This window comes from Carassius gibelio, chromosome A19 (genome assembly GCF_023724105.1).
Source record: "Carassius gibelio isolate Cgi1373 ecotype wild population from Czech Republic chromosome A19, carGib1.2-hapl.c, whole genome shotgun sequence".
Classification (NCBI taxonomy): domain Eukaryota; kingdom Metazoa; phylum Chordata; class Actinopteri; order Cypriniformes; family Cyprinidae; genus Carassius; species Carassius gibelio.
Window position 1 is genome coordinate 5988194 of NC_068389.1, and position 144179 is coordinate 6132372.

The following is a 144179-nucleotide window of genomic DNA, read 5'->3' on the forward strand; positions in this document are numbered from 1 at the left end:
CTTTGTGATATTCACTCTCGCCGAATCACAGATTAAAGTGTCAACTTCAGATGCTGCAGCTTCTCAAACGGCAAAGTCTCAGCATGTAACAGTAAGTGTTAAGTATTTGAAGAACGCGTCCAAAATCTTGATTACGTTTGACGTAAATATGTCGTTTGGAACCAATAACTTCAAATGAACTACCAAACATATCTGTCATAGTTTGGCCGTGTCTGTCCTGTTGTTTAAGTAAATCACCAGAGAGGGGGTGGGCTTTTTGCCAGGCCACGCCTCCTTGGCTTTCATCCAATCCTATTCTCTTCTTCTGTTTTACAGTAATTCAAAAAAATCTAATGTGTTTTTTTCTGTTACTGTCCTAGGTGGCATGAAAAGCAAGACAGAGTCCTAAACACATCTAAGCTGCTTTACATCAGGAGTCAGATATGAGGAGTCAGACTACGAGGAAGCTTTTTAGAAGCCATTACTCCGGCGTTATACAGTTTCCTGTTTGCGAGCCATACAACAAACAACTTAAATTGTGTTGAGAGACAGGCTGTTCTCAAATCCAACAAAATCAATGGTGACGTGCTAAAACAAGCAAACAGAGCAGCAGAAAAGAGCAGGTCAATGATCGTACCTTAACAGGAACCACAGCCGTCTGCTCCATGTTTCTGAAGCGTTTCAGCATCATTACTCGGTCTTCAGAATTCATTCTAATACACATATTTGCTGCTTATTTTTGATTATTATCAATGTTGTGCTGCTTTATATTTTTGTTAAACTGTGAACAAACACCAGTACTATATATATATATATATATATATATATATATATATACACACAAACACACACACACATAGATTATTTATTTCTATAACTTACACAAGCCTAAGAAGTAACAATTACAATTAGTTATGAAATATTTATTGGTCTTCCATGCTCAAGGGAACCGTGTTCATTTTCCAACACTTGCTGTTTCAGAATATATATATTTACATGAAGGGGAAACAAGTGCACCAGCTCAAAATTCATGGATCATAACAATAATTTCAATTACTGCTCATTTAACAGTCTTACCTCTATTGATTTGTGTCCTTTAACCACATCCAGATGGAGTCCAGGTGGAGGTTTCCCTGCCCTGAGATTATATTAAATTAAAATAACATTCAGTGTGACAAAATTCTTTCAAATCTCCATCTATTCATCCGCTCCAAACACATGCATGCAAGACATACTTTTTTATTTTATTTTTTAATTGCAATAACATTGTCCTTTATTTTCCATGTCACCATAACAGGCAGTCGAAGACATGCATTTTGCCCAGTCGCAGGGAACTCTTGGTAAGTCGCAGGGAACTGTCGGGGAAGTCGTGGCCTAATGGTTCATCAGATGCACGGGTTACCGATTCAGCTTTTGTTGTTTAAAAATAATAATAATGTTCTATATAATACCAATATCATATGTTTATACATGCTGTGACTGTATTATTATCTGTAAGGTTTTAGTAAAGAGACTTTTGACTCTCTAAACAACCCTTAAAACAGCCGTTTCAGTCTTGATCCTTCCATCAGGATCTGGATCTGCTGCAGATTTGCAGTTACACATATTCTCACTGAGAATTTTTACAGTGGCATCAGTTACAAAATTATCATTTATTTAGAAATGTTTATAACTGTAATTAATCCTAGCACAATTAGGTTATTGTGTGTGCTCAGAGGACAGGGACAGAGAATTAGAAAAACTAAATAAAAATATAAAACCTTTTAAGATTTTAACCCTTTAAGAGTTACCAAATGGCAAATTTGACCAATTTACAATTAAAATAATTAATATCAACAATTCATACAATATAAGTAGAAAAAGATCAGCTGTGATCATGTATTTTAAAGACTCCAGTGATAAAACATGTTCAGTTGATAGAGCATAATCGTGTTTTTACTGTGTTTATGGCTCTATATAGAAACTTTATATATTTTAACTATTATAACTTTATAGAATATTTATTTTTATAAACTGAATTTGAACTATTCAAGGCTTAAAGCTAATGGACAACCTTCCACTTTATAAACACTTTGTCTCATTAAAACATAATCTTGGCCAACACAGAGACTTTTCAATAAATAAATACTTCAATAAAACATAATTCAACTCCAACAATAAATTACACATTCACTTAGAAGTTCCCCTTAAGTGTCTCTTCTCTCAAAATACTTTACAATAACACAAAGTGTCAGTAGTTGATCGTGAATCAGGTGGAAGGCTGTCGGACGCTTGGGCGGGAATCTGTGAGCACGGCACTGTGGGAAATATTTCCTACTGCTCTGAAACCAGACTGTCTTTGTTACACACGTTAAATAAGAGCTTCACCCTTCATTATCAGTATATCATCACGAGCGGACACTGAAGCAGCACAGAGAGGCATGCGACACACAAAACACTCAGGAAGTCTGTTTATTTCAGGAAGTTCAGGAGAGCAAACACACTGGCTCAGAGAAACTATTGTTTTGGGTCGTTGTTTATTCGTCAGGAAGGGAAACTCAAGGCAAGTTAAAGTAGATACACATCTATAAAACACATTTGGGTTGTTCGTTTTAACTCTTCACACTGCAAGACAAAGCTTTTAAAAAACGTGACCCATATCAGATAACCATCTTAAACTGACCGGTGCGTGAAACACCTTCCCACTTTTCTCGAATCATGATATCATATTCTGTTATTTTATGAAACTACACAACCGTTTATAAGTGTGCCGTCAGGTATTATTTATGTATTTATGTTTCAGCAAAGACGCCTTCAATTGAACAAAAGTGGAACTGAAGACTTTTAAATCCAAATCAAATAATAGTTGTTGTTATGAAAGAAAGATCCCTGAGAAGACGAAAAAAAAAAAAAAAAAAAGAGTATCATATTACTATACATTTCTGACAGATAGTATTTTTTTAAAGAAAAAATAAATAAATAAATAAACTTTTGAGAGGAAATGTTTATGAAAACTTCATTAATCAACAAATTTGAACTTCTGCTATGACTGTTCAAAGCAAGTGTCACAACATCAAAAAGAATATGGACATTAAAGTCTGAATGTCTTCGTTACATATTTATTATACACACACAAAAATACATACACACACACACATGCACACACACACACACATACACACACACACACACACACACACATATATATATATATATATATATATATAGTATGCTGTCCCGGTCATCGGCTGGCGTGCCCCGGACGGCCACCAGAGGGCACCCCTGGGTCTGTTTGGGAGCACATGTCTTGTCAATGTTTTGCTTGTGCTGTGTGATCTCTGGCGTTTGTTAACCCCACCCTGTTATCGGTTTATTGGTTCAGTTGTCCCACCTGTTGTCCCTCATTACCTGCCCTATTTTTACCCCTTGTGTTTCCAGACCTGTGTTGGTTCGTTGTCAGTGTTCCTGAAGTTATTTTCGTTCTAACCTGGCTGTCTTGCATTTGGGTTCTGTCTGCATCCTGTGAGCTATATATATATATATATATATATATATATATATATATATATATATATATATATATATATATATATATTAGGGCTGGGCATCGATTCAGATGTTCCAGATCGATTTGATTTCAATTCACAAGCTCTCAAATCAATTCGATTTCGATTCTCAATTTGATTTTTGATTATGATTCTCGATTCTTCTATACTCAATTCTCAATTCAACTCAATGAATATAGATATAAAACAAATACTATATTTAATAAAAAAATTAAGAACCACAAACCTGTATCTTAAACTCTTATTTTAGGTACACTTTGGTACATTAAAACAGAACCCATCTCTAATTTTCAAATGCATACAGTTGTGTTAAAAAAAAAATACAATACAATTTTGATGCAAGATGAAAAATGTATGCTGAAAAAAAGTCAAAACAGTCACATTCTTTGATCAAACAGGATCAAGTTATTTCATTTTTAAGAAAAATAATCATACCAAAAAAAAAAAAAAAAAAAAAACGATTCGTGGCTTTTGAGATTTGATTTTGAACCAAACACATTTTAAAAAACGATTAATCAAAAAGTATTTTTTTTTACCCAGCCCCTATATATACACTCTATACAGTACACAGAGCAATTATCCTGTTGTATCAGCCTTTACACTGTGCTGGTAGCACGTGCTCTTCAATTACATGTTCAAACAAGGCAGCGATCACTGCAGTATATTAAAATACTAGCCTATATCATATTAAAGCGCAGAAGAAACTAGGAGCATGCACTGTCACAATGTTACTTGTCAGTTAAGTCATGAAGTTACCACAAATGCATTTAAGGCCCTGTCCACACAAACGTGGTTATTTTCAAAACCGCAGCTTTTTCTACGCAGTTTGGCCATTCGTCCACACGCAAACGCAACGCCAGGTTAATGAAACCGAAGGTGAAGATTTTAAAAGTTTTTGATTTTCAAGAGTTTTTGGCTTGTGATGTCAGAGCATGTGCCGTTATCTCCGCCTACTGGAAACTTTTTCAGGCTTCTGATAGACCAACACAGTTTTACCGTAGAGATTATATCGCCACCTGTTGGTTTGGTATGCTCTTGACAGTGCTTCACAGCATGCCTTTGAGTTTTCATGTGGACAGAGACTTTTTTTCTTTCAACTGAAGGGGGCATGGCTTAAAACAGTGCACGTATTTAAGTATTTGTTATATACGAGTCAGATTTAGGAACATGTCTCTGAAAAGCAGTGGTTTTCAATACTGTCCTGGATCAGCAGCACTGTCTGCCTCATCTAACGGACACACTCGATTCAACTCATCCACTCATTATAGAGACTTCAAGTGGGTCAGAAAAGGTAAAGAGCTGTGTGTGTGTGTTATTTCTACATTCATTTGAAGACTGGATGTGAAAATATTCCAATATAAATGTATATTTAAAAACTTTAATGTTATGCATGATTAATTGCGATTAATCTCAGAATAATAATAATAATTGATCGAGTGAAAGCACACAAATATATAAATGTATAGCAAACACAGACTGTAATATCTATATAAAAGTGTAATTCATTTTAGGATTTAAATGGGTCAGATAAGATCAATTTGAGCAGTATTTAAAGAGCAGGTTATATGGGTTTTTGAAAAATATCTCTTTTGCAGTTTATAAACGTAGCTATCCTAAAATGAAAACAATCTGCAAAGTTGCTAATCAAAAAAAAAGTGAATGATAAATAAAGACACTGTCTCTCAAAAGAGAGAGTCGCCATCTTTTGCCTGTTACCGGTTTCCTGTTACTGAGACAGACTCGGTCCAGAAGAACTGTGCCAGTGTCTCCAAGACACTTCCAGAAACCGATCTGCATAGCTACCTGAAAAACTATGCACTAGTGTTTCAAGGACAAAAGTGGTTTTAAATTGTCTTTAAGCCATTGCTTGGAATTAAATGTAGCTGGTTCTGGCATTTACAGCATGCCTCACTTGACAAGGTGAAAACAAAGAAACAAAGAAAGTATGGATACACATTAAATATTAATGCCTTCGCTTGTCACTTAGGAAAAGACCTGTCCTGTGTTTAAAGGGACAGAATTAAACTTATTTTTGATTTATTTTTTGGGGTGAACTAACGCTTTGAAAGCTTGACAGGAATACATTTCATTTTCAACATTTTTACACAAATTGTAGCATTGACTGCATTCGTCAATCTCAAACATTCAAACCTGCTATTAAAGAAATAATGTTTAATCTATCAGACATGTCCAGAACTTTGGTAATGGGTAGCAAAAATTGCAAGCCTCCAAACAGAAAATAAAATACTTCCCTATTTTTTATTTTTTTTTATTTGACCTCTTTGTGAAAAGCACCAACTTAATTAGGCACCAGTTTAATTAAGCCACAATCCAGAGAAAAGAAAACTCAAATCAAGATAAAATGTTTCATTGATGTTGAATCGGTTAACACTTGATTCTCTGAAGTGGATGCACATCCTTCACATGTACACAGAGCTGCCTTTATCACCAAAATCAGTTTCTGACAGAAAATACATGTTTATAATCGCGTCTGTCAGATACTATATCTGAACTGCCTTAAATGCTGATCTTCAATGCACTCAGGATGCAATTCAGCAGGATATTACAGAATAATTTACTGCATGTCTTTTGATGCAATAGAAACTATTGCCTTGTAGGTTGTTTTCTTCATTTTTATAGAAAATGTTTTTAAACTGAGTGATACAAATACAACTCCCTGAAGTCCTTTTGTGTGTAAAGCACAGAAAAACAGATATTGTTCGTTGTAAAAAAGCTCCTCATTTGACTGAAAAAAACAACAAAAAAACACAAGGTTTAATGTAAAAGAAGCCGTTATTTGCTGCATGTTTTCCACTTTGCATTAAAGTTGAATTAGCACCAGGAGTGAGGTGAGATCAGCTATCATAAAGGCCTTTCGCACAGTGGGAACCTTTCATAGTACCAGAACTAATTGTGGAACTACCCGCTTTTTGGCATTTTCGCACTTCCAGAACTGGGTGCGATTTTAGTACCGGACTGCCTTTTTCGAGAACCAAATTAGCTCTTGCTCTGAAGCAGGGTCTAACCAGCACAACTGGTACTACCCGTGACGTAAGTATACATTGACTGGCCAGACGCGGTCGAAAGTGCCCTCACCCGCCATGATTTAAGACGCAGTGTAACATACTGTAGACATGGGGTCAACTTATTTGGCAAGAATGATGAACAGCGATAGACAGACGGACGCTGAACTGCAGGCACTTGTAGCAAATGTAGCACTGCCAGTTGTGGTTGTAGATTCTTAGTCCTCCTTTACGTTCTTTCAATTGCTTTACTTATGTGTCGACATTCCATGTACATTATTGCAACCCTCTACTGACAACTTGGCAATTGAATCACCATTGGCTAGTAATTTTTTTATTTCATTTACACACCGGACTGATACAGTAATTAGAATTCAAATGTTTGTAAGAATGCATAGATTTTTAACTGAACAGTTTTACTGGGGTGGTGGTGGTGGTTTGTTGGTCATTCAGAGATTCTGTATAAAAAAACAACAAGGAAAAAAAATACCAATAATACTTAAAAGATGATGATGATAAACATAATAATAATGATAATAATAATAATAATAATAATAATAATAATAATAATAATAATAATAATAATAATAATAATAATAATAATAATAATAATAATGCAATTTCTACTAATACGCACATTATAAAATGTGCTAAGGATTAGAAAGATACTGGATTCATGAATATTGATCAGGTTGTGTGTGTTCGCTCGAACTGATTTGCTGAAATCAAAACAGAGGTGAGTGAGCACCAATAAGATTGTTGTTTGCATTAGCTCTGCCCAATACTGGAAAACCAGACAGTTCTTAAAAGCTGAACAAAAAAATTTTATTTTGTTATTTTGACGTGAAAATACAACTAAGTATATCGTTTACATGTAGCGCGTCAGTTCTGAATGTATGTAACTCTCTCGCTCTCTCTGCTCTCACCAAAGTGACGGCGAGTGGTACGCCTTTACAGTAGAGTTTACGGTATGTCAAACACAGGTACACTGTGCATCCATTGAGATGAACTGAGAAATATCACAGATCGCTTGACGGAGAGAGAAACTCTGAAGCGCTTAGTCAGAGTGTGTTTGTCAAGTGAACATATATCTGAGGAAAACGTATACTTAGCTTCCGACTCACATACTGGCAGGTAAAATCTGAAAATGTATTAGCCATTGGCATAATAAATTTATGCCAGACATAATTTAATCGTCCAGAGTGAAGATTTAGTCACATATGCGAGTGATTTACTTGCAGTATAGAGGGTTGTATTTTGAAGCAGGCGAGACACAACAAAAACCCAGCTCCGATCACAGCGTCCTCCATCCTCCTGTTGTTAACATTGTTCTTATTTTTTCCTGTTCTTGAACTCTGCGCACAAATGACGTCACTGTCTACCAGCTAACATCACATCCTAGTACACACTATCGGTGTGAATGCAACCCTTTAAATGGTACTGGTAAATAGTTTGCACAAAATCATCCCAGTATTTTAGTACTATGCATTTAGTTCTGGAACTAAAGCGGTGCGAAAGGCCCTATATAGTTCCCAAGAAAGATGGAACCCATTAATCTTTTTGCCATGCTGTTTTAAAACTGCATTAGGTCTGGGCATTAATTTGAATATATACAATATATTCACTACTATGTTGTTGGTAACATAAAACATGATAAATATTGACCATGATTTTAATGCCGTTTTTGGACATTAAGACCATGCCAGTAGACCACTTCTGCATGTTTCTGTATGTTCTTCCAATTCATGAGCAAATAAAATAAATCAAACACTATCAGTTAGCAAATATACTTACAAATCATACTATACAAATATATACTTTTAGCTGTAATCACCCAGCCCTAACCTACATGCTCTCTGATGTCTTAGTGTTGGAATGTTCTGAGATTTCTGTGGACCCCTCTGTTTATCTGGGTCGATGTGATGGAAGTTGGATATCTGATATTTTTCCATCAGTAAAACCCCTCTGGACTATTGCAAATGAAGGTCACATTGTGCTTGTGAACAGGTGAAACAGTAAAAAGCATTTAACATTGTAAAGGCTGTTTATCAATTAATCAGTTGTACAAAACTGAAAGTCTGCAATCACCCTCAAAAAACCCACTCCTGTCCACAAAGGCCCTGTCCCAAACGGCACCCCTCAGCCTGTGCAGTATTCCTCAAAAAATGTATTCTTCACAGCACAGATAATGTTAGGTAAAAGTCCACACCACTGTTGGATCAGCAAATGGAGCCTGAACCGAACTGAAAAATGGGAAACCCTACAGCGGGGATGTCCAACTCTGCTTCTTGAAAGCTATCATCCTGAAGAGTTCAGCTCCAACCCAAATCAAGCACACCAGATCCAGCTACTCAGGGTGTTCAGGTTTACTTGAAAATTACAGGCAGGTCTGTGGGAGCAGGGTTGGATCTGAAGTCTGCAGGGCAGTAGCTCTCCAGGAGAAGGGTTCAAGATCCCTGTCCTATGTTCTTCTGGATTTCACAGACACTCCCGAGTAAAGACCACAAGACTTTGTGTCATTTCGGACAGGGCCAAACCATGTTCTTACGTTCACTTCAAGCTCCATTGTCCTAGAAGTTTGCCCCATCTCCAAGATGCTGTCCTTTCACGTATCCCAATCAAGTATCCTGCATGCAATCCGAACCAGCCTGAGCTCCAGCTCAACAGCATCGGGTCGCTCCTGTGGACTGGCGGACAGCATCTCTCGAATCAGCTGCTTCATGCCAGCGTTCATGCTCTTCTTCCGAGCCGGGATGTGAAGCTCCATCTTGGGATTCTCTAACAGAGCCTCCCCAAATGGGACTATATCCTCCCCCTGCTGTACGTAGCTCCCTAAAAGCTCCTGAGTCTCTACATCCACAAACGTAATCCGTTCAACCATGGCCCAGATGATGACCCCCAAAGCAAAGATTTCAGCTTTAGCGGTGTATTGGCCCTACCAGACCTCAGGAGCCATGTAGAAGTCAGTCCCACAAGCTGTGGACAAGAAACACTTGTTGACACTGGCTGGTTCTTCAGGGTTTAGTCCCGAACTGGTGCAGACCTTGCTGAGGTCAAAGTCAGCCACCTTCAGGGTTGATTCGGGGGACCCGGCCGGGGTCCTGACCTGCGAGATGAGAATGTTGTCAAGTTTGATGTCTCGATGGATGATCTGGTTGCGATGGAGGAAGGCAAGAACGCTTCCAGGTTGCAGCATGAAGCTGGTGTTGGTCTTGCGGTTGGGTTTGAGAGACAGGAGAGGCATTCATGTCTCCACCATCGCAGAAGTCCATGACAAACCACAGGTAGTAGGTGCAGTGGGGGTCAAACGTAATCTCACCTTACAGGGAGGTCTCCACCAACTGAGTGGATATAAATAAATACAAAAACATTACAACCAGTTGTGTAAAATATGACTCTTCATCTACAAACCTGGAAACTTTAGTACCATTTCCAATTTAGCCCACCTGTCTTTGGAAGTAGTTCTCAACATTAGCTTAGATTAACTGGTTAAGTGTTTTGGGTTCAGGTTAGAGCTCAACTCAGTAGGACACAAGGGTTGGAGTCAAAGAGCCCTGGTGTAAAGGTTCAGATTTTGTACAGAAAAATGCACTGATACTTGTGGTCAACTTCTGCAGGATTTGTAAAGGCCAATTCTACTATTGTCAGCCAGAAAGGAGAATGGCTGGTAGATGACAAATACAATTTGAGTTTGATGGCTTTTATTTTACAGAAGTTACTAAATTCAAGTGTTAACAGAACATGTGCAATGTCCACTTACATAACCAAGTTGTCATTATGGAAATGCCACTATATGTTAATCATCTGATTATCTAAAATATTATGAATAATCATTTTGAAAATATAAATTTTCATGTTTGGGGAATACACACACACTGCAAGGAAATTTCATTTTGGCTAATGAACAACACAATTAACTGACATGAAGTCAGTCAGAGACATCATAGTTATCTATGGATTTCAGAGGGGCTGGGAAAAGTCTTTACACACTTCTCATGAGCTCAAAAACATACTTTTACTACAAAATATATAAATGAAATTTCTATGCATGCAAAGCTGTGCAAGATATTAAGTCAACAGGAGTCAACATTTCCTTTTTCTGAGTGATGAATTTACATTTACTAGGGTGACCACCCGTCCCGCGTAGCGCGTGCGCGCACAGCGTTTGAAGCCCAATTCATGCGTCCCACAAGTTGAGACTGTGTCACGCATAATCAATGCTTGCTCAAATAAAAGTCGGTCGCTCGAGCCCCAGGCCTTCCATGAACCTCTGCAGTTGTGAGTTTAGACTCTCTTTTTTTTAACTGTTCCTGTGGTGTTGAGCAACTACAATTCATTTTAATCCTATAATTTTATATTATAATTTAAAGTGAATAAATTGTAATGAAAAATAAATAAAATAGCTAAAGTAAATCGTAAGTGGAAGTGCATCTGTCAATTCTGTCATGAGCATACGTCAGCAATTACACATGTTTAGGGGAATAGGGCATTATTAATATACCATGTAAGGTGGGATGTGCTAGAAATGGGTAAACCACTATCAGTGAGTCTGCCCATGGGGTGGGGGCACCACAGCGCAAGGCAGTGTCCCACATTGTGTCTTGCCCTCTTTGTGCAAGGGGTCAGTGGTCGTCTTTTGGACAACTGTCAAGTCAGCAGTCTTCCCCATGATTGTGTAGCCTACAGAACTAGACTGAGAGACCATTTAAAGGCTTTGCAGGTGTTTTGAGTTAATTAGATGATTAGAGTGTGGCACCAGGTGACTTCAATATTGAACCTTTTCACAATATTCACATTTTCTGAGATACTGAATTTGGGATTGTCCTTAGTTGTCAGTTATAACCATCAAATTTAAAATAAATAAACATTTGAAATATATCAGTCTGTGCGTAATGAATGAATATAATATACAAGTTTCACTTTTTGAATGGAATTAGTGAAATCAGCTTTTTGATTATATTCTAATTATATGACCAGCACCTGTATTTGCTTAAAAGTAAATGTCTGTTATTGTCCATGCACATTTTCCTTGGAGTAAGCATTTTTACCTGACATCATACATTGCATCTTTATAAAATGAAAGTTCTAAGAAGATTGAAATTGTGACTGAATGGAATGCAGAATAGTAAGCACAAAAATACACAGCAAACATAGATAATAGGAGAAGTTACTCCCATGGATGGAAACACTTTTATACTTTGCAGCACTGAATTAAACTTCAAGTGTTTTTAGAATTAATGTCTCTCCACTCAAGCTGTCATCTTGCACAAAAAAGACTGAAAAATATATAAAACCTCAGGGGTATTAAGAGTAGCTTTATACATGCTATAAAGTAAAGGTGTCTTTTACAGAGACAGTTTGCAAGACAAGTAATATTGACAGAATGATAGGATAGTCCACACTTATGCAATTACACAACCAGCTTCAGGTTTATTCACCATTGCAGGCTATTGCAAAACAGAGTACCGACCTAGGGAACCAATCAAAGCACATCTCTTGAAGTCGATCTCATCTGAAGCACAGAAACAACAATGCTGTCTGCATGATGTGTGTCATTGCTGCATGTCATGTGTTGGCACATTTAACCACATCCTTCTCTTGATAACCTCTGCACAGGATTCATGTTTCAGGTTTAGATTTGCTTTCTCAAAAAGCCTGTTCAAAACATAAGACGGCGTTCTTTAGATTCAAATCTATCTTACCTAAACCAAAACAAATGGTGATTTAACCCTGTTTAATGCAATCAGTGTAATCCATATTCACAATGTACTACATTTTAAAACTCTGGATTAACAGTTATTTGTATATTTACAAGACTAATAAAAGTGACTGGACAAGCACAGCACACAAAGAACATGTGACCTGTGGCGATTCTTATCAGTTCATCTATTATCAAGAGAAAAAAAAAAACAACACCTAGTGGTGATGTTAAAAAGATGCTAAACTAAATTTTAGCACATTGTGAAATAATAAGAGGTGAAGAATGTTTACAAGTAGTTTGGTGATTTCTGTGTAAATCTGAAGTGTGTTTTCTCTTCGTCAGCTGTTGACAGAAGATGCTGAAGGCTTTGCACAGACAGAGGTCAGCAGACAAATGGTCCTCTGCAGGCTCGTAATTATAGCAGCAAGAGTGCTAATCATAACCTATTACTGTGCTGCTGGGCACTCTGGCTTACTTCCACTTTGATTTATTCTTTACCAGGTTTTACTGTGCTGTACTCTTTCTTGCTCACAGTCACTATTAGATTGTCAGATCAGTCAAATCTGTATGTATATACATTGTTTTTGAAGACAATGATAGTATTATGCCATAAACAGTTATTTATTTGTTTGATTACGTTGGAAAGAATAATGGATAATGTAGTTGTCACATGAAAAAAGCACAATGATAAAACAAATGGTAAAAGAAGCTTTTTAGCTACGCTTCAACAGTATAGAAAATAGGGCTGCACAAATTACTGGTATCACAAAATGGCTTAGTGTGATTATCTCATTACAAAAGCTTTATTTAAATAATTATATTCACGGCAGTGTTCATTTACATGCATGCAGCTCAAGATATGTTTGATTTGCTAGAAAACCAACTAAAAGTGTGATGTTTACAGGGTTACTCCACCCTAAAATGAAAATGTTGTCAATAATCACTTTCCAAACCTGTAAAAGCTACGTTCATCTTTGGAACACAATTTAAGATATTTTGGATGAAAACCGGCAGGCTTTTACGGGTTTGGAACAACATGGGGTAAGTGATTAATGACAAAATTTTATTTTGGGTGGAGTAATCCTTTAATGTCTGATGTAAATCGCTAATGTATGGTTTATTAGGATTAAGACAATATTTGGCCGAGATACAACTATTTGAAAATCTTGAATCTAAGAGTGCAAAAAAATCGAAATATTGAGAAAATTGCCTTTAAAGTTGTCCAAATGAATTCTTAGTGATGTATATAACTAATCAAATATAACGTTTTATATATTTACGGTAGGAAATTTACTAAATATCTTCATGGAACATGATCTTTACTCAATATCTTAATGATTTTTGGCATAAAAGAAAAATCGATAACTTTGACCCATACTATGTTTTTTTTTTTTTTTTTTTTGGCTATTGATAAAAATATACTCTTGCGACTTAAGACTGTTTAGTTTCCAGGGTCACATATAGTATGTGTTATTTCTGTTTTCATTTACATTTTAGATCAAGTTTTGGCTATTTTTATTTAGTTTTATTTCAATTATTTTAGTAGGGGGTTTAATAAATGCCTCCTGAAGTGAAGAGATATGTTTGTGTACATTTAAAAACAACACATTTAGCTTTAACAACAATACTGTGAAACTTATATTTTTCCTTAAAGTTATCATACCATCAAAATCTCATATCGGCCCATGGCTATTTAAATATTTGTAAAAATATTTTTTTTAAAATGCATCGATTTACTTCAGGAGGCCTTTATTAACCCCCTGGAGCCATGTGGAGCACTTTATATGATGTATGGATGCACTTTTTGGGGCTTCAAAATTTAGATTTTGGGGTGAAATATCCCTTTAAACCAAATAAAATTACAGATGTTTCCTCGGTGACTAGCTGAAATAAATGTTTTTTAATATACATTTCAGTTAATGTTTATTTTATTTCGAGTAGTAAAAAAGAATCATCATTAATTTAAGGAACAGATTAATTTAAGGAAACGAATCTTTAGCATGAATATCCATTTTTCATACGGTATATTGTACTGTTGTGATTCCAAAATTCACATGTAAAAAATTTTGATTTCAGTTATTACATTTCTAGGTTTTTATATTACAGTATAAATAGTTCATTCTAAAATATAAATTTGACGTAAAGTATAAAATAGTAAACATATTTTTGGCTACTTTGGTCACATTCTGCCCAATATACTGTATGAAAATAACTATAACCGTGTTATCAGCCTTTTCCAATGCAGGGATGTTGTTCCATTATCACGATGGTTCCAGCTTGTAGCATGACACGGAGGTAAATATCATCTGCAATGTTGATTTCAGCTGTACTGTAGAATAAAAGAAGAAAAAAAAAACTGCTCATAGTCTATGTCCGATTACAGCAGCAAACTGTTTTATCAGGTTTCTCAATTTAACTCGTTGTACAACAACTCGTCTCAGAACAAGCTGAAATTTGTTGTACACTAAATGTATATCGTAATAATATACATTTTCATATATTATGTAAAAAGCTAACTGTAGTTGCTCGCTTTACATGTGAATCAGATATCAGCTGCTTTCTGTCTGGTGGGTGGTGTTTGGCCAGACGCTACAAAATGAAATAGATTTGTCAATAGACTGGCTCTTCAAGATAATACAACAGAGCTTCTCCTCCTGTCCATATGGTAATTTCTCTAGTGTGCGACAAAGAGTCGCTGGTTATGACGCAATCGTTAGCCTATTTTTTACAAAAAACTGCTTCTACGGGACCATAACGTAAGATAGAAGGTAATGGAGACTTTTATACATTTTCGTGTTTCTTTAGAAATAATTAATGGACTAATGGAGTCTTTAAACGCCTCAGATAAAGTTATTCACTGTCAAAGTGAAGCCAAAATGAATGGGAGTCAATCAATCAATCAATCAATCACCTTTATTTATATAGTGCTTTAAACAAAATACATTGCGCCAAAGCACTGAACAACATTCATTTGGAAAACAGTGTCTCAATAATACAAAATGATAGTTAAAGGCAGTTCATCATTGAATTCAGTTATGTAATCTCTGTTCAGTTGAAATAGTGTCTGTTTTAATTTGCAATCAAGTCAATGATATCGCTGTAGATGAAGTGACCCCAACTAAGCAAGCCAGAGGCGACAGCGGCAAGGAACTGAAACTCCATTGGTGACAGAATGGAGAAAAAAACCTTGGGAGAAACCAGGCTCAGTTGGGGGGCCAGTTCTCCTCTGACCAGACGAAACCAGTAGTTCAATTCCAGGCTGCAGCAAAGTCAGATTGTGCAGAAGAATCATCTGTTTCCTGTGGTCTTGTCCTGGTGCTCCTCTGAGACAAGGTCTTTACAGGGGATCTGTATCTGGGGCTCTAGTTGTCCTGGTCTCCGCTGTCTTTCAGGGCAGTAGAGGTCCTTTCTAGGTGCTGATCCACCATCTGGTCTGGATACGTACTGGATCCGGGTGACTGCAGTGACCCTCTGATCTGGACACAGACTGGATCTGGTGGCCACGGTGACCTCGGAACAAGAGAGAAACAGACAAATATTAGCGTAGATGCCATTCTTCTAATGATGTAGAAAGTACGGTGTTATGTGAAGTGTTCCGGTTCCAGTTTACCTAATTAATGCAGCCTAAAAATCCTTTAACGGATTTGGATATTAAAAGCATATTAGTATGTTATGTGTATGCCAGGTTAAAGAGATGGGTCTTTAATCTAGATTTAAACTGCAAGAGTGTGTCTGCCTCCCGAACAATGTTAGGTAGGTTATTCCAGAGTTTAGGCGCCAAATAGGAAAAGGATCTGCCGCCCGCAGTTGATTTTGATATTCTAGGTATTATCAAATTGCCTGAGTTTTGAGAACGTAGCGGACGTAGAGGAGTATAATGTAAAAGGAGCTCATTCAAATACTGAGGTGCTAAACCATTCAGGGCTTTATAAGTAATAAGCAATATTTTAAAATCTATACGATGTTTGATAGGGAGCCAGTGCAGTGTGGACAGGACCGGGCTAATATGGTCATACTTCCTGGTTCTAGTAAGAACTCTTGCTGCTGCATTTTGGACTAGCTGTAGTTTGTTTACCAAGCGTGCAGAACAACCACCCAATAAAGCATTACAATAGTCTAACCTTGAAGTCATAAATGCATGGATTAACATTTCTACATTTGACATTGAGAGCATAGGCCGTAATTTAGATATATTTTTGAGATGGAAAAATGCAGTTTTACAAATGCTAGAAACGTGGCTTTCTAAGGAAAGATTGCGATCAAGTAGCACACCTAGGTTCCTAACTGATGACGAAGAATTGATAGAGCAACCATCTAGTCTTAGACAGTGTTCTAGGTTATTACAAGTAGAGTTTTTAGGCCCTATGATTAACACCTCTGTTTTTTCTGAATTTAGCAGTAAGAAATTACTCGTCATCCAATTTTTTATATCGACTATGCATTCCATTAGTTTTTCAAATTGGTGTGTTTCACCGGGCTGTGAGGAAATATAGAGCTGCGTATCATCAGCATAACAGTGAAAGCTAACACCATGTTTCCTGATGATATCTCCCAAGGGTAACATATAAAGCGTGAAGAGTAGCGGCCCTAGAACTGAGCCTTGAGGTACTCCATACTGCACTTGTGATCGATATGATACATCTTCATTCACTGCTATGAACTGATGGCGGTCATATAAGTACGATTTAAACCATGCTAATGCACTTCCACTGATGCCAACAAAGTGTTCAAGTCTATGCAAAAGAATGTTGTGGTCAATTGTGTCAAACGCAGCACTAAAATCCAATAAAACTAATAGAGAGATACACCCACGATCAGATGATAAGAGCAGATCATTTGTAACTCTAAGGAGAGCAGTTTCAGTACTATGATACGGTCTAAATACTGACTGGAAATCCTCACATAAACCATTTTTCTCTAAGAAGGAATATAATTGTGAGGATACCACCTTTTCTAGTATCTTGGACAGAAAAGGGAGATTCGAGATTGGTCTATAATTAACTAGTTCTCTGGGGTCAAGTTGTGGCTTTTTTATGAGAGGCTTAATAACAGCCAGTTTGAAGGTTTTGGGGACATATCCTAATGAAAATGAGGAATTAATAATAGTCAGAAGAGGACCTATGACTTCTGGAAGCACCTCTTTTAAGAGCTTAGATAGTATAGGGTCTAACATACATGTTGTAAGTTTAGATGATTTAACAAGTTTATACAATTCTTCCTCTCCTATAGTAGAGAATGAGTGGAACTGTTCCTCAGGGGGTCTATAGTGCAGTGTCTGATGCGAAACTGTAGCTGACGGCTGAATGGTTGCAATTTTATCTCTAATAGTATCGATTTTAGAAGTAAAGTAGTTCATAAAGTCATTACTGCTGTGGTGTTGGTAAATGTCAACACTTGTTGAGGCTTTATTTTTCATTAATTTAGCCACTGTATTGAATAAATACCTGGGGTTATGTTTGTTTTCTTCTAAAAGAGAAGAAAAGTAATCAGATCTAGCAGTTTTTAATGCTTTTCTGTAGGATATGCTACTTTCCCGCCAAGCAATACGAAATACCTCTAGTTTTGTTTTCCTCCAGCTGCGCTCCATTTTTCGGGCTGCTCTCTTTAGGGTGCAGGTATGCTCATTATACCATGGTGTCAAACTGTTTTCCTTAACCTTTCTTAAGCGTAAAGGAGCAACTGTATTTAAAGTGCTAGAAAAGAGAGAGTCCATAGTTTCTGTTACATCATCAAGTTGTTCTGAGGTTTTGGATATGCTGAGGAATTCGGATACATCAGGAAGATAACTTAAAAAGCAGTCTTTTGTGGTAGAAGTGATGGTTCTTCGATACTTGTAACAAGAAGTAGAATTTACAATTTTGGCTATATGAAGTTTACACAGAACTAAATAATGATCTGAGATATCATCACTTGGCTGAATAATTTCAACACTATCAACATCAATTCCATGTGACAGTATTAAATCTAGAGTATGATTTCGACAATGAGTAGGTCCTGAAACGTGTTGTCTAACACCAATAGAGTTCAGAATGTCTATAAATGCTGATCCCAATGCATCTTTTTCATTATCGACATGGATATTAAAATCACCAACTATTAAGACTTTATCTGCAGCCAGAACTAACTCGGATGTAAAATCACCAAACTCTTTAATAAAGTCTGTATGGTGCCCTGGTGGCCTGTATACAGTAGCCAGTACAAACATAACAGGGGATTTATCATTAACATTGGTTTCTCTGGATAATGTTATATGAAGCACCATTACTTCAAACGAGTTATACTTGAAGCCTGCCCTCTGAGAAATCCTGAACACGTTATTATAAATTGAAGCAACTCCTCCCCCTTTGCCTTTTTGACGCGGCTCGTGTTTATAACAATAATCTTGGGGGGTGGACTCATTTAAAATAATGTAATCATCAGGTTTTAGCCAGGTTTCTGTCAAGCAGAGCACATCTATATTATGATCAGTTATCATATTATTTACAAAAAGTGTTTTCGTAGAAATGGATCTGATATTCAATAAGCCAATCTTTATCATTTGTTTATCCATATTGCATTTGTTTTTTTATTTGTTGAACCTCAATTAAATTGTTAACCTTAACTTGGTTTGGACGTTTTTTGTATTTTCTAGTTCGTGGAACAGACACAGTCTCTATAGTGTGATATCTAGGTGAAAGAGTCTCTATGTGCTGAGAATTAACTGACCTCTGTGACGGGAGGCAGCTAGCAGACGGTCGGTTTAGCCAGTCTGTCTGCTTCCTGACCTGGGCCCCAGTTAGTCAAGTATAAACACTAAGACTATTTGCCATATTTCTAGACAGAAGAGTGGCGCCACCCCAGGAGGGATGAAGACCATCTCTTTTAAACAGGTCAGGTCTGCCCCAAAAGCTCGTCCAATTGTCTATATAACCTATGTTATTCTGTGGGCACCACTTAGACATCCAGCCATTGAGTGATGACAATCTGCTATGCATCTCGTCACCACGGTAAGCAGGGAGGGGACCAGAGCATATTACAGTGTCTGACATCGTGCTTGCAAGTTCACACACCTCTTTAAAGTTATTTTTAGTGATCTCCGACTGGCGAAGTCGAACATCATTAGCGCCGGCATGAATAACAATCTTACTGTATTTACGTTTAGCATAAGCCAGCACTTTTAAATTTGCCAAGATGTCAGGCGCTCTGGCTCCCGGTAAACATTTGACTATGGTGCACCAGCCACCATAGTCAAATGTTTACCGGGAGCCAGAGCGCCTGACATCTTGGCAAATTTAAAAGTGCTGGCTAATCTCTATATTCACGTTCCGTACAATAGAATCGCCAATAACTAGAGCACTTTCATCAGGTTTCTCATTGGGTGCATCACTGAGTGGGGAGAACCTGTTTAATGTTTTGATCGGAACAGAAGAGCGGTGTTTTGACCCACGACTACGCTGCCTCACCGTCACCCAGTTGCCCTGCTGCAGGGGCTCTGCTGGAACCGGACAATGTACAGGAATCCCTGAGCTAGACGCATCCAAAGCCATATCTAGAGCCCTAACATTCTTACTGTCCTCAATTAAAGTTTGGATGCGTGTCTCTAATTCTGAAATCTTCTCTGTCAGCCTAACTGTTTCCCTGCATTTATCACATGTGAATCCCTCATCAGCGACAGAGATAGATAAACTGTACATGTGGCAAGAGGTGCAAATAGCAATTGTAGGAGAAGCCATTACTCACCGTGCTTGATGAAATATTCTTACTGCGGTTGTTTGATGAACTTGTGGAAAACTGCAGCGTGAGAGAGAGTCAATGGAATGCTAACAGCAGGTGGGGGTCCGCTAGCCAATGGCAGCGCCCAGGGGTGCTTCAATAAAATATGAAACCCTGCCCCCCTGTATTCTAATCAAAACTATTGGTGCAAGGTCAGAATTACCAATATTTTGTTAACTTTAACATTATTCTTTAAACACTATTTCTGTAAAATGGTGGTTTAGAATAATTATGGCAGAAATAATTATTTAATAATTATTAAACCATTATTTACATTGATTAGCCGCATAAAAGCTACTGTTTTTATTTTGGGGGTCATCTGATTTGTGACAATGCATTCATATGTTAATTATATTCATTAAAATGATTAATTTTACCATGGTGAATATGCCGAGGTTACGATTGCTGCACGACGTATGAAAGTTCTGCGCGACTGCCGTTAGAGGGAGAAATGCGACAATCATGTCCTAATGTCATGTGCACTGGAAAGGCGGCTTAAGTTCTTTCTTTTAAATAAAAACCTGTGACATTATCTATGTTCTCATTCACTGTCAGAGTCAAGGGTTCACGCTTGGTAATGATGGCTGCGGCTGCAGTAAACAAAATGTTTGCGGTCACTGTTCAAAGTCATACGATTTCGGGCACCATAATACATCTAAAACTTTCATTAAAACAGCTCGACACCGCTTTAACTTGGCACGAAGTTCTTGAAAAACTGTGCCCAGATCTTTTCCCATCCCTTCTCCCGTCTAATCTAAAACCGTGACCGTGTCGACTGTCACTTTATGTTCGAAAATCTATTGCACGAATCAACCAACATAAGTTTCGAAAACGAAAATAGGAAATTGATTTTAACGACCTTCTCTCGGAGCTCGTCCAGGTTTCTTTATTTTTTTTGGAGCACGCGTCACAGCAACTGCATCTTTGGACACACACGCATAACAGCAAATAATACTTCTGCACACTGTTTCTCTTTTTACAACAGAAATGTGAATTCTGCCGGTATTCAGACAGTCTCATGCATACAAATACTGATTCGGGCTAGAATCACCTACGTATTTGTTGTTGATGACATTTCTAATCGTAAACACAGCCATGTTGAAGCCTGCAGTAAATGTTTTGCATTGTTATGGCAGTCCACTCTGCTTATAGTAGTTTTTTCGAGAATGTTGCACTTCCGTTTGTCATTGAGCACGAAACTTCATGCCAATAAATCATCAGAAATATTGGTCTTTACCAATATATTGAATCTTTACATTCGTCCTGCCTGTTGTCCGTGGATTTATCTATATTTGGTGTTATTTGCCGTATAAAACGTGGTTGCACTTTAGTTTACAGTACGTGTACTAACATGTACTTATAGTGTACTTACAGTGTATTTATCTAAGAAAGTTCTGGTAATACAAGGTAACTACATGGGGTAGGGTTAGGTTTAGGGGTAGGTTCAGAGTTAGAACCTAGTTATTACATAGTTATTGTAATTACTATTATAAGTACATAACTTGTCTCTCAAATCAAACAGGACTTTTTCACAAAAGTGACAACCCAAGAAAGCAAAGTAAACGGTCTCTCATTTGTAGGTTGCATCGACACCTAGCGGTGGATGCAAGAAAAACAGTATAACAGTACCTCATTTTTTTTCTGCTCACCTGAAATTCATGCAATAAACATGTTTTTGACAAAGAATTCAATTTGTTTGTGGCCCGAAGGAACGGGTTGAAGACCCAGTCAGTGACATCACGATATGCTAATTTGTTCAAATTCATACCTACGTAATCACCATCACCAAAAATGTTACTTTTTTTTTTTTACATTGAAATATTTAAACAAATAGACCTACCTACCGACCATTTTTTTTTTTTTTTTTTTTTTTACTGTTACTGCAAACCAAAATATTTTTAAGGTTGGCCTAGTGTTAGTTTACATGCAGAACCACTTAAAAACCATGTCAACTTTGAACCCATTTAATATTTAGAACTGGACGTTGTATTTTGCTATTGTCACAACCTTTGATTTTTAAAACGGCTTGAGCAGATTTTTCCAAATGATCTCTCTTTTTTTTATTATTACCTGCATTTTTGTCGTTTTAAGTTTATTTTCATCTGCAAGTGTGACATAGTCTCTCAAATATTTGGTTGATCAACTCCACAGTTACCCACAAACCTGCTTGGTTTCTTCCAATGGTCCATTTTTTCTTTAATAATCAACTCTTGAACCACTTAGAACATAAACATATGTACCTTTTATTACTAAGTTAATGTAAGGCTGTGTTAGTGAGAGGGACTTTATCACTCTAGAAGCATTTGATTGGACACAAAAAGAAAATGGAAACCGTACACACACCTGAGTGAAAGATAATGTCACAAATTCCCAATTTCGCATTTAGAATTGTCTTAAATCGATCTAAAGGGGAATTAATAGCCGATGAAACCGGTTCTTGACTCGTGAACGAGTCATTATCTGGCTCGGCTCTGTGTTCATCTTCAGTTCTCTCTTCACATCAGTTCAGTCAGTGTACTGTTTGAGTAAATGAATTACTCCGGGATATTGGTTTGTTTGAACTCCGAGGGGGTGTCAGACACATTAAAAAAGTTAACAGCTTAAGTCATTTGTGGATTAATGCCTATTGGAGACGCGAACCGTTTAAAACGATTCCGTTCGATTTGGTGAACTGAATGATTCGTTCGCGAACCGGAAATCCAGCTGCTTTGTTTTGAACTCTCTTTCACAACAGACACGGAAGAGAAGACAATGATGAATAAAGTTGTAATTTTTGCTTTTTTTGGACCAAAATGTATTTTCAATGCTTCAAACAATTCTAACTGACCCTCTGATGTCACATGTACTACTTTGATGATGTTTTTCTTACCTTTCTGGACATGGACAGTAAACCGTACACACAGCTTCAATGGAGGGACTGAGAGCTCTCTGACTAAAATATCTAAACTATCTTAAACTGTGCTCCGAAGATGAACGGAGGTCACACGGGTTTGGAACGACATGAGGGTGAGTCATTAATAACACAATTTAGATTTCTGGGTAAGCTAACCCTTTAAGTCTTTGGTTCTTTGAATGGTGATGATTTTGGCTCACATTTAACAAAAACCCACCAATTCACCATCTCAGTTATTAGGTCATGTTTTCTCCATTTTTTTCCAAACCACGACAAGCGCCAGTCTCCCTTTTTTGCAGAAAGTGATATTGAATTCATGGACCCACTTTATATTAAGTGGCCTTAACTACTATGTACTTACATTTTAAATAATAATTTAGTGCAATGTACTTATTGTGTACATACATGTTTTTACATTGTACTTATATTTAAATAAATAACTACATGTAATTACATCTGTATTTAATTTCTGTAATTACATTTATAATTACACTGTTGACCCATACTTTACACCTTAACCCACCCTTAAACTTACCCATACCTCCAACCCTCTCCCTAACCTTACCCCATCCCACCTCAATAGCAGCAAAAGTGTTTTACAATACAATATGAACACAATAAGTATATTGTACTCATTTTTTTATGTAAGTACATAGTAGTTAAGGCCACCTAATATAAAGTGGGACCGAATTCATTTGATTATTCACATTCGATTATCAAAAAAAAAAAAAAAAAAAAATTCCTAATATCACAGCCATAATTTACAAAGTTTGTTATATGTATATAATATGTATATATATTAGTGAATGGGTTTTGAATGGGAAGCAAGCTCATCTACATCTTTGATGGCCTGTAGTCAAGTACAATGTGCCACACAATAGAAAACCACCTGTGAAAGAAACAATGCCAGCATAATCAGAAAAAGATATTTATTCACTAGAAAGCAGTTATCGATGTTAAAACTACAATAGATTTTTGGGCACAACCTTCTTGCCATGCTTTGTCACGATGACCTGAACATGACAGCTCTCTGAAACCAGTCAACATGGATCACTCCATAAACCAGATCCATGATATGTGTTTGCCATATTCAATGCGGCTACATTCTTTGGTCACCAGAACACTAAACATTTGTGCCTTCATCACAAAAAGTGGAACAAAGCGTCCTGACCGCACCTGAATGACGACACCAAGACACCGAACATGAAGGGCTTCATATTTGTGCAGCATCTGGAGCCCTAAGCATCAGCGAGCAACACAAAATGACAATTATTATAATACAACAATCAAGATCACCAACATTGATTATCCTCTTCATTAATTAGAACCCAACAAGAAATAATTAACATAGTCCCGAGTTAACAATCTCAGGGTACATTACAGTAAAAATAATAAAAAGTCAACTGGAGCAATATTACAGTTGCATTTCGCTCATGAGTCGGTCCAAACCAAAAAAAATTTAAATAACTCAGACACATTTGACCAAAACTGACTCAGTGCAGCTACATGGCAAACGATAACATGTCCAAGAAATTAAATACATTAAACCTAGAAAAATAAAAGTACACACACACACTTCTCTCTCACACACTTAAATGGACAATGTTCTGTTAACATGTCCATTTAATATATTTCAACACACCCTGAGGTAGATTTGTATAGATTCAAAACAAGTTACGCATCTTGTTCTCACGTTAAATAAAGAAACAATACAATAAAATATTGAAATGATAATAGAATATACAATAATGGTATGAATATATGGCATAAGAATACAATGAGAAAGAACCCTTCACATCCCTTAAACTGACCCATCCACCCAACACTACATTCAACGACTAACACCTACTCCCACCTGATAACATACTTAAACCTCTTCAGATTATTAGAAATAAATAAATACATCAATCAGAAAAACACCTGTGGAGCAGTGACGCGCTGTTAGTTTAGAGGTTTAACACTTTGAAATCAGTGTTTTCAGAAAAGAAAGGCCATAAATAAAAACGAGTGCATCACAAAATCCTTCTCAGCATTGCTTACACTCACCAGCTGTCAATCAACTCCCTACTACAGTTAAAAACATTATCAAACCTGGAAATGATTCACAAACACAGTCTGAGGTCAGAGTGAACGGCTACAAATAAATAAAAAAAGGTTTACAGTTGTTATTTACAATAAAGTGAGATCAAGTCAGGATCTCCTCTTGGAATGAGCTTTAACAAACCTGATATAGTGTCTCGTGTTACGTTTACATAAGAAAAAAAAAAGAATATTATAATTGTCTTGGCTCTGGTTTTCAAATAGCAGGGATTTGGTCGATTTCTTCAGGCAATCCCCACATCTTTAAATGAGAGCGAGCCTTTGTTACCATTACACAGCATTAAATGATCCAAGAAAGCCACTGTGTCTTTCTTATAGTAACTAACTAATGACAGTGCAGTCAACATACTCCCACTGGTGATATAGAGAGACCGAGGTCAAATATGCACGGACAGATTTTGAAATCAGAAAAAGTCTCAGTCAGTATGGTTTCGTCAGTGTACAGGGGGATGACTACATGAGTTTCCCGTCAAAAAGCAAGAGAGTGATGAATTTGAGCAGTTTCACCACTATCCAGGCTTATTGCCATCTGTAAACATGATGCATTTGATTGTTTCGGTTCAAATCTAAGACACTTCGAAAAGCTAAGGCAGAAAATAAAACTCTCTCTTACACATTGGCTTCACACTCTCAGTGGCAGATCTCAAGAAAACGGTCAAGCACAATATTTTATCCTAAAGTCAACAAACTCTGAATGATAATTCCTCTTTTTATGCGAGAATTGTGAGTCCTAAAGTCCTAACATAGGTTTTATTTTAAGCAAAATATGCCTTTTAAAATTCTGATTTCGACATGTTTTTGTGAGATTTGCCCTCTATTTCATGATTATCCATCTGAAATATCTGCTTCATCCCAAATCTTTGTTGACGACTGTCAAAAATGAAGATGGATGTGATGGTGGTACAACATTCAATATTAATTTAATCCGGCTTTATAATTTCCTGGCTAAAGTACAAAAGTGAGCGGCCACATTCATTTCTGCTGTTAGAAAAAGAAAAACCTGAGTTAGTTTCAAAAGCAGCTTTCCGTTGAAACTTCTTGATTGGTTGTTGTGTTTCCCTGACAACCTTCCCCCGACTAATCAGAGCTGTCGGGAGGAAAGGGGGCGTGGCTCATGTCCTCCTCTTCTCCTGTGGTCGAGGTTGTTGATTTTCCCTGAGATCCCGGTGACAACTGCTGTGCTTTGATTGGACAGTTGGCCACCATGTGGGTGATGCTTTGGCAAAAATGGCACTTTTTTGGCTGAGGTGGCAGCTGGCATTCTTTGGCGTGATGATTCGGCCCTCCACAGTTGAAGCATCTGCAATAGTGCAGGAAAACAAGTGTTATTTGCAGCAAAGATCCCTAGAGGGCGCCAAAACTTAAAAAAAAAATGGGTCACTGAGCTAATTTACATGCAATTGTTATCATCCTGTCTTGTTTATAAAATAATTTAAAGGAGAATAACAAAGTACATCAACCGCACTAAAGAATCCAAGACAAATTTTCAATGCAAGATAATATTGTATAATTTATTCGCTCTTATGATATTCAGAAGAATTTGTGAAGAGTGAAGATGAATAGAGATGGATGCAAATAAACTAAAAAAAATGACTAAAAAGGATGCAAATAAACAAATAGAGTATAATAGTTTAGTATAATATTCACAAATTATTTATAAGTTGCTAAAAAATAAAAAAAATCCAGGTTGGTATGAAAGCATTTATTGGCTTTACAAATAACTTAATTGAAATTATGGTTCACAAGATGTGTGTTATATTTAAAGTATTCTGAAGCTGTACTCCTAATACTGATATTACTACATGCAATATTAATGTTGTATTAAACTTCACTTTATTACATACGCACCATCTACTAAGAAAAGGTTTAGTACGATGCATGAATTTCACTTACAAATATAATAAAAGTCACCATTTTGGGTTAGCGACTCATTTAAATGAAAGCTTCCTGTGCATTAAAGGCCATCCGCTCTCGATATTGTTGGGGGTTATTGATCGGCCGGAGGAAGGAGGTGTGGTGTAGAGGAGGTGGGGCATCTCTTTGGCTCTTTGTTTCAATATGTAGCATGACCTTTGCACTTTGATCCCTGCTGCGCACCCCCACATACATCACACCTCAGGGTTGCCATGGCAGCAGTCACCTCTGACCTTTCTCAGGCACCTACATCTGTTATTAATTAAATGGACAGGATCTGCCCCTCCGTCAGGAGACACGGGCCCAGAGAGATGAAATATCAGTGACAAACGGCAGGAGAGGGACGTGGTGTTAGCACATGTTGAATCGGGTGTCTCTCACAGAACTGCAGCAAAGCCATCACCGTCATTCATGCACAAGTGTGAAAGCTGCTCTCGCTTCGATCCGGATCCACATTCAACCAACAAGCACGATCAGACGTAGCTTATCAATAACCTTCGGCGTGGGGGCGGGTGACTCTGTGTGCCTACATTCAGAGCCATGAGATTTTAAACCAGCAGCTCAAGTCACCAACACACAGGGTGGGGGAAGAAAACACATCTCAGACATCTCTGTGTTCTTGCAGAAGAACCACAATGTCCAGGTCATGTTGTGAACGACACTCACCGATCTCCTTTTGAACGGCGTTTTTGGGCACCCTTGGGTCTCTTCTCACTGCCCACGCATGGCGCCCCACCGGGCCCCGTCACCCGTAAGGACTCCAGACCCTTAGAGGACCTCTTGAAGGTGAACTCCACTGCTTCTCCTTCCTTCAGACTGCGGAAGCCCTCCATATGAAGCTTGCTCTGCAGAGACGGGGGAGATGTGATATATATAGGGTCCATAAGGGTCCATTTTTCAAAATGTAGGTTTAAACAGAATTTAAAAGCTGAATAAGCTTTCCGTTGACTGTATGTTAAGATCGGACAATATTTGGCCGAGATACAACTATTTGAAAATCTAAAAATAGTGAGAAAATCACCTTTAAAGTGGTCCAAATAAAGATCTTAGCAATTCATATTACGCATCAAAAATTACATTGACATTTACGGTAGGAAACGTACAGAATATCTTCATGGAACATGTTCTTTACTTTATTTCCTAATGTTTTTGGCTTAAAAGAAAAATCATTAATTGTGACCCATTTTATGTATTTTTGACTATTGCTACAAATATACCCCAGAGACTTGTGACTGCTCTTGTGCCCTGGGGTCACATTTATACTGTGATCCATCTATAAGTAAATACCTTTATGAATATAAATGTTTTCATGATTACCAACTCATTTCTCCTGCCATTAGAAATGTGAAGTTTTTAAATATTTGCATGACTATACATTTACCTAATATTAAATATGCATTGGGTAAAGATCTTTTTATGCCATGTATGAAATGTTATAATTGTGAATACTCATGGTGATATATGCATAATAAAAAAAAAAAACTATATTTACAATATATTCAAAGATTTGCACAGTGCTTTTCACAGTACTAAATGCTGTATGAGTGCAATAAAATGCAATTATTACTTCAGATACAACACACCTTAGATAGATCAAGCTTCACATTTTACCCAAAGCCTCACTTTGTGCCACCTACACAGACACACATTTTATTAAGAGTCGTGTTTTGTCAAAGCACTTTAACATCATCATTTGTCCGTGAGGTTTGCGATCCTGAAAGAAGTGTTAGAATGGCATCTCCCCTGCCCCCAATACACAGCCTTCGAAACCGCCTCTTCACTTAACACTCAGGTCTCTATCAATTAACGTTGAACATTTGCATCCATCAATGGATGCTTCTGAAACTCAAGACTAGCAGCCTACTGGCAAACTACTGCAAGATATAACGCAGATACATGCTGTGTTCACAATCCAACCAGACAATGCAATGCATCTTAGCAGACATGATGTTACTCAAAACTATATTCAGATCAACAGCCTACCATCACATTCAGAGATCACAGCAGACCATTTTAGCAGCTATAACATATAAAGCAATGAAATGCAGCTATTGGTGTGAATGGGACGGGCAGATGAGCTTCCCCAAAATAACTCTCAGTTCTGAGGGTCTGCAGTGGGAAAAGGTGGGGGAAGATCACATTCCTGAGATACTTGCTCTATAGGCGCATGGAAATAGGGCTTGAGAAAATATCTACCTTTAAAAACAACCTTCTGCTTGTACTCTTAACAAACAACCATGCATCAAGATCATCATGCATCAAGTTGACTCCAGCTTTGGTGTTTGGAGAACAATTTGCTTTGGTCGGTCACCTTAAAAGCAGCGCTTGTAATAAAACTGCTTATCTTCTCGCCAGGACATTCCTTGGGATAATGTTTTTAGTCTTTTAAACATTAAACTCTTAATGGCCTGTCATAAATTCCACACATTCTCTCAGAGCAAAACACTGGACTGCGTTTCTTGTGTAACGAAGTGTAAAGATCGTTCACGCAGTTGTTCAAAACATGCATTTTGTTCAAAAGATGGTGTTTTGAAGAACACTGTGGCCCGAACACATTGGATTTTTTTTTTTTTTTTTTTTTTTTTTTTGTGTCCATACGAAGAATACACTTGTGAAGCATCGACGAAAGCAAGTCATAAAGTTAAAACGTGTTTTACTTGTATAATGGAACTGCTTCATTAAAACAACAGCAGCTCCGGCTCACTGCAAATATATGTCTGTGGAAACATTTCTGCAAAATGATATGACATTACTTCTTGCATGTTCGTGACTATTTCAAAGTAAACATTTCAAATGCACTGTAAAATGCATCACTTAAAATGCATTGAGGTTTAACCGAAACAAATGAACATGAATCTGACAAGGTTTTATTATTTTGTTACAGTACATTGATTGGCTGTGGTATGTTTTGCAGCTGTTTGAAAATATAATTTCAGGTGTTCAGCACTCTAATATTAATGCTCTCTCTTGTATGAAAACAATGCATCACCTGCCCTAAACCTCACTGATAGTGTTATCAAAAGCAAACGTGAGATTAAAACACATTTGCTGAAGCAAGCATGCCATTTGAGCTCGTTTCTACAAATCTTTGAACCCTTTAATCTGGATTTGTTTCACAGGATTCGCACTAGAGCGCACATCGTCCACATCACACGTGCAATGCTGTACCAGGTGCGCTACCGAGCAAGTTTACCATGTCAGAAAACTCATAAGGAGCAGATTACCCCATTCATACATTACAATCCATTAGTTTACAAATAATGCATTCGTTTAAAAGTGTTTGGAGGTCATAAACAAGGATCAAATTGAGAGGGATGGCATGTTTGTCATTGTCGGGCCATTTCAGGCTCCACAAGGAAAATATATCTTATAAATCATAGTCCATTTAGTAAAACTAACTGTTAAATTAAACAAACGGTGTAATCATTAGGACTGCACGATTATAAAAAAATTAAAAAAAAATCATAATTGTCGATTATTCCCTTAAATTTGTCATTGTCATTATTATCACGATTATCACTATGATGTTTATACCATTGTTTGATGCCAACTGCATGCTGTATTTTTATATGGAAATAAATAAGCTGAAAACACTAACTGAAAAACCCTCAAGATAACATGTAGAAAGAAAAACGCATCTAAGCACAAAGAATAGTATAACTGGACTATGAACGATTACTTGCCACTTTGAATGATTATGTAATTGCGGCACCCATAATTGTAATCATGATTAGAAATTGTATTAATTGTGCACATTTTAACATTGAGCCCAAGGGGGAAAAAAATACCTTGACTGCCTTTAAAAATGTAGTTTTTATAAGAGGCTGATCATTTGAAACAATGGTGGTCCACGCTTCGTCTCTCACACGACGTCAGGTTTAACTGACACTCATCTCTCAGAGGGGGGTGGATCGCTGGCAAAGGAATCAGCCAAAGCGCCTCCCAACCCCCGTCAAGGCTTCCTGAAAGCGTCCCGCTCCATCCCTCTCCGCCCTACTCTTTTACTACAGAGATTTTTATGAATGAGTTCAGCTAACAACCCCCTCCCCCCAAATAACCCCGCCCCCCACAGCACCCTTTCTCCAATCTCCTGATCTCCATTCCCAGCATTCTCCCTCAGCATGTCTTTCAACTATTTTTCACCATTAATTATGAAATCTCTCTTTTCGGTGATCTCTGCACACAAACACCATTCATTCAGTGATTCTCTAAAGTCTAAGGAAGGCAGGATTTCCTCCTGCGGGTTTGACAATGACAGTCATTGTCTTTTTAACCAGGTGGGTCCCACAGCAGTCACCCTACTCGAAGCATTATCAATATATCCACAGGAAGAGTCTCCGGTTTGAGCACTGGTTCCCGTACGGTTATCAAAACCATACAACCTAAGCATAAAGAAATCTTCCTCCAAACACAAAGTGTTGATGAAGAGGACTAAACAAACACGCCATGCTGCGCTGATGTTCCCATCTCAGTTTAACAGACCTAAAGACAATGTGTGCTCAGCTCGAACACCCTCCGTTCATCCTCGCAGACAGCCATTCTGGAGGACACCAAAGACCTCTTACTTGGAGCGAGACAGAGAGATCACTCGACACCGTATGTCCACAAGATGCTCTAATCTCTGGGTAATTTAACACAATGACCTCAAGCCATGAGGCAGCAGCTCATTTGGCTCAGGGTGATAGGTGATCCACTGTTTGCCGTCTTGCTGCTTGTTCTGGGGCAATAGCTTGTTGAATTATTGCTGAAGGTTAGTGTTCAGGACTAACTCCACAAAAGGATTTTTACATTTAGCACGTCTGCAGAACAAATCTGAGTGATATCTGATATAATAGTCAGAGGTTTTACTTTTGAGCTTTTTGTCTTGATTTATAAGATGGTGCAGACAAGGACATGTTGAGCCAGGACTTGAACCTGTGAGCACATGTACATAATGAGCCAAACATAAATGACATGAAAAAACACCGTTTGGGACGGTTTTATTTACAGGAGAGCACCCAAATCTACACACAGTAACAATAAAGCGACACTTTTCAATTTGCCATCTATTTCAGGCCAATCTTTGGAAGAAATTTGAAAGGACAGGGCTGCATTTAAAATACAAACCAAAGATAAAACCTAATAAAGGTGAAGTGGGACCACTGTTCAATTTAAGTTTTTGCCTTGAATATTTTATTCATTTTCCCTCTGTACAGTGTAGAGTTTTAGCCATTTAAAAATAATGGCTAAGCTAATTTGGCATTAAAAATAAAATATAAAGTTTTTTTTTTTTTTTAATATAAGTACAATGTAAAAACGTACACAATAAGTACAATGTACTAAATTATTAATTAAAAAGTACATAGTAGTTAAGGCCACTTAATATAAAGTGGGTCCAAAAATACTTAAAATAAATCAGAGATTTCCCACTCTCTGTATTCACCCTATACAAAATCGAAACCCTTGAACTGACTTCCCAAACTATGTTCAGAATAATAGTCGCTTGTTTATTTGCATAAATATTAAATAAAAGCACACAAACCTTAGCTTACTGTCCTCTTCAAATCATTTTAGTCCAATACATACATTCTACATCTATAAAGACCACCAGAAATGGGGAAATTTCCAAATAATCAAATTATTGAAATCATAAAAAAAAAATGTAATCACTGGACAATATATGCATATTATATAACTAAATAAACAAAGGTCTCAGTTAAAAGCAAAACAATAGCTTTACAACCTGGTGTCAAAAAAAAAAAAAAAAAAAAAAAAGCATTTAAAACTCTAAAATATTCTCCCAGACCCCTAGAAAATAAAAATAAAACCATCTACACACAAACCAACAAGAGACCTGAAGATCACAAACGCAACAGATCAGCATACAGCCAGCTCTAAACCCCTATACAGCTTAAAAAAAATAATAATAAATAAAAAAAAAACAACAACGAGGTTTCTTTGAACGACTGAAGAACCTTCATTTTTAATCATTCAGATTTTGATTTAGCATCGTTCAAATACTCAGGCATTAATGTTCATGCATTAACACCGAACATTAAATTATAGCTTTATAAAAAGGTAGAAAATAATTATAAATGCAGCCTACTAATACTGTAAATATTTAATTTAGCAGAGTAACCCGTGTTTATGTCGTGAGAGGAACACAGGGACAGAGGAAGGCCTTACACGGGACCCTCCGTTAAAAACGACAGCATCCACTGCTCTCACCTGATGGACGAACACATCCAGGGGGGTGTCCAGACAGATGCCCTCCCGGTGGGTCATGGACAGGAAGCCGAAGCCCATCCGCACGTTAAACCATTTACAGAGTCCACTTCCACGGAGCGAGCTCGAGTCCTCCTCGGAGCTCGCGGCTTCCTCCTCCTCGGTCCGTGCACAGCCCCCTTGGTGAATCACAAAAACAAGAAAATCACAACTAACTCTACGAACAAAAATATCACGCTATCGAAAGTGGACGAAACGAGTGAACCCGTGGACGCTTACGCTGCGGTTTCGACATGAAGTGAATTCATCACGCGCTCGGCGAGAAAATGCCAGAAGCTAGGAGCGAAACACGAGCGAATGACTCTATGGATGTTCGCTCTCAAAGATATATATTCTCTTTGTTCAGCACTTGGTTTACACGATCCAAATGCATGCTTTTATGATACAAAATAAAAGGTTTATTTACATAAAAAAATAAACGCACAATCTGTCTAACCTGGGTCTTCAACAGGTATCATCGAAAATCCATTTCAGTTCACTTCGTCGATGATTTTGAAGACAGTAATTTAAGTTAAAACGGAAGAATTCCACTTTCCTCAAGAAATAGATGTCTTAAATTGCAATAATCAATCAATGTGGGAAACGCGCGTTCAAAACTGGGAATATTGCTGTCAAACCATGAGAAACCAGCGACTTCTCAATTATGTGAATCATCAGTGATATAAAGAGATCATCAAACGACATTATTATTATTATTTTAAATAAACACCCCATGCAGTTCTCTCTAAGCGCTATGTTTTATCATTAAGTCACACACACACAGAGTTGATTTATCAGTGCGCGCTCTCAGTAATTAATCATAAAGCAGAAATGTGCACCCGCTCACCTGTGTAATATTGCTCATAAACCGAGCCCATTTCACCCATCTCGCCCATCAACCTCCAAACAAATCCCAAGAATTGAAAAAGCTTCAGGCTTTCCTCCACATTTCAAAACTCCAACTAAAACAGAACAATTCAAAACTACTTTACCCAGGCCAGAAGGAACGAACAAACAAAAGATTTGGGGTTACAGGTTACATTTTAACGGTAACGACGCGAATATTCCAGGGCTTCTGGGAAGAGTCCTTTGTAAAGATCCCCAAATCTGAAAGACAATGCAGGAGCTCCGTCCCACCCCCTCTTCTTTATCCCTCTCTCTCTCTCTCCACTGACCCCCCACTGGAAGATCACCCACGACCTCACCTTCAGCCATGTCTCCAGGATGTCTTCAACCTCTTCTTGCTTCACACCACAAGCGCAGATCATTGGTTAAGCCTCCCAACAGCATTAAACAGACTGGTCAGTGTTGGTTCCGGAGTGAATCACAGGACTCGGGTCACTGTAGCATCTCCTCTGCTTTAGGTCATGATGCTCAACTCCACCGAGCTGATGAAGTGCACATTTCTGCGACGATAGGGTCCAAATTTGCCAATGGGCCAATCGCAGATGGAGAATGTCAGCTTGGGGAATAGGAAGTGCCCTCCCCTCTTAAACCCTCAGTATGCTGACACACACACACACACACACACACACACACACACACAGCGGATGGACAATGAGACAGCAATAAAAGCCTGACCGCTTTCTAAACAACTAAACATTGATTTGTTGCACTCCATTCTTCTCATCTAAAATAATGTGTAGTTAATTACTTTCAAAATATAACATCATGAACAACATTTTAAATATGTTTTTTTAGCATGCCTATATGACAGTGTTATTTATAATATAGTTCTTCTCACTACGAAAATGTGTCACTAATGAAAATGTATAAGGAAAAATGTGAAGGTGGTTTTGGATTATATATTTTTTAAAGACATTCCATCAGAACGCAATTTTTACCATAGGCTTAATAATATGTAGAATTTATTAATTTTCAAAATTTTTTTCAAATACCAAAAGGCATGAAATAAACTCATCAGTTAATATGTCTCTGTAGCTAATGATGTTGACAATGGTCAAAGATGACAGCAGCTCTGGTTTGGGCTTCATGAAGCCACATGTCCGCACAGTCTTATTGTTCTCACACCTCGAGCAGAAACCAGGAGAACAATGAGACACCGAGCCGTGTAAATGTTATTTAATTGATCTCTGACGCCAGCGCGTAATGAATGTGAATTGCGTCGAGCGCCTCAAACACTCCGCAATTTACAATTACATTGATCTGCAAAACTTCTTGAAGCATGAAGCATAATAATACACAAATAATAATTTATTTAAATAGCGTTGTTTTTGTTTTTGCCAATTAGAATTTCTTTATCCCTTATTATTGTTATTATTTATTTATTTTTATTTTTTTGAAGGAAATATTCATTTTTATTTAATTACTGCATATAATTCATATGTACAGATGGACTATTTCTATTGTGATTTCTATTTGTCATGTTTAAAGCTCTGTGGTTGATATCATGAAGTTCTTCTCACCTGTGTGATTCAGACGCGGATTCGCCAGGGGCAGCATGACTTGAAATCATTTCATTTCTCTTTGTTGTTAAATCAACTAAATAATGATGATTGGTATCCAGCCTTGGGAGAACCTAAAAGCGTGAGTCCAATATCCCCCTCCTCGAAGGCATTTTATAGCGCACGGAGCATTTGCGAGTGAATGAAGGAATGAATGAATGAGGAGCAGTGAGTCAGTCGGGCTCCTGCTGTGGTTCTGCTCTGATGACTGTATTGGGATTGTCACGCGCCCCGTCACCCGCAAACACAATTAAAGCCGCATCCACTTTCCAATGAAATATTCATGCAGGATTCTTGGATGCCGTTCATCAGCTTCCCAAACACACTCTCAACAAGAGCACAGGTTGCTGACTCATGTCAGAGGAAACAGAACAGCACCTGCTAGTCTTGTTAGTCATAAAGCTTCAGCTAATTAAACACATCGAACAGAACTTGGGCATGCGCTTCTGTGGGTCACGTGACGCACTCGATAAACGCCAATCAAAAGTGCAGCTGGAGCTCTGGCTCTGTGTGGAACACTAGCTCACTGATTCACGCGCATTATTAAAATACAAATAACTAATTAAAGAAAGAAAGAAAGAAAGAAAGAAAAAAAGAAAAGCATGTGAAATAGTTACAGTATCTAATCATATCAAACAGTAACAGTACATTGTTGTCACATAGACTCAGTAAATGTATAAAAGTCACTCGAGTATTCCTACACTCTCAGAAAAAAAAAAAAACTGTACCTTTGTACCATACCTTTAAAAAAAAAGCATTTTAGTGCTTTAAAGGTACAATTAAAAAATGCTGGGTTGTTTCAACCTAACTTTGGGTCAAACATGGACTAACCCAACCTTTGGGGTAAATTTAACCCAAAAGTCGGTTTAGTCCATATATGACCCAAAGTTAGGTTGAAACAACCCAGCATTTTTTAAATGCTTTAATATGCTTAAAAATGCTTAAAAATGCTTAATATGCTTTAATATGCTAAAGCTAAAGCTTTTCACAATGCTTTAGAATATTAGCATTGTACTCGACAATGCAATATGTGAAAAATGACCATACACTCACTGAAACATGATTAAACTCATGTGACAACATAATGCCTGCATTAAGTGTCATTCAAATATAACAGAAATACAGTAAAAGCCTAAAATGACGTACGGTGTCAGGATGTTGTATGGTAGAACATCTTTCTTGTCATAGAACCCCTAATCTTATATATGCATTTTCCCAAAGTCAACATATGACAAGTGAACAGGTGACAAAGCAGCTGGCTGCATTTATGCTTCCCTCAGGGAGATCATGAAGACTGAAGGACTTCTATGGAGATCTCCTTAGTAACCAATGGCCTTGACTCAGTTTCTGAAACACCCTTCAAACTGCCCCTCAACACATAAAGTGAAAGTGACGTGACATTCAGCCAAGTATGGTGACCCATACTCAGAATCCGTGCTCTGCATTTAACCCATCCAAAGTGCGCCTCAGTCGTGTTATTGCCGGCCGAGACACCCACAACCCACATCGTGGATCCCACAATCCACAAACCCACAACCCTAGGGTTAGGAGTCAAACTCTCTAACCACTAGGCCACGACTTCTCCACAATGAAATATTTCAGTTTACTGTAACATGTATATATGTTTATTTGCATTCTTGTGATCAGATGTTGTACTTAAAGGAGTAGTTCACCCAAAAAAATGAACAATTGCTGAAAATTTGCTCACCATCAGGCCATCCAAGATGTATATGGGTTTGTTCTGGAGATTTGGAGAAATTTCGTATTACATCACTTGTTCACCATTGGATCTTCTGAGTGAATGAGTGCCACAAATAATCCACATTGAGCAAAAAGCTGTATATTTGTAGGAAACAAATTTATCATTAGGGCAGTTTAAATTTAAACTGTCTAACTCCACAGGTCTTTAATCCATAGCAATGCTTCCTCCATTGAAAAAGTGCTATTCACTATTTTCTTTCACTATTTTGGACTGTTTTGGCTTGCAAAGTATGCTTTATTTTTTGCATTTTGCTCTCCTGACTCAGACAAGAAAGCTTTTTCTTGGGAGAAAGCAATAAAATGGAGAAGACTCGAATCTTAATGATGGATTTGGTTCTTTCAAACATGCAGCTCTTACTTTCACAAGACGTATGATAGACTGGATTGATGTGGATTACTTGTGGATTAGTGTAATGTTTTTACCGTCTCTCATTCTGACGGCACCCATTCACTACAGAGGATCCACTGGTGAGCAAGTGATGCAATGCTGAAGCTCTCTAAATCTGTTCTGATGAATAAAAAAACCCAACTACATCTTGGATGACCAGAGGGTGATGACATTGTCAACACATTTTCATTTCTGGGTGAACTATTCTTTTGAAGAGCTTCAGCAATGTGTTTACAAAATAAGTCTATTCCACGGTGTAAGGACCTTTTTTGAAATATTTGAGTGAAAATAAAATGAAATGAAAGGAAGCTTGGCCACACTATTGAGAATCAGGGTCATATCCCAAAGGGAACAATGTCAGTTCAGTTCTTTCTCAAAGACCTCAGGGAATCAGTGGATAATCAATACTTGGAAAGCAAGTGTGAAACAGTGGATCGGCCAGTCACATCTAGGATCTGATTTCAGTGATTGTGTCTGTGAGTCATGACAGTGATGACAGTGAAGGATGGGACTCGTCCTCTGACTCACCGTCAGAAACTGGAGTACTGGAGCAATACAGTCCAACAGTTTCTTTGGTCACTCCTGTATTTCTCACCTATGTTCAGATCTGCAGAAGAACAAGGCTGAGTGGAAACGTTTTGTTAGTGTGGGCAGACTAAATATCAGCTATTGGTGAAATCAGAAACAAAACATGAAGTACGGTGGTTTACAGTTTCAGCACCCTGGACAGCTCTACATGGGATTTCTCTGAAACGTACTGTACGTGTCTTGTATATCACAGCTATTTAAAATCTCTTAAGCATCAACCGTTGACCAAGACAGAACTGGGATTGTATAAATGTAATATTCCTCTAACCTGAGAGTATTTTATATTATGACAATAATTTGGACAAAAGCGCTTGTACTGTACTACTCTTCTATTTTTAGTCAATTTGGATCAATGTTTCTGCTGAGTGAATCAATGCAAATGTAATTGCAGTAATAAAAGGACATGTCGCTAAAGCTATTCTAGAACATTTAGAAAATCAGCCAGGAGAACATGGCAAGTCACGTTACAAAGGGTTAAATTCAGGTAGGTATATATTCAAAAAAGTAAAAAAAAACTGTGGGATTTATTGTGTCCATGTTCTTTAAAGATCACTATGAGGATATATAATGTGGAATAAGGATGAAGAGTCAGAGTGCTGTCTCAGATGAGCAGAGCTATTAATCGTATTGATCAGGATATGAAAGATCAGCATCTCCTGAGGAAGCTGGATTTATTTAATAATTTCTACATATTTTTTACCTGTATTACAAACATTTCAGAGAAATTGGCAGGCAGTTTTACTTTAGTGTTGTAACTTATTTTATAGTTAAATCTGTTGTAAGGTTTTTTTTTTTTTTTTTTTTCAGTTCATTAAGCAGGTGTTTGACTGATTGTCTGCCCTCTGGTGGATGCAATTTGAAGATGATAAGCACACGCCAAAGATCAGAGTAACAGTAGGAGAGACGTCAAGGGAGAGGTGATAGTGAAAAATGCCACTGCGGGAACTGAAACATAGACTCACCAAAACAATAGTGCTTTAAATGTATTTTACAGATTCTAAACCTGTTGTAAAAAACCATGTAAAGTCTGAAACATTAAATAATAATCAGAAAACGATTTTACACTTTAATATAAAAATGCAAACATTTAAAATACGGTTTATAACCATTAAACTATTTTAAAAACAATGATGCATCAAGCATTTATGGCTCATTTGGTGTGAAGTGTGATGTGAGACAGAATTTTTTCTTTTTACAAAAAGTGAAGCTGCTGATACTTACAAGAACAAAATGCAACAGGATCTCTCTCTCTTTCTCAATTCAATTCAGTTCAACATGTGTTTTATTGACATGGCAATTGTTACAATGTAGTGCCAACTGCCAAAGCATATGTTTAAATTGAATCTAGAACAGATATATGCAACAAAAAATGCATGTATATACATTTAGAAAATAGAACAAATCAACATCTTAGAATTTTATGAAAAATGTATAATTCTGTGTGGTGTGTGTGGTGGTTTATTTGTGTGTGTGTGTGTGTTTGTGGGTGTAACGACTCTTCCCTCTTTTTTTGACAGGCATTAATGTATTGTGCTGCTAGTAAGATGCAATCTTGTTTTTCACCTAATAAATATTGGAGTTGTGTTTTCTTGTTTAAAAATTGTAAAGTATTTCAAATTTAGGGTCAAATTTATTTCTAATGTCTTCATAGTTGGGGCAGCTGGTGAGGAAGTGTCGCTCTGCTCATTCACACAGATACTAAACAACATCATGTTGACACACATGATACTGAAATAATGTAATGGACATCCATTTACCAATATTAGAAGATATAACTCTATTGTACACATCTGAGAATAATCATAGTTATTTTAACAAGAAAACATAAAATGTGTCATGCATGCAATTTAAGTTTTTTTTTTTTTTTTCACTGTAATTTGTAAAACAGAATTTTACTGTAGCATTTTTATGGTCTCTAACTGTTTAAATCACGATCATTTTTTACAATGCAGTTTGTCAGTCATTGTGGGCTGGTTTGGCCTTTTCCCCCGCATTATCTTCATCTTGTATATTTATTAAAAGCTGTAAACAGATCCTTGCCTCAACTACTCTCATAAACTGTGACAAAATAACTGACCCAAAGCTGATGGATCTAATGACTGTTTGTCTCCTCCTGCTGTTTTTGTTCAAATCAAAGCATAAATAAACGTAGAAAGCGTATCTGTGTGGTGCAGCTGACATAGAACAGCATATGTTGTTTAAGTTCAGTGGATATTCTACAAAATGTTGTTATGGTGGCGAGGTGGAGACAAACTTTTTAATAAAGGTCTGGACCTTGATAGTGTAACTTACTTGGCAGTTAATGGCACAGTCACAAGCCTCCTGGTTTTCATCCAAAATATCTGAAATTGTGTTCTGAAGATGAGCAAAGCGTATATGGGTTTGGAACAACATTGGGGTAAGTTATTAATGACAAAATTTTCATTCTGGGGTGGAGTAATTGGAGTAGTCCAAGGAACTGACACCATGAGGAAGTAATTAGTCCAGGTATGGGGTAATGGGAAATGTATTTCAGAGTGTAAACTGGCTAATACTCAGGCGAGGGAGCCCTCTGGTGGCGAGCGGAGGGAGTCTCAGAGGCAGCGCTCATAATAATGAATATATCTTAAATATGTATAATGGTAGCATAAATAAATAAAGCTATTCTTTAAAAAAGGTTTGATTTTCCAAAATTTCTAAATATCATAATTGTAAAGATGGAAATGAAATCGTATATATTTTATAGTGATTGACTGAAGAAATCAGAGGGAAAATAATTTAGATTCCAGCCTTGAGTAGTCATCTAAAATGTAAATGGTTTTATCTAAACGCCACCTAGTGTCAAACACGTGTCTTTTAAGACAGAAGAAGAAACAACCCTAATAAGACTTTCAATTCATCTTCAATGATCATCTTACCGTGTCTCTTGAGATTTTTAAAGATTGTCTGGTCAAGTTTCAGAGCGCTGCTAAATCAGCACGATCGAAATATTTTTCAGAACTGATTATCGCACACTGTCAAAGACCTAGGGTTTTATTCTCCACAATAAATTCAGTTGTTAATCCGAAATCCCAGTTCTCTAGGGAGCCATCAGCAGGGCTCTATGAGAAATTTTTGGCTTTTTTTTTGTTGACAAAGTGAGTGCCATTAACTTATCTTTTACTTCACCACTCTCAGACCTGTCTTTGAACTCGCATGGTAGTCCATTTTTATTTAGCCATTTTCAACATGTCACTTTAATAGAACTTTCCGATCTCATTAAGAAAATGAAGTCTACTAATTCCTCACTGGATGTTGTTCCTTCCGTGATCATAAAAGCATCTTTTCCAGTAATTGGCCCCAGTGTCCAAGTGTTGATTAATTCATCTTTGGTCACTGGTGTGGTTCCGAACTGCTTTAAGCATGCGGATGTTCAGCCTTTGCAGAAGAAACAAGGTTTGGATGAAAGTTGATTTAAAAATTTTCGGCCTGTCTCTAAGTTATCAGTTTTGTCAAAGCTTTTGGAAAAAGTTGTGCAGTTACAGCTGATCACATTCTTAAATACAGCTAATTTATTAATTAAATCTGGGTTCACTACTTATCACAGTATGGAGTCTGTTTTGTTCAATGATATTTTGGTGGCAGTTGATGCTGGTAAAAATGCAGTATTGATTCTACTGAATCTTACAGCTGCCTTTGATACCATGGATCATAATGTTCTTATTTGCCTTTTAGAACATCAGGGGCACAGTCTTACAAAGGTTTAGCTCATATCTCAAAGATAGGTCTTTTTCTGTAGAGCTTGGCAAGTTTTCCTCATCATCTGCCCCAATTATTAGTGGAGTACCTCAAGGCTCTATTCTAGGGCTGCTTCTTTTTAACTTAGATATGTGCCCTTTGGGGGATATTTTAAGGAAGCACAATGAGAACTAACTCAAACTCAGTGAGATGACTCAATGAGAACAAAACAGAAATTATTGTTTTTGGCCCCTCCAAAATAAGAAAGGATATTATTAAGGAGATGGGCAATCACTTCCCCTCCATTTCCTCACAGGTTAGAAACCTGGGCATTATCATAGATTCAGAATTATGTTTGTCCAAACAAATAAATTCTGTTGTGAGGAACAGCTTTTACCAATCACTGGTCATCTCCAAACTTAAACAGTTTTTGTCTTTTCAGGATTTGGAGAAGGCTATTCATGCTTTTATCAATTCTCGTTTAGATTACTGTAATTCACTGACTGTCTTCCTCAGTCATTGCTTTCACGCCTCCAGGAGTATGGAGCAATGACTTCACTGGCTTCCAGTCCATTTAAGGGTTCAGTTTAATATTCTTTTGTTTGTTTTTAAAGCTCTTAACAATCAAGCCCCATCTTATCTTAAAGATCTCATTATCCCTTTGCCATCTACCAGAGTTTTAAGATCTGCTGACAGGGCTCTTTTATCTGTCCCTCGTTCCCGTTTGAAAACTAAGGGTGACAAAGCCTTTTCAGTCACTGCCCCCCGTCTGTAGAACCAATTGCTTCTAGACTGCTGCCTTGCATCTTCCATTACCATTTTTAAATCGAGGTTGAAAACTTTTCTTTTCTCTTTAGCATTTTAATTTCACTTCATTGCTGTTTTATTTTATTATATGTCTTGTTTGGTTCCTTTCTGTGTTTCCTCTTACTTTCAGTTTTATTTTATTTTACATTGTTCAGCACCTTGGATAGCTTTTCTATGTTTAATGTGCTATATAAATAAAATTTACTTACTTACAATTCAAAAACCCTTCTTTTTGATCTGTCCGGTATGCATTGTCGTATGCTGAAAACACTTGAGGTTTTCCAAAGACTTTTCCCACCACAGAGAATGCACCTGAATGCTTCTTCAAGGACCTCCACACTTGAAAGAGGAAATAACTGAATATTTCCAGACAATATTTACAGCTGGCCTATTTGAATGGGATTAGCATTACCTGAAGTAATTTCTCGGGACCCTTTTACCCAAGGTAAAAGCCTGTAATGTTTACTGACTTTGTCAAGTCAAGTCACCTTTATTTCTACAGCACTTTATCCAATACTGATTGTGTCAAATCAGCTTCACAGTGGCAAGGAAACAGGAAAATAGTTTTTAAATAATGCAAGATGGCACATTCTGACAGGACTAAAATCACTGAGAAGCTCTGTAAAAAAAAAACAAAAAAACAATTACTTTACCCCACCGCTCCATGTAAAACTAATCCTATCCGAATAGGGCTTAAGTTTGAGACTCATGTCGTGAACTTTAGCATGAGTTTAAAGATAAAGAGACACACATAAAACGTTAAAGTCAAGTCAATTCTTCTTTATTGTCAATTCTTCCACATGTACAGCACATACATTCAAAGAATTAAAATTGCATTACTCTCAGACTATTGGTGCATAAAAATACAGATAGATACACATTAAATATAAAATCCGACTATAAAAATAAGGGGATGTTAAATAAGATAAAAAAAAAAAAAAAATATATATATATATATATATATATATATATATATATATATATAGTTAAATAAAGCAAAACAAGGCATATGACAGATGCAAACCAATGAAGTTAACAGACATTGCAGATAGAATGATTGTAGTGAAAAAGAGCTTATTCAGACTGATTTATAGTGCCAAAAGCTCAGAGAGCAGTTCTTTGTTTAAACTAACTGAAGTGGTAGTTGAATGAGGAAGTAAGCAGACCAATTATGCACAAAGTGGCTGGTGCAGGTCACAGTTTGTTAGTGGAAGGACCTGGGAGGAGGCAGGAAAAAGAGCGGAGGTGGTTCAGAGTTCAGTGGTGCCTGAGACAAAACGGGGAGGGGGCAAAGTCTGGAAGGAGTTCAGCTTCCTGACAGCCTGATCAATGAAGCTGTCCTTCAGTCTGCTGGTCCTGGCCTGGAGACTCCGCAGTCTCCTCGCTGATGGCAGCAGACTGAAGAAGCTGTGTGACGGGTGTGTGGGATCACCTGTGATGCAGAGGGCTTTATGGGTGAGACGGGTTCCATAAATGTCCTGGATGGAGAAGAGAGAGACACCAACGATCTTCTCAGCTGCTATCACTATTCGTTGAAGTGACTTCCAGCAGGACGCGTTGCAGGTGCCATGCCACACAGTGATTCAGCTAGTCAGGATGCTCTCGATGGTGCCTTTGTAGAAGGTGCACATGATGGGGGTCGGGTCTCTGGCTCTTCTCAGTTTGCGGAAGAAGTAGAGATGCTGATGTGCTTTCTTGGCCAGTGCTGCAGTGTTGTCAGTCCAGGAGAGGTCATCTGTGATGTGCATACCCAGGAACTTGGTGCTGCTCACTCTCTCTAACAGTCGTACCGTTGATGATCAGAGGAACATGTTGAGTGTGCACTCTCCTGTAGTCAACAACAATCTCGTCTTTTCCACATTCAGAGAGAGATTGTTGTCACTCCACCACCCAGCCAGGCGGCTCACCTCGATTCTGTAGTTTGTCTCAGATCTGTTGCTTATGAGACCCACTGCAGTTGTGTCATCCACAAACTTAATGAGAGCAGTTCAGTGCTGGCTCGAGCCTTTGAGTCAGCTGAACCCACCTTGGTCACCCCTGAGTCAACCAAGTCCCCTGAAGTGGTCAAGCGTAAGGTATCTCCATGAGAAATCTCCCAATCAACCTCTGTTCCTGTGTCTGCCATGTATGTTCCAGTTAAGTTGGAGTCAGTCATATCCAGTCTTGATAAACCTGCATTTATGTCCGACCAAGTCACCCAGGTAGAGGGAGTTCCAACAACTTCCTGCCACGGGATGCATAGAGGTAGTAGGGCATGGGCCAGGAGGACCAGAACCCTTTGTTCAGAGACCCCTCATGCACTTATTCTGGAGGATCTCAAGTTGCCTGCTGCTTCGGTCATGGCCGTGGAGGCCAGCTTTTAGCAGCTTGCTCCAGTCATTCGAGAGCCTGTCAAGACCACTCCAGTCATTCCAAAGCCTGTCAACCCAGAGGCTGTCAAGTCTGCTCCAGTTTTCCCAAAACTAGTTAAGTCAACTGTAGTCATTCCTGACTCAGTCAAATCAAGCCCAGTTGCTCCAGAGTCTTTTACTCCAAGTCCGCTCCTGTTTTTCTATTCCAGCCTCTGAGTCCACTCCAGTGTCGGCTTCAGGCCCACTGCTCCACCCAGAGTAACCTTGTAAGCGAAGGAGGAAGAAGGTCCGTGTTTAACAGTCCACTCTTATGGCTGCAGCCACGGAGGGCGTTCCAGAGTCACCTCCTGAGTCTATTTTTGCAGCCCTGGAGGACATTTCAACTGCCCCCAAGGGCACCCCAGAGTCGGATCCTGAGTCTTTTGCTGCAGCACCGGAGGGCATTTCAGGTGCCCCCGAGGGCACTCCTAAATCTGTTCCAGCAGCCCAAAAAGGCATTCCTGTTTCAGCCCTGGATCCTGTACTAGACTCAGTTCAAGGCCAAGACGCTGTCCTTGTTAGTGTTGTCACAACCATTGAGACAATCCCAGAGTTGTCTGCACCATCTGTAAAGTCCACAGAAACCATCTCTGAGCAGTCATTTTTTCCTGTGACTAAGGTGGCAATGTCTGACCCTCCTGTTTTCCCCAGAGAAGCTATTCCAGCCAGTCGTGTCATGCCTATGAACATCATTTCTGAGCTGCTTGTCCTTCCTGTGATGGCCAGTGAGGCCATCATCAAGCAGCCTGCTGTCACTTGCCAGGTTATGGATGCCAGTTTGAAGCAGCCCACTGTTTCTGCCTCTGACACAGAGGCCATTCCCGAGCGACCAGTTCTCAGTACCACAGTCTCAGAATCTACTCCAGTCTTCCAGGCTTTAGAATCAGTCTTGGAGTCTTCAGCAGTCCCAGACCTCAAAATCCAGCCCAGATTTGTCTCCAGTCTCAGACTCTGCACCAGTCCCAGAGTCCCTGGAGAATGCCCTAGAGTATGCTTCAGTTCCGGATTTGGATCCACTCCCTGAGTTTGCGCTAGAGCTAGTCCCAGTCCCGAGCCACCAAGGTTAATCCTACAGTCAACTTCAGAGCGAGTCCCAGTTCAGGAACAGTCAGAGATCATCCCAGAGCAAATCCCAGTCCAGGAACAGCCAGAGATCATCCCAGAGCAAGTCCCAGTCCAGGAACAGTCAGAGATCATCCCAGAGCAAGTCCCAGTCCAGGAACAGCCAGACATCATTCCAGAGCCAGTTCCAGAGCCAATGCAAGTCCTGGAGCCAGTCTCAGAGTTTGCTCCAGAGCAAATCCTAGATCCAGAATCCATTCCAGAGCCAATCCCAAGACCTGCCACAATCCTTCACTCTCTTGGTCACTCTTGTCATAAGCAGAGAGGCTGTCCCTTGCTTTGCTCCAAAGTCTTCAGAGCTACCCATCTTCCCTATCATGGCCTTTCCCATGGCCAAACCCATTCTCAACTTGAAGCCTACTTCCAATGCTAAGGCCATTCCTGCTCCCCAAGCAGTAGAAAGCCCCTGTTCTACTCCACGTTTTTTAAGCCATTATTGTTCAAGTCAGTCAATACCCCCTAGATACACCACTATTTCTCCAGCTACGCCTTCTATACAGCCTTCCACTCTGCCCTGCAAGGCTGCAACTCTAGATTTTTTCCCACCCCCTCTCCTGTGCTGCATTGCTCTGCTATAACTGCTCCCTTTAAGACTGTTCAGTTGGTACCCCCTTGGTCCCCTGTTGTGTCACCACCTCCCAGTACTGGTTTGGATGCCAGGAGGCATCCAATGGGAGTGGGCACTGTCACAGCTTTGCCCTGGCAGCTTTGTCTGTGTTGTTTTTGTTTAATGTTTCTTTTTTCTCGTCTCTTCAAACATTGCTTTGTCTTTGTTCATGCCAGCCATGTATTCCTTGGTCACTCACTCTTGTTTAGACCTTATCTTGTACTCATTTTTGTAATTGTGCTCACGTGGCCCTTGTGTGTTTTCCTCCCTTTATATTATGCTGTTTTTCCTCTTCTGGTTGATAGTTTGTCTTGTGCCATACAGACAGTTACTGACTTGCTGTTCTATATTACAGTCTTTAACTGTTATTGTGCATCTTTTTTGAAGTTTTTGCTCTTGATCTTCTATCTTCTGATTTTGGGTTCTTTAGTAATGTTGCGTTTATTTACTTGAAATATCGTATTTAGTTCTTCATCAGTCTTGTTTCTAGTCTTGAACTGCTTGGATTTTACACTTCTGTTATTTTTTTAGTCTAAACTTTGATATTTCTTTTATGTTTTGTTTTTGTTTAGATTTGCTTTAATTTTTATTTTACCCCCACCCCTTTTTACATCATGCTGTTTCCTGATGTGTCGCACTGAGTAGTGGTGTTGTGTGAGGGACACCTATCTCTTAAGTAGACCATTGACACTCCTAAATGAGATTGTAGATCATGTCAATGGTCCATTTGAGAGATTGGAGGCAGTAATGCACTTATAATACACTTTTGGGGAAGTCGTGGCCTAATGGTTAAAGGGTTGGACTCCCAATCGAAGGGCTGTGGGTTCTAGTCTCGGGCCAGACAGAATTGTGGGTGGGTGGAGTGCATGTACAGTTCTCTCTCCACCTTCAATACCACGACTTAGGTGCCCTTGAGCAAGGCATCGAACCCCCAACTGCTCCCCGGGCGCCGCAGCATAAATGGCTGCCCACTGCTCCGGGTGTGTGCTCACAGTGTGTGTGTGTGTGTTCACTGCTCTGTGTGTGTGCATTTCGGATGGGTTAAATGCAGAGCACAAATTCTGAGTATGGGTCACCATACTTGGCTGAATGTCACTTCACTTCACTCACTCACTCACTTATATGTCTGTAATCCACCATAATGCAAGAAGAAGAAGAATGCCTCATGCACTTGCCACAGTGAAGCGCATTCACAAGAGTTCTAAAAGTTTGGATATTATGTGAATCAGAGGTAAAAACAAACAAACAAACTATATAAAACTGTTTCTTCCACAGACCGATCATTTTGTGTCTTTACATATCAATGTATTGTCACGAGGCACAGGGTTTAATATGGATTTGTCTTTGTTTGTTTTTTTTTTGTTGTTTTTTTTACTCTCATAGATTCTGTTAACATTTGCAATGCATTGTACGGCTGAGAGACTGCAACAACTGAAGCTAAAAATAATAATTTGTGTTCTACTGAAGAAACAAAGTCACCTACATCTTGGATGCCCTGGAGGTAATCTAATTTCATTTTTGGGTGAACTATCCATTTAATGATGATTACCTTTTGTTTGATACACACTGAATATGAGCAAGGACATGTTAGCTACAGTTAATATCTAACAAATCAAATTCATTTTATCAACAAATTCCTATCAACTTACTCTGGAAATGAACACTGCATATAAACTCCTCCTTCTGACTGAAGAGAACAGAGTGGTGACTTGCACTGGCACACCCCAGCTGTCTCTTGATCATCCAGACAGATTTGATGTTTATCCTCAGGTGTTGTGTAGAGAGAGTGTGTGTGGATGCTGTTACTGGAAGCTTGAGTGGAATGGATCTGTTTATGGTCTGTGTATATCAGTGTCATATAAGTGCATTGGCAGGAATGGACGGGGTAATGAGTTTGGATGTAATGATCAGTCCTGGAGTTTGTCCTGCTCTACTTCAAGTTTTTCTGGCGCTATAACAAACAGACTAAACTCCCCGTTCCCTCCAGCTGCTGTAGGATAGGAGTGTGTGGATCACAGTGCAGGAACTCTGTCCTTCTACAGCTTTCTCTGACACAATGAGCCTCATCCACACAATCCAGACCACATTCACTCAGCCGCTCTTTCCCAGGTTTGTGGTTGGTTACAAATCATCTGTGAAACTGTGTGATTTTCTACTGATATAAACATCATTATTTTTAAATGTGAGAACTACTACATCTAAACCATTTTGATTTGATCTACTGTGCCATTTAATTTATTTTATGTTGGCTATTAAAAATTATGTTTGTTAATGCTGAATTTGTGGACACGTTATATTTGTGTGATGAAAAATATTGTTTTTATTTTGTTTAAAGTTGAAATGAAACCTGTGGTTAATATGCTGCCCCAGAATTTGGGCAGAAGGCCATTGGTGTTTTTATTATTTAATTTATGAGTCATTGTAATGGATTTTTCAATATGCATGTAGAGCTCTCATTTTCAATATACATGTAGAGTAGCCTACTTGTACAGTACAAAGATTAGAAAACATTATGATTTTTTAAATGCTTTAATGAAGTCACTTATACTCACGAAGGCTGCATTTATTTGAAAAATACAGTAAAAATAGTAATATTTTGAAATATTATTACAATTTGAAATTTTGAAAATGTAATTTATTCCTGTAATGCAAACCTGAAATGTTGCATGATCCTTTAGAAATCATTCTAAAATGCTGATTTGCTGTTCGATTATTATTGGTGCTCAGCTATTAATAATGGTTCTTATTATTATCAATGTTAAAAAAAATATAAAATAAAAAATACAAAATAAAGTTTTTGCAGCTTAATATTTAAACATTTTTGCAGGATACTTTAAAGAATAGAAAGTTCAAAAGAACATCATTTATTTGAAATACAATCTTTTAGGCTATAACATTATAAATGTTTACTATCCCTTTTGATCAATTTAATACATATTTTCTGAATAATAGCATTAATCTTGTTAAAACATACATTTGAATGGTAGTAGTATATCATGGTTTCTGCAAAAAATATGAAGCAGCACAAATGTTTTCAACATTAGTTTAAATAATGTAACGATTTCTGAAAGATCATGTGACACTGAAGACTGAAATGATGTTGGAAATTCAGGTTCTATGACAGGAATAAATTATTACATATTTTAAGTGATTTTAGTATACATTTTGTACTATAACAAATAAATGTTAAATCCTGTTCATACTAAGCTCACATGTATGTTACAATTTAACAGTAAATGCATTGTTTTAAGGGTGAATTTTCCTTCCCTTTAAATACATTTAGTTTTGTTTTTAATTTTATATTGTATTGATCTTTACATCATATTATGAGATTTAGCGCCATCTAGTCAGAGATTATTACTGGCCTCATAGATCGCTTTAACAAGAACTTGACTATGAATGTAATTCACCGTAAACTGATCTGTGGATAGCAGACGGATACAAAGTTATAAAAGCTTGTATCATTTTTCAAACCCTGTCATCTGATTGGTTTGTTCCTTCAGCGATGATTCTGTACCGCCGTCTGATTGGTCCACCAGTCCAGCGATGCGTCTCCCAGCCAATCGTTGCTCACTCTTTAGAGTTTCTTTTCCTAAGAAAGTTGAATGAGGCGGAAAGATTGACTTCCGTGTTTTTGCCATAGTTTCGGTGTCTTCTCCTTCATCATGGGAGCGTGTATGGCCTTGTGCTCGCTGGCGAGCTGCGTAAGTCTAAAAAATCTATTTAACTCAAATCATTCTTGTCTCTTTATGTTGTCATATTTCACCTGGTTAAGACAGCAGCGCATTTTCCCAAAAACCTTTACAACCCACTTGCTCATATGAGTTTTAGAGGTTGTTTCCTCGCTTTGTTTATTACGTAAATCTTTAGTTTTGAGAAAACATCAATAAAAGACTCAATGGCGCCATTTCTTTATGTTTCTGTGCGTTGTTTGCTCTCAGTAATGTCATATGTATTCACAAATTCTACTTATAAAACACTTTTTTAAATAAGTTTCGCCACGAGCGGTTCACGCGCAATTCCTTTCCAAACCAGTGTTTGGTTTACCTGTGCTGTTTAATACAAATGTTTAGTATACAGGTCCAGGCTACTTTAATACATCAACAGGTTGTAGTACAGCTAAATGTGTGTATTTGTTCTCTATTGTATAAAGCGCAGTAGAAATAAAGGTGACTTGACTTGATCTCTTCAGGCGTCCTGTCTGTGTGGCTCTGCGCCCTGTCTGTTATCAGGATGTTGTCCTTCTACATACAACTCGACTGTGACCCGGCTGGCCTTCTCCTTCCTCCTGCTGCTGGGCACTATAGTGTCCATCATCATGATCCTGCCCGGCATGGAGACACAGCTGAAGAAGGTACACAGGCCAACTCTGACCTGACCCCATCTTCTTGCTTTCCAGTGCTGCTTCTGATATAATAAAAAGATAGACCAGTGTCGGACTGAGGTTTTAATTTTGATTAAAAAGGAAATACGTGCCCTCTGAAACTGAAATTTGGGGACTTTTTAATCCGAGACCAAACATGGAAATAAACAAAACGAACAAATAAATACATTTCTATATTTATCTTCTAAATATTGGCACTACTGGTCATACATTTGGAATAATTGAGAGATGTTTTTGATAGAAGTATCTCATGTCTACCAAGGCTGGAGTTTATTTGATTGCAATACTGTAAAACCAGCAATGATGTAAAATACTGTAAATTGACATTTCTATGTGAATACATATTTTAAAGTGTAGTTTATTCCTGTGATGCAAAGCTGCATTTTCGACAAGAATGCAGCAAATTGAGCAAAAGTGTCAGTAAAGACATTTACTGTATGTATTATAAAAATGTGTGGTGTTATAAAAATACATGGTTTTCTCTGGAGCAGTAAATACTATTCATCAAAGAGAAAAAAATCTGAAGAAAACAAAAGTATCAAAAACAGCAAAACTGTTTTCAGCATAGATGATAATTCTAATGATTTCTGAAGATCATGTGACACAAATTCAGCTGTGCATCACAGAAATAAATGACATTTTAATATATATTAAAATAGAAAAGTTACAGTTAATAATTTTTACTTTATTTTGATTAAAAAACATCTCTAGTGAGCATAAGACACTTATTTCAAAAACATAAAAAAAAAAAAAATTCAAATTTTTTTGACAGGTAGTGTAAATCATTATTTCTGCACTATTTCTAGTTTATTTCAGATTGAATGTAAGTGGATTTCTGAATCCCACTGTGTGTAAAATATACTGTAGGTTTAGATCCGGGGCTGTGTAGTGGCCTTCTGACCAGTATTAGTAGAATTATTCTCCTAATAATTAGTAGAACTGATTAGAATCGTCCCCTCTCTGTGTTTTTTTAAGCCTAATATAAATCCATCTTTCAAGTCTGATTGATGTTGACATGAATATATCGTAGGTTGTGGGAAAATGACTTTAGACTACTAACAACACTGCAATTTCAAAATAGTTTTGTATGTTTGTATCTAAATGCATTAACCTGCTCTTCGACTGGTTGGTTTGCCTTCTCTCATTTGTGCTGTGCTTTAGTAGCTTTATGAAAGCGCAGCAAGCTTAAACTTATTTATCGGTTTATGCATTCGTAATCTCACATATTCATAATCTCAAATATAATTTTTATTTAGTTTATGTGCTTGAACATATAAACAGCCACAATATGTTGTGGAGATGTAAAGGGAGATTGAACTGTTATATTCTTGTTTTTAATGTATCCACAGATCCCTGGTTTCTGTGAAGGAGGCTCTTCTATACCTGGAGTGCATGGGAAGGTGAACTGTGAGATCGTTGTTGGCTATAAGTCGGTCTACAGGATGTGCTTCGCCATGGCCTGTTTCTTCTTCCTCTTCTCCATCATCATGATCCGTGTGAGAAGCAGCAAGGATCCTCGAGGCGCGATTCAAAACGGGTATAGTTTGACTATTCCCTGTTCCAGCTGTAATGATGGACAGGGTGTCCTCAGTAGTTGAATGTCTTCCGTAATCATCCGTGCCAATTTGACCGTGTATGCTGTTTTTCAGTTTTTGGTTCTTCAAGTTCTTGATTCTGGTCGGTCTCACAGTGGGAGCTTTCTTCATTCCTGATGGGGCTTTCAACACAGGTACATCAGCTGATCAATAAAAACAAAGGTTTAAAAGCCGTCACTGGGGCGGTACCTTCTCAAAAGGCACACATTTGTACCTAAAGAGTCTATGTTGGTACCTTAATGGTACAAATTGGTTTCTAAAGTGTACATATTAGTATCTAAAAGGTGCAAAAGTGTACCTTTTGAAAAGATACCAACCCAGTGAACGCTTTTGTATTTTTATTTTTCTGTGAGTGTAGGTTGTTTTTCAGTGCTCTGTAGTTCCCAGGAGGAGTAACGGTTTCCCGTGTAAAACCAGATGGGAATGCAAGCAATCGACATTATTTGTAGGCCCTGTTTACCTCTTTTACCCATCTGACCACACTTGTAGATTAAACACTAATGCATCCTGATGCATCCAGTGAATGGCCACCTGCTTCTCTGACGTTGCACTTTTTGTAAATCCCAAACATACACCAGAATTCCCACCGTCACTGAAAACCACATTTCAGGGAGTAAAATGGCGAGTCTGAGTCTGGTAATTAAAAAAGCTTTTAAAAAAAATATAACAATGTAAAAAAAAAGTCATGCTGTATTTGTAGTCAATTTAATCTTTTTCTAGTTATGCTCAGCTTAAGTTCATTGGTCAGGAATGGATGTCTAACCTAGTCTAGATTTTGTCCCCTGCAGTGTGGTACTACTTCGGCGTGGTTGGGTCCTTCATCTTCATCCTGATCCAGCTCATTCTTCTGGTGGATTTTGCTCACAACTGGAACCAGAAGTGGGTGGAGAAGGCAGAGAATGGGAACAGTAAATGCTGGTATGCAGGTATGTTCAGCAACATTGTTTCTGTGTTGCCAGGCTTTCGGACTGATAAAGATTATTAACATGTATATAACTAGCATATTGACTGTTTATCAGTATTTACAAAGCACATATTATTGCCATATTCTACATGACCATATTGTAGATCCCTTACACAACCCATACCTAAATGTAACTACTACAACATCTACCTTACTATCAATAACCAGCAATTAGGAGTTTGTTGAGGGGAAAGTCTTAGTTAATAGTGAACATGTGTTGCTTAAATTAAAGTGTTGTCTATTTAGTGTATTACTAATAAATCCTAATGTGTCAGTGGGATTGATGTATATCGACCTGAGAATCATTTTCATGGTAGTCTTTTCTCTCAGCTGTTCTGAATCATAACTAGCAATGCCAGATTTGAAAATGAACCACTCTTTTGATTTAAAAGGGTTTGCATAAAGTTCTGAAATCGTTTGATTAATTTGGACAGTTTGAGTAAATGGTTTTATCCCTCTTCTTACACCTCTATAGTAAAGGGATACTTTAGAGGCACTGGGTGAGTGCTCTAAGAAGGTGAATATTTACCTATTAATCATTGTAGAAAACAAATTTAGCAAATTTTGCATTTGTCAGAAATGAAGCAGCTTTTGAACAGGTAAAGATAATTTATATCCAAAACAGTGTTTAATAAAAGAATAAAAGAAAACTTTTTTTTTTTTTTTTTGATTGTACTCTCTTTGTTTAGCCTGTGCCTCAGTGCTGGTAAAAAGCTAGAAACACCTTTGCTCTCAATATTTTTTTCCACTTCTGTAAAGTCAGAAACCCAAGCCATTTTGTCTTTTGATATTATAGCAAATGGGAATGAATGAAAAAAAAATACATTAATTAGTTATAGATGTTTACCCAACTGTGAAGGGATTCCTGTAAAGTTGAAAAGGGTCCATGAGGGATGTTTTTTGGTCACTTGGTTTCTTTTTTTATTCAAACTCATCATAACAGTATATAACACATCAGCTGATTGGCTACAATTCTATTCCTTTGCACAGTTTTTTCCACTTGAATATTGACGGATGTGTGTTTTCTCCACAGCCCTGCTCTCATTCACACTGGTGCACTATATCTGTGCCTTTGCTGCTGTGGTTTTGTTCTATATATTCTACACACAGCCGGACGACTGCGCCGAGCACAAAGCCTTCATCAGCCTCAACCTCATCTTCTGCATCGTTGTGTCTGTGGTGTCTATTCTTCCAAAAGTGCAGGTCATTCCCACACTCATTTGCTCCAATTGTTTTCTTGCTTTTCTCACTGAATGGGTTTAAACAAGATAAAACAGACGCATGTGTCTGAATGTGAACATTCATGTCATACTGCACACATCAAATAAGCTGACAGAATGATTTCTGTTGTTGGTAAATGTGTTGCAGGAGGCTCAGCCGAGCTCTGGCCTGCTCCAGGCGTCTCTCATCTCTCTCTACACCATGTATCTCACATGGTCTGCCATGAGCAACAACCCCAGTGAGTCTCACATGTCCATATGACATCAACTTGACCTTTTTTTTTGGTACCTCTTGAGCTTTCTGATTTGATTTTAATAGAAGATAATTTATTTCATATGTTGACCCTCATCTCTGAAAGAGACAGGTAAAAGTGTGTCAGGTAAAAGTGTGCTTATATGGGCAATAAAAAGTTACATAAAGAGTTTTATGTTAAGGTGATTAACACACAGTGCAGTCATGGTTAAAAAGACAAACAGTTTAGGTTTGATAAGTTTTTGTTTCAACTTTTATAACTAGAACAACGATGGTGGTAGATATGTGAGTTAAATGAAGTGACATTTAAAAATGTTTGGCATCTGTTCAATAGGGTGGGACAGGGCCATTATCATTTCTATTCAGGTTAGGGTTAGGGTTAGGGCTAGCAGTATAGAGTGGACAGGAAGCAATGTGGGATTTTTTTTTTTTTTTTTTCAAACACAGTTTCTGCAATCTTGCTAACTTCAAAACCTCACCCTTCAAAGGTATGTCAACAAACTTGAATGTGCACAATGATTCACAATCAAAGAGATAAAGTGTCTAGCAGGCCATCACAGAAACAAGTGACATGTCTCACAACAACTATTTCAGTGAAATTTGTATGAACATTTCCATTCAAAAGTGTGTCTTTCGAAAAAAAAAAAAAGCTGCTGCATTGGATACAGGGCAGACACAACAACAGTAACAAGGTACACAGACCTGCACAGTGTCAACAGCTTTACGATGTAACAAACTTTGTCCCAAATTGCAAATAGCTATAAACTAGAATAATAAGTGAGGTAAGTGACTCACCGAAAGCACTAGAGATGCCAGGGACAGCTCATCCAACTTATGACTTAAAACCTGGCAAAGGATTTCTGTGAGGAGCCAGCTGCAAAACTATATCCCCAATAGATGTGCCTTTAGACCGTGCCCATGAAGAGGCAGTAGCCCTCATCATAATGGGCTCTGATGTTGAGAGGGCATTCCTGTTCCTGGACAAACGGCACTCTGAGCCTCTAAATCACATGAGGTCGATGGCTCGGAAGACCTGTGCCTTAAAGGGGTGTAGAAAGAGTTGTAGGCATATAGCCCAGTCTCGGCCGGAGAGTAACACTGCAGTCCCCTGGCCCAAGTGAAGTCATCGTCCACCAAGAGCACGTGCAAATCCCTTTATGCTACGTCTTTATGTTATGTGCTTAGCCGAGGCAAGGGCAAGAAGCAATGCAGTTTTGAGGAAGAGCTCCCTCATAGCAATGGATGCCAAGGGCTCAAACGGGGGTAGAGAAAAAGCTTTCAGAACTAGCGCTAGGTCCCACAGTGGCACTGCCGGTGGACATGAGGGATGCAATCTCCTCACCCCCCTGAGAAATCTGAACTCCAGCATGTTCCTCCCAATTGATTGCCCATCCCAGAAGACATAACGCATGGAGAGGAACAGGATTCGGCTTGGAGAGACCCTCTTTGGAAGGTCCTGGAGAAATGGATGACCAGGAAGCACCCCATGTGATGTGGCTTGAGAGAAGACCATCAGTGGGTCACAGGGAGCACCCAGAGACCACACATCCAGATGAAAACTGGGAAGAAGAACCACAAGAATAATGGGAGGAAGAAGATCCATACTGGACAGAGAGAAGACCTCCCATGCATGCTTGACCTCCTTTTCCTCCAGGTGGCCCCAGAAAATCCTTGATTTATGCTTCATGGTCTAAGGTGCCCCCTCCTCCTGCTCCCCCACATGGACATCCTCACATGGGACCACGTGGGATAATGGGACCACGGTTCAGACGTGGTCTAGGCCCATGGGGACCACCACCACCACCCTGCCATGACATGATGGAGCGAGACATGAGACCACCAGCACCTCATGAAATCTTAGCAAGGGAACCAGCTGGTCCAGACTCCTGTTATCTAGCCTGTGCTGCAAAAATGTAGAACATCCGACACGGGACAGACAGGAGGCTTAGCCTCTCTGGGACCCCTGAAGTAGCCGCACATGAAGGATCCATGGCTCTGGGCTGGGGAGCCATTTTGAGCCATTCACTTGAGACAGCAGTCCTGCCTGAGGGGGATTCGCCAAGGGGAGCCACCAGCATTTCCCTGAGGTCGGAAACCAAGGTTTATTTGGACAGTTCAGGGCAATGGGGATCACCAACGTTTCTCTTCCCTAATTTTGCATAGTTGTAGCAAAATCTTCACCAGAGGAAACACATCAAGTCTGGCTCTTGGCAAACGTGACGTCAGGGTTTCTCCCATCAGCAGGGAGTGAGAGAGCTAAAAGAACAGCAGCGGTGTGTGTTTTCGCTCGTCACAAACAGACCCACCCTCCCGAAATTTCTCCCGAAGTTTTGTTATGAAAAAGGCAGAATTTCATGAAAATCAATTACAAATCATATACTGTCGTAATCGCATGTTTATTAGCTTCTTTGCTTCATCCATGTAGATGTTTTTCTGGAAGTGTAACACATGTTCGTCATCGGAGACAGGGCGAGAAATGAACACATGATGTGGCGCAGGGTGGGAAGGCTCTCATAAGCAAAAAAAAAGACTGGCGAAAGGGGCCCGAGGCAATTGTTTCACTCACCTCATTATATGCTGCATGCAGGCTTGTCAGTTTTTGCGAGTGATTTGCATAATTAGTGACAATTGGCCAGTTTATCGTACTGGCATTATCCTATTAGGTTTTAGGATTTCGGAGAAGAGGAGTTCCTATTGCAATTGCTTCACAATGTAGTGTGAACGCTCGAAAGAGAACAGTTGTGCAACTTCATATTTGTGTTGAAACTGATTTTTGTTGTTGTTAAAAAACAGCATTTATTTGAATTCATTAAAATATGTCCTTCCAGTCATTTTGATCAATTTATTGCATCCTCAATGATTAAATAAATGAAAAGTTATAGTCCCCAAACCCTTTTTAACATAGGTTAGATCATTGCCTGATAGTCTATTAATAATCTGTAATCAATGAATAGTTTTCCCAAACTACATTTTGTTACCAAAACTGAGAAATCACATGCTTGATAAAGTTACACCAAAACAAGGGAATTCTCGGAAAGACATGGGAAAAAATCCAGATGCAGCTTGTTTGTTTACATAATTGAATTCTGGGGAAAAAAGACACACACAAACACATAGAGCTGCTTGAAAAAAAAAAAAAAGACAAACCTCAGCAACCTCCAGGCCAAATGTAATAGGATATAATGAAATTAATTTTAAAGGAGGATTTTTGCTGTTGGAGCACAGTATGGAAATTCTGTGCAACAATCCCATTAATTGCCACTGCTTAACTCGCAGCCAATGGCAAACAGGTAGCATGTGTAAAATTAATAACACAGTCACTATCTATTAGAGAGTGTCCCACTGTATGCCATTTTATGCTCATAATAATAACCTGTTTCTCATATGATGCATAGATCGTAAGTGTAACCCGAGTCTGTTGAGTCTGGTCAGCGCGGGGCCGACAGCAGTCCCTCCCACCAGAGCCCCGGGCATCCAGACGCAGTGGTGGGACGCCCAGAGCATCGTGGGACTGGTCATCTTCCTCCTCTGCACGCTGTATGCCAGGTGAGCTGGTTAGCATCATCCTTACCACTGCCAGCAGCAGGTGAAGAAATGTGTAATAACGAAAGCTATCATTTACATGTTTGCGTCTAGCATCCGCTCCTCAAACAACAGTCAGGTGAATAAGCTGATGCAGACCGAGGAAGTCGAAGGGCTGGCGTCCAGCGAGGGCGTCTCCGAGGAGGGCGTGAGGCGCGCTGTGGATAACGAAGAGGAGGGTGTCACATACAGCTACTCCTTCTTCCATTTCTCCCTCTTCCTGGCCTCCCTCTACATCATGATGACCCTGACCAACTGGTACCAGTGAGTGTCCATCAGAGCATCCTAGTTCTCCAGCAGCAGCCATCAGCTGTTCCTCTCTATACACTGCTGTGGGGTTATTGAGAGTTCTGTACATGTGTTCATTTGATATATGTTTCCTTCTCAGACCCGAAACAGACTACGCAGCCATGAAAACCAGCATGCCTTCTGTGTGGGTGAAGATCTGCTCGAGTTGGCTGGGACTGCTGCTGTACCTCTGGACCCTAGTGGCTCCGGTAATCCTGAGCAACCGAGACTTCAGCTAAACACTCAGAAGATGTGGCCTTATACCAAACCATATGCAGAGTTCACTTATTCAGTACATTACAGAAGTTATTGTTAATCTTAAAGATGAGCTGAGCTCTTGAGCTATGCACACCTTCATGACACTTTTCATACACTTATTAATGTTTCATAATCATAAACTGTTAACCTCAAATCTGAGTTTGCATAAATGGGACACTTGATCTGGAATTCTTAGAATTTTTATGTATACTCTAATTCACATATATTCACTGGTTATCTTCCATTTCTGTATATTTCATAGTCTTTTGTATTTGTCTCGAGTCCAGTTTTGTTACAAATTGCACTACATTTGATCAAATCAAAGTTGAATGTTCAGTGGACTGCTAGATTTCCTCATATGTATCCAGATGTGTTTATTTAGAGCTGTATCCATTTAGTTTTGAAGCATTGATTTATGAGCTTTAAGATGACACTCCTCCTGACCAAACGTTTTTTTTGTTCTATTTGGATCTTGTGATCTTTTGTATTTTTACCTTTTATAAATTCTTGTAAAAGTGATTATAAAAAATTGTACACAAGAAGTTATGGGTCTTTAACCTTGCCGCTGTCGTCTCTGGCTTGTTTAGTTGGGAACACTTAATTAAGAGCGATTTCGTTGACTTGATTGCACAGATATTATTAAACTGAACTGAGCTGGATGAAGACATCATTGATTTCAATGATGAACTAACTTTTTGCTTCGACACTATTTTCCTAATTAATGCTGTTCATTTGCTTTGTTTCAATCAGTGTTAATTTCGTTGACGAAGACTATGACGAAAAATATTCGTCAACTAACCTTTTTCACGGACGAAAACTAAATAAAAACTAAATAAAAAGTCAGATATGATGACGAAAAACGTGACGAAATATAACTGACACTTTAGTCAACGAATAAAAATGAGACGAAAATATATGGGCGGGACGAATGGAGAAGAGATCCAATCAGAGCGAATCTTTGAGGGTAGGTTGATCTATGCAGAAGCAGCCGAGCCATTATAAAAAGCCGCGGCAAAAGCAAGCGCAACAGCTAAACAAACGCAGCAGCAGTTACACAGAAAAGAGAACAAAGATGAGTTTGCAGAAATTCGCACAGTTTCGAGGACGTTTTCATAACAGTTAAGTTGTTTACACAGAGGGAACTACACTGCGACCTTTTGAAATGCCATTGCGACCCAAATTTTTATGGGGTCGTAAATGTATCACTGATTATTTTTGTACCTACTTATGTGTAATGCTATGTTTTAATATGAGCATTTATTAAAACAGAAATGTGTAAGAATACGTTTTATAACGTGCTCCAAGCATTCAACACATCAAGTTGGCTTCAGCCCCGCGATGCAGGAAAGCAGCTGGTTACTCGCGCAACACTGAACCGAGTTCTCCTTCAGGACGTTTGCGTCCTCCTGCACCTGAACGAACAAATACAAATCGCATTTTAAATAAACATAAGAAAAAGAGCGAAAAGTGAAAGAGCTCAATTCAGCAGCGCGGTGTTCAGGGAGCAAGCAGAGACGCGTCTCAAAGTCTTCTTGCTTTTGTACCGACAACAAATACATACTAAATATGTCGAAATACCCGTCTTGGAAAGTGTGTTCGAAAAGGTCTGTAGTTGTGTCTTCAGTGAAAGTAAAGAGTTGGAAAAAAATCGGATGTGTATCTTTATAACGGATGCATTTGTCTCTTAAAGTGACCGCGCCTAATTTACTAGCTCTGCTGTCAGTGTCTTTAATGTATGAAAATGAAAGTAAATCACTCACTGCTCTTGATTAAATTACTTTGTAGTTTTAACAAGAATTTATCCAAAGTCAATCCAAAAATCAGATAGAATAGATTATATTGTTTTACTAGTGACTAAAAAATACAACAAAAAAAAATGATTAGGGACCTGAGCATGTTTTGCTTAAGTGTTTCTTTCTTTAATTGCTAATGCAACCTTTTCACACCACAGACTGAACCAAATTAAGCATTGCATCAGACATTATCAAGATTAATTTGTTGTTCTGACACAGTTTAACCCTGAGTTATTGTCATATTTTATTACCAATTTCTAAACTACAGCAAATAAACTGTGATATTGTAAGAAACGTTGAAGGTGTCTGAATACATTTTGTTTTGATTGTGTATTTTATTTTACAGTGAAGACTATGCAGTGCTATTTTAAATGAACAAAAACAAACTTAAAAAATGTAAACTTTGTTTAAATATCACAAATAAAGAAATAGAATGAACATACAATACAAATATAATATAGGTGGTTGTCTATTTCAATAATACTGTACTTCATCTTGAAAGAATGTCATATGCATTGCATATCATTCAGGACGAATGCATATCTTTTTCAGAGAGCATGTATATTTTTCATTGAGAGCAGGCCTTATGTTTATTTTATAAATACCATTCCATAACAGACTGATGGAAACATTTAGTCAAGTCAACTAAGTTGACTTTGTTCTACTAAAAAAAAAAAAAACTAGACTAAGACTAAAAGACTTAAGACTAGACTAAGACTAAAACTCTTATGATATTTAGTCGACTAAAACTAGACTAAGACTAAAACATTTCAGATGACTAAAATGTGACTAAAACTAAATGGTGTGTTATTCAAAAGACTAAGACTAAGACTAAATCCGAATTTGCTGTCAAAATTAACACTGGTTTCAATTTATATTGTTAAAAGCGCTGTAGAAATAAAGGTGACTTGACCTGACTTAATCTATACAGGAAGGTGTTTGTGCTACAGATATACATAATATATAAAGAGAACTTTGGAATTAATTTTCTAACTTGCAATTGACTTGCAATTTTCATCTAGCAAATTTTTTAAGAAAAAATGGTTTCAACTAAAGGACAGATCCAGATATCTAGAGACCGGAATATCATGTAGACTTGAAGGTGGGCTCTTTTTATTGCCATAAGCTACATATCTTTTTGACATTCTCTGCTTGTATACTTAAAAATCATAGTTGCATAAGGTTTCTTTGCATTTCAGATTTAAAATTTTAATTTAGAATTTTTCTACTATAAAACAATGAAAAAAAAAACATATGTTATTTTTTGGTGTCCTTTCGATAGTGTAATTCTACATTTGAGTACTGAGTAATATTAATAACTTGTACTTACTACAGAGATAGGATCAGGTTTTGAATTGTAATTATGCATAATTTTACTCTTACTAGTACTTTAGTAAGTATATATAACGTGCAAAAAGCACATTGTAAAATAAAGTGTCACTTCAAAGATATTTTCAAATGATTTTACCCAACACTGCCTGTGAGAACCGAGTTGATTGGTCATTTCTAGATTAGATAATGTGTACGTTTCTGTTTAAATTGTATACAAGTATTCCTGTTTGGGATCGAGGAGATCACAGTCTCCCGTTGTCACTCCAGGACGAGGGTTGTTTTCGATAATTACAGTTTAAACAGAAACATACACATTTAGACATCTTTAGCTGTCTAGCAAATGTGTAATGTTGGGTAGTTATAAAGTAATTAGCTACTGTAATCTAGTAATATAAATACATAAATAGTAAACAAATAGATACAAACATGCAGAACCTGATTTTACCAAGTGAGACATGTTCCTGGGACAACATCGTTGTTGACCCTGGAACAACATTGTGATTAACCAATCAGATTTGAAGAACCAGTTTATAGATTTTGTGAAGTTTACGCATAAAATCAGTGTTTGGTGCTTGTACATCAGTGTCATTCATCTATCATTTCCTCTGATTTTAGGGATTACTCATGGTTAAGGTTAGGTTTAGGTGTAGGGATATGGTTAAGAATATATTTTTGGAGTAAAATGTTGTTCCAGGGTCAACAAAATATGTTGACCTAGGAACACATCGAACTTGGCAAAATCAGGACGTGCATACAAACATATATACCTAAATGTCCTTTTTATTTTTTTAGAATAAATTTTTGTATTATATATATTATATATTATATATATATTCAATAAAACAGAAAAAATCAACTTACATCTGTTGAAACCTTGCAAAGTTATGTAATGTCCTGAAGTGTGACGCGGCTGAGGTGCTACAACAAGGAATCTTTTTCCCATCATGCATTACTTGGCGGTGACCTCACTAATTTTGCTCTTACTCCCTTTCCACTCGCTGCTGTCCCGCTGTGGGTATCCCCCTGTCTTTTACTACTCCTGATTGTTTTATCTCAGCACACACACACACACACACACACACACACACACACACCAGGGAGCAGTAGGCAAATCTAATTCGGTTATATAACCATTAACTGCACCACAAGATAGTCTAAAGTGGGACTGTCTGCCTGCTTGAGTACGACGGCTGCCATCGCGTCGGCACGGGAAGCTGAAGGCCCAAAACAGGCTTTTGACAATATCAATGTCCCTCTTAAGGGACTGACTCAAATAGAGGATGATGCACTGTTTAGGGACCCTCTTGCAGTCTCTGGATCTGTGTGTTTGCTGTCAGGGTTATTAAAGGTTCAGCTGCGGCTCTGAGACATCGGTGTGGTGTGTGGGGAGGCTGCTATGGTTATGTAGTGGAAAACAGCAACCGTTTACACCTGCTCCATAACAGCAGTAATTGCTCCTAATGATGCTCACTGTGCTGTCCATTGGAGCTCATTTTGAGTCTGATTAGTTCACCAGAGAAGAGGCAAAAAGCTTTCAACATGGAAATTGTTTTAGAAATGCTGTTTGGAGGCTCTCTTTTAAAATCATTAATATCAAATGTCATCCTATATATATATATATATATATATATATATATATATATATATATATATATATATATAAATCACTATTTCACTATTGTCACTAAGTCACTATTGATGTGTTGTTATATATATATTTTGGGCTTCTAATTTGTAACTCAATCATGCACTTCTCTGGTGACATATTTCTCTAATCAGTGAACTTGTCATTACCTCAATCTCAAAATTCACCACATCTATTTAGTAAATGCATGTCATAGAACTTATTGTATGATTCATCCATGTATATGTATATTTAACCTCTTAATTGTTAATTAAAATGTCATAACTCAATCCTCCAGTGAAACAGCTCAGGTGATGTATTTATTGTGTTTAAACTCCGCCCCTCCACAATTAGCTGCAAATTGGCATTTTTAAGTTCGGCCATTTCTCTGAATCCATCCAATCAACACATAGTGGTTAAAACTACGTTCCCACTCTAGTTTTAAATCACTTTCAATAATCTGTTACATCACAATACAGAATAAAAGTTCTGTCACTTCCTTTTCACTGTGACTTTACTGAACAGACATGTGACTGTGCATTAACTGTAAACAGTGGTAAATAGTAGATAGAGACAGGTGATGTACTGAGTCATTTTGTATTGATTTATTGTAATAAATATTAATACAGTGTCCACATACACACACACACATAAATTCAGTAAACAAAGATTTTATTATAGAGGGCGGATAGATCATCATGCCACTGAAGCATAGCTTGAATTTGTATTTATCTATTTGTTTTAAAATGTTTGTTATATATTTGCTTTGAAATGTACATTTGAACATAATAGATGGATATAATGAAACTTCCGGACCACAGCTCTCAAACAAATTAGATTGCTGTCTCTTCATTGTAAAAGGTTTAGGCACCTCTGGTCTTAACTTTTTGATATTGTGTGTAACAGTAGTCACATTTTAGAGAAAATTATATATATATATATATATATATATATATATATATATATATATATATATATATATATATGTATATATATGTGTGTGTGTGTGTGTGTGTGTGTGTGTGCGCCTTGGACTTCCAAATAAAATAATACAATCTAAATTACCTCCAGTAGGACTTAATAAGCCCTGAATCCTCATAAAAATACAGATACACTTTGTTTTTACTGAAATATAATTTCTATGACACCTAAACACAACAGACCATAATAAACAGTTTAATTAAAAAAAAAAAAGTATAAATATATACTGCTCAGAATGAAGCTAAGGTAAATTAGGTAATTTGTGGTTGTTAGACTTGAGTGGGAATGAATTGTGTTTATATATAATGTGATGAACTACTGGTTGTCACTCCAGGATGAGGGTTGTTTTTAATAATTACAATATAAATAGAAACATACACATTTAGACTTTAGCTTTCTAGCAATTGTAGGGCATCTAGTGAAACAAGGCTGAACTGACTTCATCCACTAAAACCCAGTTGACTGAATGTCAAAAATGTCTCAGAAAAGTGCAATTAGCTCTTAATGCTCTAGCAGCAATTCATTTATGTATTTGCACATGGCACTTGCTTTCATAATCCATTATCTAATATGAATAACAGGTCTGCATGGAAACACATACTGTAAACGACTGTAAAGCACGCAGTGTGACAGCTCACTGAAGCAAGTAGAGGGGGCGTGGCGCCGGGGCCGCTCAATGGTCTCGTGCGGGATAGCGTGGCGCGTGGCGCTTGCGCTCAGCGATCCGGCGTGTCCTGCGCGAGACTGCTGCTCTGCCAGTGCCAGCCCGTGGACGAGAGGAAATACATGTCCCAGCATCCCACAGCCCTGCCTCCCTGGACCTAAATGCCACAAGGCAATCGGGTGCCCGAGTCATCGCGGACTAATAGATGGAGAGGGAACGGCCACGCTGTCAGGTAGACGTCTTTTCTGACATCGCGTTCACTGAGCTTCATTGTGTTCACTGATCTGTCCTGCAGGGAACAGTAACAGAGCGTTACACCTGAAGAAACCAAGTCTGTCCCATGCGGTGTGCAAATATCCTTTAAAGACTTATATTCACGCCTGATCTTTACAGTGATGCCAAATGCAAGGTTTAGTGCGTACAGCCCAGTGTTTTACAGCCGCACGCGCCGTGCTGCGCTCGATGGGAACATCACTTTAGGAGCCAGTAGGCACAGGGTGGGTATATGTTGCATTGTCAATGGTGTGAAGGGGGTCACTTAACATTCTCAGTGGCTTCAGTAAGAATACAGTCAACTGTTTCCCATCTGCTCTTTTATTGATAGCAATTTGGGAAGCATTGTTACACGAACGAATGAACATCTGTCATATGAATACCATATTTAATATAGTGCCTAGTCAGCGGCGATCTGGATAACGTGCCGTTTTGTCGCTGAAGTGAAGTAGTGGAATATTGCAGGCATTGTCCAGAGCGCGATGGAATCATCAATAGTGTTACATAATCGGGGTCACTGCGTTCCTGGCGATCCTAGAAAGATGAGAAACGTCACTTCATAATGAATATAAGTCAATCAACCCAAGCGATCCATCGCGTCGTTTGTTGATCGCCGTTGTTACGTCGACGTCCGCGCGGTAGTGCAGAACGCGCGAGCGCATCGCGTTATAGAAAACAGCAATTAGAGTCACTACGAGAATAAGCGTGGATGCTAAGGAAACGTTCACAAAGCGTTAGTTTCATTCATTCTCTGTACACTTGCGCCGTTGTGTGAACGCCCCCTAAATAGTGTATGCTTCGCTGATTACAAGGGAGCGTTTCTATCGCGTCGCTCGCGCTGTGGATGTGGCTTAAAGATGACGCTGGCGTACAGCTCACGTGATTTATGCTAATGTGGCCTAATTATAGCCCACCTTTTTGTCACTTCCAGTCACATTCTGCCTGGATAAGCCAAAGGCACATTATTAAAAAATTATAACTATATGAGCAAATAAGAGATTTTTGAAAAATGAAAACATTGGTTTAGATTTTATGCCTACTGTAAAACTGGTATTACCCATCCTACAGAAACCTAGATGTCTTTGCTGTCAGGCAGAGAGCGGTTCAGGAAAAATACTCCAGTGTTTCTGATATCATACTGCTTTTGACCCAGTTATAAGCTGACATTTCCATGCTGTGTGCTAGAGTATCATAACACATAACTTTTGGAAATGCTGTCTGGCACTACGGTTAGAACTGTTCAGCTTTTTGTGTTATATGTTTAAAAAGAGATATACTTGTGATGTAAATCAGATGCATATTGTGTACTAATAAAATGTCATTTAATTAATAACTACACAAGAAAAATAATGACAAAAGTCTTTGTAAAATATAAAATAATGTCTTGTATTTTCAGGGCTTGCATTTTTAGGGGCTAAAATGTAAGATCATTTTTTCTGCCATAAATAACTTTGCAGCCATGGCTGATGCATGCCACGAAACCCTTCACTGATCTGTGATGTCAAAGCTCAAAGGAGCCTAGAAAAAAAGATCTGTACCACTGGTTAATCAACAGCACATTGTAAGTTATTTAATTATGTCAGACAAATGTCTAAGTGACCAAGGCATGTAACAGGTGAAGTGTCATACTACCATAGTGTAATACCATGTACTGGACCAGTCATAGTATCATGAATTGTTTAGTTATTATTATTATTATTATTATTATTATTATTAAAGATGACTTTAAAGTATATTTTAGATTACGAGCAGTACATTTTAACCATAGTTCAAAGACAGTAGAGGTAATTATAAAAACACAAAGATATACTTAAGTATTAGTTAAGTGGGTCAAAAACACTACAGTTTAGCTCATTATTTTTAAAATTAATACATTTAAACTATAATATGTTTTCAATTAACATGAAAACATTACATTTTGTTCACACAAGTAAATTCTAACATATAAATTAGGACTGCAAGATTAATTGAAATAAGATCGCTATAAGGCAGAAGCTGTGATTGTCATGGAAGCACGATTCTGTGATCAGCTGTAAATCTCCATCCGATGGCCAGAGGGCGCTTTCGCGCTAAAAACTCTTAATACAGCCTGCAGAAGAAATCAGGAAATCCCTATAGCGGTTGCTGAATAAACAGAAGATTGAACTGCTTTCATTACTGCAACATGACTAATAAACACACGTCTACGGCTATATCAAGTTCAAGTTCAAGTCTGCTTTATTGTCAATTTCCACATGTACAGTACATACATACAGAGAATCGAAATTGCGTTACTCTCAGACCCCGGTGCATACAGATAACATTAACATTAAAGCCTAAAAAAAAAAAAATAACTAGATCAAATATAAAATGTAGATACAATTATACAATAAGGGAATTATTAAAAAAAGACATATAATAAAAATAAAAGTTAAAAATAAAGTTAAATAAAGCAGCGCAAGGTAAATGACAGATATAGTGCAAATCAATGAAGTGAACAACAGTGCAGTTAAAAGATTTTTTAGTGCAAAAAAATCACTTATTAAAAATATCTTAAGTCTGATTAAAGTGACAAGTGACAAGTGACCAAGAGCAGTTATTTAACTGACTGATGAGGTAGTTCCATGCCGAATGAGGTAGTGAGTGGTGAGTGAGCAGACCAATGCTGCACAAGTGACTCGTGCATGTCATCATATAATTAGTGGGGGGGGGGGGGGGGGTTCATAGTTCAGTGGTGCCTGGGGAAGAAGAGGGGAGGGGGGGCAGGTTCGGGAGGGAGTTCAGCTTCCTGACAGCCTGGTGGATGAAGCTGTCCTTCAGTCTGCTGGTCCTGGCCTGGAGATTCCGCAGTCTCCTCCCTGATGGCAGCAGGCTGAAGAAGCGGTGTGATGGGTGGGTGGGATCACCTGTGATGCAGAGGGCTTTGCGGGTGAGACGTGTTCCATAAATGTCCTGGAGGGAGGGTAGAGAGACACCAATGATCTTCTCAGCTGCTCTCACTATGCGTTGTAGAGTCTTTCGGCAGGACGCGTTGCAGGCGCCATACCACACAGTGATGCAGCTCGTCAGGATGCTCTCGATGGTGCCTCTGTAGAATGTGTACATGATGGGGGGTGGGGCTCTGGCTCTCCTCAGTTTGCGGAGGAAGTAGAGACGCTGTTGTGATTTCTTGGCCAGTGCTGCTGTGTTTTCAGTCCAGGAGAGGTCCTCTGTGATGTGCACACCCAGGAAGTTGGTGCTGCTCACTCTCTCCACAGTCGCACCGTTGATGGTCAGAGGAACGTGCTGAGTGTGTGCTCTCCTGAAGTCTACAACAATCTCCTTCGTCTTCTCCACATTCAGAGAGAGATTGTTGTCACTGCACCACCCAGCCAGACGGCTCACCTCACTCCTGTAGTTTGTCTCATCTTTGTTGCTAATGAGACCCACCACCGTCGTGTCATCTGCAAACTTAATGAAGAGGTTGGAGCTGTGTGACGGTGTGCAGTCATGGGTCAGCAGAGTGAAGAGGAGGGGGCTCAGCACACATCCTTGGGGGGCCCCAGTGTTCAGTGTGATGGTGCTGGATGTGTTGCTGCCGACCCTTACTGCCTGAGGTCTTCCCGTCAGAAAGTCCAACAGCCAGTTGCACAGCGGCTGTTGGACTTTATGGTTTATGTATATATGGTTTATCTAAGGCTAATCGACATAGCCTTTATCACTACATATAAGACTATGAAATATGTTGTGTGCCTTATTCTGTGTAAGAAGCCACATCATCTCACAGAAGGATTTATTTCAAACACTCAGCTGACGTTATGAAGTGAGTTTGGAGTAAAAACATGGTATTAAATGTGGTATTGTCACAAGCTTTCAGATAAAGCAGCATTTACTGCACAGAGTCATAAGTTCACTGACAAGCTATGAAAACAACTGTCATAATCGCAGAATGATTTATTTTATTATTGCAACATTAAATCGTCTGCGATTATGAACACAATTTTGCGTAGCTTGTTAGTGAACTACGGCTCTGTGTAGTAAATGCTGCTTCATCTGTAAGCACGTGATTGAGATTTACTCCTAATCACAGAACCGGCTTTACTGACAAGATACACATGACAATCACATTCGATTGAACATGCAGCCCTGATATAAAAACTCTTTTAAAATAAATGATTTCCATAATAAGGACTCTTTTTAAAGGTGTCATATGATGCGGTTTCATGTTTTCCTTTGTCTTTGGAGTGTTAAAAGCTGTTGGTGCATAGAGAAGATCCATAAAGTTCCAAAGACTAAAGCCTCAAACCAAAAGAGATATTCTTTATAAAAGTTAAGAGTCAATCACACCCTCCTAAAACATCTCGTTTAAACACGCCCCCACATGTCTACGTCACAATGTGGGAAGATTTGCATAACACCGTCCAAATGTTCACGCAAAGAAAGGACAAGTTTCCTGAACCTGGTAAGGCGCGTAGCATTTCCGCACTGGAAAGCTGGCCAATCAGAGCACACTTGTTAAATTCTAAACGTTTCAGAAAGGTGTGACATATACGAGAAACAATAATGCAATATATATATTTTTTTTCTAGCAACATCATATGACCCCTTTGAAATATGCTGTACATCTTTATCATAAGCACTTGAAAGGGTAGTTAATGCAAAAATGTCATAATTTACCCTTGTTGTTCCAAAGCTGTAGGACTTTTTTTAAAGGATGTTTTATCATTTCTGCTTATAATAAAAGTTAGTGGGGTCTAAAATACCATTAACCCCACTGACTTTCATTGTGCAGAAAGAAGAAAAAAAAAAAAAAAAAAAAAAAAAAAAAAAAAAAATATATATATATATATATATATATATATATATATTTTTTTTTTTTTAAATGTTTGAAATTGTGTTCCAAAAGTTGAAGGTGACAGGATTTTAAATTTTGAGTGATTCCTTTTAAAGTAAATTTGTGTCACTACAAATAAAATTCTTTGCTCAATTATTCATGTATTCATCTATAATATGAGCAATTAATTGCATATAATAATAATGGAAATATTAATAATCATTCATGGCTCATCCAATAAATTCCAGTTATTAATCAAAGGCAGTACACCCGACGGAGCCACCAGCATGTGCTTTGATGGAATCAGTTCTTCCCTGCAGGGCCCTCAGAGGCTCCTTTCCTTGTGTTTCCGATGGCCTGGCATGCTGACATACTGATAAGGCAGTCTGATTTTTCAGGTTGCTCTGCATTGGATGGGCCATAACTTCTCTAGGAATCTCCCCAGTGGCTCTAAGGAAAGCCTGTGCCCATATTTATCTCACTTCTTTTTCTAAGAGCCATCCCAAGAGCGCATAAGGGCAATGTTGCTCAAGATTGACCAGGATCTTACCTCACACCAGTGTTGTAGTCGAGTCACCAACTGTCGAGTCCAAGTCGAGTCTCGAGTCTCAGTGTTCGAGTCCAAGTCCAAGTCCGAGTCACCAAAGAAGAGTCCGAGTCGAGTCCAAGTCGAGTCACCATTACCAGAGATCGAGTCCGAGTCGAGTCTCGAGTCCCTTATTGGAATTTTTTTTTTTTTTTTTTTTTTTGAGGAAACAGTAGCAACCAACTGGGTTGGTAGGCATTGAAGTCCATTATATGAAGAAAACATCATTAAATGTTTTCCTTAAAAAACTTAATTTAAGAAAATACGGCATAGATATACTGGATGGCATTGGGAGGAGTAAATGATTAGGAAATTTTCATTTTTTGTGTGAACTAATCCTTTAACACTGTATTCATGCGCGTAATTTGCAGGGGGGTTACGGGGGTCATGACCCCCCAAAAAATCAGATCCAACTAATATAACCCCCTTAATATCATAACATCATTCAGATTAAAATAATATGAAATATTCAGAATGAATACTTTTGTTCGTTTTCTTTATTAATTTCATTTGCCAGCAAGAAAGATAGTATCATATTTTAAATAATCTGTAGTGTAAATTAGCATGTTACCTTTTACACAAGAAAATTATTCATATGCCGCGAGTTTAACCCCCCCAATGGTAGACCCAAAGTTACGGCCTTGACTGTATTACAGAAATACACTAGGCGAAAAAAAGAAACGTGCATATTACAATGATTGTGTGTGTGTTTGTGTGTGTGTCTGAGAGAGAGAGAGAAAGAGAGAGCGCGTTTAAAGTAAAGTGAGTGACGTCAGTGAGTGTGTTGTCAAGCAAAGAGAGCGAGCGGTAGCAGTGTCTGATCCCGGCCGGTCTTGGGCACGAAACATTTTTTTATAATATTTTTTGTCAAAAACAACGTGATGAATGCTCAAATCCGAGTCCGAGTCCAAGTACGAGTCATCAGTCCACGAGTCCAAGTCGAGTCACGAGTCCAGAGAATGGAGTCTCGAGTCGGACTCGAGTCCAAAGAATAGTGACTCGAGTCGGACTCGAGTCCGAGTCCAGGACTCGAGTACTCCATCACTGCCTCACACAGCCTACTTTCTGTCTACAGCACTGAGCTGCTTCCTTTTGTGCAGTTGGCCTGTGGTTCTTAGCTCAAATCAACATGCAAAATGCCAATTAAGTCATGCCAGAAGTGTATAAATGTCAACTTTAAACTGCAGCATTAAAGTAACAGAGGACAATGTGGAAACGAAACTGGTTTCTTAATGACAGCCTTAAATTGTGTGTAAAGCGAATGGTATCTGCTTATGTAACCAAATATAAAGATACTTCTTATAGCACTTAATGGTTACCTTAAATAATCCCAATTATTCCCTTAAACTCAAACCTGATGCTTAACTGTCCTTCCCGTAACTCTCGTAAACCTCTCCTCTTGCTAAATGTGTTCTGCCAGCATAAGATTTAGCTCACAGTGCCTTTTCTCTCTGAGGTTATTTAAGACAATCCCTCTGTAATCATACTTAAAGTCTCAGCCGTCATAGTCCAGAGGAATAAAGCCTTGATTGTGAAACTGATAGGCCGGAGCCCAAATGGCACTCTGAAGGTGTGTCATCAGAGCCAGTTCGGAGTTTGATTTCTTGATACCTGATCCAGGCACAGTTCAGAAGGAATTAAACCCATTCTATCCAGACAAGAGCCAAGCGAGGGCCAAATCTGCTTTAGTGCTTGAGCTGTTTGATAAGTGAACGAGAGTGATGACAATATGACTCATATTTGGTGCTGTGCACCATGATGAAGCGCTAGCTTTGTTATGGACTCCGGCTAAATTTTGAATTTGAGGAGACTGCAGTAAATCTCAGTTGGCCAAATGTGTTGAATTCAGGGTTACCACGATACCAAAATGTCAGCAGTTAACACTGATACCAGTAAAATTTCACTATTCTTGGCACCCATTTTAGGAAAACAAATACCCTGTTAAACAGACATCATTTTTAAGGTAAAGATGTAGTGTAAATATGAACAAATTAAAACAATAGAATTTTAGCCTTCAAATATTTACTGAACTATGTATTAATAATTTAGCACACTTTGAATGCAAAGTCAAAATAAATATAAAATAATTACTCCATCATAATAACATTTTCAAGCAAATTTCCATCAAAGCATTATTTTGTTAAATCAATTTTATTATTTTTATTAAATTCAGTTCATTCATTTAATGAAAAGCTAATAATGAATTCAATCATAAAAAAAAAAAAATAAATATTTTTAAATAACAAAGTAAAACAAATGTTTTTTTGGGGGTTTTTTTGCGTTCAAACAGTGATTTTAGCATCAGATTGGTGCTGAAGTACTGACACTTTCATCCTTTGTTTCGTTGATTGCTCTGTACTGTAAAGTTCCCTGCAGCTACACCTCAAGTCATAGCAGTGCACATGTATAATTTCAAGACTAAATTATAGAAACAGTACAGGCTGTCCATTGTTTCAAGATTTTAGTGTACAGCCAACAGCAAATCCCAGCGAATTCTACAGTATATTGATATTCTTGGCTCATTCACATGTAGGCACTTTCAGTAGCTGTCAGTCAGGTGACTCCTCTGAAGAACTGGGACTTAGATTGGAGTCCAACCCCTTTCCAATGCAGAGCACAAGAAAACAATAACCAACTGCCTTGTCAACCTTTAACCCATCACTGCATTCTTTATGATTTAGTTGGTTGGACATCACTTAAAATTCGTAGACAACAGCACTGGTATATCTTTATTTATAAAGCTATACTTGGCAAATTTCCATTGTACCTCTGTAACCTCCTTTCTGTTTGCTCTGGTACCTATCAGCTACGCTCCTCAAAGTGGTTGCTTTTTAATGTGCCACGAGTTAAAACCGAATTGGGAAAAACTGCCTTTTCTTATCTAGCACCTTGGGGGTGGAATAATCTACAAAAAGAGCTAAAGTTAGAAACCCTTATGTCCTTAAATGAATTTAAAACTACTATAAAGAGTGTTGTGATGGAGACATGTTCTTGTTTTTCTTAAGAGTCTCATTGTGTTTTATATTTTTATTTTTAATATTTTGTACTTCTTTTATTGTTAAAATGTACTTTAGTGTTTGTTATGTATGCATTTGTTGTGATTTGGCTGCTACCTTGGCCAGGTCTCTCTTGTAAAAGAGATTCTGAATCTCAATGGGACCTCCTGGTTAAATAAAGGTATAATAAATCAAATGAAATCATGAAAGCAAAGATTTGTGAGGTTAGTCACCAGTAGGCCAGTATGGTCAGCTGTCAAAAAAATTAAATGAAGGTTAGTTCTGATGGCTAACTGAAAGAGTAATCAAGGTCATTGCACCTTGCAGTTAAGCCATTACTTTTGAAAGCTGTTTAAAAACACACACACACACACACACACACACACATATATATTATTATTTTTTAATAATTTAAATTTTGTATTCAAATTTTTAGATAGCCACCCCTCATAGCAGCCACTACATTTTCTCGTCTTACAATTTGCAGTTTGCAAGTTAATAAACACATTTGATAAAAAAATCTGCATCACTATATTTTTTTATATTCTTGTGGTTCCGCAGTATATTACATTATGATGATTTCTGTGCATGCCTGGAATTTTAGATAGGCTTATAGTAGGTTATTTTAAAGGAAAACATAGAAAATAAAACTATTTTAATGCCAAAAACAATTTTACCACCAATAATCAAATCAATTTATAAAAGTAACAATTCAGTAGATTTTTTTGTTTTATTTTAATTATTTTCAAGAATTTACTTTACTTTGAGAAATACATTATATTGTGTAATAGTAAAATATATCTATTATATTTTGTTTCAATATATTTATCTATTTATTTTTTTATTTTTTGTCCGAACTGGTGGGTTGTAGTCATTTTTATGTTTCTGTGTTTAAATCATTGTTATTATTATTTTAATTATCATTATTACTGCCTTAAAGCTGCGGTAGGTAACTTTTGACGCTCTAGCGGTTAATAAACAGAACTGCTTGCGTCTTGTGGAAGAACATCGTAGCCGGAACTACTTCTCTCTGTTTATGTCTATGAAGAATCACAAAGGTACTGGGTTACTCCGCCGCGGTACCCCCGAAGCAATCTAAAATAGTCTGAATATAAACACTTATTATAGGTGCACCCTAGTGATTCAGGACAAGCTAAAAACACGGTTTGGAAAATGGATTCATGGTGTACTCTCTTATTATATAATTTTTTCTACATTTTGAACACAAACAAAGTTACGGACCGCAGCTCTGATTGGTTGTTTTTTACCGGGAGCGGTCCGTAACTGCAAATGGCAATAGGACCACTTGGAGGAGCCAGAGGAGCTTGATTTTTTCACAGATTATCTGTCTCATATTCTACTGTCAGGACATAATGACAGGTTTAATAAATATGTAAAAAATATTTTTTTACAAAAGTTCCCTACTACACCTTTAATGCACTGTAAGTCACTTTGGATAAAAGCATCTGCTAAATGCATAAATTAAAATTTTCAATTGTTTATTTAATTACTGTGATAAGTACATTCTACTGAACAATAGTAATGGATATCTGTCATAATTTCTTCAAGTTTTCTGGTACCTTGACTCTCATTTCGGTTTCTGTGTGTTTATTATATTATGAGTTTTGATCAGTTTTTTTCTTATCTTGGGTTTCATTTGTGTTTATATGACAACTTTTATAAAATGTAGCCTTTCAAAGTCTAAACACTGTATATATCCAATAACATAATTTAATGCAAGTAAGTAATTATATTTGAAAACAATGTTCCCAACAACTAGGGATTACACAGCCCTGTTTATTTATTTAATAAAGTGCTATAAAGCCATGTAGTGGTTTCACCATGGTGCATAAATTAAGAGTAAATACTTAGTAAATATTTAGTACCAAAAAAATCACCTTAAAATACAAAATTGGCTGAGCAATAACTGTCCCATCCCCAGTGTTTTTGCCCCTCAAAATGTCTGTGCTGTATCATCACATGGGTACTCAAAAAGTGGTGGGGGCAGCAGAGACGCAAATCCTGGAGCCAGTTTTTGGAGCCCTTGATGCAATATTTGTTGAGCCAACATTGATTCTGATTCCACATTGGGCTTCTACTACAGTCTGTGTGGCATTACGTCACCAAAATATAAACTCTGAGGAAGACCATAGGCCACAGTTTGGGACAAGACGGTAGTGCACTTTTCAAGTTCTACAGGTTTACAATATTCTGTTCCACTGTATCTCAAGAAGAAATGTATCTGTTAGACTTGATTAGAAATGTATCTACAAAGTGTTTTATTTCTATATCTCACTGTTGAATTATCAGGGTTTCTCTTCTTCTTCCTACCTTTGCCTTAAAGGTGCCATAGAATGCATTGATACAATAGTTTAAATTGTTCTATGATGTCCCCAGAGTGTCTATGCAAAGTTTTATCTCAAAATAAAAAAAATGCCACTTTTAGGGTATGAGCCAAGTCTATGTCCCCTTTAAATGAGAATGAGCTGGTGCTCCAGCCTCCCTTACAGTGTTGCCAAGTCCGTGGATTTGGGCTACTTTAACACTTTCACAGCGGGCTGTTTTTCATGTCCGCGGGAGGGCTTTGTTGACCTGGCAACCCTGCTCCCTTCTCAGAAGTCTGTGGTGCTTCAAGAGCTCATGCTTGTGGCATACCAGTGATACGTGACTGTGTTACTTAAGTCACACATTGCTTCCAAACACAATTTTTAACTACTGTACCGCATTCCTATTCACAATCATTCTGGTAGCAGATGAAGGCAGCATTAGTGAAAACAGGCAGAGATGATGGTATATTTATCAACAATAGCCTTACAGAGAGGCAAGAATCTCTTTTGAAAAAAAAAAATGATGCGTGATGCTTACTTTGTCTGGAGTCTGGACGTTTGCACACAAAGCATTGGTGTCGATCCCTCTTTCAGAAGCAATCTTTGCACAACTCCAGTGCTGAACGGACTCTCATTTGTGAGGCAGCCTTGTGTAAAATGTTAACACAAAGTATAAGAATTTTTTTAGCACAAAGTATAGGATTTTTTTCTCAGGCCTTTCTCAGCAGCCTATGTAGATTATATAAGTATAAAACAATGAGCCGGTGGTTCCCTTTCAAGGGAAGTTCAAACTGCATCCTCTAGGGGTTGCTCTGGGGAACACCTCATCGTGACCTGTGTCTGAAGCATACATTGAAAAAAAAAACACCAACGAGTTGGCAGGCGACAGCCCATGACTTCACTACGACTATGGACAAATAGGAGCTGGGAGAACACGTCATTCTCTTTTTCGTCTTCACTGTTCTGTTTGAAGCGTGCATCTGAAAGAACTGGTAAGAGCGATCTTTCTCTGTCTATCATGGCGACTACTAGCAAGCGTTTAGATGATGTGTGCATCCGTGTCAGCATTATTTGACACCCAATGAAACACAATCTTTGCGTAATTTCTTTGGGTTAAGAGCATGCACGCAATGTCATTGAGGAGGCAATCTTCATGCAGTTTTAGCGTTTCTTCAGTGAAAAAGCCCTGCTCTCATTCGTCTTTCTTTCCGAGAAAAACAAAAACAAAAAAAGGGCAGCCCTCTGCTTCCCGCAGTTCAGGACCCGCCGTTGCTGAGGCACGGAGGAAAATGAGCTCGTGGGGATCACCGGTGGATCTGGCTGATGAGTTTAGAGAGGGACTTTCCCTTTCCCTCTTGTCGGTGGCGGACGTGAGAGAGAGCCTCAGGAGGATGGTGTTAAATCTTAACACTTTCTGATACTGAGGTTAGAGCTCTGCTGGGTTTTTACTCAGGAAAAGCAGGAGATGTTTGAGGATGGCGAAGAAGCTGAGGCTGAGCCTTTTCAATCCTCCTGCCCTGCGTATGTAGAGCTGTTGTAGGTTATGGATCGCGCCACAGCAAAGTTGGACTGGTAGTGTGCTAACAAGGTGACGCTGTGAGGCCGCCTCGACGAACGTTATCTTTCTGACTGCAGCCCTCCAGCTCAGGTGAGCCTTCCATTTCTGCCTGATCTCCATGCAGAGATAAAAAAGGAATGTAAGAGGCCGTTTTCTTCTCTCGTCCATCGGTTTCGGCATAAGAGTTGTGCCGACATCATATCATATCATATTGTACATTCAATCATATCAGACTGATCTGCTAAAAGACTTGGATAAAGGCAAGGCCTTATCTCCTGATCAGGTAGCCGAGCTGCACCGCACCACAGATCCCTCTGTCCATGCTACCAAGCAGCCCGCCTCCGCCATGGGCAGGACTATGGCAGCCATGGTGGTAATGGAGAAACATCTGTGGGTGAACCTGGCAGACATTGGGAAGAAAGAAAAGGCTTTCTTCTCGATGTTCAGGTTTCGCATTCCGAACTTTTTGTTATCTCCGTTGAGACATTGATCGAGAAGTTCAGGGAGGTGAAGGCGCGCTCTGCTGCTTTCAGATCCTTCATTCCACGGAGGTCCAGGTCTGAGGGTGAACAACATAGGGGTCCTGGTCCGTCTCAATCCATGGATCAGAGACAGGCACAGAAGGCTGGTGTCATGACTCACGCTTCTCCCTGTCTGTGGGTAAGGGTAAAAATAATCGTGGGTCACAGGGAGGTAGGCAAGACCTAAGGCATGTGCTCGAGACGAGGCATGAGAGTTCTCGTCCGAATCAGAGCGATACTTAGTATCTACTTTTTACATCTGCCCTTATCCTCCCCTTCCTAATTCCCCTGTAACCACTAGCTCTCCACCTGATCGAGGTTAGGTAGGAACTTCTTGCTCCAGCGCAAGAACCAGGGTGGGTCAGTATGATCCATTCTGTATTTACTTATATACGTGTATATATGTTTATATACGTATATGTATATGTGTTAAATTGCTGGTGGTTATGTGTGTACTAATCTTCTGTGAGTTTCTTTGCAGTGCCCAATTACAGTGTTTACTAAACAGTAGTCTGCATAATGTCCAGCTGGTATGATAGCCCTGATTCTGGGCTCATGTTTCCGTTATCAGGGGGCCAGATCACAGGTTTCTGCGGGAGCCTTCTTGATCATCATGCCCGGCACTGCACTGCAAGGAATTTCATGCAAGTCTGGCCAGGTCACCCTGAGGGGCTTCCTGGCCGCTTGGTTGCTGACGCATCAAGTGGGAAGTGAAGGTGGCAGTTACAGAAGTCTTCTTGTATATGCTGCCTCAGGTGATGCTTCCCTCGCCAGAGGTTTGTAAATTTGAACTTGCCTCTCCTGTGCAGTTCAGAGACTATGCAATGCTTAGGAATCTTTAGGTACACACGCTAAGCTCTGTGTACTTTCTCAAAACCACATGGTGGTGAGTGTGCACGTTGAACACTTCGCGCACTTTCTAAAATTCACACTGTGGTAAATTTGCACACTAGTGCTCTAAGTATCCTTGGAAATCTATCTAAACAGGGTTTTGCTACTAGGGATCTGTTGAAACAGCTCCTTCAACAAGCTTATGCAAGAGCAAGCAGTAGCCCCCGTGTGACAGACAAAACTTAGAATAAAATGCTAGTTTCTTAGCCGTATCCCTTTATAGAAATCTTTCTTGATTCCATGCCATCAGCTCTACCCCCTGGCCGAGGCCCTAACAAATACGTTGGGTATGCAGCCTAGGCCTTTGGCCATAAGGGGTAATGTCACGGACAGCTCTCTAAACGTCCCAGGGGCAACTCCCATGGAAAGCGTTCGCCATGATTCTGGCCTGCACTCCCCTCAGCATGGCAGCATGGGTATACTGTTCCCCACAGTGACCCCTAGAGGACGCAGTTCAAAGTTCCCTTGAAAGGGAACGTCTCAGGTTAAGAATGTAACCATGGTTTCCTGAGTAGGGAACGAGACACTGCATCCTCTAGCTCCCGGCTTCGGATGCCAGCTTCAGACAAAGAAGTGTATGACGTATTCTCCTGGTGCCTATTAATCCATAGTCACACCGGTAGTGATGTCAGGGGCTGTTGCTGGCCAACTCGTTGGTGTTTTTTTCAATGTATGCTTCAGACACGGGTCACGATGAGGTATCCTCATATCGACCCCTACAGGACGAAGTGTCTCGTTCTCTACTCAGGGAACCATGGTTACATTCATAACCTGAGGATCTGAGGATCTGAGGAATCAAAAGGATCTGAGGTCCTCATTCAAAATACCCTCGTCTTTTCCCCTGTCCACGGTGCTGAAACACATCATGTTTGGAACCTGGAGCAAAGCTGACAAGTGCTTGACCTGACAATATGTAAATCTAGACTCAAAACTCGTCTGTTTAGCTGTGCATTTATTGAATGAGCACTGTGCGATGTCCGAACTGATTGCACTGTGTTTTATGTATTCACTGTATTTTATGTCAAATCATTGTATATTTTTAAATGTTTTAAAATCATTTGAAAGAAGTAATTAAAAAAAAAGAATTTTCAAAGCTTTTAAATTGCTTGTTTTTTTTTATTATTTTTCTTCATTATTATTTTAATTTCTTTTATGTAAAGCACTTTGAATTACAATTGTGCACGAAATTTGCTACATAAATAAACTTGCCTTGCCTTCCCTTTTCCTTTGACTTTCTCTCTGCTGTGGACAGGACAGCAAGTTAGACAGAAGGAAATGCAAAGGAAGCACACTAACACTTTTCCTATTGTGTTACTTAATTTTTTTATTAACATAAATCAATTATAGTATTCATGACTGTACTTAACCGCACATTTCGAATTCCCATCACCCACCGTAATCTGTCTATCTCTCATACTATGAATGCTATAAATTTCAGGGCAGCAGGGATTTGGAAGTGTGCCATAGCTTGTCTCTTGATTCAGTGTGGGTGAAATGAGAGAACATATGTCTTGTCCCTCTCCGCATGACATCACCTTGCTATCAGAACTAATCTGCTTGCCTGGGCTGCTCTCATGGGGTGGAACCATAGTCCCTTTCATAATATAACCCTCTACTCCCTCACAGTTTTTTTTGCTCTCAAAAAACAATGAAGGTTTTTTTTTTTTTTTTTTCAGAGAATAGATTCCTAGATGCTTTGTTTCAATTTGAACTGCTGGACACTAGTTGCATAGGCTCATTGTAAAAAACATTCTTTACCTTCATTTTTGGAAAAAAATTTCCCTGTACTTTTTTTTTTTTTTTTTTTTTTTTTTTTTGCAAATTATGATTATGGGCAGATTACTAAAGACTTATTTTCATAATCTAATACATTTTAACATTCACATTACATAACCAGCTATGTGTGTATTACTTTTCTGCTAAACTTGCTCGAAAGCACACCTGGTACAGCATTGCACTTAATAGAAGAGGTCAAAGACTTCTGGAATCAAGCTAGAATGTCATGGTTACTTCAGCAAATTATTATTATTTTTTTATTTCATGTTTGCTTTTGTCAACCTTGTTAGTTACATTTATGTTTAAGTGCATGTGGTACAATAGAGCATCAATCTTATGGCACCACTCACCAGATATTTCATTTCCAGACAACAGCCAACGTAATAAAACTTTGCCAGATGTGCATTGATCTGTTTTGGATAAAACTGAACATGCTTTTTCACATTGAATGTGTTGCAAAACATTGAATAAGCAATTTGCTATAGAATTTGTAAAAAAAAAAAAAAATTGTCTTTAAAATCCTGAGCATCCTTTGGTAAAACAATCAGGGCTTTTCCAGTAAGCATCACAAGTATCAGTAATATGGAGTGGTAAGTCAGGAATTAGACTGTTAGGGTGCTTAGTGAGACTCTTTACTGGAAGTAAGGTGACTCATATGTCATGCATTTTCTTCAGCACTCTCTGGTTCGATGCAGGTGGTTTGATCCATCTTGGTTTAATCTGCCGTGCTCCAAAAGTGTGATCCTGTGCTGTGACAGCATTTTAACAGCAGTGACAATAAAATGCTGAGCCCACCTTTTCCGAGACTTTATTACTATTTGACAAATATTGGCAGTGTTAGATACTGTGTAAACAGTGTTGTTTTTACAGTTAATAACAGATCTTCCAGAAAAGCCTCACCACAAGGTACTTTGTGGCTATAGATATGTATTTGAAGTGAAGGGTTCCCTGCGTGTGTTTCTGTACTTGACTTTTTTCAGAGCGCACTTCTATTTGAAGTAGTGGCCCAGTCTATGGTTTTCTTGTTACAGGCTGGGAAGTCCATCATAGCCTCAGGTTTAAGGCTGTTTGTGTGTGTACATATCTTCATGTTTTAGTGTATGTCTGTGGGTTTATGGACAAGGAGGGTGACTAGACCCACCCCAGACGTGGTCGTTATTTTTAACCCCTGTCAGGTGCCCCTCAGGATGCTCACAGGGAAATGAATGACTCTCATTTATTGTGAACACATGGCACACACACATACTCTCTCACATGCTTAAACAAACACACATATGCTTTAAAATCCTACACTGGTGTGACATACATTACCAGTAAAAATGTCTGACACATTTTACTGAATTTGTGTTCTTCATTGTCTTGGAAAAGAGAATGATGCTAATTTTAAACTGTCAAGCATACACGATAAATGAACACTCAGAAAATAATAAAGGTATGAAAGCTGTCACTGGGGCGGTACATTTTGAAAAGGTACTCCTTTGTAGCTTATTTACCCATAAAGGGTGTATATTAGTACTTCAAAGGTGCATATCAGTCTCTCAGTGAAGTGAAAGATATTAATTACAAACAACACAAAAAATATAATATAAGAAAGATACAAATTAAGTAAACAATGCTTTACGTTTTTCAATTTTACGTTTTTTATTTCACAGAAGCATTCAAGTAAGAAACTGAATTATGAAATGTAAACATTAAACACTGCATAGTTTTCATTGTATTAATTAAATATACACAGTGTCTAATTAAAGCAATAAAATGTTATTCAGTCGAGCAGTGAGAGATTTTCATTATTTTCTATTAAGATCAAAGCCATAGATAGAAGGACTGAAAAGATTAGTCCAAAATAAAAATAATAATTGTTGTCAAATGTTTGTTGTCCAATAGTACTTTGATCTCATATGACCTAATGTAAGGGCCTGTGATAATGTGGTTTGTCCAGTGTGGCACAGTAGCACAAGACTATAATTCAGCTCTCCTGACTGCAGTCCAATAAAAGAAGACACTCTTACGAGAAGTGCAAACCAAACCATACCAGTACAGTGATTTACAAAACTACAAACAAAATAATTGCTCTGCAGTCGGCACCTCAGTAACGGTATGTCACGGCATGTCATGTTTAATTATACTTAACACAATATGTAATAGACTGCTTTAAAGTAAGCAGCTTTACAGTATTAAAAAAAATAACAGTGTTAAATTAGATTTCAGTTAGAATTACAATTTGATTTTCTACTATAAAGCAGCTCTGTATGTATATGAAAATGTACTGTATAGAATATGTATAACTCATAATAATAATTGATCAAAGCCAACTGATTAATCAGTTAAATAATAGAAAATTTGTCAATTAATTACTCTCCTAATTGTTAGATTAATCAATTATCAAAATAATTGTTAGTTGCAGCCCTAATAGCCTATAGGTTACTGTCAATTTAAGACTTCATGCACTGATCCAATATACTGATACACCCTTCTTAAGTCATTACCAACTGTGTTTACATGAGTACTTAGTAAGACAGGTATTTTGACAATTTTATGTGTACCTGACTGTTCTGCCACATAAAATTGTGAAAGACAACTGAATTCGGGATTGTGGAAACATGCCCCGCACTTTATTTTATCTTTCATGCATGTTTCTTAATAATTTATATAGTTCTGTGCTGCACAGATGTCTTTGTGTTAATTCATAGTTTTGACTTTACTAGTTTACATGGTAATATGGAAAATGTGTTTTTTGTTCTTTTTTGGTGGTTTATATAAAGGCAGATCTGTATCTTAATAGCAGATTCATTTTTTGAGATTGTATTTAGCCATTGGTTGATACTGTGTGACTGATTTTCTCTCTGTGTTTTGCAGGTGACATTGAACCCAGAGAGTTTTCTCCTTTGGCAGAGCAGGATTTCCAAACGACTCACCTGGAGTACACTGGTAAGATGTTATGTATGACAATAACATCCAAGTAATATGCAGTGTTGTTGTATTTTTGCTTTGGAACAGAGCTGGTACACAGCCCTCATATATTTTATTTAGTAGTATAAAGGACAGGGGTTCTGGTTAGAACAGGGGTTTTCAAACATTCAGCCCTTTTTGGAAATTTTACCGTTGCGCAACACCTCTCTTGGCTGAGCGGCACATATTTTTAGTTGACAGATATCCTATTTTTGTGTTTGTTGTGTTGCACAGTGGCTCTAGCTAAGATATAAAAAGCAGTTTTGTGATGGCATGAACACACTAAAAAAGTTTAAATATGGAGTAAATTAGGACCACAATGCGCTATGTTTGTTTATTGACAGGTTGTGTAGTAACATCTTCATCAGTGTAGCTACGTCATCATTCAGAGAGGTTTGTAGTTCCCCCACTTCTGTTTCAGCTCTGGCAAAAGAACCATCTCCATGTAATTGAAAAAGGTAAGTGTTTCTCTGGACAGTTACATAGAATCATTAAATACTTGCTGCCAATATTGTTGTCTATGGTCAACGAGACTGCCAGGTGTCCACCTGCATCACCGTGAATATTTTCCAAAGCTTGTACCCTTAACAGCAGTGTTGAAATAAATCACCATAATTCACAAACTCAGGGCAGTTCTACATAATAGAATCATGTGATGTGGATGTTTTATACTCATCAACAGTTTCATACATTGGATTTGAAAACACTAGATTTGCTTGTCCACAAAAAAATTATAGTTGTTAGAAGGTCTTCCCTCATCATAGTTGTACCATGTTCTGTATGTCATAGGCCATGTTCACACAGCAGCAGAATACAGTTGTCAGTCCTTAACACGGTTACGTTCACACACAGTTCAGTTATTTCCGGGTGTGACAACCGCATTCTGTAACTCACACCTGTAAAATTTCAGGTCTTACAACCGCATTCTCGGAAAACAAAAGCACTGTGTGAATGGAACAGGACTGGAAAACTAGTTATCTGTCCCATTATACACTGTGAAAGGTAGACACTGCCACACGGAAACACATCAGAAATTTTTAGATCCAGTCAGTTTTCTACGGGAGCCGCTCCTGTCAGTTTTGTGTTCTGTACACGACTCAAATATTCCTCTCTCCACCCAAATTTAAAGGCAGCTGTTGGCTAATGAAGATCTGATGGATGAACTTGCGGCTCAATTGGACTGTTCATACAGACAATATTCTAAACACAACTGTAAGCTGCTGTTTGAACGATACATTTGGAGACTCATACCTGTAAATAAAATGTCGTTGTCAATCCCAAAAACTGACAGTGAACGTAGCCTTAGATTTCTGTCGGTTTTATTACTGCCTCAAACACAGAAGGGCTCATTTGCTGCCTCTGTTTTATATAATGCATCACTGGAGAAACTTAAAAACTAGTCATGACTGTTTCCCAAAACCATATTAACATAGTGGCACCTCCGTAGTTTGAACCACATTGGTTCAACAATATAGGAATGATGTTACGCAATTTATGACATTATACGCAAGTGCTGAAATCGTAACTAATGCTAATTAACTGATTTAGATGTTTGAGATACTATTAATTTCAGGATACAAGCACGGAGATCGATCGGTAAGTGAGTTCAAACACAACTTTATTTCTTCTAAGTGCATAGAGTGCAAGGTGAGTATTCCATGAATTAAAGAGTTGAAGCTGGGACGATCACTCGGTGCGGAACTAACAGCAGGTAAGCCCAGTAACTTCAGGAATGTAGCCACAATCCATGTGAACGGTAGCAATTGACTCCGACGGGACCGTAGAGAAATCAGGAGCACACGGGATCGCGGACATCAGGAACCAGATCTGGAGACAGTAGAACAGGAACACAAGGGTTAGTGAAACTCAGATAAGTACATTACGTCAGGATTTCTCAGAGGAATCAGAGACTCTGGATACAACTCGAGGTCGTGGAGCAGGTCCCTCAGGATGCTGATTATGAAATTCAGTGAGCAAATTGGGATCAAGGATGTCATTCCGAGGAACCCAACACCTTTCTTCTGGTCCGTAATCCTCCCAATCTACCAGGTATTCGAGTCTACCACCTCGACGTCGGGAGTCCAATATTTCCCGTACAGTGTAGATGGGTTCAGCTTCAATGGGTGGTATTGAGGGGTTGTCCTCAGGGGTTAGATCTGCAGAGGGAACAGGTACAGGTGAGTGATGGGGTTTTAGGAGAGAGACATGAAATGTGGGGTGGATGCGGTACTGAACAGGAAGGCGAAGTTGTTAGGTAACTGGATTGACTCGTCTCATAATGGGAAATGGACCGATGTATTTTGGACTTCGTTTCCGACAAGGTAGTCTTAAACGAATGTCTCGAGTCGAAAGCCAAACAAGATGTCCTGGTTGGTATTCAGGAGCGTTGTGACGATGGGTATCTGCAAAGCATTGTTGTCGATTCACGGCTTGTTGGAGATGATGGTGTGCCTGGTTCCATACCCTTTCGCTGTTTTGAAACCAGGTGTTGACTGCAGGTATTTCAGATGGTTCACCTGACCAAGGGAACAATGGAGGTTGATAACCAAGTACACATTGGAATGGTGTCAGTTTTGTGGATGTCTGCTGAAGGAAATTTTTAGCATATTCTGCCCATATTAAGTATCGACTCCAGAGGTTTTGATTTGAGTGGCAAAAGATACAAAGGAACCGGCTGACATCTTGGATTTTTCGTTCTGCTTGACCGTTTGACTGGGGTTGATAACCTGAGGTTAAGCTCACAGTAACATTCATTAAGGCAAAGAATGCTCGCCACACCTTGGAAATGTATTGGGGTCCTCTGTCGGACACAATGTCCTCAGGAATACCAAAGTTACAAAAGACATTCTCAATCAATAGTTCTGCAGTTACAAAGGCTGTAGGCAAGCCTTTCAGAGGGATGAGCTTGCAAGTTTTAGAAAAGCGGTCAATGGTCACAAGGATGCAAGTATTGCCCTCGGAGGGTGGTAAATCTGTTACGAAATCAACTCCGAGGTGGGACCAAGGTCAATGAGGAACAGGTAGAGGCATACGTTTTCCAGCAGGTAAGTGACGTGGATTCTTATTCATAGCACAGAGGATGCAACCCTGGATAAAGATCTTGATATCTTGCAGCATGTTTGGCCACCAGTAGCGAGTTTGGAGAACTGAACAGGTCTTACTTATCCCTGGGTGACCTGTACCAACTGACGAATGAGCAGAGGAGATTAGACAGGTACGTAATTCTTCAGGTACGTAGATTTTTCCAGCTGGTTTCTCTGGAGGACTAGGTTGGTGTTGCGAAATTTCAAGGAGCTGTTCATTTAGTTGAACTAAATTCATTTAGTTGTTCATCTGTTCCCACTGGATGGGACTGACAAACAATTTCTCTGGCAGAATGGTTTCAGGTTCTTCATGGAATGTTTCAGGGGCATGGAGACGTGATAAGGCATCTGCTCGGGTGTTCCTTGACCCAGGACGGTAAGAAATCTGGAAATGGAAACGGGAAAAGAAAAGGGCCCATCTGGCTTGAAGTAAATTGATTTTTTTAGCTTCCTTTAAATACTGGAGATTTTTGTGATCAGTGAGGACTATGAATGGATGTTTGGCCCCTTCTAACAAATGTCTCCACTCTTCTAGAGCAAGCTTGACTGCCAGAAGTTCTCGGTTCCCAATGTCGTAATGAACCTCAGCGGGGGATAACTTGCTTGAAAAGAATGCACAGGGCATAGGTTTGGATAAGGAGTCTGAGTACTGTGATAAGACTCCTCCTACCCCGGTAGTAGAAGCATCAACTTCGACAATGAATGCTCTTTCAGGATTCGGGTGACGAAGCAAGGGAGCTGAGGTGAATACTGTTTTGAGAGACTGAAAGGCGTGTTCCGCCTCAGAGTTCCATAGAAGAGTCTTGGGCTTTCCCTTTAGGAGAGAGGTCAGAGGAGCGGTTAGCATGCTATACTGGTTAATGAATCTCCGGTAAAAATTGGCAAACCCAAGGAATCGTTGTAACTCCTTTACAGATTGCGGAGTGGGCCAGGAAGTGATGGCTTTGGTTTTACAGTCTTCCATCTCAACTCCTCTTTCACTGATATTATACCCCAGAAACTCAACAGAAGTTTGATGGAATGTACACTTTTCTGCCTTAAGGAACAAAGAGAATTCTCAGAGTCGTTGGAGTACTAGGGAGACGTGGTGTTGATGTTGGATCTCTTGAGAAGATTAGGATGTCATCAATATAGACTATTACAAAGTGATTTAGGAAGTCTCTGAATACTTCATCCATAAAGCTTTGGAATACTGAAGGGGCGATGACAAGTCCATATGGCATGACAAGATACTCGTAGTGTCCTGCGGGGGTGATGAACGCTGTCTTCCACTCATCCCCTTCTCGTATTCTAATGAGATTATACGCACTTCTTAGATCAAGCTTGGTAAAAATCTTAGCCTCTCTGAGTTGTTCAAGAGCAGATGGGACCAACGGGAGTGGATAGCTGAATTTGACTGTGATTTTATTCAGTGCTCTGTAATCTATACATGGACGTAAACCTCCATCTTTCTTAGTGACGAAGAAGAAACTGGCGGCAGCAGGTGATGTGGAGGATCGGATATAACCCTGTTGTAGGGCTTCTTTGACGTATCTTTGCATGGCTTCTTGTTTGGGAATAGACAAGGAGTAAATTCGACCCTTTGGGATGGATTCCCCTGGAATCAATTCAATGGCACAGTCCCAAGCTCGATGTGGAGGTACCTTGGAGGCTGCTACAGGATTGAACACGTCAGTGAACGATGAGTAACAAGACGGGATTGACACTGACAGGTTTTCTGTGGGACTTTCGATGTATGTCGAGCTCACTGGAATCGACTCTGGTGGGTCGGCACTGAATGGGACTGGGAATTTAATGTCAGCCGAAGAGCATTGACAACCCCATTTCAGTATCTTGCCAGACTTCCAATCAATGGAAGGTTGATGTTGTATGAGCCATGGGCGACCAAGGATAATATCAGCCTGACTATTTTCAAGAACAAACGGGTCAAAGGATTCATGGTGGGTGTCTTCAACACATAATATGATTGGCTTAATCTGAGAAGTCACATACCCCTTATTGATGATTTCCCCCGTTACAGCATGGATTGAGTATGGCTTGGAGGTGTTGGATTTCTGGAGCTGGAGCTTCTTGCAGAGGTCTCCGGAAATGAAATCCCCTGCTGAACCGGAGTCCACGATGGCTGTTATAGAAACATGGAAATTCATAGACTTTAAGATCACTGGTATTGTTAATGGAGCTGTTACTGAACGGGAGGTGAGAACAGAACTCACAAGCATCGGGGGGGGGGGGTCTCGTAGGACATGAACGTAGAAAATGACCATCCCGTCTACAATATAGGCATAATTTTAATGCTCGACGTCGAACCCGCTCAGCTTGAGACAATCGATGTGTGTCAAATTGCATCTTCTCTATTGTAACAGTTTATCAATAACCGTTGAATCTTCTACAGGACGTCCAAAAACTTCTTTGAAGTGATTTATAAAGTCCTGTACTGAGGATGTGAGTGTCGTTTCCTGTGTCCACAATGTTTCAGCCCATCTTAATGCCGCGCCCGATAACTCCTGGATAATGAAAGAAACTTTAGATTTTTCAGTTGGATATAGCTGTGTCTGTTGTTCAAGAGCCAGTGAACACTGCAACAGAAAACCGTTGCAGTCCTCCGCCCGGCCGGAGAATGGCGCTAATCGTGACGTGGGGTTAGCGAAGCAAACCAGTGTGGAAGCGCTGGTGGCGGGCGGTGTAGGATTCATAGCCGTGAAGTTTATTCTCCTTTTCTACGGTCAAGCCTTCTGTCAGGATACAAGCACGGAGATCGAGGTAAGTGAGTTCAATCACAACTTTATTTCTTCTAAGTGCATAGAGTGTAAGGTGAGTATTCCATGAATTAAAGAGTTGAAGCTGGGACGATCACTCGGTGCAGAACTAACAGCAGGTAAGCCCAGTAACTTCAGGAATGTAGCCACAATCCAGTCTCAAGTCTCTTTATCTCCTTCTTTCAGATGTGAATGGTAGCAATCAACTCAGACGGGACAGTAGAGAAATCAGGAGCACACGGGATCGCGGACATCAGGAAACAGATCTGGAGACAGTAGAACAGGAACACAAGGGTTAGTGAAACTCAGATAAGTACGTTACGTCAGGATTTCTCAGAGGAATCAGAGACTCTGGATACAACTGGTTAAGGTCCGTTCCTGTTGGAGGCCTGACAACAACTGGAGTTACTGAGGGAATTTTATGTGTTGGTTGATGAAGCAGTTGATATAGAACAGGTGCAAGTGATTAGTACTCTGGAGAGAGTGATCTCTGTGTGGTGGATGGCACTGAGCTTGATTGGTCCCTGACAGTTAATGACTAGCTACAATATATATATATATTCTTGTTCCCTGTCATTTTGCTTTCTTTGATATTTGATTCATTGTGGATTCTCTTTTACATCATACTTCATAAGGTTCCCTTATGCATTTATGCACATGCACTCTTTAAAAACACTGCTGATTGTTGACACGTGAAAATATATAGCTGAAGCATATATATTCAAATAGAATGAAAGAAATGGAATGCAATGCATGTCTGCTTGTTTATTGTGGCCAATAGCACAATTTATTTAAATCCACAAGCCTTACTAACAAGAAACTATGTTTCCAACCACAGGTCGAGAGCTGTAGTTCCAACCATGTAAGTTTGCAATGCTGTGAATATCCATTTGAACTATGGTTTTGGGAAACACAGAACCATTGAACTATGTTGGTAACTACTGAACCTGCGACCATAGTTGGCTAATAATGCTTTTGGCAAATGTACCTCAGCCAGGTTGGAAGGAAGGAATAAAAGGAGAAAATAGGAGAAGACCTTGAACTATTGTTAAACTATTGATTTCTGCTTTTCCTGATATTATTAGGCGGCATTTTTACCTTAATGAGGTCATTGTTTTCCCTAACCATACTCAAACAGGAAAGTGCTGTCCATTTACATAATTTAATTTCTTACTTCCTTTTCCCATTTATTGAAACAAATTCCCATTATAAAACAGTGTAGCTGTTGCCTTGACTCAAAACTTCTCAATTCAAATCAACATCAAATTGGGCATTCAAAGACATAAAAACAGCTAGAAAAGTACCAAAGTACCATAAAACACCTTTGAAACTCTATCTAACTCTGATCTAAACTGGTCTTCTCAGCAAGAATGCGTTTCAAGTTTGCTCTTTCTCACTATCCAGCCTATTTCCCTCAGTATTGCACACTGGGCTTCAGCTCCCTTCAAACTATATGAATGGAAATAAGTAGAAAAGAGTAATGATGTCAGAATTCCTGGTCTTATTTCAGCTGGAATGGAGGAGTGAGTTTTCAGTGATTTTGGCCAGTAACATGTGGATGTCTCCAGAGCCACTCTCTAACTGGATCCCCTTTTTTCCACAGCTTGATTCTTTCCATCTTGTGCAGATTCAAGACTGATGGGCAGAGCAGAAAACTTAATGGGAATGCTTTAGGCTTTAAGTCTTTTCCCTCACCCTCTCCACGTTGGAAAACAAAAACCCAAAGCAGCATTACAATAACTCACTTCAGGAGGACTTAAGTAAAGTTTTTTATATGGAATTTCGTAATGAATTATCTTGGCTTTGACATATGGTTGAAGTGTACAACCATTTATAGTAAACTAAAATATCCTGTAATGTCATTTCTATTGAAATTAACACATTTGTAATGATGACGCTGCAATTCACTGCCTTTCAAATATATATTAACTTTAAATGTAATACTGAATAACACACCAGAGATTGTAATCAAGTACTTTACACATGCTTTAGTTTGAATTTGACAGTATTTCAAAGTGTACTTTTTAAAGTTTTAAGTGTTAAAAAGAATCAAGAAAACTCTTTAAGTACACTTAAGTGGCAGTTTTATATATATGTATAAATATATACTCTTAAGTTGAAGTACATTACTTTGCATCATACAATTAAGCATACATCAATACAATTAAGCACACATTTTGTATAAATTATCACAAAGCGTTGTTCATGCAGTATTAACATGATCAATGATGATCTAAATGAAATAAAAATGAAAAAAAAAAGTGTTTCTTTTATAGAACATTTAGATATTTTACTAAACAATTTCAAAATATGATTAAGAAATGACTTCTTGATGTTCGCTGGACAAAAACATAATAACTGGTTCCAATTGGATGTCATGCTTCACTGGCAGTCTGTGAGAACACTGGGCAAATATCTGATTGATTATTGGAAAGACTTTTCCTTTAATCATTGTATTTTTGTGAACCGAAATGTAACAACCCAACTGTTAAGTCAGAGGGTGCGGTTAGTTGAACTCTTTTTTTCCCATTACATTTTGTACACATCTTCAGCAGACCCGATCTTCTTCTGACAAGGATGCTTTCATTGCATTACAGCTCACTACACTGAATTGCCGTACTTTTTACTCATGTGATGCAATGTATTTACGAGTGAATCAAAATAATAAGGTAGAAGTTTTAAAAAATAACATCTAATGTATCAATGCACTAATGAATAGTTCTCAATAAAAGCATGTGTTCCTAAAGTAAATACGGTCAGATTTGATTTCCCCCTCCTACCTGAAAATAAATGACACATTTTGGCATTGATAACTGGCATCTGTGCCTCCCACTCTTTGAAAATCTCTGCTGTCCATCCACCGTGCAAGAAGCACAATCTCACCTCCCCTTCGCCTCACTGTTAGCGCGCTAGACTACGGCAGCTCATTCATACATTCAGCCTCTCTCTCTCTCTCTCTCTCTCTCTCACGGTCTCTCTCGCTATGACTCACACGCTCTCAGCCTTCACTCAAAGCCTGACTGCTCTCACATATAAGCAGGGCTGAAGAGGAGACCTGCAGCTGCCAGGTAAAAGACTTCGATGATTACCAGTCTAATCTGCTTGATTACCAGATTTCACACACAACCACTTCTGCGGGGCTCACATTCACGGGATCATGATGCTGCTTTTCTTAAAGGGTGCTCAGCTGTCTAAATGGTTAGTGTTACATGTTATGCTGAATTGTGAGAGTTATGTATGTCTGGTAGTACAGTGTACCAGCTGACAGTGTGCTGCTGCTGTTTCAAATGGCTGCCAGTACAGAGAGCAAGCTGAGAGAGGATGAATGGACTGACTGTACTGCGTATGTGTCCTCCTTTACGCTGCTGCCGTATGAATGAGACTCGGGGCGGATGGATGCCGTGGGTCTTTCACTGGAAGGAGGGGAAAGTTAAAACCCGGGAGATGGACGTGAACAGTAGAGATGAAGTCACTGGAATTTGGTTGATGGTTTGCTAATATGTAGTACAGAAGAGACTGAAAATAACAGATGTATAGAAAAGGCAAAAGACTGCTTTTGTGGGATGCCTGAAACAGGGTTGTAGTGAATCAACAGAGGCTGAGATGCTTTGTGTTGTTTATCTCTGTCTGCATGAGTAATGTTTATGTCATGTGAAGTTATACGAGAGATTTCGTTATGACCATGCAGCAGCTGCAGACTGAGCATTTGTTGCTTTGAAATCTCAGAAATTTCCCAAATGATTAAAATGGTCTTTATCTCGAACTTAAGTGTCTGAGTAGCATCAGTGTGTGCATTTCATTCAATGGGTTATTTCTCATGAGCTTTGCTAATTGTGGTATGCTAATCTGGATTTAATTGAACAAATAAAATTAAATGAAATCCTGCATTCATCTCTGCAAATTCAATCTTGCATCTCGAATTTGTGAGACCGTATCTTGCACTGAATTTGAGAATATATGACTTTACTGTAAGATTTTACTTGGTTTTATTTTTAAACGAAATTACTAGATTCTGATATTGTTTTTCCACGTCCATTCGCTCCTGTCTGGAGAGATAAGGGTTTTTGGAGAGACGGGGGGCACCTTGGCTTGTCAGGCGCTCACTCTGTAGTCAGGGAGGATGCTGGGAGATAAATTTAGCCCTCCAGCTTTGCTTCCATCTGCCATTGCATGGTTTAGGGCCGTTGCCATAGGAACCACCATTGGGTGCCCATTCGTGAGCGAGAGGGAAAATTGGCGAGCTTTCTTAAATGTATTTAAACAACATATTTGGGATTTGGTTAAGTACAGTGTAAAGCTTATGTTTTGTGTGGTTTTGACAGAGTGGACAAAGCTTTATGCATCTGAGTCTGGCAGGGTTACGCTGTGGTTTGGTAAGTCTAGTCACTGACCTCGTTATGAAATATTTTTAATTGCTCACAGGTGCCCAGTGATCATGTCCAGTGCAGCTTGATGATTCTCTTTGCCACATATTGAATGTTTTCATGTTCTCATGAAGTCAGTACAAATCAGTGCCTTTGGTTCTTCCCCGTTGCTGGCACAATCCCTGTAAATGTTCATTTGTCTGTGATGTAGGATATCATCATGGGTTGAGTTTATTGACTTTATGGGTTTACCTCAAACGACATCATTGTGTGTTTCGAGTTTAATTCTAATCCTGACTCCTAATCAAGAACATGTTTGGAAAAGCAGCTCAGAGAAGACAGATCGGCCCCTCTATGTGTAGTTTGAATACAGAATTGGGGAACTGTAATAGAACTGTGTTCGAGCTAAAATGAGTCATTAGGATGTGCCACTGCGGTCTGTGATTCAAGGTCACCAGTGTTTTTGAGTGGGAGGACAGACCTACATATCCTCATCAAACATAACAAACCATGAGCCAAAGAATGACATGTGAATACAAGCCTGGCGGTTTCATGGTTTTAATTTATTTCGGTTAAAACCGATGTTCAGATCTCATCTTTTCAACCTTTTTGACTTGAGATCTTCAAACTACAGTGCGTCTTTATTAAAAAATAAAAATAAATAAAAAAGACTTGTTTAGAGTTTTAATGAGTATTGGTTAATTTTCCTTGAATCAATTCTTTTGGTTCACTGAATGTAATTGTCACTTTTCAGATTCTCTACACTACAGCAATATGTATGCACAAGGCAGCATTTTTAAATAATACACTCATCAATATGTTCTGGTTTCACTATAATTGGAAGTCTGTGAACACTTAGAGTTGGATTCACACAACAATTCTGCTGGAATGTAAAGTTGGCAGTGATTTTGATATGTACCAGCAGGATCTCCTGTGGTTCCACACCTAACCGCCCCCTAAAGTAAAGTGTGGGTGCCAATACCAGCTGGTCAGTGAGTGGGATGCCTAATTCCTTATTGTGTTCTAGCATTGGCGTAGGCAGAATTGTATTTTTGGGTGGGCCTGGGCAAAAGTGAGCGGGCACTAGTAACTAACGGATGGAGTCGGACTCAAAATTCAGATATTTTAAATCTTTTCATTGATCATATTGAAAATAAACCGTAGAACAAAGTGAAAGACACGCATTTTAAAACAACCACTTCTCTGTCACCATCACAAACATGAACTACAATCATTTAAAATAGCCCCAATCCCTATACTATTGCATATTACAGTACCTGTCCACATACAAAACCTGAGTATCAGGATGAAAATTACATTTATTTATTTATTTATTCTGAAACAGAAGTCATTTAAAATGTTATTTGTATATTTAGAATTTGTATTTTCTCATTCTACAGAAATGTAGCCTATTATTTTATATTATTAAATAAAGTGTATGAAATAATTGTATTCAGAAATGTCATGTTTGTGGTTTTTTATGTATTAATTCTATATTTAAATAAGTAGATCTACATATTTGGAAACAGTAAGTCGCCATCTTCAGTCACAAAATTTATAAAAATAATCTTTGTGAGGATGACATGGCAACAGCTGGTTTAAAATTTTTGTAGACACTGCACACTTAACAACTTTAAACACTGACTGAAAACACTGCCTTAGCCCAAATTACATTCATAATGGGCCTGACAGTAGTGTGTTCCCCGCTGTACAGAATGAACCGGATCAGCCTGCGCTTGGAGCTAAAGAGTCTTAACGTTACTTGCGGACTGATGGACCGGTTCTCTCCCTCGTCAGTGCGAGTTTTTAAAAATCCTTTTTTACAGAATTATGCTTTGCTGCTCTTTTTCTAACATTTTCTAACACACAGCTGCAAATTAAGTGTTAATTGAATGGGTAAATGCACAAATTCACAGACGCAACATGCCCGAGACAGCTTGGATAACACCTAATTGCCTTACACAGATGCCAATCAAACTCATCAAGAATAAGGCAAAAACTTATTTTATTTATTTTAATTATTTGAGATGCTATAATAATATAATATTTAATATAATAATAATACATATTTAACAAATATTACATTTGTTATATTATATTTGGGGGGGGGGGCTATCTGGGAACCCCTTTGTTCTAGTGAAGGCAGTGTCAGAGTTTATTTTCACAATTTTTTTGTGCTTTTGTTAAGAATACTAAGTCCATAGTCTTTGTCCCTCTTTAGCACATACACATATATTTATAGAAACTATAATGCCTTTTAATGTTCTTTTAGTCTAGTTAGACAGTTTGTTTTAATCAGTTTTCTTTTAACAGTCAAAGTGACCAACTGTTTCAACGGAAAAGGACGAAGGTTTTACAGTCTTATCAGATGTAGTTCATTTAGTGATTCAATGCATTTTATTAGTTTTAGTTGTAACATAGAATTGACAGTGACACCTTTTGTTGTCTTCTGATATTCCCCAGAATTTAAATCTCTGAAGTGGATCATCACAAAGCAACTACAGAATACTGGGACTTGAGGGCATTTGTGGCGTATCAAAACGTATTTCCCATGGATTTTCAAGGACAAGAATAAACAAGGAACAGAAGAGGCAGAATTTCTAAAACTTAAAAAGAAGAAAGAAAATTGTAGTTGTATTTCATTTAATTCCTTTTGAAGACATTCTTCTCACATTAAGCAATAATGTATACAGAATGCTCCAGTTGTGACAAATATGTACAATCCATGCATATGTTATGCAGAACAAAGTATTATGCCATACTCTGAATGGTCATAAAATAATTGGTCATTCATACAGTCTGAAATAAAGTACCTCAAGCTTTCATCCCATTTTATGGAGTCCTTGCATAGCCAGTTGGCCACAGGGGAGCAATCTGGAGGTTTAGAAAAGCAGAATGAGACTCCAGTGGAAAGTCTCCAGACACAATCAGTCCCGCAGTATCATGAACAAAACAAGATTGTCAACCAGCAGCAACATGCAAAACAGCAAAAACATCTTAATATTGAGAGAAAGCGTCTCAGATTACAGAGGAAACCTGCTCAGGAGACAGACACTGTTATAGAGGGAACCTCTCCAAGTGCATCTGGAAGTTCTGGATGTCTTGTTTCTAACATGAGGAAGCCTAGTGAAATGCCATCTGGAGCTTCATCCTCAGCAGTATCAGCTATACCATCCTGCTCCATGGATGAGACCCTGGAAGGTACGACTAGACAAAAACGTGAGCGTAAACCTCAAAAGCCTGGAAAATATTTGTGCTCATACTGCGGTCGTGCTTGTGCTAAGCCCAGCGTGCTTCAGAAACATATTCGATCCCACACTGGAGAGAGACCTTACCCCTGTGCACCATGTGGGTTCTCCTTCAAGACTAAAAGTAACCTTTACAAACACAGAAAGTCCCACACTCATAGGGTGAAAGCTGGTCTCACTTCAGAAATGGATGGACCAGGTATAAGTTGTTCAGAGGAGCCACTTACAGAATCAGATGAAGAAAGCCAACCATCTTCCTTTTTAGAAAAACAAAGAATATCCCCTCAAAAGTTAGATGCCTCAGAAAAGTGCTCTGAGGGACAGTTACAAGGTATAGAAGACTCCCATGCAGTTAAAAAGAGACTTGCAATGAGACTTAGCAGGGGGAGACGAACACCAATAGGATCATCTGATGAAGCCTCCTCATCGTTTGGTCTAAATAGCAAAGGTAGCACAGAGTCTGGCTATTTCTCTCGATCTGAGAGCATGGAAGTCTCTCAAGATAGTCCACCAAACACAAGTGCCAAAAGCTATGCAGAGGTCATCCTTGGAAAGTTTGGTCGCCTTGGTCATTTACAAAGGTCTGCTCGTGAACAGCATGACAATCCTGCTGGGCAAGAAGGGAAAATAATTCCATTCACTGTGCCTAAAAAGCAAGTTATTGACCACATAACTAAACTCATCACTATTAATGAGGCTGTGGTAGACACCAGTAAAATTGACAGTGTCAAACCCAGAAGGTTCTCACTCTCTAGGAGAAGCAGCACAGAAGTGAAGCCAACCTCTTCCAAAGAGTCCTTTCTTCACAGTCCAAAAGAATTAGATTTGAGTTCAAAGAGCAGTGGTTCTATTACTCTTGGTGTACCTTGTGAGAAATTTCAGCCCCATTCTCTTAGTATCCAGCAAGCTGACCCGAAAACCACTGCTCCTCTTCTAAGAAGTCACTCTATGCCCTCAGATGCAGGTGTTAGTGATGTGCCTGGAATTTCTCGTAGCCTTCGCCTTAGCCAATCCTTTGATGACCAGCAGCCTGTTCAGAAACGGCGTCATGGTATGCTAAGACGGCAGCCTGCCATTGAATTGCCCATTGGTGCTGAAATGACCATGAAGGAACAATCCTATTCCAGATCACCATTTCATCCCTCAGTTCCAGATCCCAGCCAGAAACAAGATACATTTGAGTGTGATGCATGTGGTATAGTTTTTAATGACTGGGAGAGATATCAAACACACGGACAACACTGCTGTATGGTTCACATTTCCCAACAAACTGAAAGTCAAGTCTATCAAGTGGAAGAGCCCACAAGAACACACACAACTCGTCCTTGTGCTTTTGCATTTAGAAAAAGAAGGAAAGAAGAAAGTATTGAACTTGAAGATCCTTCATTACCCTCTGTTTCTTATATACCACGGAAAGGATCTACACCATCTTGTGAACAGCCTATTAAAGGGACCATTGAACTGAGTCAAGAACATGGTACAGAAGGTGCTTTGAAAGGAATATCTGTCATACAGCATACTAGTTCATTTGAGAAACATGATAGTGCTATAAAAACCTCTGGACCAGATGAGGTCTCACACTCTCATGATGTCCCTCACTGTTCTACTAACTCACAATCAAAGCAACAGGCAACTAAACCTTCCATCCGTAAACTTGTACGCCAACACAATGTCCAACTGCCGGAAATCTTGGTCACTGAAGATTCAAATATCAACACCATGGCAGTATCACCCCCTCCAGCTATCCCTAAAATTAAAGACATTGAAAAGGTCAGTGATTTCCAATGGCCCCAAAGAAGTCCGACTTTGGCTCAACTTCCAATTGAGAAGTTACCACCTAAAAAGAAACGCCTTCGTCTTGCAGAAGCTGCCCAGTCATCCGGGGACTCAAGCTTTGAATCAATGTCCCTGCCTCACAGTCCAAGTCAAGACAGTTGTGTGTCTCATACCTCCAGTCGATCAACATCATTTGAAGAGGCTTGCAAAGGTGATGCAGATACAACACCAACTAGGAGATCAAGAGCCATTCATACTTTAACAATTCCCACAAATTATCACCGAGAAATGAGGCGCTCTGCATCTGAGCAGGCACCCCATGTTCCTCAGCATGTTAACCTTGTTACAGAAACTCGAAGCAAGTCATTTGACTACAGTAGTTTGTCTCCAGATCGAACCCCTGCAGGATGGAGAGAACGGCGGAAATGCCTTCTAATGAGGCATAGGGCTGTGAGGGAACCGGAGGAGGAAGACCAATCTTCTAAAGTCTTCAACACCAGTTCTCCAACTAAAAGGACTAACACATCACCCAGCTATAGCCCAGGCACCTCCTACAGCCCAAACACCACCCATCGTGTGATGTTAAGCAATACTATTCACTCAATTGGTGAGAAGCAGATCATGCAATCACAGCATGTTTTATCAGAGAATACCCAGCCGTTTCATACTGACCAGCCCTCAACATTGGGAAGTCTGCTTTGTGCAACAGGTGCTGCCAGAGCTCATTATTCTTCAATGTCGACAGGACTCAAGCTTGAAATTCCAGTCGAGAATGAATTGGTGAATTCTGATACAAGGGTCAATCAACCATACCTCACTCATTATCACCATCAGAATATTGGTTTTGATGTTACTTCAAACCCAGAACTACTGAGACCTTTACCAACCCAGAAAATTCCAGTCCGACTTAATTCACATCTTCCACATTATGCAGGCTCCATTTATACTACAGTTTCACAAACATTTGCCTCAAGTCCTCAGGAACCTTGCTGCGCTGGAGTCAGTTCAGATGCAGTGACCTCAAGGTTTGAAATCATAGACCAACAACCAATATCTGTTGGATCTAAATTAGTAAGTGCTGGTGCAACCAAACGTCTGCTGTCCCCCACAAGCAGTGAGGAGCTCAGCCCACTAAGTGAGCAACAACAAAAACGAATGAAGGAGGAGAGGGACAGTCAGGAATATGAAAGTGGAAATGATAAAGTTTTGATCGAATGCAAGAAGGAAGAAAGCCTTGGTGAGCAAAGTGACATCTTCTCTATAGAACACAAAGAACCATCATTTCCTACTCTTAACACTAACGTTAATTTTAGTTGGTGCTATTTAAACTACATAAAGCCCAATCCATCCATACAGAGTGAACAACAAAACTCAGTCTATTCCTCATGGTGTACAAGTACCCGCAACCCATACCCTCCTGGCCTGACAAGCAAGGAAGTGCTGGCCCTGTTGCACTGCAGGCAGAGACATTCAGCACTCATCTACACCATGGCGGACATGTCACCCTCTCTTGACAGGAAACAAGAAACCCCTGACTCCCAAAAGCCTAACACGACTGAGGTAAATGTAACAACTCTTGAATTTATCTAGTCAATGCATGAAATGCACTAAACTCTTACATTTGCAGCTGTGTTTTGGAACATGGTTGCAGGTTCCTAGCTGGTCTTTAGTTGATTAACCAGCTACCATGTTCTCAAAACAACTTGACCTTTTTAAACTCGATTTTCTAACAGGGAGAATGGCTGATATGCTAGGTTACGTTCATTGGGTCTCATTCATGAAACACGAGCAGAACGATTTTTTGTGTAAATCGTGTGTAAAGTGGTTCTGGCGTAAAATTTCGGATTCATTAAAATGTTCGTATTTTCCAAATGTTAGTTGGTACGAAATAAATCTACACCTGCTCCCAGCGTAAATAGTGCGTTTAACATCTGAACATTTTGCTCATTAATACGGCTGCATTTTAATTCACCTTAATCGGGTACATATTTACACAGCATTTTGAAAAAAAAAATATTATATAAAGTAATTACATACGGTTTTTCTTTTTACTTTTATTATGAGAGTAGCCTAGTAGTATGTAGATATGCTCGATGATAATGATGGTCCTCCTCCAGTTTGTAAACGATTTTTTCGAAGTGAACTAATTTGTTTTTTTGCTGTCAAGCTTCATGTCGAACCATTTTCTTTTCACTTCTGGGACTGTTCGATTAACAGAAGAAACTCCATTAACAGCATCTGTAATATGCTGCCTAGCTTCCTTTTTTTAGGACCTGATAGTACGCCACTATGTACGCTTGAAAATTAAATGTGTCGTTTTGAATGAACTTCTGATAATAAAACTTCAATTTCTGCAGCTGAGAAATTGTTATTTTTCATTCGCTTTTGAGAAGACACGTTGAAATCCTTCATTTGGTGTCATAATATGATGCTCATATATAGTTGTCTGTCGGATTTAATGGGCGGGATTTATGGTAATTGAGAATTAGCGTGCACGCGCGTCCCATTTAAGACTGATTGGAATTCATTAACACACACACACATTTCACTATCACATCTGACGTTTACGAAGTATTTGTGAATCAGGAGAATGGTTTTCGGGAAGGTCTCTTTACGCGCAAATCACTCCCATATTTACTCATATATTTACGAATGTTTCATGAATGAGACCCATTGTATTAACTTGGGGGCTTATGTTTGTTTAGTTCAGTATTTCAGTAATTTAAAAGGTATGATTTTAAAAAAATAATAATAATAATTAGCTTCAAATTCCACATTCAAGTCTTTTAGTCTTTTGTAATTTTATTTTATTTTATTTTTAATTTTTTTTTACTTACTCTTGACATGACAACCTAAAATTAAATCAGTTCTAATGCTATCTGGAAAATGTTGAATGAGACTTCCCCCCCATCTTTATCTCCCTGGGCACCTCGGATAGGGTTGGTGAACTTGCCCGTGTCTCTCTCGAGTGTAGGTACATACCACTCAGCGCACAGAAACGAAAGAAGCCCAGCAAGCTGAGTTGAAAGAGGTAGAAAAGAAAACAACAGAGGAGAATGAGGATCAACAATCTACCTCCAAATACAGCTCACGGGTTCAGATTTGTGAAGGAGGGTAAGTCATACTAATTTAAACACTTGTACAAATGCAGTGTGAAAAAAAATGTGATGATGTAGAGCCACACGGAGATGCATTTAGCTGTATACGTAAAGATGTTGTATCATATTTCCATTTCGTCCGGTGTTTTGGGAGCCTCAATCCACTATTCTTTTAAACTGGGTCCCAGAGTGGATAAATCTGAAAATTACACCCTTGCGTTTTTATGTGTACAGCCAATCCGTATAGTTTGTGAAATGATGATCAGACACCACTACGTCACTTGACAGCAACAAAAACAACAATGGCGGACTACATGCTTGTATTCGTGCTGCAGAAGCTGCCAAGCCTATTAACTTTACTATAGCACAATCAAAAATTACTAAGGTAAAAAATGCTAAGTATATGCGTGTGCTCCAAGTCTTCTTCTCCATTTTTAGTTTACCTCTGTGGCAGAATTACAGCGCCACACACTGGTCTGGCATGTATACTACATTGTAGATACATAATCCTTGTGTACACTATGTGCTGTCTGTTTTTGTTTTTTGTAAACATTGTACTTGAAAAATGCAATAATAAGTTAACATAATGAAGCCAAGTGATAATGTCACTGGGATATTTGCATACTAATCTGCGATTCAACATGAAAACAACAACAAGGCCAACTCTGATATATATGGAAGCCCATTTCCCTGCCATTCACTGAATTTGTCTTGCAATTCTGAAATTGTCTTGCAAATTGTGAGTTATAAAGTCAGAACTGCAAGATTTAAACTCACAATTGTGAGAAAAAAAGACAAAATTGCACAATACTAACTCGCAGTTGTGAGAAATTAAAGGGTTAGTTTACCCAATAATCAAAATTATGTCATTAATGCCTCACCTTCAGGTTGTTCCAAACCTGTAAGACCTCCTTTTATCTTCAGAACACAGTTTGATATTTTAGATTTAGTCCTAGAGCTCTCAGTCCCTCCATTGAAACTGTGTGTACGGTATACTGTCCATGTCCAGAAAGGTAAGATAAACATCATCAAAGTAGTCCATGTGGATTAATGCTTATGGGAACCGTTTCAAAAGATTCAGTTCGATTCTGTGAACTGGTTGAAGAAGATCCGGTTACACTGAATGATTCGCTCGCGAACTGGATATCACTACATTTTAGTGTTTTGAAATCTCGCAACAGACCGGAAGAGAAGACAGTGCTGAATAACATCGTAGTTTTTGCTATTTTTGGACCAAAATGTATTTTCGATGCTTAAAAAATTCTAGCCGACCCTCTGATGTCACATGGACTACTTTGATGATGTTTTTCTTACCTTTCTGGACATGGACAGTATACCGTACACACAGCTAAAAAAATGGAGGGACTGAGAGCTCTCGGACTAAATCTAAAATATCTTAAACTGTGTTCAGAAGATAAATGGAGGTTTCATGGGTTTGGAACGACAGTTATTAATTACAAAATTTTGATTATTGGGTGAACTAACCCTTTAAGTCACTGTTCTAAGAAATAAAGTTAGGCTTGGGAGATACAAACTCACAACTGCAAGTTAAAAGACATAATTATGAGAAAAAATTGCAATTAACGTTTTTCATTTTTTTATAGTGTCATTTATTTGTTTATTTTTTTATATAGTAGCATAAACATGCTTCCATAGATAAGCCATTTCATATATAGAGAGAGAAAAAAAGATAAACTTTTCGATACCTTGCAAGCAGGTATGAATTTTAGTTCAAATCCGTTATGTTTTATCCATCTGAAAGCTAGAGTCTTTTACTTCTGTCGTACTTCCTGCACTATACACCCTGCTCATGCTGTAAGTATGGTGCCTTTCTGTCACCAGTTTGTCAGTATTTTGAGCAGTGTTGTTCTTGCCCCGCTGCAGGAGATCGGTTGGTTGTCAGAGCCAACACGGACCGTCTGTTACACAGTCCGAGCCAGTAAACTACCTAACCTGGCGGTCACTTCCTGTGGAACCCCACAGAATCCCATTTACACCATACTGCATCAATGATTTTGGTCATTGAGCTGCAGGCATATGGAGATGACCAAGATGCAGTAAACCCACATTTTGAGGTGTTTTTATATGAATGAAAAAACAATATCTAAGAGATTTACGACAGTGGTTTTCAACAGGTTTGCTTCAATATCCAGATTTTAAGTGGCAACCAAACAGTACCATTACTGTTTTAAGTACACAAGTAAAATGTCAATAATTCACTGCACAGAACATTATGGTTATTATAAAGCCATGGTTATGTTAGACTTTATAAATATTAGAATTTAAAATTGTTAAATATACATTAGAAAATAACACACCACAGTGAACATGATATGTTTTAATAATTAAAAAATCACATTTAATGATAATTTGAAATGTGAGGACCATCTACTCTACTTTGGTTAGCTTTTCTCATCATACCAATTTGTAGATCAGAATTGACCAAAACTTGACATTGTTTTGTTTGCAGCACACTGCACAGCACTGCATTAGCTTGTGTATCTATTCTCCAATGTTTCTGTGTGTATAAACGAAAGACAAATGAAGGTAAAGTCTAGTATGACTGCGGCTTGAACCATTTTAACCCTTGTTGCTATTAAACTCATATGTAAAGTAATCTGGGTAATATCATTTAGGGACATTTTAATTGGATGCATAACATTTAGCATTCCATGATCCCTGATTGAGTGGTTCTCAATTACAGTCCTCACGTACCACCGCTTTGTACATTTTGTATCTCTTATGACTTCAGATGTGAAGAGAAATTGGTTCTTTTTAATGAAAGAGGGAAGACTATATAATAAAATAATCTGAGCTATGAATTAAAACTATGAATCAGTCAGGCTTCAAGACTTATATGATCTACGTCATACACACTACTACAAGAAAGAAATGTAATTCTTCAAGATTATGTGGTCTGTAGCTCAGTCTGTCATGAGTGAGATCGGTTTACAGGCACACGTCTTCCTAGAAACAACCATCTGCGGTGTTTCTGTGGAATGATGGCAGTTGTAAAACACAACGTACTCTTCACAAAAGCCATGAAATTGACTCATAATTTGTCTGTACTCGTCCACCATGCAAGTATGGTCATCGGGGAGCATTAAAACAGAGTTTAGGACACATTTCTGTGCCTTCAGAATGAAAAGACAAGGTGGTTAGGGTGGTTTGTGAATCTTAAAATGGAAGCTCTGAGGTTTTACTTGATGAATGAGGGGAGTGATTTTGCATGAAGGTTTAGAAAATGAATTTAGTCAGCATTTCAGGTGGAGGTTAATTATGTGGTTTCTGCACAATTTGTCAACTCTTAAAATTATATTTCACCCAAAAATGAAAATTACCCAATGATTTACTCACCCTCAAGCCATCCTAGGTGTATATGACTTTCTTTTTTCTGACAAATACAATCGGATTGATATAAAAAAATGTCCTGGCTTTCCCAAGCTTTATAATGGCAGTGAATGGGTGATATTAATTCATCTTAATAAACTCTGCCAATCCATCATAAAAAAAGGCTTCCTGAAGCAAATCGATGCATTTGTGTTAGAAAAATTGACGTATTTAAAACTTTATAAACCGTAATATCTAGTTTCCACTAACTGTCGTACGCATGCTCACAAAAGTGGCCTTTCAGCAGATGATGTACAGTAGGATGTAGGCGTAGCATAAACTCCGTTGAGAAGGGATGAACGTGGAAGCACAGCGGAGAGAGCAAACAAAACACCGGTCATGAATCAGAAGTACAAAACAAGGATTTGTAAAGAAAAATGTTGGAGGATTTCCATATCATTTATATTCTTAGACTTGGCTGATGATTATTTTTTTTTAGCAATTTAACATATCCTTATTTTTCCAAAAAAAAAAAAAAACTTGAACGGTGGTGTATATTCTAACAAAAGATTTCTATTTTGAGGATCATGCTGATATTTTAAACATTATTCATTGAAGTTTCCTGAGAAAAAAAAAGAGAAAGAAATTAGTGTTTTCAACACTAATAATAAATCAGCATATTACAATGATTTCTGAAGGATCATGTGACACTGAAGACTGGAGTAATGATGCTGAAAATACAGCTTTGATCACAGGGATAAATAACATATGAACATATATTAAAATTGTAGGACGGCCCACTAATAGTTGACTATCCTTTAGTTGACGAGAGAGGCTTGGTCAATTTTATCAGTCGCTTAATCGCAGAAATAAAATATCCACAGGAAGTGCACAGACAGATCGTAAACAGATGGATTTTGTTGTAGTACAGTACATCCAAATGCTCGCCTATAATTCATCAACCTCAAATATGGCTTATCATCTGAAATATGTAAGTAGTAGTAACTTTACATGGCCACTCAATCTAATGTTAACCTAGACAAATGTGCGCTATTTAAGTGTCTGAACAGTAGGGGGCTCACAGCATGACAGACTGAGCCGCCAGTGCGGTCACTTGCTCTAAAAAATTATCCGTAATTTTAGTCATACAGATAAGAGTAATACATCTTTCAAATCTGTAAAGCCTCAATGTTTATTAGTTTGCACTAACTATAACAAAAAAACCATTGCGCTTTTGTAAAATAATGAAAGCAAACTGGATGCGCTTTCTGCCCCCTCGGCCTCTGTGAACTTGAGCGTGAAATTAACTCTGTGTATACTTCTCTTACAGAAATGAAAAAGATATCTAAAGAGAGAGAAATGTCTAATTTCGAATGAACGATTCAAATGGAAAACATTATCATGATTTAAATGGTTTATTAATAAACTTGTAATTAGTCAACTAATGCTTAACATGAACGACTACTAGTCGACCAGAAAAATCTTTAGTTGAGTGCAGCCCTATAAAATAGAAAACCATTGCTGTAAATTGTAATGATATTTCATAATATTACTGTTTTTACTAAATTTTTTATCAAATAAATGTAGCCTTGATCAGCATAAGAGACTTACTTACTGATCACAAACTTTTGTAAGGTAGTGAATGTCTGGAATGACATTTGTTATTGGATCACATTCATTTAATTTTTACTGTGTGAAGAACACTAGTCTGTTACTTTGGGAAAATATTGTATACAGTACAACCACAAATTAAACAGCAGCATGGACAAAAACTAAAACACTAATCCGCCCAAAATTGGACTCTATTATGACTGTTATTTTTAAGAAAGCTGGCACACAGTTCTTGATTTGTACTCATGTCTTTGGCTATGAGCTTCAGGTCGGGACCAGGGTTCCCCCCCTCTCAGCTGTTTAGATTGGCACAGACGCCTGGACTCTGGGCACAGAGCGGCATTGCAAGAACCCCAGGTCTGAGCCGGGGTGGTGGTGAAGGGCGTCGGAAGGGAGGGGGGCCCTAGTTCTTGACATTATAAATGGTGCTCTGTTTGAGGTCAAGTGGAGGCCCCGTTTTGGGACTTTCTGGACACAAACAGGGTGGATACCCAGCCAGACTACCCATGTGTGTGTGTGTGTGTGTGTCTGTGGGTAGGTGGAGGGGGTGTATATGGATATATTGTATATGCATGCATGGTGTCTGAAAGAGGGACTGTCCCAAGCATATCAAGCTGTTTAAGAGTACCTTTAGAAGTGTAGCATGCAGGTGCTATAGATTGGAGATCAGATCTCCCACACAGATTTTTGAGATCAATGTATAGGCCTCTTTCTATTCATATTCCAGCCCTGAGGCTATGCTCCGCTGCTGTTTTAATTAACCTAGAGTTGATGTTGAGAACCTCCAGTTTCAATGTCAACATACAAGTGTTGTTTTCTGTTCCATTCTGTTTGTTTAACACTGAATAAATATTACTAGTATTGCTGATGTGATTCACTTTTTTGTTGCTCTCCGTTCGGCCTGTTAAAGGGTTAGTTCACACAAATTTGGAAAACATTTGCTATATTCAGAACGGCATACTACTGTACTCTTACTTTTCCTGCCAGAGAAAGATATGGTACAAATAGTAAGAGTAGTATACTAGTTTGTGGTCATTATTTAATCACCAAACCCACATGTATTCTCTTGAAATACATGAAATACAAAAATAAGTGTGCTTAATCATTGTGCACTTGTACTGTACTTCAGATTTTAATTACAGTAAAAAAAAAAAAAAAAAAAAACTCTACTTGCAGGTAACAATTTTAATGATTGTAAAGGCACTTAAGTGCACTTTCATGACACTTTTACATTTGTAAAAAGCAGCTTTTATAATGATGTCAAATGAAAAGTTTTGTTTTAAAGTAATTTTTAAAGAATGTTTTAATAATCTTTTGTCAGGATTTAAAGAAGTACGCTTTTTTGTGTAGACTAACATACTATAGCACACGTACTTGAGTTATCGTTTTAACGGTAGTGTGTTTATTACATTTAAATTTATGCATTTAGCAGACGCAACTTACAGTGCTTTCAAGCTATCAAGTTTAACCTATCATATTATAATTGTGTATTTACAAATATCATCCTTCTCTAACATTTTTTTCTCATTTTTATTCGTTGACAAAAATGTCAATAAATTTGCATCATAGTTTTTGTCATTTAAAAAGAGTTTTCGTACGTTATCGTCGGTGAATTAAATATTATGACAAAAATTATTTGTCAACGAAATTAACACTGGCTTGTACAGCATGATATATTCCCAATCTTGCGAAGCCATAAAATAGCTTTTTTTTAGGAAAGACATTTCCACAAAAGAAGGACATTTCTGGGTTATCTGTAGTCCTACACCTGTCGTGGGTCAGTGATGGGGGGTGAACTCCAGTGCAGGTTCACACAGCATGTTCTTTCAGCTGTTACGTTGGGTTTTCCAGCTACAGGTCGAGTGAGGAGTACGTGTATGTCCGAGGCCGCGGGAGAGGCCGATATGTATGTGAAGAGTGTGGGATACGCTGTAAGAAACCCAGCATGCTGCGCAAACACATACGTCTGCACACGGACGCTCGGCCCTACGTCTGCCAGCACTGCAACTTTGCCTTCAAAACCAAAGGTACTGAACGCTGCACAGCCGAGGAATGGAGATCTGTGGCTTTTAGTCCATATCTGCCTGTATATAAAGTACTTAGTTACTGCACGTGATATACGTACGTTTCATATTTTCTTGTGTTCCCATGTCGAAATTGCTTTCCTCAGGGAATCTGACTAAACACATGAAGTCGAAGGCTCATGGGAAGAGGTGTCCAGAGGGAACTGCTCCAGGACCAGTGCAGTGTGAGCTTGAGACAGATGAAGGAGGTGAGGGGGGGGGAAAGCATTTCGAGGAACTTTCGACTCAGAAAAAGGCTAGAAATTTATATAAAATGATACGTATATAAACCTTGTATTTTGCATTATGTGTGTGTGTGGTTATAGTTTTTTATTTGTTAAAAGTACAGTAAAATAAAATACAAATTCCGAATTCTAAAAAAACACCAATACAATTTAAAGTAACTGTTTTCTGGATGTTTTCAAATGTCACATGATCCTACAGAAACCATTGTACAGTAGTATACTGATGTATTTTTTTAATAGAGGATTTGCTGTAATTTATAGAGAGTAAAAAGCCACATTTGTTTGAAATAGAAATTGTTTGTCAAATTATAAATTATGACACTTTTGATCAATTTAGTGTATTTTTGTGCTATCATTTAAATTTTATAAATATAAAATTAATATTATACCACAAGGATAAATTAAATTAAATTAAATTAAATGTATGCATTTAGCAGACACTTTTATCCAAAGCAACTTACAGTGCATTCAGGCTATCAACTTTTACCTGTCATGTGTTCCCGGGGAATCGAACCCCCAACCTTGCGCTTTATAGCACAGAGCTCTACCAATTGAGCTACAGGAACATTGAAGGATAATGGATACAATTTACATGATTTCAGACACATTCTGACATTTTTCATAATTCTGTTAATTGAAAGCATTAAAACTGTGACTGTCAGTTTTACTTAAAAATATATATATGATACCTACAGTAATATAATGACTCAGTAATTGCAAATAATTGCATATAACAGTATTTGTGTATGCAGTGGATTGCTGTGGCATATAGCTTGTTTCATATGGTCAGGGGGCATGTATTTCAGTCTAATGATCTGTGCCTAGTGAAAGCTGATAGGACTGCCTTGTGCTGTAGGGGACAGTGAGAAGCATGTCCTGGAGACGGAGCCGATAGAGGAGCATCAGTTCTCAGACGCAGAGGACTCAGATGTGGACGAGCCTGATGATAATGATGAAGCTTCGTGCTCCTCCTCATCTCTCTCCAGAGACGCTCCTGGCTCCTGTGACGTCTCAGGCCTGTCGAACCCAGGCTGGGAACCGCATCCCAAAGCGCCTGTCAGCATGAGCCCCAGGAAACCGAGCCACTATGGACAAGCCTCCTCTCCTAAGACCACCAAATCTATCGTAACCCTTCCACACCTTCAAGCCGCTGTAGAGACGTGCTCGTCCCCCATCCACAGCATGTCTCCTGGCCTGCAAATGTCCCCATCTTTACCAGCGTCTCCTGGACCAGACTTGTCCCCTCTACGCTGTCCCTCTCCATCGTCCTGTCTGTCCTCTTTGTCTCCTTCAAACCACCGAGCCTCATCGTTCCCAGATCCGTTCCCTCCGTCTCCCAGTTGTCCACTTGCATTGAGCGTCGGGGCCAGTGTGACGATTCAGTACCAAGCCGAAAGATCCAGAGACTCAACGAAAGCCTGTCCCAGCAGACCAGACCTCAAGACCAAACCAGTGAGTGTCTGACAGGACTTTTCTTTTCTCTGGCTTATTTATGGTCACTGCACAGAGGAACCATAATGAAACACTGTTAAAAGACAGAATGAGACACGTATGTCTTTAACCTGCACACCGTGTCATTTATTAAAAGTGCATTTTTATATCGGTCTAATCTGAAATAGAGGTTTCCAGTTTAAACCTGTTTTGTTCAGTTCGTCTAAAAGCAAATAACACTCCCCAGAGAAAAAATAAAAAAAATAAAATCAAAATAAACAGCTTTGTTTAAATAGTATTTTTGCTTGACGCCAGAGTGTTGATGTGCAAAACACAAACAGTTTGATTATTATTATTATTATTCTTATAGTACATCAGATTTTAGCAGAAAATGGCATGCATATTTTAAGAAGAAATTACATTTTTAAATTGCCTTATTTTAAGTTATTACACTAAATGTTGTTTAACAAAACATTTTTAGTTTTATTGAAAATTCTACTTTCATATTATAGCATATTATAAAATTATAAAAAAAAAAAAAGAAAATATTGACTCACATTAAGGAATATTTTGGCTGAAGTCTAAAGAAAATATATTGATAAATTGTCCTTATAATAAGCGATCCTTTACTTTGATTTAATATTTTGGTCTTTGGGAAAATATGAATATTAAATCATAATGGAAAAGCAATAGCTACATAAAAATATAAACCAAACCATAAATGTAATATGAAAAAAAAAACCTGATGAATTTAGTTTACAATATATATATATATATATATATATATATATATATATATATATATATATATATATATATATATATATATATATATATATATATATATATATATATATAAAACCAGTATTATTTATTTAGTTTTATTATTATTATTATTATTATTATTATTTATTTTCCTTTTTAATTCCTTTTTAATATACTCTTTAATTAGTTCTTTTAGTACTTGGAATTAATTTTATTTCAGTTTTAGTTATAGTATTTTTTTTGTAACTAAACATAAACATATTTATTTAATTGCTCTGCTAAGGCCACATTCCTCTTCTTTATGTTTTTCATCTAAAATCACCTAACATTTTTACTCTTATTTCCAATAACAAAAATTATTTTAATAATGATTTTATAGTTTTAGTTAGCAGTAACAACCGAGCTTCATACCGCGTGATCCAAGAGACTTTTCTGATGTCAGAAAGATCAGATCATTATTTTGAGAAACATGCCACAGAATTTTTGGCATTTACATATTTACAGTAGTTTTCTCTTTTAACAGCCCTGTTAGTCAGCAGTGAGTAAACTGTGGGTTTCTAGTCGTGATAGCTAAATATGTAGCTGCTTCTTTCTTTATGTGAGTTTGTTTAAGTCCACTTATAGAAAGATGTTTTTTATTAGCGCACAAAATGTAATTAGTCTGAAAACGAGACAGACAAATATATCCAAGCTAAACATCCAAAACAAATACCCTGGGTCCAAAAGCACACTGTGTTATTTCAGTGTCACACTTTCATTAGAAACAGAAGCCAGGCCACAGCTCTTTACATACAATTAAAGCCAAAACCTTAGATACTAACCCATGAAATGACGGCAGACACATCTGTTTATAATCTACTGTATGAACCAGGACTATCTTTAGCCATAGCCGCCAAACAAGACTTACCACACAGTTTAGAAATAGTGTCCTAAGCCCAGAATAAAGATGACTGCAGTAGTGCTCACTCTATAGTACACAAGTGGTGATTTCACTAAATGAAAATGTGTTTCTGGCTCCTTCCGAAGGTGAAAACACACAGTCCTCAGAGACGGACCAGCATGACACAGTCTTGGCCTCGGGCACACGGGTGTCTCTCCAGGAGCACACAGCCCGGGGAAGGCCAGCGCGTGTTAAGTCACCTGCCCCTTCACTCGCAGCCCCAGGTGATGATTCCCAGCCTCAGCCTCACCATTCCCATCGGCGGGATACAGATGGTGCAGCCACGCTCCAGTATACTGCTCCGGAGCGCATCTCTGAACCACATGACCGTCACCGTCCTGACCAAGGAGAAAGGGGCCGATTGGAGTCCTGCAGGCGAAGTTCCTCGTCGCAGAAACCAGCTGATAGTGTTCACGGAGCCGGCGGTGGAGATGAGCTCGAAGAGCGACGCTTCCTCCGATGAAGACAGAGAGCAGATCCGGGGAATGGTTCGGACAGGGCTCGCATCAAAACAGAGGGAGGTTCACAGTGTTCCCTTGACCACCTGGAAGAGTATCTCTCACAGAAACAACCGAAGGCATTCTGGGAGTCTGGAGAAAGCTCCGCCGCCGGACGCTTGCAGAACATCCCTGGATGCTAGGTGCTGAAGGAAAAGTTTGGGAGAAAATGAAAATGTTGTCATTGTTTACGCACACACACACGTGTCATTACAGATCTGCACGTTAGGCACAATGTTCAGTTTCGCTCTTTCTGCAAAAGAGCTTTTGGGACAGCCAAACATGTTCAGAGGATAATGAAAAAAAATGCCCCCAAATTCAGGATAAGGGGGCAACAACTGGCCCTGCACAAATAAACTGAATATATATTGGCTGTAGTGTGAAAATGAACTAAAAGTGTTGTTTTTGGCATTACGTTTAGATTAATTATTTGGTGTTTTTTGCAGCACTGACTGAGCATCATAACCAATCACAGGTTTCTATTGAGCTTATGGGTGCAGCGGCCAATCAGAGGCGTTTCGATTAGTCACCGCTGAAAACAGCTGAATTATGTCCTCTTGATAAATACTCGGATCATTAACAGTGCAGATGCTGTACAGGGAGTTTTGATTTTATCATGTGTAAACGGCAATAAACTAATTCATAAATGGTTCTTAATGCATGTGTGGCCAGAATACGGCAAGCTATTTCTACAAACATTTGACATAAAAGAAAAAACAAATAAATTAAAAAGTTAATTTGAAACTGTGTTATTCCTAAGTTTAAATGCCCAGGGAAATCTTTTATTGCTCATTACCGTATTTTCTGGACTATAAGTCACACTTTTTTTCATAGTTTGGCTGGTCCTGCGACTTATAGTCAGGTGCGACTTCTCAAAATGAATTTGACATGAACCGCGAGAAATGAACCAAGAGAAAACATTACCGTCTACTGCCGGGAGAGGGCGCTCTATGCTGCTCAGTGCTCCTGTAGTCTACACTGAAGACATAGAGCGCCCTCTCGTGGCTGGAGACAGTAATGTTTTCTCTCGGTTCTTGGGTCTAAATCAATGCGACTTATATGTTTTTTTCCTCATCACGGTTTATTTTTGGACTGATGCGACTTATACTCAGGTGCGACTTATAGTCTGAAAAATACGGTACTTGAAAAGTCTGTTCTGACCCTGTTGTCCAACATGTAAGACATTTCATCGTGCTATATTTGAAGATGCTTTAATGATATTTGAGAGGGAAGGGAAGATTTCTACTGAATAACAACTTCAAGGGGTCATGAATCAGGAAAACACATTTTGACACATAAGAGGTCATTAAAACGTCCTATACTGTAAGTTTCAGCACTCAAAACCTCAGTGTGAGTCCAAAAACAGCTTTTACTTATTAAGCCACCAAAACAACTCTGTCAGGGTTTTTATGACGTAATTGACATGAAAACATCAGCACAGTTCAACACAAACTTCTAGATCTCTGATTCTTTGGTCCACCCACAAGCAGGAGAAATAATAAAACAGGATTATAGTTTTTACAGAAGGATATGAACCCAACAGTAATGCCACAAAATGTAAGTGTGTTAATAGACTAAATTTTCTGGGTTTTGGCTTTGTTTTTGTATTGACGTGCTCTTTACAGTCTCCGAAAGAAAAGGTACAAACACTGTCATTGAGACAGTACCCCATTTATGTACTAATATGTACACTTTAGGGACAAATGTATACCTTTAAGGTATTAAAAGGCACTTTTGAGGTCCCAGTGACAGCTTTTGTACCTTTTTTCTGAGGGTGTGAGGGACTGAATGTTCCTGTTGACAGCATGAACATTGTCTGTTATTCAATTAGAAAGCACAGAAAACAAGAAAAACAGTTAGTTATATACTCCTTATAATGACTAGAGCTGTCAATCCCTTCAGTTCTGCACTGTAACCCAACCTCCCGTCATTATCAATGTCTGCCTACACTACGCAGTGAATCTGCTGTTTACCTCCTGTGTTGACTGATGATGAGAGAGTGCAGAAGTGAAGATCATTGCATCCGTGTGCTCAACAGACATGACTGTGATCAGCTGCGATGCCAGCTGTAGATCTAACGCCACAATAAACACTTAACCACAGCAGCTGGGACAGTCAAAACGTATACTACACATATAACTGAGTTTCACACATATGCAAAGTTGTTACTCAATCATAGCAGTGGGTGTTTACAATGAGACACAAACCTTCACATCGTGTTTCAACCATAGGGTTCAAATCGTTTTATTTCAAAACTATGTCTAACATTATGTGCACATCTCAGGAAGCATAACATATTGAAAGAAATGCAGTTTGTGACCATTGCATGGTTCGAGGACACTTGGAATAGAGGACAGGAGCTGTATTTATTTCGACTGACATGCTGTTTTCGATGTGAGGGTGCACAGCTTTCACTGTTGGGTCAACTCTCTTAATATGGGTCAGATTGTAGGCACCAGAGAAAATGTCCCGGACCATGATTCAATCATTAGACTAAGCTTTGCTGAATAATTTGAGCTCCGTGTAGATGCATAATTTTCCTGATCTATGTTTATTTTATTTTCCGCCGTCTTTATGTTTCTGCACACCTAAAACACATGCACATTTGTGTGTGTGTGATATGTGTATTTTATAACATCTATTTAATAAAATAATTTATATATAAGGTGCCAATTACAGTACATCCAACTCTCAGTTTCACATATTATGTTACAACATTAACTCATCATGATGAAAATATATCTATATCCACCTGTAAATCTGAATAGAAACCCCACTGTACAAATGTATGTTTTTATATGCATTTATACTACATTCTATGGCATTGCAGCATAGTTTTTCTTTGTTATATGTGATGGTCGGTAGAATGATGTTGGCCAGGACTTGAGACACTCGTGTTTTTCCAGAAAGTGAAGAAGATGAAGAGCTGTGGTTGATGGTTGAGTTGTTCTCGTGGTGTTGATTATTTGGGTGTGGGGAGATGTCCGTGTGGTGTTCCTCTCGTTGTGATGTATTCAGATAGACCGAGATCTCCTGTGTAATCTTCAGACGGGACAAAGTATTAGCAGAAATATATAAGAGTAATGTGACTTTACATTAAAAGATGGTTTCAAGAGACTGTTGTTGCTTTAGCTATGTTTATTTTAATTGATAAACTATGCACAAAATGTGTTCTGTAATATGTCAATGTATTCAAATACATTAGAAACGTATGGATCTTCATGTTTCTAATAGCATTTATGATTACAAATGTTTGTGCATCTTTTGAACTGGACCATGTTTAGCTTTGATACTGTGATATGTAATTTAAATACATTGTTCTGATGAAGACTACAGTGATTTTCTATCGTTTCAGATCTGGAGCACCTCAGTAAAGTCAGGGAAAGGCTTTGGTGTTTAAAGGAGAGGACATCTGTTCTTGTTAAACATCATTATCTTCCAGCAGAGGCTAACCAGGTCACGATAAACAGCAAAACTGTGCTCTTACCATCGTACTTCACCTGAAGATGGTGTTATCATGTAGGCTACAGTATGATTTTAGGAACCATATCGCCCTCTACTGGCACGTGACCATAGCTCTACACATGACTCCCTGGTTGTTTATGGGGATAAATTGGTAATTGTAAATTTTGAAAAACTTTTTTTTTTTCGAAATCACTTTAGTTTTTACCTCTAATAAGTCTAATATAAACTAAGTTTTTGTTACAGCAGATGCACAACACGTGAACACAATAAAGTCACACTGAACTGTGTTTGCAGTACATAAATATTTTCATTAATGTGCTTTTTTATTATTATTATTTGTTACGTTTTATTTTTACAGTTATTTAATTCATTTATTTAAAAAAAAAAATGCTGTTTGACGACATGCCTCATTATTGACAAAGCTTCCCGATATTTATATCAGATCATCAGGCCTTTTTCTTCATTAATAACTAAACATCTTTACTGTTTTCACTGATAAAAAAAAGAAAGAAAGAAAATCCATTTTTAAAAGGTACTGTGAATGCTGATGTAATGAATGCAGCGTCTGCTCTCAGTTTGTCACTAGATGTCGCTGTAAACACACTATAAATATAGAAGTTACAGGAAATATATACAGTAAGCAAGGTCATATATACAGTATGCAAGGCTGTATAAACATACTGGGCTACAGTACACCATTTAGGTTTATGTTTGTGCAACATTCTGTCAAAGTACAATTGCATGCACATATATATATATTACATAATTTAAGTAAATCTCTCTCATTCTAAATGATAAATAAAATAAAACCGTAAACTCAATGCTCAGTGTATTCTCTTTGACACACAGGCCCAGATCGCAGACCAACATTGAACCAACGCTGAATCACTGTTAATGCATCAACCAAATTATCATTGCATCAGTGTTGGAGTTTAACATTGATTTTTTTTTTTTTTTTTTTTTTTTTGTCATGGTTGCACCCTCAAATAATGATATTTCAATTATGAAAAATAGATCAAGATGGTTATGAAAATCAACATTTCTTCAACTTAAACTAATCCACCTATTAACATTGAATCTACATGAAAATATGATCAAACCCATCTTGATTTTTACTCTTTTCAATCGCAGGACTGCAGTTAATATGGTTTGGAATCAAAAGATGACTCAGAGTAAACAACATCCTTCAGTTTACATGCAGATATTATTTTTTGCCCCCACACAATTTAAACAACATATCTGAACAGGAAAACAGCATCACATTTAAGTAAAACAAGTTATTCTTTTATTTAAATCAAACAAACAAACAAATGTTGTAGTGCCCTCGATGCATATAGACCCTGTTTCACAGACAGGGATGAGCTTTTAATAAAGGATTAGTAAAAATAGGATAATAATTTGTATTTTTATTTTTCTGAAAAAATGCCTGAGGAAAAACACGTTACTGGTGTGCATCTTGAGACAAAACAATGACACAGACATATTTTAAGATCTGCCAGAGCATGTTATTTTCAGTTAAGAGAGCTCAAACATGCATTTGAGTCTGGGACTAGGCTTAAGCCTTGTCTGTGAAACCAGGAGACAGAGCTTAAAATACAACACTGGCACATAATACGATAAAATGGACAACAAAGTGACTTAATTACATGGAATAATTCATTCTGAATTTAAGCAAAGAAGATCCGGTCAAACTGACGATATATAACAAACACAAACTGCATCTGTCAAATGGAAGTTAATGCAAACACCAAAGTACAACAGACTGACACATTATCACATGTTAAGGACATGAAGCTATTTATCTGATTCAAAAAGGATGTCCTTACTCCTCATTAAACGGACAGTCTGATGAACTCAATGCTCCACGCTGTTCAGGAGCACAACAAAGTCATTTTTGCACAGTCACAGCAAAGATGATCTCTGAGGACTCCTCTTTCTCAGCATTGTTGTAAGGTATCTGAAGAAAATAAAAACAAAGCAGACTTTCCTCACACAATCAGCTCTTCACATCTCAGCTCATGCAGAGAACTGCATCTCGGTTTACAATGCATTTGGGAACTCAACAGTGCATTTTACAATCTGTATTTTTCAAACCACACTATACTTGCATATTATTTTGAAACACTTAATATAAAACATGTTTCATGTGTGGGACAAATTGGATTATACTCTTTGCACACAGCAGCTCACTCGGTGTTCACTCGGTGTTCTCTATTTTTCAGATGTGCTTGTAATATCAAACAATTGTATAATGATTTAAATGGTATTCATATATCAATATATCATAAAATCAAACAATGCTAGGTTTTCCTTTATTATCAAACTCAAAGTAGAAAAACACGAATAATAATTTGTGTTCAAATATCTATTACATTCACTCGAGAAACATTCAATTTATTTTGAGGCCCCTTTTGTCCATGGACTCACTGAGAAAGCTGTCCATACTATCCTTATATTGGAATTGGAAAACAAAAGGTTCTTTTCAGTTGCTGGTCTGTGAAAGCTGAAGAAGAGCTTTCTCCTGGTCTTCGTTTTTTCGTTAGAGGAACCTCGGCTCTCTCACCAAACCTCTGAAGACAGCTGCACTGTGCAGGACTTTGGTTAACCTCGGCTCCTGAATGAGGAAGACAAAAAAGTGCTGGAGATGCCGTAAATAATACTGTGCATTCAGTTTTACATAATACTAAAAAGGTCATGAGCTTTAGTCAGGATGAATCAAGCATTATCAAGGTTTGATTGTGTGTGTGTGTGTGTTTTTTTTTTAATGCCCGTATTTGAGATATAAAAAACAAACCCTGTTGCAGATTTCAGTCTTCTGGCACTTTCACACAGTGAGGACATGTTTCCTGTGAAAAAAAAACACACAAAAAAAGGTCATTTGTAGTCGGGACAGAGAAAAACGTAAGCTATACATAAATGTATAATGATATAGTAAATAATATATAAAACCCAATAATATAACTGTATATAGAATTCTCTTATATTTTAAAAAGTATCCTTATATTAACTTCTTATTTACTGAACGATTGTGTAAAATCACATTTGGGACAAACAACAAACATGCCCCAATATCTTGCATTTTAGGGGCATAACTGCATTTATGAAATAGTTGCATTGCATCATATCAAAAGTCCTTTTCTAGTCTTTGATCATCACACACACACACACACACACACATATATATATATATATGAAGAATTGGAAAACAGTTAAAGAAACCATTAATTACTACTACTACTACTACTACCATCACCACTATTACTAATCATAATAATAATGTCCAGCTGGTTCATCTCACACACATAGCAGGAAGATTTTTATTTATTTACTTGTATTTGTATTTGTTTGGTGCTAGGTGTCTGTATTGGCACATGTTTACTGATGCTTATTTAAATAAGACAGTGTGGGTTTATCAGTAAAGCACCCATATGCCTGAGTTCCAGACACAGATCCTCAAACGTTGTTTATGTTCTTAACTGAGATGCAGGTCATAGCTCACGCCAGAGGAATGCATAGGAAACGGAAATGGACGTGTGTTTGTGTATGTGTGTTTCCTATCATCTCGCTATCTTCATTGCCCTTCTTCGATATCTGCCAAAAACTGAATCATCTTTCGCAACATTCCAAGAAAGTGAATCCATTTTTCCTTGTTTGGAATTCCTCAAACATCTCTGTCACGGGGGCATAAAAAAATCAAAGCCATTCTAGCTGTTGATAACTTGTGATAAGGATGCATTTTGCAATTTTGATGGTTTTACCTGCTCCGGTTTCAAAACACCTTGAACAGTGTCATGTTTGATGGCAGAATGAAGTAGAATCGACAGATAAGCATCAATATTAAAGAGGGTTAGTGATTTACTAACTGTTTTACTACACTGTTACACCCAAACCACTACCTATTGCATGAGCAACGCTCTAACAACCACATACAAAACCTCATAAACCCTCCAAAACACCACATTGGTCATTAGGCAAATATTCACTCTTATTTTCTTCACAAAATAAAAGATTAGGAAATTGGGCAAAGTCTTTTTTACACTTCTATAAAAAGTGATTTGCAGAAGAATCCCTTGTGAAAAAGTACACTAATTAAAAAAAAGTACTTATGGAAATAATATACTTCAAAAGTATATACTTAATTGTGTATTGCGATGTTTTTAAACACTGTGTTAATGTAAATTGCAATTGATTGAAAATGTATTACAGTTGAATTATGGAGTAAATGCAGTTAGCTTAAACTTGAATACATCTTTATGCAATTTCATAATTACTTCAGTTGTCTATGATATATTGTCAAAGTTAGTTCTTAACCCATGATTTACTTGCCCTCAAGCCATAGGTGTAATGATCTGTCAGAAGCATTTTGATCCATTTGCAGCACTTTATTTAATAAAGCAAGGTCAACAACAGGCAATGGTCAAACAACAGAGGCAGGAATGACAAGACGGAGGCAGAAACCATACCAGGCAGGAGTCAGGGCAGCCAGCAAACAATCAAAGCTCCAGAAGGCAAGATCACAAGGGTGGGCGGCAGAGAATCAGTGAAGTCAAACTCCAATTCAGAATGGTAGGGAAAATGCTCAGAAATGTCATCTGGGACAAAATAACACTTCTGTGAGTGTGAACGCTGGTTAAATAGGTCAGTGATGAGCAACACCTGTAGAGGTAATCAGAGTCCAGGGTGAAAGTTAATACTCAGGTGAGGGTGCCCTCCGGTGTCCATCGGAGAGAGCCACAGTGGGACTGATTCATGACAGTGCCCCTCCCCTGTGAGTGGATCCGGATGTAAGGGGCAGACCGACGCTGCCTTTCCACAGGGTCGAGTTGCAGGTCAAGTTGGATAAGCTTGTTGAAACTCGAGGGTGAGTGTGGGATCTAGGATATCATGGGCGCTCACCCAGGACCTTTCCTCTGGGCCATATCCTTCCCAGCTGACCAGATTCTGGAGCACTCATCCTCTGCGTCGGGAATCTAGAATCTCTCTGAACTGGTATGCTTCCTCGCCGTCCACAATTAGGGAAGGAGCACTTCAACCTCGTACTAGTTCCTCTCTCCTCCGGGTCCACTGCTTGGCTTGAGCAAGGAGACCTGGAAAGTGGGCGAGATACGGTAGTTTGCAGGTAAAGCCAAACGATATGAAATTGGAGTAATCTGCCTTAGGATTTTAAATGTACCCACGTACCTGGGACTTAACTTTTTGCTGGGTAGTCACAGATCCCTGGTGGATTGCCAGACCTATTGTCCATTGTTTTCCCAACCAGGGAAATAGAGGGGGCTGGAAGCCGAGGACACACTGGAAAGGGGTAGTGCTGGTTGATGGCTTGCGGAGCAAGCTTTGCGCATATTCTGTCATGTCAGCTGTCTGATCACCCTGTTCTTCGGTGTGTGTTTTTGTTTATGTCGTCATTTCATGCGCACATGGTGTTTTGTTTTGGTTTTGATCGTTCGTCTTGCACCTATCTGTGGCGTTCCTCCCTTCCCCTCATTACTACAGTTTCCGCTTCTAATTGTTTGACTCCACTCACCTGCATTCAATGTTTGTCCATCTCTTCCTCTATTTATTCCCGTCTGTCGCGCCAATCGGTGCCAGATCGTCGTTCGACTACAGCCCATGTGTAGTCATTCTGTCTAGTCCTGCTCTGTCGTGCCATTGTCTGCTGCTACTGGTTTTGTTTTGCTTTTTCTATTTTTTCCCCTCCCTCATTTACTAGACCGGACCCCTGCATTCCTCAAGTGTTTTTGGTTTGCTCCGTGACGGGCTCTCTCGTGTTCTCCTCCCTCCTCCACTTCCTACACGGCCGCGCCATCGGGCGCCCCCTGCCGGGTGTTTACGAAAGGACATTCAAGCCTCTTATTTTCCTGCTGGACATTTTTCTATTATTTCCCGGCCTGTTTTTGTTAGTTGGAGGGAGTTTTTCTTTTGGACTTTTTTTGAATAAATTCTCACACCATACCTGCATCTGTGTCCAGTTGTGTTCCTGACAGAACGATCTGGCCAAGATGGACACAGCAGGCGCAGATCCTGTCAGAACCGCAGTCACCCAGCAGGGTGTTCTTTTGGGCCAGCACGAAGCCAGATTGACGAACACCACAAGGGAGGTGGAGTTCTTAACCAACCAAGTGGCTGAGCTGACCACCCGCATCCAAGAGCTGCAACGAGAGGCTGCAAAGGGTGGTGCAGCTCACCATCTTCCTCGCCATGAGCTTGAGCCCCGATGCAATAACCCATCACCCTACGATGGAGACCCCAATTCCTGCCGGGCCTTCTTGTCCCAGTGTTCGGTGGTGTTTGCCTTGCAGCCACGCACATACGCTCTTGAGATGTCCAAAGTGGCTTATGTATTGACTCTTCTAACTGGTAAAGCTAGAGACTGGGGTACTTCCGTCTGGGAGACTCAAGCCCCTTGTTGCGCCTCTTTTAAGGATTTCCGCCAGGAGATGGAGAGGCTATTTGACCGCTCTGCCAGAGGTCAGGAAGCGGCTGACCAGCTAGCACGGCTCCGTCAAGCGGGTCGCTCAGTAACGGACTACGCTATTCATTTCAAGACTCTGGCAGCGACCTGCGATTGGAATGAGGGGGCCTGTCGAGCTATGTTCCGTGCAGGGCTAGATGATGACATCCAGGATGAGCTGGCCACTCAGGACTTGCCACGGGACTTTGACGATCTCGTTAATATGGCGTTGCGGATCGAGGGTCGCCTTCGCCGCCGCCGTCAGCGCCTGGCAGTTCGTCCACCCTGGAGGACCGAGGAGTCGTCACCTGTTTCCCCCACCGAAACCACTGAGCCGGAGCCTATGCAGGTGGGGCGCCTTCGGCTCACTCCGCAACAGAAGCAGCAAAGACTCACCCAAGGGCTATGTCTGTATTGTGGCAAGTCCGGTCACTTCGCAGCAGGCTGTCCGTTAAAAGTCAAGGCTCACCAGTAAAGAGGGGGATCCTGGTGAGCGCTACCCCTTTATTGCATTCCCCCTCCTCTCGCACTCTCCTTCCTGTCTCAATTCAGTTTCGTGATATCTCTAACTCCTGTGCAGCACTGGTTGACTCGGGAGCTGAGGGCAACTTTATGGACCTCTCCCTAGCCACCCATTGGGGGATTCCTGTCATTCCTCTTCCTGAACCTATTCCTGCCCGTTCATTGAATGGCACTTTGATCACCACTGTCTCCTATGCTACCCCTCCTGTCAATCTAATAGTCTCAGGCAATCACCGTGAGGTAACCACGCTTTACCTTCTTGAATCCCCGAGTGCTCCCATTGTCCTGGGGCACCGGTGGTTGGTGCAACATGGCCCTCACGTGGATTGGTCGAGCAACTCTGTCTTGTCTTGGAGTAAGTTTTGTCATGCGTCTTGTTTGGGTGCTGCCTCTTTTCCTGTGTCTGTGTGTCCTGTCTTACAGGTGGAGGCTGCTGATTTGAAGGGGGTCCCAGTGGAGTACCACGACCTGTGCCAGGTGTTTTGTAAGTCCCGGGCCACCTCGTTACCTCCACATCGTCCTTATGACTGTGCCATTGAGCTCCTCCCAGGCACTTCTCCGCCCAAGGGTCACTTGTTTTCCTTTTCAGGCCCTGAAAGAGAGGCCATGGACAAATACATTAATGAAACCCTCAAAGCCGGTCTCATCCGACCCTCTTCATCTCCTGCAGGTGCTGGCTTCTTCTTTGTCAAGAAGAAGGATGGCTCCTTGCGTCCTTGTATAGATTACCGAGGCCTGAATGACATCACTATTAAGAACAGGTACCCCTTGCCTCTTATGTCGTCTGCCTTTGAGTTATTGCAGGGAGCCAAGGTCTTCACCAAGCTGGACCTTCCAAATGCCTACCACCTGGTTCGTATACGTGAGGGGGATGAGTGGAAGACAGCTTTCAACACGCCCACGGGACACTTTGAGTACCGGGTCTTACCATTTGGTCTGACCAACGCCCCAGCTGTCTTCCAGGCCCTGGTTAATGACGTGTTGAGAGACATGGTGAATCAATTCGTCTTTGTGTATCTTGATGATATCTTGATATTTTCCCCATCTCTGCAGGTACACACTCAGCATGTTCGCCAGGTGTTACAACGGCTGCTGGAGAACCAGCTCTATGTTAAGGCGGAGAAGTGCGTTTTCCATGCCCAGTCGGTTCCGTTCCTGGGGTTCGTTGTTTAGGCAGGGGAGATCAAAGCCGACCCCTGTAAGGTAAGGGCCGTTGCCGAGTGGCCAGCTCCTGACTCTCGTAAAGCTCTGCAGCGGTTCCTGGGGTTTGCCAACTTCTATCGGCGGTTCATCCGGAACTTTGGTCAGATTGCTGCACCTTTAACGGCACTCACCTCTCCCAAGGTACTGTTCAAGTTGAATACTGGGGCACAGGAGGCCTTTGATAAATTAAAGTCCCGTTTTATCTCTGCTCCTGTCTTGTCTATTCCAGACCCTGAACGTCAATTCATTGTTGAGGTGGATGCCTCAGATGTCGGTGTGGGCGCGGTCCTATCTCAGCGGTCACACGAAGATGGTAAGTTGCATCCCTGTGCCTTCTTCTCCCACCGCCTGAGTCCCCCAGAACGGAATTACGACATAGGTAATCGGGAGTTGTTGGCAGTCAGGCTGGCTTTGGGGGAGTGGCGTCACTGGTTGGAGGGCGCAGCTCAGCCCTTCCTGGTCTGGACGGATCATAAGAACCTCGAGTACATCCGCTCGGCCATGAGGCTGAGCTCCCGACAGGCTCGCTGGGCCCTCTTCTTTGGTCGGTTCAATTTCACCCTGTCATACAGGCCCGGGTCCAAGAATATCAAGCCCGATGCACTCTCTCGTCTTTTCGAGGCTCCTGAGGGGAGGGAGTCTGCAGACACCATCTTGCCCAAAGGGGTGGTGGTGGCATCCCTCTCTTGGGACATCGAGAGACGAGTAGAGGAGGCTCTACTTAAGGGTCCTGTGCCGAAGGGGGGTCCAGCGGGTAATCTGTTTGTTCCCACCAAGTTGCGCTCTGAAGTGATCCAGTGGGGTCACTCGTCCAGGCTAGTCTGTCATCCAGGAGTCCGGAGGTCGCTGGCTGCCATCCGACAGCGATTTTGGTGGCCTTCCATGGCCAAGGATGTCAGGCAGTTCGTGTCTGCCTGCTCTGTGTGCGCTCAGAACAAGACTTCCAATGCGCCCCCCGTTGGTCTGCTCCACCCGTTGCCCATCCCTTCCCGCCCCTGGTCACATTTGGCCCTTGATTTTGTCACTGGCCTCCCAGAATCCATGGGTAACACCGTCATTCTTACGGTGGTGGACCGTTTCTCTAAGACGGCCCATTTCATTCCCCTTCCCAAGCTCCCCTCTGCCAAAGAGACTGCTCAGGTGATGGTTGATCACGTATTCCGGATTCATGGTCTTCCGGTCGATGTGGTCTCCGATAGGGGTCCCCAGTTTGTCTCTCGGTTTTGGAGGGAGTTCTGTCGGCAGATCGGGGCCTCTACGAGTCTGTCATCAGGTTTCCATCCCCAGACCAACGGGCAGTCCGAGCGGGCAAACCAGGATTTGGAACGCACTCTTCGCTGCCTGGCATCCCACAATCCCAACTCCTGGTGTCAACAGCTGTCCTGGGTAGAATACGCCCATAACTCCCTTCCGGCTTCTGCCACAGGTATGTCCCCATTCCAGTGTTCTGTTGGTTATCAACCTCCCTTGTTTCCCACACAGGAACCGAAGCTGCGGTCCCGTCTGCTTTGGCTTTTGTCTGACGGTGTCGACGCACCTGGAAGAAAGCTAAGGCGGCCTTGGCCCAGGCTAGTAGGCGGACCAAAGCAGCGGCCGATCGTCACCGGACTCCTGCCCCCCGCTATGTGTGTGGTCAAAGGGTATGGCTTTCCACCAAGGACCTGCCTCTCAGGGTAGCCTCACGCAAGTTGGCACCCAGGTTCATTGGCCCATACCGGATCACCAAGGTCCTGAGTCCGGCGGCGGTGCAGCTCAAGCTCCCTACCACGCTTGGTCGGGTACACCCTGTTTTCCATGTTTCCAGGGTTAAACCTGTGTTCCATTCCCATCTTGTTCCATCTGCCCCAACCCCCCCTCCCCCCCATCTAGTGGATGGCTCCCTGGTCTATACGGTGAGGAAGTTGCTAGATGTCCGACGTAGGGGGCGGGGCTTTCAATACCTTGTGGACTGGGAGGGCTATGGCCCAGAGGAGAGGAGCTGGGTCCCGGCCCGGGACATCTTGGATCGGACACTGGTCGAGGACTTCTACCGGCGACGAGGTGAGCCCCTTCCTGCGGCGCCTGGTGGCGTCCGTCAGAGGGGGGGTACTGTCATGTCAGCTGTCTGATCACCCTGTTCTTCGGTGTGTGTTTTTGTTTATGTCGTCATTTCATGCGCACATGGTGTTTTGTTTTGGTTTTGATCGTTCGTCTTGCACCTATCTGTGGCGTTCCTCCCTTCCCCTCATTACTACAGTTTCCGCTTCTAATTGTTTGACTCCACTCACCTGCATTCAATGTTTGTCCATCTCTTCCTCTATTTATTCCCGTCTGTCGCGCCAATCGGTGCCAGATCGTCGTTCGACTACAGCCCATGTGTAGTCATTCTGTTTAGTCCTGCTCTGTCGTGCCATTGTCTGCTGCTACTGGTTTTGTTTTGCTTTTTCTATTTTTTCCCCTCCCTCATTTACTAGACCGGACCCCTGCATTCCTCAAGTGTTTTTGGTTTGCTCAGGACGGGCTCTCTCGTGTTCTCCTCCCTCCTCCACTTCCTACGCGGCCGCGCCATCGGGCGCCCCCTGCCGGGTGTTTACGAAAGGACATTCAAGCCTCTTATTTTCCTGCTGGACATTTTTCTATTATTTCCCGGCCTGTTTTTGTTAGTTGGAGGGAGTTTTTCTTTTGGACTTTTTTTGAATAAATTCTCACACCATACCTGCATCTGTGTCCAGTTGTGTTCCTGACATATTCTGCAAATAACAGGAACCGACTCCAGTCATTCTGATTCTGGTTGCAGTATGAGATTAAGAACAGGGTAATTTTTTGGTTGAGTCTTTCATCTTGGCCATTGGACTATGGATGGTAGTTGGAGGTGAGGCTGATGTTGATGTTGAGTTGCTGGCAGAAAGCTTTCCAGACTCGAGAGGTGAATTGTGGGCCTCAGTCGGAAACTATATCTTCAGGAAGGTCATGGATATGGAAGACCTGTTCCAACAGGACGTTGGTGGTTTTGAAGGCAGTAGGCAGTTTGGGTAAGGGTATGAGTCGACAGGCCTTGGAGAATATGTCGATGACTGTGAGAGTTGTGATGTGATTTCTGGAGTTAGGGAGATAAGCAACAAAATCAATTGCTGTATGAAACCATGGGCGTCGAGGAACGGGAAGGGGTTGTAATAAACCTGTGTGGTGTTGGTGAGAGGATTTTCATGTTACAGACCAGGCATTGTTGAACAAATCTGATGATATCTGGCAGTAAGGATGCCCACCAGAAGCATTCGGACACCAGCTGGATTGAAGCTGTGATCCCGGGGTGCCCTGAACTGGGGTAATTGTGTACTAGATACAACACCGGTTGTCAAAGATCACTTGGCAAGTAAGTTCAGTCGTTGGGGCAGTTTGGCATTGGTGGATTATTGTCCTGAGCTTCAGTAATCTTGAATGTACCATTGAACTGGTGCTACAATCAAATTTGGCGGGATAACGGTTTTATCAGTGCTTTTCAGAGTGAGTGAAAAGTTGTGCAATCGGGATAATGCATCCGCTTTACAGTTGGAGTGTGAATAGAATAGTAAAGTTGGAGTGTGAATAGAATAGTAACCATAGAGTTTGCCTTGGGTTAAGACGTTTGGCCGAGCGAATATACTACAGGTTGAGGTGATCAGTGAGTACTAGGAAAGGAATTTTTAGCACTCTCTACCCAGTGCCTCTATTCCTCAAAGGAACTTGTTGAACATGCGTTTCATAGGAATCAGAGTAGATGAGTATGTCGTCAATGTAGACAATGACCCAGCGATTGAGCATATCATGGAACACTCTGTTTATGTAGGCTTGGAAGACAAACGGAGAGTTGGAAAGCCAGAACATCATAACCAGGTATTCGTAGTGCCCGGATGTGGATGAGAAGTCTTTATTTCATTCATTTTCCTTCCAGATGCGGATCAGACTGTAGGCACTGTGGAGATCGAGCTTGGTGAAATACTAGGCAGAGCACAGTTGCTCTAGGGGAGATGGAACAAGTGGCAGTCGATATAGAAATTTGACTGTGACATCATTCAGACTTCGGTAATCAATGTCTCCATCCTTCTTTTTCACAAAGAAAAATTATCTTTATTGGCATGACTTGTACAGTACTGCCAAAACATCTCTCTCTCTCTCTCTCTCTCTCTCTCTCTCAGTGACCAGCTTTGGTCAGGAAAGTCTAATGGAGCATGTGAGGTGTCAAAGTGCAGTGGAGCAGCACATAGCTGAGAGCTTCTTGAGGAATTCAGTTGTTTTTGTGTTTGTCAGCGCACAGTGGCACAGTCCTCCAGCGAGCCACCGCACTGAGTGGAAAAGGAAGTGGAAAAAGCCACATTGTTAGATTGTGCCTGAGACACACACAAACACACACACACACACATACAAACACACACACACGCACACACACACACACACACGTCTGGTCAGCTATCCTTGTGGGGACTCTCCAGATTTTCAAGAAACTTCATTCTGTGTAATTTATTAGCTTGTTTACCCGTGGGGACCTCAATTTAGGTCCCCACCATGACACGAGTCCCCATGAGTCTGTGTGTATTCAGGTTTAAGTCCCCACCAGAATAGAAAAACAAGTACACACACACACACACACACACACAGAGAGAGAGAGAGAGAGAGAGAGAGACTCTGAGATGGAGTATGGGTGACCTGAGCAATCAGTAACTTATTAAGCACAATGCTAGGTCTCAGGTTAAATCGTTTTATAAATGACATTCAACATAATTACTATCAGTCATATTGGCTCTTGGTTCATAAAATTCACATGTGTATTATGCCACTTTTTTATAATCTGTCCATGATGTAACATTTATAAACATTTACTTTAGTTACTGTTTTTCAGCAGGACAGAGAATCTGTGAGGTGCCATTGTTGGTGGACTGTGACATCACTCTGGCATTTCCTGTCCCCCTGCAGAGACTTTTAAATGTTTAATATTATTCAAGTTCATAGAAGAAGAAAAAAAAAGTTTAGTGGAGCAGTTGCGATATAAGTGTCATAAATTCATTTTTATTAATTTATTAATTATGAATATTTTTCATGATGATTTTAAGCACATTTACCAACACATTTAAACCATAAAAACACACTTTACGAAGGTGTCATGACATTGCAGAAAAAAAATAAAAATAAAAATGCAGTGTCATGCTTTGCTTGGTTTTATATTTTCGGTGCATATCCATGCATATTAACTATCATGAATAATTACGTAAACATGTACAAATAAATACATAAAATTTAATAAATAAACAAACAAATAAATAAGTAAATAAATGAATACATTTATATTCTATTTGAAAAATTATCGATCATTATCGTGTCACATTTATTTATTTTGTTTAGTTATAATATGAAAAAATTGCAGGTATTAAGAGCATGCAATATAGTTAGAGCAGCGGCTGGTGAGAGGATCTTCCAGCTACACCACACTAGAGTACATTTCCAGCATGTCATAAAAATGTCTTCCTCCAGGTCACACTATTTTGCATATTTGAATCAGTGCCATTTGTCAACAGGAGTGTGCTGATATGACAGACAAATGATGCTGTCACATTCTCCATTGATGGGGTTTCGTGTTTTATTTGCATATCTGGTGAATGTTATCTCATTTTCCCAGAGGTCAAATATATACCTTCCATGACACGTTATATAATATTTTAAAACTATATCGAGAAGATAAATATTATTGCTCAGAAATTTATCTGATCTGATTTGGTAAGACTTTAGTTTAGGGTATTTAGGTATTTGCATGCATATTACTATATTGGCTGTTTATTAGTACATAATAATGCCTTATTCTACACGACCAGATATGCAGCAAATAAGGAGGAATTTATTAAATGTCATAGTTAATATTTAGGTAATAGTGAGAATCAGACCCCCAAGTAAACTACATATATATATATATATATATATATATATATATATATATATATATATATATATATATATATATATATATATATATATATATATATATTACATTTTATTTTTTTAATCAAGAAAAAATGCACCCTTGGTGGGCAGAACAAATCTAGTAACAAATCTTATCAACCCTTATCATCTTATAATATATACTTACAAATAATATATACTATGCAATGTGTTTATAAATACTGTTTAACGCGATCCACTATATCTCATACAGTACCTCCTGATCTCTCACAAAATATCTTTCTTATTAGTTTGATGTGTGCTACTTTTTGGCTTTATATCATTGCTAAATCATTCCAGCACCCATGGCATTTCCACAATCTGTGATCCTGAACCTGAACTGGATATCCTGCTCATGCACTATCAGTCCTGCTTTTTCCTACGGGGGTTTCTGCACTAATGTGGGATGTAGTGCTGAACTCATGCAAAACATGCCATTAAACACTATCTCCTGTGACGATGACAGCACACGGACTCCCCTGCGGAGAAAAAAGTTTCCTGTTTCTGCGACACTGACTTGTCAAAGGGGTCACTGACATCAGCGGCTGCTCCCTACCTTACTTTCATTCTTCCCTCCACCTCATTCAACCCTGAAACCAATCAGGAGACAGGAATGTCAGGAGTGGGATAGTCAGTGTTGCGTAACAGTGCAGATGGGCGGAGCCTTCGGCAGGATAAATGAAGGCGGGCAGGTTGAGTTGAACACAAGCACCTGTCAGTGTCTCAGTGGAGCTCGGTGGACTGCGGATACTCACTGTACATCATCCCTCAGCCGGATATAACAAGTGTGTGACACTCCTGAGAATGGCTTTCTCACTGCGGCATGCTGTCTTTATCACTGTTACACTGTGTGTGCTGCAGCAAGGTAAACACTTTTAGCTTTTATAAGAAACAAATCACTTTCGTTTTCAACAGCATGTGTGTTTTCTGTGATTTGACACAATTATTTATTAGAGAAACACAATATAGCAAAGTAGACTTACTATAAAATGCAGTTCTTTTAGCTTGACAGCAATGAGAGTTTATGATTTTTTTATTTTTATTTTAATTATCTGTCTGCATATAATGATTATATTGTCCTATTAGACTCTATATTTTCTTGTATTTTACGACCCCACTGGTGGATATCAGCCAAAATTTAATACACAAAGAAAACGATTACGCCTTATTGTCCTTAAAGACAAGTTCATCGGATATTACTGTATCTGTTGTATTTGTGTATTCATCAGATTAAGTGGAAAGAAATTCAGATACTTATAGCAAACACTATTTTAAAATGGGAATTTGTGCAGCTGGATCAGTAAAAATGACTTTTGGTAGTGTGTTTTACTCTAACGGTGTTTCTTCACTTTGGGTTACCAAATAAAAATGTAATCATAGATTCTGTGTTTTCTAGGGTTTGGATATCCACTGTCCGAACAGTCTGAAGCATCTAACAAACGGGTCCGCACCAAACGCTGCTCCTGTAGCAGCTGGTTGGACAACGAGTGCATCTATTTCTGCCATCTGGACATCATCTGGGTCAACACACCAAAGTGAGTACATCGAAGATGATATAGGGTGAATGTAGGGCATTGAAAATGATCTTCGAAGGATGCCAGTTTGAACTGAATTCTGATTCAGAAAAATCTCGATCCATAACATGTCATCTTATCCAACTGTAACCCCCCAAAATATGAATTCACAACACCTCGCTTGCACTTATAATTCTCTGTTAACCCTGTCCTTCTCATCTCATGACAGTAAGATCACACCTTTCGGTCTGGGAAGCCCTCTGTCCCGTCGCCGGCGCTCCACGGGCCGCTGTGAATGCGCCAACCCCTCCGACCGGACCTGCTCCAGCTTCTGTCACAGCAGGTGAGCTCCACCCTGAAGATGAAATCAGACAGATACATGTCTTTTCGTCAGCCGTGTGTGACCAGCAGAAAACAGCAGCTTGTGTGTTTGCGGGGTTTACCCAGCTCGGATATGCATCCTCCTCTCTCAGATAAAAAAGCAAATGAGGGAGTGAATGAGAAAGTAGTTAGAAGTCATGCAAGTCTCCAAATCAAGGGACAACTATTTTTGGACAAGTTTAATATTATCTGAAGATTCCTGTGGTTGTTCAAGGACAGCACTAGCCCTTGTTTTCATCTGTTTTTATGTGGGAAAGACATTTAGATATGTTTGCCCTTGGTTTTACAAGAACAAGTCACCGACTAAAGTAAATGGAATACAAATGTTATTTTATTTGATTGTTTATTTATTTTACATGCATGGCCAGTCAAAGATTGCACATGTTTGAATGACCACATTGTTCACTATTCTCCAATTTTCTTTGCAGTTTGGAAAATCCAGGTATGGAGATTGTGACCCGATTTGATGACCAGCCATATCACATGGAGAAAACTGGTGACTATCTACTGTCATCTCTCAGGTAAATCATTTTCTACCGACATAAGCACATTTACCACATGCTTTTGCTTCATGAACATAAAGTATCCTGCTTTGAGGCTAAACATTGTGTCCTTTTCATTTGCAGGAAGGTGGTTGTAGACAACCTCATGACAGCCTCACGATCGGCTTCAACCAAGAAGAAATCCAGACTCAGGAATCTCTTGATCAGTTAAAGAGAGAGAGAAAGAGAGAGATGAGGTGATGGAGCGCTGGAACAAAACCAGTCCTGGGTGAAGAGGATCTGCCTCGTGAGACAGTCAGGACTGCTTCAAGACAGAGCTGAAGCGCTGAAGAACACAGCCTCAGTTACTTCAGAAACCTCTGTCCTCCAGAGTAAAGGATGATTTAGGAGGTGAAAAGAAGAACAGATCACCTTCTGCACCACTGAAATGGTGACATTTCCAAAAACAGTTGAATTAGTGCAAACATAGTTTAATATGTTCATCTGAGAAGATACTCAGGTTAGGGTGGAAAAGATGAGAGAAAATAAAAACACACCCCCTTTACCCTCTGCCTGAAAGACTTTAGATGCCGTATAGTCTCTATACTTGACACTGAATATTTTATTAATATTTTATTCATTTTTATTATCCTTTATTTATTACGTTTTCTCTGTATCAGAGCTTAATTTCATTATTTATTTATTTATTTATTTATTTATTTTACTTTTATTTAGAAATGAATGTGTCTGATGCTTTCTATGATCAGCTGCTCAAGTAATTGTCTAAATGTTTAAAAAACTGAAAAGGAAAAAAGTTCCAGTCATGAGGAATGTTTATCTCTTCTTTTCTTTTTGTCTTTTCTTTTTTTGACTCTTCCTTCCCTTCATTTTCCCTCCAGTGAAGGCGGAAGTATTTGTTGCATTCTTCCAGTAGAGTGTTTTTATTGTTCGGACACCAGCAGGTTTCAGTAGCTCAAAGCTTGCCAGAAAATGCTGTTATTGTATTCCTAAAGTACAAACCGGCTGCTACTGTCTGCCAGCTCCGTTATAGAAACACTGTAGAACTGTGTAGAGTTCCCATTACTGCCTCAGTTAAATGCAATCTGTTCATGACTACCTGTGAAAGAATCATTATATGTTTTGACTGTTGTCATACATGCATTTAATTATGCTGTACCTGTTCTTGTTTTCTTCCTGTTTAGAGAAGGACTGTTAGTTACTCACAGATGCTTGAATGTTTAATCTTGAATTGCTAATGTCCAGCAGTCAGTTTGTTCATTTAATTTATTTGATGAAAACTATTTTTGTATTATTGCATCTATTAATAAACAAGTAATATATTATCGAATAACAGAGAAGTCTTGGTTGAATTACTTCACAGTTTTTGGTACTACATGGTCATTGACTCAATCATGTTCAGATGAGTAAAACAAACATCACATTAAACTCCTCCGTAACATAAATCAGCAGTACATTCCCATACAAACACAATCCCATAATGAGCAGTGACGAATGCATAATTAGTTCGTTCCACTGTGTGGCCTGTAAATGTATGAGCAAAAGACATTCGATTATGAAAGCTCTGTGTGTTTTCTGGGGTGTGTAAAAATTATGTGTTATTATTGTCAGCAAAATCACATAAGCATGTATGTACATACTGTATTTGGATATTTTATGTAACTTGACAAGATCTGCTTGATAGGTGTTCATGTAGAGCTTCGGAGAACTGTGAATTCCACATGTGCATCCGAACAAGTGCACTACATACTTTTCTGAAAAGTCAGTAGCAAGGTTAGCTGCAGGTGAGGCTGAAACATTTGTGTTATTTCTTTTTTTAAGCAGCATTTGACAGTCGTCTGGGACGGTATTTTATCTTGTTAAGATGTGCAGTCTCTTTGTCTACCAGCCCAAATGTTTACTCAACTCCTACATGCAGGAGCCCCATTATGTGGGTTAATCTATAGAATTTGGTTCATGAGAAGTGTTTCACATGAGATCAGTTACACGATGTGCTGATTATTTATTTAAAGGGTTACTCCACCCCAAAATTAAAATGTTTTCATTAATCACTTAACCCCATGTCGTTCCAAACAAGTAAAAGCGTTGTTCGTCTCCAGAACACAATTTAAGAAATTTTGGATGAAAACCGGGAGGCTTGAGACTATCCCATAGACTGACAAATAAATAACAGTGTCAAGGTCCAGAAAAGCATGAAAAGCATTGTCAGAATAGTCAGAATAATCTACCATCCGTGGTTCAAAACTAAAATAATGACTTTATTCAACAATTCATCTTCTCTGTGTCTCTCCTCATCACTGGAGCACCATTTTGGGGAATATGAGCTGAATGTAAACTGTGTACGCTCTTCTCTGTCAGCTGTGACACAAGGATGTGCTGTTTTCATTCAAATCAAAGCGTGGATACACATAGAAAATATATCCTTGTAGCGCGGCTGACACAGAAGAGCGTAAGCTACCTGCGTTCAGCTCATATTCTCCAAAATGGTGCTACAGTGGTGAGGAGAGACACAGAGGAGACAAATTGTTGAATAACGTTATGGTTGAACCACTGATGTTAGATGAACTATTCTGACGATGTCTTTCATGCTTTTCTGGACTTTCGCAGTATACTGTAATTTACTTGGCAGTCAATGGGACAGTCACAAGCTGTAATGAGGAGTCAGAGGCATTCGGATCCATGTGCAGAACTTTATTCAAAGAATGGTCAGACAGTCAGAAATCAGGAATGGTGTCAGGTATGTTAGGGGTAACCACAATCGAAAACAGAACCAAGCAGAGAACGGGGCAGGCAGCAGAGAATCAGAGTCGAAATACACAATCTAAGATCAGACACAGGAAAAACAAACACAAGGGAAACCACTCGGAAAGGTTAGACAGGCTAAACAAGACTTTGCAGTGAGTGAGAGTCATTGTGCTGCTTTTATGTGGGTGTAAATGAGGTGCAGGTGTGGCAAGGAAATTGGCTGATGAATGATTCATGGGAAATGTAGTTCAGGTGTGGTGCAACAGTATGAGACGTGCTAGTGTCCAAGTGACATCTGGTGGTTGATGGGTGGAGTGGTCCTGAGTGGAGTGCCCTCTACTGAAGTTCATGGGCACTCCATCTAATGATCGTGACACAAGCCTCCCGGTTTTCATCCAAAATATTTTAAATTGTGTTCCGAAGACAAACAAAGCTTTGGGACAACATGGGTATAAGATTAATGACATACATTTCATTTTGGGCTGGAGTATCCCTTTAAATGTGTTACTTGCTATTTCTTTGTAATTAATTTGTTAAAATCACTTGCAATTTTTAAGTGTTTTACTGTAATAACAAACATATCTTCAGCAATAGGTGTGATATATCTTGATGATTTCAGTGCACACTAACAGAATAATTTTACACCTTTATGTGCAACGAGGCCACAATTACTAGACTGAAACAAACTTTCCTCCCTTCATCTGTTTTTCTATCTTCAGCAGAGATGAAAACACCTTGTGCTCACACTAGCTCTTTGAGAGTAAACAGCTGACTAGGTGTAAGAAAAAACAGGATACCGTCTGCACATTCCCGCCACACAGTTAACAAACTTCTTGGGAAAAATGGAAAAACAGAAGTAAAACAGTCGGTGAGAGGAACTAATGTGGCTTGGAGGGAAACTGATTATGACTAAATTGTTATGGTTGTCATAACACTGTGTGCTTTGTTTTAATCTTTTCCTTAGTGTTCTCTAAGATTTTCTCTGTGATAGAAAATCAATATGTTGTTTGTTTTTGCTTTTAAAAAAATGGTTACAGTTTATCTGACAAGGTTTTATTAAATAAACACACAGCAACAAAAATGTAATAGCTTGATAATTCTTCAACCAATAAATGCAACATTCTTCAGCAACATGTAGCAGAAAGGTTTAAAAAGTAAGGTACTATGACTTTTGAATACGGCTCAAATACAATCTAAATGGAATTAGCTCATTTTTGAATAAAAGTTTGTCCATAGCATGTTGCTAAACTAACAATGCACACACAAATATTAGGCAAAACTGATTAAATTATAATGAGTGTAATCTACTGAAAACACAATATGGTTGATATGCTTTTGAAATGCAAAATAATGGCAGTAAAAAAACCTTAGTAAATAAAATTTCTTCATTTAAATACCCTCCTCCCTTAAAGGAAAACTCCTACAAATGCATGTGCAGAAAGGTCACATGTTATGTGTCTTTAGTAAATCCTGACAGTCGTTTTTTAACACCAATAAAGAGTTTATGTTGGCATACAGGTAAGTGCATTGTGTTGAAGGGTTATTAAATGTAAGAAATCATGTAAAAATGTATCATCTTTTATCAAACTTTGATTATTGCCTTAATCGTTAAAACAACAGAAGATCATGCTCTGCATTTAATAAGAACCACCAGTGAATTTCAATAGTGAATAAATTTATACTCCCATGCGTTACTGTATGTATTAGGTACATTATGGTCTTTTACAGACAGCATCTTGATGTCGCTCATGCTGCCTTTTTCTTCTTCTCAGAAAGAGATGATGTAGTCAAAACATCCAGTAGTGTGGGATTTCCAGAAAATGCATGTACTCCCTGGACCTCTGCAACTTGTAAATGGTACCATATATTGTGCACATTATATTTTGAGCTGTTGCAAATTCATAACTTTTGAAAATCAAGTAGATTTTTTTTTTCTGCCAGGAGAATAATGGTTTTGATTCACAAAATTGTTTTTATTGTCCATTATAAAAACAAAACAAACAAAAAAAACTTTTATTTAAACCCATGAAAATGCATATCCTTTTGCAAATAATATTGAAAAATCACTTTTTAAAAACGATGATTCCATTAATACCCAACAGCAAAACTGGACTCATAAAAGTGTCCAAATGCATAAATCACAAATTTGCATGATTGTTTTCATGAGTTTGCTACACTGCATTGTGGGATTGCATTTTCTGTGTATCTTAGAAGGAACCAGTTTTGAACCAGAGCTCTGAAACAAGTTTGCATTTCTTTATCATGTCCAGACTTGAGACATACATGAGAATAACAGCTCAAGATGCAGATCACGGTCACTCCTATGTTGTGGCACACGTACAGCAGATAGCCTAAAGTGATAAACAACCTTCAGCCAACTCTGTAAACAGTCAAGTCTGTCTTAATTTCTCATTCAAAGCTGGCAGTGATAACCATCTGTGGTTGACCCTGATCCACATACCAGAGAAGGAAGGGAAACCCAGTGCCTCCTGGTGCAGGACGCTGGAATCTGCTGGGATTCATGTTGTGAGTGAATGCAGCCAGTCACGTCTACTGTGAGCAGGTGCATGAAGATACAGCTGTTGACTGCAGATGCAGTTGTTTCCTATAGCAGGTCTAAACACTAGGCAGAAGCAAACATATTTGTTTTTTAGGGAAGCCATTACTGCAGGCTGTGAAAAGAAGGAATACTCTGGCAATTGTCTAATTGGATCAAGAATGAGGAATTCTCATGGGAGTCATGCATTTCCTCAGGGAAATATTATGTTTAGTAGAGAGAGAAGCAACTGTTTCTAATGAAAGACATCCTGCCTTTTTGGTGTTTCTTAAGAAAATTCACTCCTCAAAATCTACTAGTCAAGTAAAGTCAAGTCATCTTTATTTATATAGCGCTTTCAATAAAATACATTGCGTCGAAGCAAATGAACAACATCCATTAGGAAAACAGTGTGTCAATAATGCAAATTACAGTTAAATGCAGTTCATCATTGAATTCAGTGATGTCATCTCTGTTCAGTTTAAATAGTATCTGTGCATTTATTTGCAATCAAGTCAACGATATTGCTGTAAATGAAGGGACCCCAACTAAGCAAGCCAGAGGCGACAGCGGCAAGGAACCGAAACTCCATCAGTGCCAGAATGGAGAAAAAAAACCTTGGGAGAAACCAGGCTCAGTTGGGGGGCCAGTTCTCCTCTGACCAGACGAAACCAGCAGTTCAATTCCAGGCTGCAGCAAAGTCAGATCGTGCAGAAGAATTATCTGTTTCCTGTGGTCTGGTCCTGGTGGTCCTCTGAGACAAGGTCTTTACAGGGGATCTGTATCTGGGGCTCTAGTTGTCCTGGTCTCCGCTGTCTTTAAGGGCAGTAGAGGTCCTTTCTAGGTGCTGATCCACCATCTGGTCTGAATATGTACTAGATCCGGGTGACTGCAGTGTCCCTCTGATCTGGATACAGACTGGATCCGGTGGCTATATGGTGACCTCGGAATAAGAGAGAAACAGACTAATATTAGCATAGATGCCATTCTTCTAATGATGTAGCAAGTACATCAGGTGGTATAGGAATTGTTCCCGGTTCTGGTTTACCTAAATAATGCAGCCTAAAAATCCTTTAACAGATTTGGATATTAGAAGCATATTAGTGTGCTATGTGTAAGCCAGGTTAAAGAGATTAAAGAAAGAGTGTGTCTGCCTCACAAACAATGTTTAGGCACCAAATAGGGAAAGAATCTGCTGCCCGCAATTGATTTTGATATTCTAGGTATTATCAAATTGCCTGAGTTTTGAGAATGCAGTGGACGACAAGGATTATAATGTAACAAGAGCTCATTCAAATACTGAGGTGGTAAACCATTCAGGGCTTTATAAGTAATAAGCAATATTTTAAAATCTATATTATGTATGATAGGGAGCCAGTGCAGTGTTGACAGGACCGGGCAATTATAGGGTCATACTTCCTGGTTCTAATAAGAACTCTTGCTGCTGCATTTTGGACTAGCTGTAGTTTGTTAACTAAGCGTGCAGAACAACCACCCAATAAAGCATTACAATAATCTAACCTTGAGGTCATAAATGCATGGATTGACATTTCTGCATTTAACATTAAGAAGACCACCACATCCGTGCGGTCGAGACAGAAGTCCACCAGGGCGGCGCAGAAGACCACCACATCCATGCGGTCGAGACAGAAGCCCACCAGGGCAGCGCAGAAGACCACCACATCCGTGCGGTCGAGACAGAAACCCACCAGGGCGGCGCAGAAGACTACAACTTCTGTGCGGTCGAGACAGAAGCCAACCACCCGGGTGGTGCAGAAGACCACCACAGTGGGATCGATGACACATGAGAGCAAGTCTGGTTAGGCAAGTCTGAAACAGAGAACATGAACACGTTAAGAGTGGCTTCCGTGGCAATGACAGGATCAGTCGAGCTCTCAGAGAGTTCGGCTGAGACGTGACGAGGATCTGGAAGTTCTGCAGAGATGAGGAGAGGCTCTGGTAGTGCAGCCGAGATGAGGAGAGGCTCTGGTAGTTCAGCCAAGATGTGGAGAGGCTCTGGTAGTTCAGCAGAGACGTGAGGATACTCTGGTAGTTCCGCAGAGGCGTGGAGAGGCACTGGTAGTTCAGCAGAGACGTGGAAAGACTCTGGTAATTCCGTGGTATTTAGACTGGATTCAGGAAGATCAATGGTGACTTGACTCTGCTCATGAAGATCATTGGTGACTTGACTCTGCTCATGAAGATCATTGGTGACTTGCCTTTGTCCATGAATATCAATGGTGACTTGCCTTTGCCCATGAAGATGACTCTGGAGTGTCAACAGTGACTTGACCCGACTCTGGAGTGTCAACAGTGACTTGACCCGACTCTGGAGTGTCAACAGTGACCTGACCCAACTCTGGAGTGTCAACGGTGATCCGACCCGACTCTGGAGGGTCAACGGGAACCTGACCCGACTCTGGAGGGTCAAAGGGAACCTGACCCGACTCTGAAGGGTCGACCCGACTCTGTAGGCTCAACGGGAACCTGACTCAACTCTGGAGGGTCAACAGGAACCTGACTCGACTCTGGAGGGTCAAAGAGAACCTAACTTGACTCTGGAGGGTCAACTGTGGCTGTCATCTTGTGCAGAGGCACTGAACAAGCGGCCAACTTGTGCCATGACTCTGGACCGGCGGCCATCTTGGGCAGTGGCGCTGGGCTGGCAGCCACCTTGCACCGTGATGCTGGGCTGGCGGCCACCTTGCGCTGTGATGCTGGACTGGCGGCCACCTTGCGTTGTGATGCTGGACTGGCGGCCACCTTGTGCTGTGGCGCTAGGCTGGCGGCCATCTTGCACCTTGGCGCTGGGCTGGCGACCACCTTGTGGTGTGCTGCTGGGCTGTTCTCCTGTTTGTAGACCCCGGTCTAGAATCTGCCATCCCACTGGGAGAGACAGGTGTGGCTGGGGTATTCCAGAGAGACTGATGTTGTAGGAAGAACACAAACTCCCAGAAATTAAAAGCATCCAACTGGTCCATTTCCCTTCAGTGCACCGGGGCATCCAGACCGGTGTTGAAAATGTCCTTTAGGGCCACATCATTGTATCCCATAACATCCGCCAGGGTCCAGAACACATGTACCATAGCACCCACCTCATTGCCCTCTTGGCGGAGGGTGTTTAATTTTATGTATCTTGCCCTTTGCTCCACCATACTGGCTCGGGAATGGGTATGAAGTCCCACACCGCTGGATCTCGACATTGATGGAGTCCTTCTGTTATAATCAGAACCCAGAGAAACACAGGATAGGAGAGATCCAAATGCAGTGTGGTATTTAATGGGTAATCCAAATCAGAATCCAACGAGCAAGGGTCAAAACCATAAATCCCTCCAAAACAAACAACAGGGATAGGAACAGGAACAGGAAACTCAGAAGACGAGGAAACTCGGAAGGCGAGGAAACTGGGTGATGGAATGAAAGGACTCCATGAAGACAAACAAAAAAAGACCGGTTAATATAGGCAGGGTGATGACTATCAAGTGAAGACACCTGAGTGCAATTAACAGGAGTGCAATTACTGTGATGAAGGGACAAGGCTTGTGGGAATTGTAGTGCCTACGGTGAGGTGCCTATGGGGAAGTGAGACCACTAGTGGAGACTCAGGGAAACAGAGACCAGACAGCGTGACAGATATTACACACTTTAAAAAAATATACTTAAGTGCAACGTGAAAGCAATGGTTTCGGTACATTATTGAATGGTTATAGCAATTGAATTTAATGAAAATTAATTCTAGTTTAATTAAATTAGTTCAACTTAAGCCCTACTTATACAGGTCTTTAGAACATCTTTGTATGTAGTTTAATAGCTACTTCTGTTATTTTCTATCTTTATTGTTGAAATATGAAATTGTGAAAGTCATGACATTTGCCAAGTATGGTAACCCATACTCGGAATTGGTGCTCTGCATTTAACCCATCCAAGTGCACACACACAGCAGTGAGAAGTGAACACACCATGAGCACACACCCGGAGCAGTGGGCAGCTATAGATCTAGCATCCCAAGGAGCAATTGGGGGTTCAGTGCCTTGCTCAAGGGCATTTCAGCCATGCGTATTGAGGATGGAAGAGAGCGCTGTTCATTCACTCCCTCCCACCTGCAACTTGAGACAGCACCGAGACTCGAACCAGCGACCTTCCGTTAACTTGTCCGGCTCTATAACCATTAGACCAAAACGTTTAAAATTAAAAAATCAACACAACAAAATTTGTGTACTTCTAAAGGTTATTAAAATAAAGCTTTAAAATGTGCTTTAAAGTAAAACAACAAACTTTGACATTACAAAGTGTACTTTTCAAAATTATATTTAAGTGTTCTAAGAAACAGTCATGAAAGTTAACTCTAAGTAAACAAGTATAATTTTATTTCAGTAACATATCTTCAAGAAAATATTTGTAACATCTTTATAAGTGTACATTCAATATAATTAAGCACACTTCTTTTTCTCATTGGTCACTATGATCTAATGTAATTAATTATTGTGCTGTGTCTTTTGGCTCTTTTGTTATCTCATTTCATGTCATCTGTTTGTGACATGAACTTTCAGTGTGTTGACATTCCTGTTGAGATATTTAGGAAATGTTTGGTTACCAAGGAGAACTCAAATAGACACACACCTAAACAGTCACTCTCTGGGTGAACGGGGGTGGACTAATGTTGTGTCTGTATAGTTCTACAGTTATTCAACAGGAAGCAACGTAAGCAGCAGAACCTTATAAGGGCGTAGCTCTGCAGTACGAACATGCTTTCCATGACATGCAATCAGAGTAATGCTAATAAAAAAAAATGTATGATAGAATGAAGAGCTTTTAAATATAGATTTTTTTTTTTTTTTTTTTTGTAGGATTCTACAGATGTGGTTTTCACAAGTGACTCCAGAATGCTAAGCAGAGATAGCATTAGAGATAAAAAGTTTCCATTTATATCAAAGATCAAAGCCATAAATTATCATAAACGGCCTTGCTAACGTCACACCTTTTTCTCTCTTTCAAGCTCATATGACTATTGAGCAAGAAACAAAATCAATTAAACAACCAGTTCAATTGTGAAGAAAGGATATAAGAATGTCATTTGTAAATGATTATATATAATAAACTGATGTCCAGTGTTGGGGAAAGTGATGCA

At 39.1% G+C, this 144179-nt stretch overlaps 4 protein-coding genes and 1 pseudogene across 7 annotated transcripts; 3 read left to right on the forward strand and 2 right to left on the reverse strand.

Annotated features, from left to right (window-relative positions):
- Nucleotides 1-9136: 9136 nt before the first annotated feature.
- On the reverse strand, nt 9137-9918 carry LOC127934950 (serine/threonine-protein kinase pdik1l-like; annotated as a pseudogene).
- A 13887-nt stretch (nt 9919-23805) lies between these two features.
- lin28ab (lin-28 homolog Ab) lies at nt 23806-35999 on the reverse strand. 2 transcript variants are annotated; one of them, XM_052534020.1, is made up of 5 exons: nt 35577-35999; nt 34356-34656; nt 33115-33290; nt 27574-27752; nt 23806-26293 (listed from the first exon to the last, which is right to left on the reverse strand). In XM_052534020.1, exons 2-5 carry the CDS (start codon nt 34363-34365, stop codon nt 26071-26073), a joined length of 588 nt encoding a protein of 195 aa, XP_052389980.1. In that variant the 5' UTR covers nt 34366-34656; nt 35577-35999; the 3' UTR covers nt 23806-26070. The 2 variants fall into 2 exon arrangements, with proteins under 2 accessions (XP_052389980.1, XP_052389979.1); XM_052534019.1 differs by lacking the exons at nt 34356-34656; nt 35577-35999 and adding an exon at nt 33998-34260.
- Nucleotides 36000-50538: 14539 nt separating this feature from the next.
- Nucleotides 50539-61612, forward strand: LOC127935628 (serine incorporator 2). Its single transcript, XM_052533701.1, has 10 exons — nt 50539-50678; nt 51167-51328; nt 52708-52895; nt 53008-53087; nt 53742-53879; nt 54951-55120; nt 55286-55376; nt 58786-58936; nt 59027-59236; nt 59361-61612. Exons 1-10 carry the CDS (start codon nt 50640-50642, stop codon nt 59497-59499), a joined length of 1368 nt encoding a protein of 455 aa, XP_052389661.1. The 5' UTR covers nt 50539-50639; the 3' UTR covers nt 59500-61612.
- A 22881-nt stretch (nt 61613-84493) lies between these two features.
- On the forward strand, nt 84494-117555 carry LOC127934927 (transcription factor HIVEP3-like). Of its 3 annotated transcripts, none has more exons than XM_052532487.1 (7): nt 84494-84560; nt 97248-101368; nt 102783-102922; nt 109699-109874; nt 110018-110119; nt 111012-111607; nt 113378-117555. In XM_052532487.1, the coding sequence occupies exons 2-7, from the start codon at nt 97619-97621 to the stop codon at nt 113936-113938; spliced, it is 5325 nt and encodes a 1774-aa protein (XP_052388447.1). In that variant the 5' UTR covers nt 84494-84560; nt 97248-97618; the 3' UTR covers nt 113939-117555. The 3 variants fall into 3 exon arrangements, with proteins under 3 accessions (XP_052388447.1, XP_052388446.1, XP_052388448.1); XM_052532486.1 differs by lacking the exon at nt 84494-84560 and adding an exon at nt 93360-93488; XM_052532488.1 differs by lacking the exon at nt 84494-84560 and having other exon boundaries at nt 100897-101045; nt 101165-101368.
- Nucleotides 117556-132078: 14523 nt separating this feature from the next.
- LOC127935634 (endothelin-2-like) lies at nt 132079-135095 on the forward strand. Its single transcript, XM_052533710.1, has 5 exons — nt 132079-132240; nt 132772-132910; nt 133119-133232; nt 133699-133791; nt 133897-135095. Exons 1-5 carry the CDS (start codon nt 132180-132182, stop codon nt 133982-133984), a joined length of 495 nt encoding a protein of 164 aa, XP_052389670.1. The 5' UTR covers nt 132079-132179; the 3' UTR covers nt 133985-135095.
- Nucleotides 135096-144179: the final 9084 nt, after the last annotated feature.

Coding starts and splice junctions, on each gene's coding strand:
- LOC127934927 (XM_052532487.1), top strand. CDS start 97,619: ATGGAGTCCTTGCATAGCCAGTTGGCCACAGGGGAGCAATCTGGAGGT. Junction 101,369..102,782: donor AAAAGCCTAACACGACTGAG/GTAAATGTAACA, acceptor TCTCGAGTGTAG/GTACATACCACTCAGCGCAC. Junction 111,608..113,377: donor CAGACCTCAAGACCAAACCA/GTGAGTGTCTGA, acceptor CTCCTTCCGAAG/GTGAAAACACACAGTCCTCA.
- LOC127935634 (XM_052533710.1), top strand. CDS start 132,180: ATGGCTTTCTCACTGCGGCATGCTGTCTTTATCACTGTTACACTGTGT. Junction 132,911..133,118: donor ATCTGGGTCAACACACCAAA/GTGAGTACATCG, acceptor ATCTCATGACAG/TAAGATCACACCTTTCGGTC. Junction 133,792..133,896: donor TATCTACTGTCATCTCTCAG/GTAAATCATTTT, acceptor TTTCATTTGCAG/GAAGGTGGTTGTAGACAACC.
- LOC127935628 (XM_052533701.1), top strand. CDS start 50,640: ATGGGAGCGTGTATGGCCTTGTGCTCGCTGGCGAGCTGC. Junction 52,896..53,007: donor CGAGGCGCGATTCAAAACGG/GTATAGTTTGAC, acceptor GCTGTTTTTCAG/TTTTTGGTTCTTCAAGTTCT. Junction 58,937..59,026: donor CTCTGCACGCTGTATGCCAG/GTGAGCTGGTTA, acceptor GTTTGCGTCTAG/CATCCGCTCCTCAAACAACA.
- lin28ab (XM_052534019.1), bottom strand. CDS start 34,046: ATGGGCGAGATGGGTGAAATGGGCTCGGTTTATGAGCAATATTACACA. Junction 33,291..33,997: donor TTATGAGCAATATTACACAG/GTGAGCGGGTGC, acceptor TGATTCACCAAG/GGGGCTGTGCACGGACCGAG. Junction 26,294..27,573: donor CGCCGTTCAAAAGGAGATCG/GTGAGTGTCGTT, acceptor GCACTATTGCAG/ATGCTTCAACTGTGGAGGGC.